This window comes from Drosophila arizonae, chromosome 2 (assembly GCF_054131065.1).
Source record: "Drosophila arizonae isolate 15081-1271.41 chromosome 2, UAZ_ARI_1.0, whole genome shotgun sequence".
Lineage (NCBI taxonomy): Eukaryota > Metazoa > Arthropoda > Insecta > Diptera > Drosophilidae > Drosophila > Drosophila arizonae.
This window is the reverse complement of record NC_142922.1, coordinates 1,780,967-1,902,248: the sequence shown is the minus strand read 5'-3', so window position 1 is coordinate 1,902,248 and position 121,282 is coordinate 1,780,967. Positions and strand designations below refer to the sequence as shown.

General features: G+C 42.6%; 19 protein-coding genes, 2 long non-coding RNA genes and 1 other non-coding gene across 32 annotated transcripts; 13 read left to right on the top strand and 9 right to left on the bottom strand.

Moving 5' to 3' along the window:
* Positions 1–964: 964 nt before the first annotated feature.
* On the bottom strand, positions 965–19,496 carry Ets98B (DNA-binding protein Ets98B). Of its 3 annotated transcripts, XM_089465033.1 has the most exons (6): positions 18,806–19,496; positions 6,212–6,425; positions 4,818–5,580; positions 4,527–4,687; positions 2,407–2,554; positions 965–2,342 (listed from the first exon to the last, which is right to left on the bottom strand). In XM_089465033.1, the coding sequence occupies exons 3-6, from the start codon at positions 5,578–5,580 to the stop codon at positions 1,960–1,962; spliced, it is 1,455 nt and encodes a 484-aa protein (XP_089321159.1). In that variant the 5' UTR covers positions 6,212–6,425; positions 18,806–19,496; the 3' UTR covers positions 965–1,959. The 3 variants fall into 3 exon arrangements, with proteins under 3 accessions (XP_089321159.1, XP_017856269.2, XP_017856268.2); XM_018000780.2 differs by lacking the exons at positions 6,212–6,425; positions 18,806–19,496 and adding an exon at positions 5,820–6,171 and having other exon boundaries at positions 966–2,342; XM_018000779.2 differs by lacking the exon at positions 6,212–6,425 and having other exon boundaries at positions 971–2,342; positions 18,806–19,489.
* Positions 19,497–22,514: 3,018 nt separating this feature from the next.
* LOC108621622 (UDP-glucosyltransferase 2-like) lies at positions 22,515–26,829 on the bottom strand. Its single transcript, XM_018019045.2, has 6 exons — positions 26,663–26,829; positions 26,348–26,531; positions 25,335–25,655; positions 23,713–24,392; positions 23,519–23,641; positions 22,515–22,816 (listed from the first exon to the last, which is right to left on the bottom strand). The coding sequence occupies exons 1-6, from the start codon at positions 26,827–26,829 to the stop codon at positions 22,666–22,668; spliced, it is 1,626 nt and encodes a 541-aa protein (XP_017874534.1). The 3' UTR covers positions 22,515–22,665.
* A 15,137-nt stretch (positions 26,830–41,966) lies between these two features.
* On the top strand, positions 41,967–42,038 carry TRNAT-CGU (transfer RNA threonine (anticodon CGU)). The gene has a single exon. It is a non-coding gene; the product is annotated as a tRNA-Thr (tRNA).
* A 12,368-nt stretch (positions 42,039–54,406) lies between these two features.
* Positions 54,407–55,622, top strand: LOC108620773 (mitochondrial cardiolipin hydrolase-like). Its single transcript, XM_018017709.2, has one exon. The coding sequence runs from the start codon at positions 54,734–54,736 to the stop codon at positions 55,565–55,567; it is 834 nt and encodes a 277-aa protein (XP_017873198.2). The 5' UTR covers positions 54,407–54,733; the 3' UTR covers positions 55,568–55,622.
* On the bottom strand, positions 55,565–59,275 carry LOC108620758 (uncharacterized). Its single transcript, XM_018017687.2, has 6 exons — positions 58,953–59,275; positions 57,497–58,894; positions 56,912–57,428; positions 56,273–56,854; positions 55,953–56,212; positions 55,565–55,875 (listed from the first exon to the last, which is right to left on the bottom strand). The coding sequence occupies exons 1-6, from the start codon at positions 59,095–59,097 to the stop codon at positions 55,796–55,798; spliced, it is 2,982 nt and encodes a 993-aa protein (XP_017873176.1). The 5' UTR covers positions 59,098–59,275; the 3' UTR covers positions 55,565–55,795.
* A 42-nt stretch (positions 59,276–59,317) lies between these two features.
* Positions 59,318–63,167, top strand: CROT (Carnitine O-octanoyltransferase). 3 transcript variants are annotated; one of them, XM_089463113.1, is made up of 8 exons: positions 59,318–59,527; positions 59,726–60,037; positions 60,130–60,254; positions 60,530–60,922; positions 60,982–61,779; positions 61,836–61,966; positions 62,028–62,444; positions 62,507–63,167. In XM_089463113.1, the coding sequence occupies exons 4-8, from the start codon at positions 60,548–60,550 to the stop codon at positions 62,637–62,639; spliced, it is 1,854 nt and encodes a 617-aa protein (XP_089319239.1). In that variant the 5' UTR covers positions 59,318–59,527; positions 59,726–60,037; positions 60,130–60,254; positions 60,530–60,547; the 3' UTR covers positions 62,640–63,167. The 3 variants fall into 3 exon arrangements, with proteins under 3 accessions (XP_089319239.1, XP_017873186.1, XP_089319240.1); XM_018017697.2 differs by having other exon boundaries at positions 60,111–60,254; XM_089463114.1 differs by lacking the exons at positions 59,318–59,527; positions 59,726–60,037; positions 60,130–60,254 and adding an exon at positions 60,285–60,440.
* Positions 63,168–63,474: 307 nt separating this feature from the next.
* btz (CASC3 exon junction complex subunit) lies at positions 63,475–66,803 on the bottom strand. Its single transcript, XM_089463112.1, has one exon. It carries the CDS (start codon positions 66,495–66,497, stop codon positions 63,975–63,977), a length of 2,523 nt encoding a protein of 840 aa, XP_089319238.1. The 5' UTR covers positions 66,498–66,803; the 3' UTR covers positions 63,475–63,974.
* A 168-nt stretch (positions 66,804–66,971) lies between these two features.
* ALiX (programmed cell death 6-interacting protein-like protein AliX) lies at positions 66,972–70,521 on the top strand. The gene is made up of 6 exons (XM_018017695.2): positions 66,972–67,482; positions 67,741–67,859; positions 67,929–68,210; positions 68,272–69,867; positions 69,930–70,103; positions 70,165–70,521. Exons 1-6 carry the CDS (start codon positions 67,271–67,273, stop codon positions 70,281–70,283), a joined length of 2,502 nt encoding a protein of 833 aa, XP_017873184.1. The 5' UTR covers positions 66,972–67,270; the 3' UTR covers positions 70,284–70,521.
* HSPBAP1 (HSPB1 associated protein 1) lies at positions 70,452–71,822 on the bottom strand. The gene has a single exon (XM_089463115.1). The coding sequence runs from the start codon at positions 71,769–71,771 to the stop codon at positions 70,566–70,568; it is 1,206 nt and encodes a 401-aa protein (XP_089319241.1). The 5' UTR covers positions 71,772–71,822; the 3' UTR covers positions 70,452–70,565.
* A 2,730-nt stretch (positions 71,823–74,552) lies between these two features.
* On the bottom strand, positions 74,553–81,692 carry LOC108620767 (uncharacterized). The gene is made up of 4 exons (XM_018017702.2): positions 81,390–81,692; positions 77,324–77,593; positions 76,422–76,761; positions 74,553–75,137 (listed from the first exon to the last, which is right to left on the bottom strand). Exons 1-4 carry the CDS (start codon positions 81,476–81,478, stop codon positions 74,751–74,753), a joined length of 1,086 nt encoding a protein of 361 aa, XP_017873191.1. The 5' UTR covers positions 81,479–81,692; the 3' UTR covers positions 74,553–74,750.
* LOC149270179 (uncharacterized) lies at positions 76,979–77,631 on the top strand. The gene is made up of 2 exons (XR_016268647.1): positions 76,979–77,137; positions 77,193–77,631. It is a non-coding gene; the product is annotated as an uncharacterized LOC149270179 (long non-coding RNA).
* Positions 80,045–81,502, top strand: LOC108620770 (uncharacterized). Its single transcript, XM_018017705.2, has 4 exons — positions 80,045–80,248; positions 80,306–81,004; positions 81,055–81,168; positions 81,231–81,502. Exons 1-4 carry the CDS (start codon positions 80,154–80,156, stop codon positions 81,343–81,345), a joined length of 1,023 nt encoding a protein of 340 aa, XP_017873194.1. The 5' UTR covers positions 80,045–80,153; the 3' UTR covers positions 81,346–81,502.
* A 4,247-nt stretch (positions 81,693–85,939) lies between the features above and the next one.
* Positions 85,940–87,623, top strand: Sce (E3 ubiquitin-protein ligase Sce). The gene is made up of 2 exons (XM_018017698.2): positions 85,940–87,337; positions 87,404–87,623. The coding sequence occupies exons 1-2, from the start codon at positions 86,063–86,065 to the stop codon at positions 87,446–87,448; spliced, it is 1,320 nt and encodes a 439-aa protein (XP_017873187.1). The 5' UTR covers positions 85,940–86,062; the 3' UTR covers positions 87,449–87,623.
* Positions 87,624–88,044: 421 nt separating this feature from the next.
* LOC108620772 (uncharacterized) lies at positions 88,045–88,853 on the bottom strand. The gene is made up of 2 exons (XM_018017708.2): positions 88,650–88,853; positions 88,045–88,586 (listed from the first exon to the last, which is right to left on the bottom strand). Exons 1-2 carry the CDS (start codon positions 88,668–88,670, stop codon positions 88,134–88,136), a joined length of 474 nt encoding a protein of 157 aa, XP_017873197.1. The 5' UTR covers positions 88,671–88,853; the 3' UTR covers positions 88,045–88,133.
* A 223-nt stretch (positions 88,854–89,076) lies between these two features.
* Positions 89,077–90,660, bottom strand: Hsdl2 (Hydroxysteroid dehydrogenase like 2). Its single transcript, XM_018017699.2, has one exon. The coding sequence runs from the start codon at positions 90,390–90,392 to the stop codon at positions 89,139–89,141; it is 1,254 nt and encodes a 417-aa protein (XP_017873188.1). The 5' UTR covers positions 90,393–90,660; the 3' UTR covers positions 89,077–89,138.
* Positions 90,661–90,758: 98 nt separating this feature from the next.
* On the top strand, positions 90,759–92,270 carry YL-1 (Vacuolar protein sorting-associated protein YL-1). The gene is made up of 4 exons (XM_018017704.2): positions 90,759–91,019; positions 91,083–91,215; positions 91,267–91,570; positions 91,632–92,270. The coding sequence occupies exons 1-4, from the start codon at positions 90,889–90,891 to the stop codon at positions 92,117–92,119; spliced, it is 1,056 nt and encodes a 351-aa protein (XP_017873193.1). The 5' UTR covers positions 90,759–90,888; the 3' UTR covers positions 92,120–92,270.
* Positions 92,271–92,355: 85 nt separating this feature from the next.
* On the bottom strand, positions 92,356–112,217 carry unc80 (unc80, NALCN channel complex subunit). Of its 3 annotated transcripts, none has more exons than XM_018017685.2 (31): positions 112,086–112,217; positions 110,611–110,831; positions 108,996–109,022; positions 108,695–108,715; positions 108,490–108,631; positions 105,130–105,320; positions 104,771–105,070; positions 104,574–104,708; positions 104,175–104,518; positions 103,916–104,115; positions 103,660–103,841; positions 103,310–103,422; positions 103,144–103,161; positions 102,556–102,700; positions 102,071–102,494; positions 101,797–101,994; positions 100,660–101,002; positions 100,471–100,582; positions 99,793–100,410; positions 98,998–99,730; positions 98,791–98,928; positions 98,424–98,722; positions 98,185–98,360; positions 97,558–98,131; positions 96,941–97,495; positions 96,579–96,882; positions 95,561–96,510; positions 93,839–95,308; positions 93,608–93,776; positions 92,905–93,554; positions 92,356–92,841 (listed from the first exon to the last, which is right to left on the bottom strand). In XM_018017685.2, the coding sequence occupies exons 2-31, from the start codon at positions 110,815–110,817 to the stop codon at positions 92,611–92,613; spliced, it is 9,969 nt and encodes a 3,322-aa protein (XP_017873174.1). In that variant the 5' UTR covers positions 110,818–110,831; positions 112,086–112,217; the 3' UTR covers positions 92,356–92,610. The 3 variants fall into 3 exon arrangements, with proteins under 3 accessions (XP_017873174.1, XP_017873175.1, XP_089318852.1); XM_018017686.2 differs by having other exon boundaries at positions 100,474–100,582; positions 100,660–100,945; positions 102,556–102,691; XM_089462726.1 differs by having other exon boundaries at positions 98,791–99,730; positions 100,474–100,582.
* LOC108620766 (ficolin-2-like) lies at positions 105,521–106,910 on the top strand. Its single transcript, XM_018017701.2, has 3 exons — positions 105,521–105,681; positions 105,745–106,655; positions 106,714–106,910. The coding sequence occupies exons 1-3, from the start codon at positions 105,616–105,618 to the stop codon at positions 106,829–106,831; spliced, it is 1,095 nt and encodes a 364-aa protein (XP_017873190.1). The 5' UTR covers positions 105,521–105,615; the 3' UTR covers positions 106,832–106,910.
* Positions 107,306–110,545, top strand: LOC149270178 (ficolin-3-like). Of its 3 annotated transcripts, XR_016268646.1 has the most exons (5): positions 107,314–107,438; positions 107,616–107,627; positions 107,684–108,060; positions 108,119–108,401; positions 108,475–110,545. XR_016268646.1 is itself a non-coding variant. In XM_089462727.1 (4 exons), the coding sequence occupies exons 1-4, from the start codon at positions 107,373–107,375 to the stop codon at positions 108,231–108,233; spliced, it is 570 nt and encodes a 189-aa protein (XP_089318853.1). In that variant the 5' UTR covers positions 107,314–107,372; the 3' UTR covers positions 108,234–110,545. The 3 variants fall into 3 exon arrangements, 2 of the variants coding, with proteins under 2 accessions (XP_089318854.1, XP_089318853.1); XM_089462727.1 differs by having other exon boundaries at positions 108,119–110,545; XM_089462728.1 differs by lacking the exon at positions 107,616–107,627 and having other exon boundaries at positions 107,306–107,438; positions 108,119–110,545.
* Positions 112,218–113,669: 1,452 nt separating the features above from the next.
* Positions 113,670–114,947, top strand: LOC149270177 (ficolin-1-like). Its single transcript, XM_089476511.1, has 4 exons — positions 113,670–113,806; positions 113,879–114,244; positions 114,302–114,708; positions 114,767–114,947. Exons 1-4 carry the CDS (start codon positions 113,741–113,743, stop codon positions 114,876–114,878), a joined length of 951 nt encoding a protein of 316 aa, XP_089332637.1. The 5' UTR covers positions 113,670–113,740; the 3' UTR covers positions 114,879–114,947.
* A 534-nt stretch (positions 114,948–115,481) lies between these two features.
* Positions 115,482–116,274, top strand: LOC108620771 (uncharacterized). Of its 2 annotated transcripts, XR_016271675.1 has the most exons (4): positions 115,482–115,610; positions 115,657–115,744; positions 115,804–116,075; positions 116,133–116,274. It is a non-coding gene; the product is annotated as an uncharacterized LOC108620771 (long non-coding RNA). The 2 variants fall into 2 exon arrangements; XR_016271674.1 differs by having other exon boundaries at positions 115,501–115,744.
* Positions 116,275–118,504: 2,230 nt separating this feature from the next.
* Mlc1 (Myosin light chain alkali) lies at positions 118,505–120,990 on the top strand. Of its 2 annotated transcripts, XM_018000852.2 has the most exons (6): positions 118,505–118,637; positions 118,794–118,821; positions 119,876–120,181; positions 120,246–120,332; positions 120,623–120,669; positions 120,796–120,990. In XM_018000852.2, the coding sequence occupies exons 1-5, from the start codon at positions 118,635–118,637 to the stop codon at positions 120,664–120,666; spliced, it is 468 nt and encodes a 155-aa protein (XP_017856341.1). In that variant the 5' UTR covers positions 118,505–118,634; the 3' UTR covers positions 120,667–120,669; positions 120,796–120,990. The 2 variants fall into 2 exon arrangements, with proteins under 2 accessions (XP_017856341.1, XP_017856342.1); XM_018000853.2 differs by lacking the exon at positions 120,623–120,669.
* The last annotated feature ends 292 nt before the right edge of the window (positions 120,991–121,282 follow it).

Below are 121,282 nucleotides of genomic sequence, written 5' to 3'. Positions count from 1 at the left end.
AAATTTGCATTTAAACTTTGTGAATAAATTGAATGTGTTTATATTAATGCAACAAACATTACAAACACACAAAAAACATTGAACAAAACAAATAAGCCGAGCCGCAAGCTATGCAAATTGCAATAGCAAATTACGCAATACGAAACATAAATAATTAAAACGCATAACAATTGACTTTTGTTTAAGTATTAACCGAAAATAAATAATAAAATTAACTGCCCAACATCCATGCACATCCTCGCACACACACACACACTGTCGCACACGCACACACTAACAGTAATTGAACCAACACCACATAAACCAGAAATAAATTAAGATTAATTGAGGGAAAATAGTCAAAAATTTGGGCAAATGTGGTCGAAAATTTTTTAACTTTTCGTTTGGAGAAGAGAAAAAATTTTCAAGAATTTTAAACCTACATAACTTGGAAAATTAATCTTAAAACTTTGCAAACAAAAATTATCTTATTCACTATTCATATATTTCTTATTCATTTGTTGTTGTTATTGGTCATCATTATTAAATTTTTTAGTTTGTATATCTATTCATATTAGTATTTGCCTTCATATTCATATTCATATACATATTCATATTCATATTCATATTCATATTCATATTCATATTCATATTCATATTCATATTCATATTCATATTCATATTCATATTCATATTCATATTCATATTCATATTCATATTCATATTCATATTCATATTCATATTCATATTCATATTCATATTCATATTCATATTCATATTCATATTCATATTCATATTCATATTCATATTCATATTCATATTCATATTCATATTCATATTCATATTCATATTCATATTCATATTCATATTCATATTCATATTCATATTCATATCTTTCATATTCATATTCATATTCATATTCATATTCATATTCATATTCATATTCATATTCATATTCATATTCATATTCATATTCATATTCATATTCATATTCATATTCATATTCATATTCATATTCATATTCATATTCATATTACTATTCATATTCATATTCTTATGAAAACACATATTTCACATGAATACATATTGATGCACATATGAATATCCATATTCACACTTACATTCTTATATATAATCGAATTCATATTTAATATTCATAATATTACTCATATTTCATATATATTATATTTATAAATTATATTCATATTCATAACCCTTATTCACTAATTCATTACATATTCATATTCGTTACAAATTGTTCGTTTGTTTTGTTGTTCATAGAACTTACTTTTGATATATCATAGATATATGGTTCCTAAAATTACCGCAACACCTTCAGCTGCTGCTCCGCCCAGTGCTCGCCGCCCCCAGGTGCCACGCCCCCAGGGCCTCTGCCCAAGCTTGTGCTGGTCTTATGTGTGCGCAGCATCCGAAGCGGACTTGCACATGCCAACAAAACAAACCCTAAACAGAGCTCGAGGCGGGGGAAATCGTGACGGGCGCAGGCACTGGCAGAGTCAACATTTGAATAAAGATGTCGCCGGTAAGTCAAACATATGCAGTTAGCTGCCACGCCCACATGCAATATTAAAAATTGATCGATTGATTGATTGAGATTGATTAACTTAAAGCCGCGACAGGGCGAACTTACCTTCGCCAGCTGCCTTTGGCTTGAGCCTAAACAACTAGAGACGAACTCACGAGGAGTCCAACTTAACTGCACGAACTTACCTTCGTGCCTAAACGGTGCTACAGAGACGTATATATATATGCATATATATATATATCGATATAGATATACATATAGAGTGAGATATAGATAGATATATATATATGTACAGGCACTAACACTCGCTAGACTCTGTTGCCTAGTCGAGCATAGTGGCGGGGCAAAGTTTGTGCGGGTTGGTGGGGTTACGGACCTACGACTACCGAAATAAATACACTTAGAACTAGTTAAGTGGAACTGGCTCCACTGGCTCACTGATGATACGGCTGGCAGAACTGATAGACCAGGCGCTGCGAGCGCTCCGTCTTCTTCATGATGCCCTTCTTGTAGTACTGGCGTATGGAGCGCGAGAGCTTGTCGTAGTTCATGGCCGGCCGATTCTTGCGCCTGCCCCACAGCTTGGCCACGCGCACCGAGTCCTCGATCTTGAAGATGCCCTTGCTGCGGTCGATCCAGCGTATGGCCGTGCCGTTCACCTGCGGCGCCGCCAGCAGCTCCTTGAGGAACTGCCACAGGTGAATGTGCGAGCTGCCCCCGTTGCGTGCGCCGCCCGAGCGCTTGGCCGGCGCCGATGTGGGTGTGCCTGTGGCTGTGGCTGTGGCTAGCGGCACAGCGGACTCCATGTCCTCATCATCTGTCAATGGAGAAGATCGACTCAGCTAGATTTATATCGCTGCAGACTTTCTACGGCAACTCACCCTCGCTTTCGTCCTGCTCCACATTGGGCGCCTGATAGCCCCATAGCATATCGTTGGCGGCTGGCGCTGTGGCCTCCATCTCATTGCCCAGCTGATCTGCATAGGCCATCTTCCATATCTCCAGCTGTGCGTGCAGCGTGCTGCCACTCTAGAAGGCCGAAAGAAAGAAAGAAAGAAAGCGTACCACTTGGATGAATATCGATTGGGCCCAGCGTACATCTCACATAAATCTCAATCTCAGTCTCTCCCTCTCTCGCTCTCTTTATATCTCCCCCACCAAAGCTGGCCAATCTAGACGGCGCATATCAATTCAAATTCTAACTGCTAACTGCTCGCATAAATTGTGCGCTGTCTGCAGTTGCAGCAACAGCAACGACAGCAACAACAACTACATGGCAAGTGGCCAAACAACAACAACAACAGCAACAGCAACCGCTGCGACTTACTTTCACCTTGCAATGTCGTTGCTGGTCGTTGGCTCAATTCAATTGCTGTTGCCGTTGCCGTTGCCGTTGCCGTCGCGACGTCGCGTCGTCTCCACTGTCATCTGAGCTGTGGCTGTACCTATCGCTGACACAGAGCACAGTGGAGCAAATAAGGATTTGCAAGCACAGATTTTGGAAGAGGAAAAGTTAAAACTGCCATAGGCCTATAGTAAATTCAATCAATTTCTTGTTATTCTGGAAATAACTTGATCAATTACTCTAACATGCATATTGATCAGATTGTTAAATAATACCGACTGTTGAATTATATAAGAATATAATATATAAGAAAAAAACTAGCGATAGTTCAGTATTGTTGCATCTATCTATCTATCTATCACATATAGATATAGTATATAAATAAATTGATGTATAAATATATAGTAACATTTTCCGACTACAGAGGAGTCTTCCTATATCTTACTGTCGTTTAACAAATAACAATTAAATTTTTTGCAAACTTAATTTTACAATTTTGTAGATAATTGATCATTGTGATCTTGAGTTTTTTCAATATAGTTTTTGTATCTATAGACTCTTTATCTTTAGTCTTATCAATACTTCAGCTTGGCCTATCTAAATTTTTCTTTTTCTATTGAATTCTCTTTTAGCCCGAGCAGATGGTTTTTATACAATCCACATCATACAACGCCTCGCTTTGCGCATTCAAACAAAAGAAAGCCCCTCTCTTAAGCTGCCTCTCTCTTTCTTCCTCTTTCTTACCCCACACAAAATTCGATACCCCACATTTAGTCGAATTCGCCCCACTGTGCACTGGGACAGAGTCCGAGACGGCGGCTCGTAATCAAGCGAGTGCTTTTGCAGTTTCACCAAACAACCTTCACACATTCTTTCACCTTTACAGCCATGACCACGGTTACTAATTTCGAATGCTCTACACCTCTCTCCTTCTCTCTGTATGTGTCTCTTTTCACTCCCACTCTTCCACTCTCTCTCTCTCACACGCACACGGTGCGCGTCGCGTTCGTTGCTTCAGTCTTTTGTTTTCATTTGGCTGCACTCAAAACAAACTTTGATGCGTCGCAATCATTTGATATGGCAAATGTAATCATTGAGATATTTTTGGCAATGTGCTGAGCTGATGAGCACTTGACGGCGGGGCTCGACTCTGCTGGCTAGGGCAGCGCATTTGGAGTAGTTTTTGGATGCCGCAAGCCACATTATTATTATTTATTTAGTTTTTATTTTTATTTTTTGTTTTTGTTGTTGTTTTTTGCCTTTTGCCTAATTGTTGGCAACAGGTTTGCTTTCCGATTTGGTCGAGCCTGGGCCATGACGTCAACGCCAAGTTACGAAACTTGTTTTGTTTTTTTGTCTTTCATATCAAGTGTTTCTCTCTCTCTCTCTCGCTCTTACACACTCTATGTTTTCTCAGCCCAAAAGCCAAGTTCGTACGCGAAATTCAATTCAATCGCATTGATTGGTATTTTGTTTGGCTTCGTTTTGCTTTCTGGCATTTGCCTCTCTCTCTATCTCTCTTTCTTTCTTTTGCTTTTGGCATTTGCATTGTCTGCTCTTCTTGTATTATGCTTATTAGCTACCCTCGATTTTGTAATACTTGGACGTTGGGTAAGTCGCAGTGACAGTGAATTGAGAGTGAGGCGTGCTGCTTACCTCGGGCAATCGTCGCTGGAATTCCTCCTCGCTGAGTAATGCCAGAGCAGCACCGTCTTCGCTGAACTGCAGCTCCAAGTTGTCAACCGGCGGCAGCTTGAATTGTGCCAAGGTGGATCGTAGCCATGCGTGTACCTGGGCAGCCGTCCAGGCATTCGGATCTGCGAGGCCAAAGAAAACAAAACAAGAATAATCACAATCTCTCTCTACCATTCTCCCCTCTCTCTCTCTCTCTCTCTCTCTCTCTCTCTCTCTCTCTCTCTCTCTCTTACTCTCACTCTTTCTACATACCCTGCGATATCTGCAGTTTTGCACAAATGGCGTCCGCCTCGCGCTTGGCATGCTCCAGCGCCAGAGAAATGACCGGCTCAAAGTCACCTCGCACCTCAGCTAGCCCGCCAATGAAGGACTCCAGCGCCAGGGGCTTCAGATTGTGCTTGCGCTGGAATGTCGTGTCCTCGAGGCACTCGCGCAGCGCCTGATGGTTGGGCTTGATGTCCAGCAGCTGCTGCTGCAGCGTATTCAAATCTATGTAGCTCTCCAACTCGGCATCCAGTGGCTCAGCCTTGATGCTGCTGCTGCTGGTGTCGCTGCGTGGCGAGGGCGTCTCGCAGTTGGACTCGGGGGGCGAGGGTGGCAAAATGTGCAGCTCCTGCTTGATGCTGCTCGCATCCAACGAGGGGCACGGGCTGCTCAGGCAGTCGTACTTGAACGAGGCGAACTCCGACTGCTGCGGGCTCGACTGCGGCGAGGGGTAAGCGCTGTGCGGATAGGCGGGTGGTGGTATCAGCTGGTGGCCTGAGCTGGCGCTGGAGCTGGCACTGGAACAGGAGTTGGCTGGAGCATACGAAGCACTCACTGGCTGCTCCTGTGTCTCCCAGGCGCTCTCGATTTTGATCTGCGGCGCGTTGTACTGGTAAACTGTGGTGGGTATGCCCGAGTCCTCCGGCAGCAGCGACAGGTCAAAGTTGTCCGCATAGGCGTAGGCCGCATAGGAGTCCGTCGGGAACTGTTCTGCGGCTAACTTGAACTGGGTGCTACAGCTGTGCGGCATCTGCGAAAGGCAAAGAACAGGCGAGCACGAGTTTGGTTAGTTTTAGGGCGGCAAACTCCAGACTCCAAATGGCCCGCTAATTGGGCCTTCATCAAAAATGATATATTGCTCAAATTGAGCCACTGTCTAATTAGCACATTTACAGCCGCGCTCTAAAGTTGCTTTTAATTTTTTCGTGTGTTGTTTTTTTGTTGCCTTTCTAATTTATAAACTGACTGGCTGGATCAACAAAGACCTACCTGGCCTAAAAATGCGGCTAAGTTTGTTTTAATTTCGATTTGTTTTCTTTGTTTGTGTTAACCTCAAGTTTCCAACGCGTTTCGCGGCGCTCTTCCGACAACAGCAAGATCTGTACTAAGCTCAAAATCGCATTGATTTTCACATTTATCAATTCAAAGCCGTCAGCGACCTCATGGACTGTGACTCCAGCTCAGCGCCAGCTGTGACGTCACAAATGCAAAATATTATTTTTAAAAAAACCCAAAGCCCAAATGAGCCAACAACTGCTCTCAGCCTGAAGAGGGCTGGCTGCCGACTAAGAACTAAGGGGTGCGGAGGGGTGTGAAGGGCATTTGAACCTAAACTAATAACAACAATGAGAATCATGTGCTTTTTTTATTTTTCTCCTCACTTGTATGAGCAGCAAACAATGACGCGAGATCCAAATCAAACTATTTCTCAGTTGTGCGCCCCCGCATCGTCTCCTCTCGTCTCGTCTCGGCAGGCATTGTAAATTGCTTTTGTAGATTTTCAGATCGATCAATGTTCATTCCCTTCTTAGAGTGTACATTTTAATTACTTTCGTTCGTAAGGGAAAATACTTTTTTGGCATGGCATGAATAACCCTGATAAGGATCAGAAGAAAAAATGTTATAAACTAATATTAATTTATATATTAATATTAATATACTAAAATCTGTTTGCTGGAATGTACAGGGTGACTTTAAGCCAATATTGCATATTGTATTATAATTGATCCTTATTATAAAAATCCTTAGACTTATTTGGTCAAACTTTATATGCTGAGCTTATTCATATAGTCACATTCACATAAAATCATTTGAGCGCATACCTTAGGAATTATTTTCCTCTTACAGCATTTAGATATATGAGGCGTTTGCTTACTCATAAGCAATTGAGAGCTAGAATATAGGATGTTCATTCGTGGGCGATTGCTAACAGATTTCAAGCGAAATTACTTCAGACTAAGGACTTGAACAAGTTAGTGCCGTAACGCTTAACTATGCATATACAGGGTAACCTATACTCAATAGCAAATAGTCTCACTAGTAACTACTGACAACTGTAATTAATTCCAAGCTAGGCATATGTTGAATACAGGGTGTCTACTACTAGCCAGAGTGTACCTCTTACATAGAAAAGCGTATTCCTATACGTCATCTATAGCCATTGAACTAGTTCCATACGCTTACGATACTCAAGAAACTACTTAAGCGACAAGTAAAGTAAACAGGGTGCCCATGCACCCACTGTCTCTAATTCATTGCTGTATCTAGATCAGAGTCAATTTACATCTGCTGTAGCTAACAAAGCTTCAAATAATGAATACAGGGTGTTATTTTCTCAGTATCTAGGCGTAGACTCTATAACAAGCCTATTCCAATGCATCTAGATCAAAGCTAACTGCAGCTACTCTCCCATTATAAATTCAATTCCTGCTTCTGATGCCAGTAACAAGTAAACTGGAGTACAGGGTGTCTCTCAGGCATATACATTGCTGTATCTCAAGGCATTCTCTAAAGCATTCCAGCTAGTTACACATACTTCACATACTCTATATATATAATCTCGATCTCTACCTGTTTTAATTGCTGTGCTGCAATAAATATAAATTGTTCGTTTGCTTTGCAGCTGCGTTTACTGCGGCTCTTAATTTAGTTTTTTTTTTTTTTTTTTTTCATTTTATTTCTTATTTTTCATTCTTTTTTTTTAACATCTACGATTTTTGCCTCTGAGTGAATGCTGAATGTTGGTAAACTGGTTTTTCATTAAGCTCACAGCAGTGGCCCGTGCTCCAGGCGGGTGGCACAGGGGCGAATACACACATGAGTGTATGTGTGCGAGTGTGTGTGTGTGTGCTGTGCGCTTATTATTAATTTAACAACTCATTCTGGATTTTCCGATTTGCAGTTTCAACTCAGAGCCAAAGAGATCGACACGCTGAGGGTGTTTGTGTTTGTGCTTGTGCTTGGGTTTGTTAGACAACTGGCAGGGGGCGGCGGGGGCATGCGGAGGGGGGCGTGACTAGTTCTAGCCATGCAATGCCAATACGATATTGACGTCGTCGTTTCTGCTATTTATTTATTTCTCTCCTCTTGCCAGCCAGTCACGATGTTAATACAATTTTTATGTTTTAATTGCTGGCGCACCGAGCGTATGAGTGATTTTTAGTGTTGGCTTTTCACTGCTGGCTGTTAATTGTTAGCGCTAAAAACTTGGCCCAAACACTGTGTACTTGGCTGTTGAGTAGTTTTCCGCGCCCCTGCCCCGCCGACCTTTAGCTTAGGCCTAAGAAGGGTGCTTCACCCGGCATTCCACGGCTGCTCAAACTGGACTACGGAGCACCCAGTGATTCAACAGGCTCCCAGCTGCTCGCGGCCTCCAGCCGTCACCCGTCAGCAAGTGACTCAATAAAAAACCCATTAAATCTGTTAACAGTGCTAAACACACTGCATTTCGACAGGGCGGAACGGGGGCGGGGCGGGCCTGTGGGGCATTGTATATCAGCCAATCGCAGCTATTTATAGACCATAAACACTCAGCCGCATCGCATAGCCTGCTGCCAACTTTTTTTCGTCTCCTGCTTTATGGCCCTCAGCAACACTTTTTTTTCTTTTCCATTGAACTGATGTCATAAATTATATAAAATTAGACACATTTCAAAAGTCCTTAATTGGTTATTAGAGAAATGTGGCAGTGCGGCTGCGAAAGCAACTTCAATCAATTAAAAGCAATAAATTTACTGTTCTAATAAATGGCTCAAGAATTTATTAAAAAATTGTTTATGGTAAGACGAGTTTGCCAAAACTCAAAAGAGGTATAACAATACATATATTCAATATACTAGAGTAAAATGTAAACTCTGCTTTACTTCTGACCTCAAGCTGGAGAGCTTAATCGGGTTCTTAAACTATAAATATATGATAATCAATTGTATGTGTAAATATATGAGTCTTTCTTATATACCAACTCCAGTTTTTCTTCACTTCAACTTCAGCTCTCAAAATGAAAAAGTTATTTGGCATGTTGTATTTTTATGAGGTATGCGACTGAGATGAATAAAATTAAATTAAATAAATAATATATATCAGCGATATAGTCTGGCTCACTAGCTCATAGAATTAGATAGACAGATGAACTGTGACCCTTGCAATCCTAGCAACAAGAATAGGCAAGAGACGAGCGTTGAGCCTTACAATCTCAGCGATAGGATAAAAACAGCTAATAGACCAATGCTGAGCCTTACACACTCAGCAATACACGCACTAGATTTAAGGATTGAAAATATGCATGGTATGCATGGTATATAAACCCAGGCTCAGAAGAATAAAGATCAATGCGAAACTCAACACCATCATAGTCAAGTGTATTCGTTCAATAATTTTGTAAAAGATTTACAATATATATATAGCTTCTATGAGAACTTGAACAAGCAAATTCTCACCCACTTAACTTATTCGAAAAACTTTCCGAACCGAATTCAATAGTCGAAAACTGCCGCCATCTATTACTTCCTTCAAATTGATTAGCTATATATTTGCACTTTGTAGAGAGTATTGGGATTCATTTGAAATAAATGTATCGATTTATTCAAGCTTCGTCCATTATCCATTAGCTGGCGTAACAATGCCCACATCCTCCAGAGAGTGACAGAGAGAGACAGGGAGAGAGAGGGACGGTGGGAGATTGTCTTGGATAGCAGCAGCAATTAGATCATTTGGGTTATTCCGTTTCACATTTCCTGCTGGCAACGTATTGCGCCAACAGACTTTGTACAATTTTTTAATTAAATTTATCTGTGCAATGGCAGCAGCAACCGTAACAACAATGTGAACAAGCTCGGAACAGAACTCTGGCGGAGTTTCCAATAGCCTACAAATACGAAATTTTATTACAATGTCTGCGGCGAACAAAAGGCTTTTTTGTGCCGCATTTAGCCAATTGCTCGGAACCATATTTCATTGGCAGCTCTGACATGAGACAGGGCTGTCAATAAAGCCATCGGCTCAGATTTAAATAAAGCCACACACTCACACACACACATGCAGGCATATAGAGAGGTGCATGTGTGTGTGAGTCTGTATTATATCGTATATCACCCACAATAAACGTCACAAATTGGTAATTTGAAAAATAACATGATATGCTTGTTCTTGTTCCTGTTCTACGGTCGAGAGACAGAGATAGTGAGAGCCATAGACCAGTAGAGAGTGAGCGAGAGAGCAATACACAAAGCGCCGACAAATTCTAAACAGCCAGCGGCTTGGGTGTCAAAGTTGGCACAACAATGGGCCAAAACAAAACAGAACAACAAAACAATTAAGCAGTTTTCAGCTGGCTATGCACGACGGCCTAATACCCGTCCATTGCAAAGAAATCAACTTGAATGAAGATACAGGAAAGAATGGAGATTTGATAATCATTTAAACTGGATGGAGTAAATCTACAGCCATACAGTCAAATATGGTCACCCTAAACTAATATTTAAAGATGATCCTGTAGAAACAAAACTTTATTTAAGTAATCTATCGATTTTACAGGACAGCTTCTATAGATACAGCTACATATATGAGCAGCTTATTCTGCTCTCTCTGGAAACATCACACCTATATGCCCTGTTTCGTTTTTCTGAGCGTGTATCCAATATCAAAATAGAAACAGCACAAAGCACAAACACTTTAACCACAACAGCAATTGAGCTGCGTATGCGAATCGAACTGACAAAATGGCAATCAGGTAGTTGTTTCAGTTGACGCCCAGTGCGAGTATTTTTAGAAAGACCACAAATTTTTTAATAGATCCATTTAAATGACAGGTCTATTTTTACAGCCATCCACAAAGGAGCCACATCAAGATAAACACACAAAAAGTACAAAAGTATAGAAAAATAACATCTGTAGACCAATTGTCAGTTGTAATTAAGCTCTGATGCGATAGTTCAATCGATTTTCAGATTTAAAAAAAGCAAGGCTTGTGCATATTTAATGGGATAAGTTGATATTTCAAGAGGATTTCCTGTTTAAATGGAAATCCATTTAATGTAGTCAATTATAGTCTTTGTTGAGGGGATATAGATAAAGCTCTCTCAGAGAACTGAAAGGTATTTATGGCATGGATTATGAATAAATATTTGTTGATGATGACTTTGATATTGTATAGTAAGTATATTCTATATGAAGTGTTTATGTGGTTTAAAGAAGGAGAAGTCATGACGGTCCTATAAAGGGTGCTTGAGACAGATCAACAGCTACAATCGAAACGAATTCATCCTGTCCATCTAACTATCCGCCTGTCTATCCAGCCATCCAGCAACCATAAATCTGAAATATTTATTCTCATAAACTTTAAAAATATGTTAATAATGTTGTATCAATATCTCGTTCCATTTGCTTACTATCAAAGCGCTCTCTCTCTCTCTCTCTCTCTCTCCCTCCCTCTCTCTCTCATTGTCCTTAAGTTAAACAATATCGATTACTGGACTACACACGATTAGCACATTTCTCATATCGACATATCGATATCTCCTCTAGTTTCTTAAAATTGGTTCATCTTATAGCTAGAGAGTTAAGAAGTTATTCATTCAATGATAATTAATACTCGATGTTTAGCAAACATTTTTAATTTTTAATAACTACGCATTTAATTATAAGATCTACGCACATTTCGAAATCCACATTCAAGCTCTAAAAATATCATTAACATTGTTCAACTAGAAGCGAAGTTATTAAAGAACTTATTTGCCATGTTGGATAGCTGTTGATTTATAAAGTGCGTAGTAAGCGACGCACGTGCGTATGTATGCATGTTTGATTATACCTATAGAGCATAGAATAGCTCTACACAGTTATTAGGGTATACCTCAGTCTGGTCAGTTTAGTCATGCCTATTGTCCCATTATTGAGGTAAAAATTCTTAGAACATCTCAATAAATTTACCACTCCTATTAGCTAAAAATGTTGTTGAAAGCCAAGCTCTTCATGAGCTGAAAATTATGACAAACAGAAAACGGTTTAAGGCACTTCAAAGTTACTTTATTATATCTTGAATGCATATGACTTTATAAGCTGTGGACACTGAGGAAGAGAATAAAGACGGCTACGGCAATAATTCAAAACAATCACTTAGAGATAAGTCCACTTATGAAGGCACATGAATACGCTTTGCTTATATCAAAAGCCAAACATATTTTTATGGGACTTTTACGGACTGACGCTGAAATATTTATCTCAAAGTGTTTGCTTTAAATCTTCTGCAGTTAAATGCTTCAGTTCAGCTGATTAAAATCTTAAAGCAGACCAGCAAAAATCTGACAAAAACAAAATGAAATCATAACTGACTCATGTTAAGATACACACACATATATATACTCGTAGATATGTGTGAGCAATAGAAAAACAATATGAAAATGTAAATCATGAAGAAGTGAGCGTAGGCCAGAAATTCAGAGCATCGCACGAGCTGTCACAGCATAAAATTTCAAATTTCGTTGATTACATTTTGGGCCAGCTTCAGAATATTTTACTAAATTTATATGTATGTATGTATAGTTATAGATGGCCGAGAAATTAGCAACAATCACAATATTGAGCAATAATAATAGCAAAATATGCTGAGAAACAAGTTTGAACAATTTGTCTGAATGTCTTTGACGTAAAGCAAAAAGCAAAAAGCAAAAGCAAAAACAAAAACAAAATACAATCAAATAGCTAAAATTCATTAGAACAATTCCGAGACAAGAATGTGGCAAAGGTGCACAAGTGTGTGCGTGTGTGTAAGCGCGCGAGTGTGTGTGCAAGTGTGAGTGTGTGTGTGCGTGTGCTAGCCTAATAATCAAATCAAGTTTGGCAGAACGACAAAAGCTTTAATAAAGCGACGATCAGATAACGTTTTGGCCCAAAGAACCCGCCAAAAGCCAAGAGCTGCGAATAGACAACTGAGCCAACTTTTATAGCCAGCTTGTATTGTTACTTTTGTATGTGTGTGTGTTTGTGTGTGTATATATATTTCGTTAGCTACTTTTTAACTTCAAATACCCTGCACAAATTGCAAGTGGCCTATATCTGCTAACAGCTAACTTCAATTTGCTACATAAACATTCTATTATATTAGATATTTAATAATTCGTATTAAGATTAGTAGACGAGCAGTTCAAATCGATCTAATCTAGTTGATTGATATCGATATAGCTTCATTTGCTACGTATATCGATATAAATCGAAGACTTATTCAGATACATGGAAATCTACCTAACCATTTTCAATTCAATTTAATCGATAAGCATTTTGTAAAATTTTGTCATCCTAAGCATTTGCCCTAGCAAAAGTAGAAGATTTAATTTCAAACATTAAATATCAAACAACATTTATCTATTTCCTTAACAATATACGAGTAGCATTTCATATTTCAAAGATCTATCTAAATTCTACAGCTAAAAACTGAAAATTAAAATATATTTGTCTTAGATCATAAACAGATTTATCAAATTTTAATTTCTTCGAAATCTATATATCGATATAAATAATAGGTTGATTAAGCATAAACCATACTCTGTGAAAATAAGACGTATCTGATTTTATAGGCAAATTCTTGTATTTTCCTCTATATATTTAAAAATGTACTCCCTGATCTAGCCATAAGATCCTAATTGATGGCAAAATACTCATTACTTATGAAACATATGAGGGATTTCTTCAAAAGTCAACTCAGGATATCTGCTAGTCGATCACATGCCGTTTTTATGATTATTTATTATTGCATAAGTTAATAACAAATGAAATGAACAACGCCTAAGGCAAGCGCACGATCTACATAAATAAATTAAGCGCGGCTTTACACAGGGCGCGCCCAGGCCGAGCACAAAGAAACCATTTTGCCAGCCTTGAGGCGGCTGCCCGGGTGTGTGTGAGTGTGTGAGACAAAAGGTTACCCCCCCACAAGTGCCACCCCGGCAAAGCAAAGTGAAGGGTAGCCAGTTGCAATTGCAGCAGCCGCAGCAGCGACAGCCTTGAGAGCTACTTAGCTGCCATGACCAAGTTGATGTTGAATTATGGCCAAGTGTTATTTAAATTAATTTATATTTTGTATGGCTTGAACTAAATAAAACAAACTATGCAAATGCATGGCAGCACACGGTGCTCAGGTGTTCGAATCGACCAACTCACCAACTGGCTGACATTCTGGCTGACTGGCTGGCTGACTGACTGGCTGACTGACTGACAGAGTCGCGACAATTGTCTGTGTAATCTATTCTAATCGCATTATGGCTATGGCTGGAGTGGAAGCCAACAAGGGGCTAGAGCATAAGTGCACAAATCCACATGGATACACGCTCAGATACACAGCTACAGATACAGCTACAGCTACAGATACAGCTATAGACACAACTACAGATACAGATACACAACGTTCTCGTTGATGCCGGTGTGCGTGGGCTAAGCTGTCACAGCGACAAGACTTATTTCTGCTTATTTTTACATCGCTCGTTAATTATTTTTCTTTTTTGTATTTTTTATTTGTTATAAGATTGTTTTTTCTTTATTCAGTTGCGAATAGATCGCAGTTCGTGACGGCGCAGTTTTGTCTTTATGTTCGTTTGCATTGCATTTAATTGTCGACATTTCATGCCACAATAAATTGCAAGGTGAAATATTTCTGACACCGCACTAAAACAGATCTAAGCCAACTTCTATAGATACATACATATGCATATCTGGTAAATACATGTAGCGCAGAGCGCAGTCTGTCTCTTCTCTTGCTGTCTGTTTATGCAAATGCCCAATGCAAATTCATGCAGAACTGTAGCAATCCGGCGAATATGTCAATTGTTCCGGGTTATTGCTAAAGGTTGCACGCTTTTTCTACTCATTTTCAATTACGCTTTTCCAATTAGAATGCCAGCTCGGAAATTTGAGCTTCTACTAACTGGAATTGTCTAGCCGCAGCTGCCTCAGCTTACAAGGCAACCAGACGGAGAGCCAGCGGCTGATAAGGAATGTGAAACGGAATGGCGTTTGAAAGCAGAGTCTCTCAATAGATTCTCTGATTAGCTGTTATTTGGCATATTTATGAAAGGTCTTTACACTCTAAAGAACATTTTGAATCTTATGAGAGACTATCTCTATGAATATCAGACCATGACACGAACTCTATGTGTCTGACTACGACTCGGGCTTTGGCTTTGATTGTCAAATTAAAGTTTTTGGGCTAGATGCTATCACAATCCAGTCATTAACCTTCATCAATTATGAATATTCAAGCTGAAATGTATCGAAAGACATTTCTATATTAATTTCCAAGTCTTTCACAGAGATGTTGTCCAAATCAGAATTATATTTTCTCCACTATTCAGTATATTTTCTATAATGAATATTTGCTTAAGAACTTAAAGTTTTCAAGAATCCAGATCAAGAATCGAGAACTAAAAATAATATAACATTCTTAAAAAATAAAAAAAATAAAATAAAAAGTAAATTCAATAAAAACTCATTCACGTTGTCTCTGACTAAAGTTCCTCAAATAAGCTTATAGTTTAGTTAAATCATGCAACTAAATTTGCTCATAAATTAGCCATAAATGGTATGCCACAATCATAGGGCTAGGCAGCAACATAACTCACATCTTGACTCAACTATCAGGCACATTAGGAAAATGAAGTAAAATGAGGCACAATTCAATTTCGACTTGAAGCAGGCCTTGAACATTCCCAGAGCTGTTTAGACAGCTCACATAGCACAGCACGCCTAACCAGAGAGCATTGTAACCACACACCCACACCCACACTCACACACACACACACATAAACTAAAGTGCCCAGTCCAATGTCTAGGCACTGAACTCTGTCAGACTCTTGGCCCGATGTCTTGGCCTGTTGATGGCTGATGGGCTGTTGGGCTGATGGCCGATGTCTTCTGCTTCAGCTGCTCATTATGCAATGCACGCACTCACAATTATTCTGTGGAAAGACACTGCGCCAGCTCAGCCAATTCAGTTGACTCAGGCAACTCATTTTAATTTGCATAAGAGCCAGGCGACATTTACGCGATTTGAGAATGCTTGCATCGCAAATCGAGCGGCAGCCACAATCAATGCACTCGCAGAAAATATCAACTACTTAAAGCTGATCGAAAAAAATATAATAAAAAATATATAAAAATAGATAAAAATAAAAATAATAATAAATAAAGATACATATATAAAAATATACAAAGGATTGTATTTCATTGTTTTCTTTACACATTCTTGGAATTTTATATATACCGAATCTGAATTAGAGAGCAAAAAAAAAAAAAAAATATATATATATATATATATATAAAAAAAAAAAAATATATATATATATATATATATATATATATATATATATTTTTTTTTTTTTTTTTTTTTTTAATATATCAAATTTAAACGAAAAATAAGTGAGTCTACAAACAATAAATAAATTAAACATTAAATATACTTTTTACTGCAAAATTTTATTAGCAATGAATTGAATAAATGAGAATGTTCCTTAATTAAAATAAAAAACTTAAAAAAATTAATAAAACGTAAGTTTGTTTATTAGACTCTTAATATAACTATATTAAAAAATATAACTATATAAAATTTAAAAAATTAAAAAAAAAACTAATTTCTTTTACTCAGACTGTACTTTGGAAAACTTCAAATGTTTCAAAAAATTTTAGAATAAAAAATATATTAAATATAATATATAGAGAATAAAAGTAATAAAATAATAATTAACGAAACTGACATAAAAGAAAAGTAAAATGAATTACAAATACATTTAAATAAACAATACACACCCAACAGCATGCTATTAGAGCTTTGTATGCATGGTAGGGCAACAGTTGCACACACATTTTTCGCTCAGTGTAGAGACAACAATTTCGCATGGTGGTTAACAATTGCAATAGTGTTGTCGCTGGCAGCCACACCCCAAAATATGCCAAATGCCAAGCCAAAAGCTGATTACGTTGTGTAATGAGTTTGATTTTCAGGTATTATTAGAAGAAGTAGAGGCCGCAACCGCAACCGTAGCAGAAATGGCCAAAAGGGACAGCTCCTAGCAGTCAACGAGAAGTAGAGCTGGTCGTCAAGGAGCTGTGGCAAATGTGCCTCGATTCGATGCTGCAGTTGTGAAAAGTTTTACAAGTGCGCGGCAAATATTTATGTCATGTCAGCTTTTCTTGCTTTTCCATTTCTTTTCTTGCTTGCTCTTTTCTGTTTCCTTTTTTTTTTTTTTTTTTTATCTGCCTGCACTGCGAAAGCGCTTGCATTTTTAATTGTTGCAGTATTTATTTTATTATGTCCATAAATATAATGAGGCATGTGGACGCCGAGTGTCGCGCAGCTTCTGTGTCAGTAAAACGCGCGAGAGACCAGCAGCAGCGGCAGCAGCAGCAGCAACAACAAGTTGGCCAAGCAGCAGACACATTTCCATCAAATCAATCAAAAATGGTAAATACAAGTTTTTTTTCCTATATACAAACATTTATATATATATAGCTTATATAGAGCTTAAGTAGGTCCAACAAAACTAACTGCTGCGTCTCTTGATGTGCGTACGTCTGTCAAATGCTGCTGCTGCTGCTGCTGCTTCTGCTGCTGTTGCATTGGAATGCACTTTCCGAGTGAAATGCCAGCTTGACATTGTTGCAGCTAGTTGGTGTTGCTGTTGTTGTTGTTGTTGTTGTTGCTGCTGCTGCTGCTGCTGCTACTGCCATGCCATAGTTGACAATCATTTAGAATCACTTCTTGCAAAATGAAAGCATCTTTTGAAAGTTGCTGCCAGCGTTTGATGCCTCCTGCTAGCTACTGCTGCTGCTGCTGCTGCTGTTGCTGCTGCTGCTGCTGTTGCTGCTGTTGTTGTAATTAAAACGAAATGCCATAAGACAAATGGAAAATGTAACTGGCAAGTGTAGCAGCAGCAGCAACAACAACAACAACAACTATATGATAGACAATGCAGGGCAGTGCAGACTCTCACCTAGTGACACTCATTTGTGCCTTCTGTCAGAGCCACAAACACAGCTACACATCTTAGTACACAAATGCGTGTGTGTGTTTGTGTGTGTGTTTGCTACTTTTGCTAATTAAAAGTCAGATGATGGCTGAAATTTCGATCTATGTGTGTGTGTGTGTATGAATGTGGGGGGCAACAGGCAAAGGCCTAACGCTAATAGCAACTGCCAAAAATATTATCTGCCTATATGCTTTGGGGCAATTGCGCAAATTATTTTAACACACAAACAAGCACAAATACATACACACACACACACACACACACATACTCAGACACACACTTGTCTATTTTCAGTGTTGATAAGCGCAAGTGCATAGGTTATCAGTCCAGCAGCTCGCCCACTCGCACTAGAACACACGCTCCAGCAGCGTATCGATACTTTTGTATCTGTAGCGAGAGCACTTGTTGCCCATTCACTAGATGCTTTTGTATATAGGGCTAGACCCTTTAGAGACATCATCTAATAGATGCCTTTGTATATGTAGTTACAGCTCTAAATGGACTATTTTATGAATACTTTTGTACCAGTAGCGAGAGCACTTGGACGCCATTTAATAGATACTTTCGCATATGTAGCTAGGCCCTTTAGAAATACCACCTAATTAATACTTCTGTGTATAAAGCTGCATATAGATACTTATAGCTATTTTATAGATACTTTTGTATTTATAACTAATAGATACTTTTGAATTTGTAGCTGCAGCTCTTTATGTGGCCTGTCTCTTAGATACTTTTGTATCTGTAACTATCTATGAAGCCTAAATGCTAGATACTTAAGCATCTGTAGCTCTCTAGGGTTACTATCTGTCAGATTCTTTTGCATCTGCAGCTAAATATGGATAAAATATTAGCTGCAGCTGGATTTCAATACATCTGTACCTTCAACTCTCTTTAGTCCGCCTGACATCTGCCTATATAGACCATTTCCCAGATACTATTTGTGTAGATAGTTTTTAAGGCACTCACCTCGCTGGCATTCGTCTGGTATAACATTTTCTCATACTCCATATTTTCAGCTTTGTTTTAACTGTTATTTGTGTAATGTCAATTAGAACTGTGTGAAACAACTTGTTGATTTGAATCTCTTTTGTTTTTGCAATTTATTTTCTTGTTTTTCTTTCTTTTTTCTCTGCTTTGTATCTGTGCGAAAGTCTTGCACTGTCTCGCTCTAGCTCGCCACGGCTAAGCGCTCTCTGTCTCTATTTCTTTCACTGTTTTGATTTAACTTGTTTTTTTTTTTTTCGTTTTTTAATTTGAAATGTTGTTGAAATAGTTTTGTTGTATTTCTTTGAGCTTGGCTTGCTGCATATTTAATTATTTTCTTTTTTGTTTTTAATTATTTATTTATTTAATTTATTTTATTTGCTTTTTTATGATTTTTTTCGCTTTGCTTTTGCCTTGAGTTTGAGGCGAGTTTACTGTGTTTCACAGCATTTTATTGTTAAAATTTCCACTTGCAAACTTGTTGCTCTCTTTCACGCACACACACACATGCTTTCGCGCGGTCGCTCTCTCTCGCTCTTTCTCTCTCTGCCTTTCACTCAAACTCTGCACTTGCTTTCTCTCTCTTTTATTGCTGTCGTCCGCTGTGAACCGTTCACAATGTCTTCACGCTCATTTCTGTGCGCCAGCTTTGCGCCGATCGTGCTGCTTACCTCATGCGCCGTTAGCTTTTGAGCCGCTAACCGGTTTCGAAAGCTTTTGTGCTATGCGAGCTTTGGCTTTGTTGCCAGCCACACGCAAAAAGCTTTCCATGGCAAATCGATCGGCAAATCTCTTACGCTTTTGCAATTGATTCGAAATAATCACCGCGACTACAACAACAACAACTGCTACAACAACATCAACAGCAATGGCAGTGGCAATGGCAATACTTTATGCCTGCCTGCACACGCCCAATACACTGAGAGAAGGCGTATATACGAAATATTAGGTTAAACTGTAGAAGAATTACTTTTCTATAATGTTAGGCTGTTATATTTTTGCATAAATTAATGTAGTACATTTATTTTTTATTTCTATTGAATTTTTCAAATAAATATATTTATATTTATATTTGAAAAATTCAATAGAAATAAAAAATAAATATACTTCAATAATTTATGCAGAACATTATCAAAAAGTAATTTTATTGTTTATTATATTTTGCTTTTTTTCTTTTTAGACTCATTCACGAAAGTGAAATGAGTATATTGGTTTTGTGCAATGTCCGTCTTGCTGTCCGTCCGTCTGTCCGTCTGTCCGTCCGTCCGTCTGTCCGTCTGTCCGTCTGTCCGTATGAACGCAATCTATTTCGGCGCTATTGAAGCTAGAGACTTGAAATTTGGAACACATACTCGTGTATATCTCCGATTTATAAAGTGTTAAAATTTTCCCGATCCGCCCACTAGGGGCGTGGCAAATCGGAAAATGCATTTTCCGATATACCAGAAATCATGTTTGTTGAAGAGCTAGAAAGCTGAAATTTGGTATGTAGGTCCGCGCCGATCACCCAAGATCACAAGCTATGGCGGATATATCTCCGCCCATTAGGGGCGTGGCAAATCGGATATAACTGTATCTCCTAAAACTATTGATGCTAGAGACCTGAAATTTTGTATATATACGCGGGTTGATCACCCACTTCCAACGAGCTATGGTAGATATATGTCCGCCTATAGGGGGCGTGGCAAACCGCAAAAGTTTATATCTCCTACAGTTTAAGAGCTAGAAGCTTCAAATTTGGATAGTTAAGTTACTGGTAGCCTCCTCTATCGACGCCCCAAAAATAATTTTTAAGCCTCTTTAGGGGCGTGGCATATCGAAAAATACCCTGTAATTTTCACATTTTTTTAGCGTAAGAATTAAAATTTTGTATTTAGGTAACCGGTTGCTCGTTCTAAAAACTGGCTAAAATTGAGGAGTCTACGGGCACTAGGGGCGTGGCAATCGGCATTTACAGTGCCCGAATTGCGACATTTATATGCGTCAGCCATCTATTTATGTATATGTACACATAAGTAGGCTTAATAGGCATTGATAGCACGGAAGGAAATATTTTTATAAAATTAATAAAATATAAAAAAGCTAAAATAACAAAAATTTGCAATTTACAAAAAAGTGTTTTCAGCGGGATTTGAACTCGCACCAACCCAAACAGCATGTTTGTCAAAATAGCTAAAATAAAGGTCGTCGGCGCTTAAGTGCCATTCAGTCAAGCTCGCACCTTTCCAATAAAATATCTATTTTATAAAAAACGAAATATGCATGAAAAAATAAAAAAAATAACACTTTACTGTGGTTCGAACCTCCGCTACTCTAACATTATTTGCGTCGCCCTTAGCACCCGCGCCACTGCTTTGCTCGAGCAATCAGTTGCTAAAATAGAATAGGTTAATAAGAGAGCGTCATCAGACAAAACTACAGTAACGGCTAGAAAGTCCAGAAATCAATCGAAATTCTAAGAATGTGAGAAAAGGCGCGCTTCTGTCTGTACGCATAGAATAGACGATGAGTGTGTGCACAAGCATAGGAAAATCGCGCTGATCTGCTGTTAGCTTGAAGCCGGTATCCAATGTATGGATATAAATATATAATAAAAATCAGAGTTGTATAAATTATATATGTATGTAATTTGAATGCAATAGCTATCGATGATTTTTCAATTTTAATGGCATCATGCCGTGTCTTTTGCTGCTCACTAGACTTGAAAATTGCACTATATACTCTGGTTGACAGCGTTTGGGCTGTGAATGAGTCTTCTGCTATCGGTATCGCCCGATTGCAACGTTCTTACTTGTTTTTTTTCTTGTTTTAAGTTATTTTTTTTTTTTTACACATTTTTATATTTATTACATATATGAATCATATTTTGTAATATATAAGTTTATATCATTATATATTACAAAATATATATATATATATATATATATATATATATATATATATATATATATATATATATATATATATATATATATATATATATATATATATAATCTATACTTTAAAATTAATATTTAATTATATTTATAAATTTGAGTCCATTTACCATTTATAAAATCAGTTTTGTAATCAAGCAAAGACTTCAATGAAATTAAAACATTTTTCGTTCATTAGCAACTTCTAAAGCATTCAATAGGTGGTAGAGTAGCTTTATACTTCTGCTTCTTCTACTTCTTAGAACAATTTGCATTCTCTTCAACTTTACCTCAAATGATATTTTATTAAGACAGTTTTCATCAGAAACTACTCACAAATTATGCATGCTCAGTCCCTCTGATTGCTTATGCTATATTGAAATAGACAACTGTGGCTTGTTTTCGCCAAGTGTATGAGCATGTGAGCTGCCAGTCAAGCAGGCATTCGCCTCGCTTTCAGTTTGTGGCGACTCGCCGCGGGGTGCAGCCTGGCCGCAAGACTCTGTCAACGACTCAGTGGAAACTCCTGTAGCTGGCTGCATGTGTGTGTGTGAGTGTATGTAGCTATGTGTATGTGTGTATGTGTATGTATGCTCATGCATGTTGTTGTTATTTTGTGGAACATTATCGTTTCCGCTTCCGCTGCATAAGACTCAATGCACAACGGCAACTCGCTTCGGCGGAAACAGCAAAACACAATTTCGAAAATCTCTTGACATTTATATTTCATTGCACAATGACAATTCTGCAAATTTTTGACAAGTCATAAAAAGCACATGACAACGATGCAGCGATGATAGCTACAATTGCAGGCACAACTCCTGCGCCAACTTCTACTCCTCCTGCTGCTCCAAGTTCAGCTGCAACTTTCCCAGCAGGACATCGACATCGAAATGGAATTACGCGCTGCCCAAATTGTCGATCTCATTAAATTTTTAAGCTGTTTTTCCCATTGTTTCTCTTCTCAGCTTCAATGCTGCCAACTAAATACTTGTGCAGCCTTCGCAATGCTTGCACCACCAGCAGCAGCAGCACGACCAGCAGACATAGCACATCCAGGGAATGGTAGCTACAAAAGCTGCGTTTGTGAAAAAAAAAAAAAAAAAACAAAACAAAATATATAGGAATTATGAATTTAAATTTGTGTACCATAAAATTGTTAGCTATATTTCTAATATAAGCTATATGAACTATCTACACTATATATGTATAGAATATAAATATATATATCTATTCTATATTCTATATATATATACGAAGTATATGTGCAAGTTCTATCTTTAGTTAAACTGACTACTGAATGGCCCAAAATACATTCCCTAAATATAAGCACATTTGGGTATAGTTAAGTGATAAATTCATATTCTGATAGAAAAAAATACATATTGTTTTTTCTGACTAAACTCTATCAATAGTAGATAAGATAAACACTATCTCATTTTCAGATTTAAGATTTAATACTGTATACCATTTGTCAGACCTATATCAAACTTAATATTTATGTGACATCTACACATTTCTTCAATAATTGTCTATCCAATCCATTTCAATGCTGAGCTTATTTATATTTCCAAAATGTCTATCCATCTATATCCATATCTATCTGCACAGAAATAGAACTCAACTCCTACACAATTAAGTATGAATTGCATGAATTGCAATACTCTATACTATAAACTGCCAGATAAAACATACTCTCCATGATATTTAGTCTACAGGAAATTGAGGCTCAATTCCTAATTTAGTCAGAGATTCAAGAAGAGAAGCCGTTGGCAAATACCTCATATGCCTGCCTGGATGCTGTAGATGCTTGGCGCCCTTGTGCCGCATCACATACTCCGTCCAGTAGACGGCCTGCCGCAGGGGCGTGGCCAGCTGGTCGTGGATCAAAGCGCGCCGCTGTCTAAAATGTAAGTGGAGGCTGTTTGAACAAGGAAATGCGCTTGGATGGGATTCACATGGCAGCTGTAATACCTGACGGCGCGCCGATAGCCATCATTATGCAGAACATCGTAGATGGCACAATAGAGCGCCTCCTCGTCCAGGTGGGCCAGCTGCAGCTGCCTGGCGTAGCCGTGGCGCTGGGCCTGAGCGGCATTCGCGTCGTGGTCGCAGAAAACGGGCAGCACAAGCAGCGGCACGCCGTGAAAGACGGCCTCGTGCTGGCTGAGCAGGCCGCCGTGTGTGATGAATAGACGGAGTCGCCGATGGCCCAGGATGTCCTGCTGGGGCAGCCAGGGGCGGACGAGCACGTTGGCCGGCAGCTGGGGCAGCTGTTCGCTGGCATTGCCCGCCCACGTCCACAGCACGTGCTGCTGCGGCAGGCGCGCAAAGACCGCGACAAACAGCTCGCACAGCTTCGCCGGCAGCCGTGCCGAACGGACCGAGGAGCCCATCGAGAGGTAAATAACGCCGTCGGGCGCCGCCTCCATAAACCCGGACAGCTCAACGTCCAGCTGGCTAAGATTCACAGCGGCGCGGCGGCAGTGCAGGCAGGCCACCTCCGCCACATTGGGCAAGTGGGCGCTCGGGTAGCGCACGCTCGGGTGTGAATTCTGCAAAATGAACGAAACGTCACGGCCCAGCACATAGGGATGCGGCACATCCTCGCCGAGATGATGGCGCAGCAGGCGATGCACACGTTGCATGCAGAGCTGAAAGGCAGCAATGGCTTAGTCCAAGCAACACACTCAGAGTGATGGAAAGGGAGAGAGGGAGAAGGGATGGTAGAGAGCGGGAGAGAGCGGAAGAGAGAGGCAGAGCTGGACAGTCTCTGGCCACTAAGCATCATTTAATCAGGCTGATGCATGATAAATCAGGAGCCAATCATGGTCAGGTGATTCCGAGCAACGCTCGTTGCCACTTGACGTGCCAACTACACAGAGAGAAACCAAAATACAATTTATTTGATATCGAGAAAGATGTTTAAGAAAAAAAATTTAGTAATTAATTTATATTTTTAAATAAAAATAAATACATTTCAAAATAAAAATAATAAAAACAAATAATAAATAGTTAACAAAAAAAAAGCAAATAAAAATATAATATTATTTAATTGTATGTAAAAAAATTTTATGTTTAAAATTTGGAGCCCAATAAAAATGATCAAAAAATAATTTTTTTAAATGTATATAAAATCTTAAAACTGAGTGTGCTTAGAGTGCTTTCAAGGCTCAATTGATAAATTATTGAAATGGAAGAGAGTAAGAGAAAGTAAATAGCGGTAAAATTGTGAAAGCTGTTTTGATATCAATAAATACAATTGAAATGCGCCTATAAATAATATTAGGTAATACTGGTATATTATATTGAAACTGTTATGTGGAATGGAATTTGAAAGAATAACAAAATTTTTAGCTGTGTACGCAGGCAGCATACAAAATTGGTCTTAAATCAAGGCAAGGATTAATGCGTTTGCTAGACGGCGTGCATGCCACTGGGGCATAGTTGAAAAGACAAGCAAAAGCATGAGAGATAGAAAGAGATGCATGAGAGTCAGGGACAGGGATAGGGCGAGGGACAGGGAGGGGGAGTTGTAGGCCAATCGGCTGTCTGTAAACATGAACAGACTGAACCGAACCGAACTGGATACTCACCCAGTGCAGCAAATCGGCAATAACATGAGTTAAACAATTTGCCACACGCTGCAAGAAGTCCATGGGCAGTGTCCAAGTGCCAAAGACGTGAGGCGTGACAGCATACGCAACCGGATTGCCGGCCAACGAGACGCTTCCGGTGTAGAAGGCCACCGTATTGATGTAGATGAATGCCGTTACATTTAAACGATGCACAATGCCCAGCGCGCACTCCGGATATGCCCCGTCCACAATCGCCAACTGGTATTGGGCGTGTCGAGGCCACGTTCCATTCCCCAGCAGACGCTGTGTGGCCGGATCGTTGAGCAAACTGTTGCACGCCTGCCAACCATTGAGTAATAAACGTCAGCCGCAAGCTTATCATACCCTCTGTGCTCAGGTGCTCAAGTGGGTAGAGTGAGTGGGTGCGAGTGCAGGGCCGGTAGAGGCTAGGCACATCGAAAATCTACTTAGAACTGTCTATGATTTATCCCAGAACGAATATGTACTTAATCAATTAAGTATCATCTTTCTGGTCATCCTACTATCTGTCTATTTATCGAACTATTCGACAACCTAAAGCATAGCTGTGTAAGTTGATCTTATCGATAGCTTTACCCAGATATAATTTCTTGCGTAGCTCAGGGATAGAAATCCTTTTTTCTTCTTAAAACCCGATCAAACTCAAACTCTTGAAACTTTGTTTTCATAAGCATAACTCGTACATTATAAGGGCGATAGTCGTACAATTTGGTCTGCACATGCTACTATAGCATATGCAAACAAATATAAGACAGCAAAATAACTTAGTTGCAATAGGTCTTCTTCGAAATCTATCAAGAGAAATACTCTCGAAGAATAGGGAAGAAAAAACTGTATGTACAACTTCAAAGTGATGGTACCTGCTAGTCTATCATACCCGCCCACTTGTTTATCCGTTTACTATGGCTGTGTGCATGTGTGAGCCTCTGTGTGCGTATGTGTGTGCGTGTCTTTGCAGTAACTCCACTTTGATGTGGCGCCACGGCAGTTACCTCAATTGGATAACGCATCGCATCGGCCATTGAGAGTGGGGCGTGGCCCGAATAGCGTGCGCCCACCAAATCCCAGTCCGTATAGTTGGCTATGTATTGAACGAGTCGTTGCGGCGTCACCTCCTCCAGTCCATCCACATGGAAATCCGCTTGAAAGCCATTCACAAACGTAATCCGATGGCCACTGCAGGGATTAGCAATACTACACTATGCTACACAACTCAGCACAACGGAACGGATCCGAATCGAACGGAACACAGCACACAGGCTCCACGCACTGCCCCAATGGCAATGGCAGCGTAAGGAGAGACTCACCGCTTGACAAGCGCTCGTCCCAATGCCCAGAAGGGTATTTTGTGCGATTTCGTGCCGCCCATGGTAATCATCAGAATGTTTGAGCCGCTGCCGGCGTGGCAAAGCGTCAATCCGGCCAACAGCCAGCACCACAGCCAGGACATGCGGCAGGACACTCGCCAGGACATGTTCAATGCTCAATGCGCACGCAACAACTGCCCAGTGCCCAATGCCCAATGCCCAATGAGCCGATGCCAAGCGTTATTTCTCAAATAAATAAAAATGTTAATTTTAAATTTCCATCCCCACTCCCCACTCCCATCCTGCCCCGCCCCTCGTCGCGTGTTGCCTGAATGAAAATTACAGTTATTCGCCGTACGTGTTTAATTATTTTTAAATCACACGCAAAGCGGATGGCCAGGCCAGACCACGCCAGAACCCAGCCCAGGGATTATTTTGGTAGCCCAGTCACGTCCCAATCGCCAGCTATTTTAACGGACTCTATCCTCACCCCAGTGCATCCAAGAAACTGCCCACTTAAAGTGCTATTTCCGTGGCGGCCCGCTTAATTAAACATACCCCACTCCCAGCTCCAGCCCATTGAAACTCCACACTGATTTGACAAAAAATTATAAATATCACTGGAAAAAACTAAAAATAATTCCAGACAGACTGGTGTTACATTACACTAATCTGAGCTATGAAATAATTATTATAATGAAGCCTGAAAAATTAAAGAAATCGAGACGAAACAAAACAAATGTAAATATTTCCCACGACAAGCTCGAAATTAATAAGGAAGGCGGGCATACATGACTAGCCCGAGTAGTTTGAGTATAGGGCACGATTACATCAAATGAGAAAGAGAGAGAGAGTGGTAGACAGATATACACATGAGTAAGAAAACATTAGACAAAGAAGGAATTAGTTATGAGAGTGACAGAGACGAAAAGAACGAAAAGGAATGAGGGAAACTGTAGGGCGAGAGTACTATACAGAAGAAGAGAAAGAGAGAGAGAGAGAGAGAGAGAGAGAGAGAGAGATAGCAAAAGGCGAAGAAAGAATGAGTTTAGAAAAGGAGAGCGGTAAAAAGAGAAGAAGAGAGTGTGAGCACTATAGGCAAAGAACAGATGATAATTAGATAATTAAGAGAGATAATATTAGGAGATGTAGAGAGAGAAACCGAATGAGAAATACAAATGAAGGATTTCTCCTTATCTAAAAACAAGTGTAAAGGAGAATGGAACGATTGACAAATATAGAGAGAGTAGGAAGTAGACTGAGAGCTGAGAAATATCAGTACAAGCATCAAGCAAAGCAAGAGAGAATGAGAATGAAAGGCTACAATGCTTTAGGAAGAACAGAAAGAGTAAATGTAAAGCAAATAGAGAACACCAGAATTGTAACAAGATGATAGATGGAAAATAATTCTAAATGTATCCAACACAATTAACTGAATACGAGTAATAAGGGGAGGTATGAAAAAAATAAGGGCAAATTAAATTTAATTAATATATAAAAGGAAAAACAACAGAGATAGAGATAGATAAACGTAAAAGTGCCAGCGAACAACAACAACGAAAAACAAAGAGAAAGCGAGACGAAAAATCATAGAAATAAATAAATGCAAAGTCCGCATCCAAAGCGTAAGCAAGGCTTAGCCTTAAGCTCCAAAATATTTTTAGCAAAATTAAATTTATTTCGGTTATTAAATGCTTACTAAAAATAATAGTCAGAAGAAGCAGCAGAAGAGCTTGATGCTTTCATTAAACTGGAGCTAGATGCGCTCCTAAGACCTTTAAAGCTGTTCAAAAAACATGCACAAAAGGAGCCAGCCTCAAAAGTTTTCAGTTATGATAAAGGTTTTACAAACACACACACACACACTCGCACACGGATAGACAATCTTACTCAATGAATAATAAATAAAGCAAATAATAATTTTTAGAAGTCTTCTACGCATTCATTTATGCTGTTTGCATAGTCAAATGTAAACATAGAAAACCTCTGCCACACACACATACACACACAGCCAGAGCTGTCGATACTCAAAAAGGTCACAGGACATACGCGCACACACACACGCACACATTGTTGATTTATTAGAGCACAAGGCAAACGAACGTGCGTGGGCGTCGACTGCAATTGACTTTATGCAAATTATGAATTCCGATACCGAATGTCCAGTCGACTGGCATCCTGTGGCATCCTGTGGCGTCCTGCGGCCGGACCCGCCCACTCCTGTCCTGATTAACCCATTGCAATACTTTTGTTATTTGCCATTTGTGTATTCGGGCAGTTGCCAATCGAGAAACTCTTTGAAAAGTTTCATTTTTGCTGCTGCTGCTGCTGCTGCTCTGTTGTTGGCGTTTATTAATTAAAATGTTCGCAAAAAGGTCAACGGGAAAAATTATTGTATTTGTTTATGTTTTATTTACCGCACGCAAGAGTCCACAATATGTAAATTGGCACGCCTTCTTTTGGCAGCAGTCGAAAATCGAGTTGAAACTTGAGAACATCTTTTAGTTCAATTAAATTGCAGCCTCTGCTGCTGCTGCCTCTATCAGGACGAGATCTAATATATTCCAAATACCCAATTGATATCCATGTCTAAATAATTAATTTTAATTGAAAACAATTTGAATCATTATTGAATAATATTTGCATGGAATGCCAGCCAAACCAAATACATCGATTGTTTACAAAGGTCGAAAGTTATGGGTCAAAGACGAAGCAGCATAAGAAAGCAAAGGAGAGTTTTCGATACCCTGTTTTCAAAGACACTCTGTAAATGGGGTATATTGTGTTTGCTCAAGGAAAATAATTTACTTGAAACACATTGAATATTTTTATTCTATATCCATTTCGGCAAGACATTCAAGGGTTCAAGTTATCCAATTGAATTTTTATCCAACAATTTCCTAATCTAACTTCAATATAAAAGTAGTTGGAGAGGTGGAACATGTAATTTCATTTTATCTCACTCACTATGCCAACTTGTCAGACTAGTCTCATACTAAACTTAATATAAATTCGTATGGCTAAAATATGATTTTCAAAATATTATTAAAATTCGATTCATAAACTTTTTATTTCTGACATAACTTAAAAATCACAAGAGCAAGAGCTCTTCTAATTTATATATAGAATATTTCCTTTTTGTGAATCACATAATTGCAGAAGCAACCGGCTTTTATAGGAAGTCCGATACCTAATCAACTACATATCCGTTTATAGCGATGCACTTATAACGTTCATACGGTTATTGCGGCGAAAATATTGGTCTGTAAGACAAAGACGAATATTTTATTGCGAGTCTCGTAAAGCGAAGTGGAATACCATAAGACGAACAATATGAGGCGAATCTTAAAGAGGGAATGCTTTAATGAGGATATCAAAAGAAGAATATCAAAAGTCGAATGCCATAGGCTTTCTTTATCCAACTTCCTTCAGCCAATTTCTATAACTGAAGTTTTAATCATCATTGGACGTTAATGTTGAATCTAAAATCCCTTTAAGTTTAAATTGAAAGCACATATTTGTGATATCCTCTCAGCGCGCCTCCATAAAATATTCAACATACCTTAGCTATTATTATTTATTTTGTAAATCTCTTTAATATATTATGAATCAGGAGTATTTGCTTATACAGATTTTTCATTTTAATATAAAATCAATTATGTGTTTTCTGCTTGTAAGCACAAATTAAGATGAGAACTGACAAAGCACAAAAATTAATCCAATTAAATTGGAATCGGAGCAAAACACAAGTTGAGCATATGGCGCAACGACAACGAGTGCAATACGAGGAATTTTGGGATTAAGTGTAGGTGCAGTGAAAACGCGAAAGACATAAGGAGCCTCGAGCTAGAAGCTGGGAGCTGGAAGCTGGGAGGGAAATGTGAGCGTTGAGCTGCGATGACGTCAATGATGGCAAGCACTTGACATAAAACGTAATAATGTAGAGCTCATTTGTCCCCAGGCTCAAGTGCAAGCCATTGAAAAAGGCTTACAGCGAAAGATATATAAAAGTATATACACACGTGTATGTGTGTGTGCTGCTGCTGCTGCAGGTGGATGACTCTTGGAATAGATGGTTATTGCCAGCGATAAACATGATGAGCATTTTGTATATACATAATGTTGCCAAGAATCAATTGAATTATGGCACACAACGAGCTAGACTGAAGAGCGAACCGAGACAGATGCCAGAGCAGAGCAGCAGGCTCTGCTCCGAGGTAGTTGTTACCAAGACAATTGAGCAGCAAATTGTGTAGCCCGACAAATGCCCAAAACGGAATGCCAAATATGGCTGACTGCATCGACGAGTCACAAAAGTTGCACCCAAAAAAAAAAAGGAACGAAAAAAAAAAAAACCAAACTCCTTGCCAATGCAAGTGAGAAAAGCTTATTGAACGATTTCTTTAAATGCTCTTACTAGGGGTAGCCTGATGCCTTAAAGGGGCTAGGGGAGGCTAAGACAGCTCTTAGTCTGGATAGGATATATGATTGACTGACAGTTTTGTATGTATGTATATATCTATACATGTTCGATAGGCTATATAATATCAAATCTTATATGTAAAGCTATGACACCAATTCATCATCATATCATATCATCAGAGAGCTTTTCGTACAGAATTTGAAAAGTTTTGCAAAAATTCAAATTATTTTTCATGTATGATCTTAACCTAACAAGAGTTTTGCAAGGCATCTACAAGAAACTTGTTTAGCTCAGAAGCTATAAATATTGATATATATGTATAGATATAATATATGTATGGATATAATATATTATATTTAATTATGATACTATTTATAATATTTCAATATATAATTTATTGTACATCATTTAAAGTGGTATGAGAACCTTCGACATGATAGACAAAGAGCTCATTTACTTTTCAAGACATCTACACCAAACTCAAGCTCTATAAATTCAAATTTTGATGCCGGACATCTGAAACAGGCCAGATTACAACTTTCAAATTGCAGCTTACTTCTATCAAGTTTACTTCTATGAAATATAGATATAGAGAGACGAAGAACTATAGTTTCAGAGCTAACCTGCACCTTAAACTTACCTAAAACTAACCTTCAACTTATCTCTGCTTAAAGCTATCAAACAAACTTTACGTTTAACCTTGACAATTGCAGAATATTTGAAAGAGTATTTAGTCGTCTGTCAGCCTAGATAACTGCTCTTTTTTCTGTCAGTCCTCTGTCAAGTGCGACTTCAGCTCGTTCTGGCATTGCCTTTATCTATGCATAACGTGCACTCTCTCGGCCCCTCCCGCTCTCCATTGCCCATTCTCTAACGCCTTTCACTCCGTCCGTCTGCCTGTCCTATTTGAATTGGGACTCGGCAATGCGCTTCATTGGCTTGGTCCAAAATTGAAGGGGAAGGAGGAGGAGAAGGAGAAGGAGAAGGAGAAGGAGAAGGAGAAGGAGAAGGAGAAGGAGAAGGAGAAGGAGAAGGAGAAGAGGAAGACGAACAAAAAGGAAGAATCAAACAAAACCTATGCACAATGCAAGCATTTTAAATCCTTTGTGCCGTTACTCAATTGTCCTTGTGCAATATTTGTTTGATGGCAGCTATCATCAAATGGCCCAATGCGATTATGAAAATAAGTTCATGCCTGATTGCAGCTCCAGGCACTGGAGTCAAGGCCTGATTAACGACTGCAGCGGCAGCAGCAGGAGAAGCACGAGCAGCAGCAGGATGCGCATATCCTTTGGCTAGAGTCAATTAAAGCAACGCCCGCTGGCAAATAAAATGAAATCTAAATAAATAGCCAAACGCAACTAATACAAAAGAGAGCGTGTGGCACGCACGCTGGGGAATTGCAACAGCAGCAGGAGCAGCACTTCATGTCATTGCACGCGTTATCCTTCAAGCCAAGCAGCAAGGAGCTGGCTAAGAAGCTGCTGAAACGCTGGCAACAGCAGTTGCAAGTGTATAGGAAAATTAAATAAAAGAAGTGGGTGTTGCAGTAGAGTGAGGGTGCTTGCCTAAAGGATACCCTGTAAGTCAACTTTCGTATGCCGCGAACCCATTAAAAATGGGAAATCATAGAATTATATTCTTTATAGATATATATGTATTAACAAATGCCACAGTTGAAGACTTTATCTATATAAACGCATGATCTACCAATTTTAGAGTGGCCCCATAATTGGAATATAGAAAGGAATATATTTTGGATTTGTGCATACTATAGTAGAATTTACCTACCAAATTTCATGACTTCAACTCTTAAAGTCTTTGAGTTATGCCAAAAAGAAAGAGAGTGTAACTATATGAACTTAGATTCATTTAAAATCTATCTATATATACCTGTACAACTTACATTTAAGAAATTGTTCATTTAAAATTCAAATTCATGAGCCTTCTTTGAACTAGATGTAATGCAGTTCTAGATGTATTTATTGATTACCTAGTTGATTCTAAATTTTAAATTGAATAGATAATTAACAAGTCATATATTATATATATTAAATATATATATATATCGTTTATTTGTTGTCAATTAATTGAAATTAATAACCATGTTCATCACCTATAACAAATCCACCCCATTTCCACACTAGCCATTGATAGAGGGTATCAATATTATACAAGTTTTGCCAGCATTTGTGTGGGTGTCTGTCCCTGTGTGTGTGTGTGTGTGTGTGTGTGTGTGTGTGCGCTGCTCCAGCGAAGGTCCTTGCAAAGGCAAAGGGCCATTGCACTGCGCATTGAACTACGGCTAAGCAGTAGTTGCTCCACTCAAGGCGCTTGTCCGCAATGGCAAATGACAAATGCGCCGACGTTGTTGCCACTTATAATTAGAATATGCAAATGTTGTCTATGGCATAGTTGCAGCCACAGCCACAGCCACAGCTAGAGCTAGAGCCAGTCACATGTTTATAATGCTCAGCATATATACCCTATATCCTATATAGAGTGTATATGCATTTATATTTATGCAGACGCGACTCCATTTCGTCTTATTTTATTGCCACAGCTCGCATAATTTGCATGTAAACGCGCCATTTTTCTTTGCAGCAACTGCAACAACTGCCACAGCAGCAACTGTTGCTGTTGCAGTTGCCGTTGCCATTGCTGTTGCCTTTGCTGCCGCATTTTAATTATTTCACTTTTTTTTTCTTTTTACTGTTTGTTTGTTGCCTGCGCGCAGTGTTTATGCAAATGCTTTCACATCAATTTTCAAGTCTCATTACCAGAGCCAAGATTGTAATTGAGTTTGCCAAACTATTTTGACGCTCAATTGATTGTGCATACGTGCAGCGTTGCCTCGCCATAAATAATGTGAGATACCCTGTAAAACCGAAATCCTGGCACAGTGGGTAACACAGAATCCTATGAGAAGCAGGCAACTATATAGAGGGAGGAAGAGAGATAGAGCATGAGCGATGAGATGGGAAAAGGCATAGATATGGAGAAAAAGAGAGAGAGAGAGAGGGAGTAAGGTTCAAGGGAGAGCAAAATAGAGATAAAAAGAAATAAATAAAGAGTCAGAAAATTATAGTAGAAGAGAAAGCAGAAAGCAGCATAGCAAATGACCTATAGAGAAGAGGAAAACAAAAACATGAAGCATTAGAAGGAAGGAAATAGACAAAGAGGAAGAGTATGAGGTAAATGTGCTCTAAAAGGAGAGAGAAACGAATATACTAAGGGAGACAAACTATGAAATACACAAAGAGAGAGAGAGAAAGGAATACGATAAGCTAGAGAGAGAGAGAGAGAGAGAGAGAGAGAGAGAGAGAGAAAAAAAGAACGAAGCATTCTAAGATTCGGAAATGAGAATACAGAAATGAATACATTGCGATAGAGAGAGAGAGAGGCAGAGAGAGTGAGAGAAATATAATAAGGGAAAGAAAGAGAGACAAAAAAGAGATATAGAAAGTTAGAGACAGAATTCAGGGCAATCGGGACACAATAGTGAGATCGGAAGATAAAGAAGTTAGAGAAGATGTTAGAGAGAGAGAGAGAGAGAGAGAGAGAGAGAGAGAGAGAGAGAGAGAGAGAGAGAGAGAGAGAGTGAAGAATAGCTAGAGACAGATGTAAAAAACCATTCTTGAAAAATCTCACCATGCAGTAGACAAAGAGTTAGAGTAGGGGCAATCCTTAGGTTGAATGAAATACAGGCTGCCTGAATAAAAATGTGAACCAACCTAATTCAACTCAAAACAAGTAAGAAAGCTCTAGTCGAGACTGCTCGACTACGAGATCCCCTGAACCCTTGGAGTGCTAGCTATTTCAATAATTTTTCGCGTCTTTCAGCTTAGACAAGAAACACACACACATACACAAACACATACACACACAAGCACCCACGCATAAACACGCATGGGCTGCAGTGTGCGCTTACTATGAGAACTTAATTGTTTAATAACTTTTTTTATGGACGTACGATCTTCATGAAACTTTCAGATTATGATTATAACATGAATATGCATGTAATTGCCAAAGCACAAGTCTCTAGTATTTGAAATACGCGTTTTACAAAAGTGAGGGTGAGGGGGTGAATTTAGAGGTGGGGGGTAAATTTTAACAAAAACCGAAATTGTATAAATTGCATATAAGCATATATAAAAAATTTGGAGACTCTAGCAATAAAGGTGTAGAAGATATAATTTTATAACTGGTTTTCGATAAGGTTTTTTATCGATAAAAAAAGATCGGGATGAGTTATCGAATTTTAATGATAAACTCGATATCCGCGCTGTAATTACGAACATTTTACAAAAAATTTGAAGTCTCTAGCTCTTATATCTTCGGAAATCGACGCGTTCAAACATACGGACAGACGGACAGACGGACAGACGGACAGACGGACAGACGGACAGACAGACAGACGGACAGGGCCAAATCAACTCAGCTCGTCACCCTGATCAAGAATATATATACTTTGTGGGGTCTGCCACGCCTCCTTCTGCCTGTTACATACATTTCAACAAAACCATTATACCCTGATTTCCCATTTTCAATGGGTTCAGGGTATAATAAGAGCAATTAAGCTTGTCCTTGTCCACAATTTAAATATGTGTCTGCCTATCCTAAACATTAGTCCACACACACATTAAGCCCTCAACTAATAATCCCAACTTGCTGGTAATTATTGAATGTGGAATATGAATGATTTGATATTTTTTCAGTTGGGCAAATACAATTTGTATGCCAGCCAATTGGTCTGTTTGCTTTACAGAGTATCTAATTGTTAAACACACTTTTTGCGGCGCTTTTTGCACTTGTTTTTTAATAAACAATAACATGACACTTCACACGCAATTGAGCGCGGCGTTTTTTTCGCGCTGTGGCAGTCAGAGGAAATAAATCAAATTACGAAGTGCACATGTAAATTAACTTTTCATATTAATTGCAATTTAATTAATTAACCAAAAAAACATGAATGTTTTCAATGTGTTTCAGGCATTTAAAGTCGTTAAGGAAACGCAGCGCGCAAAGAACGGGCAATAAAACGCCAAGGGAGACAGCAACAGGCAGAGAGAGAGGGAGAGAGAGAAAGAGAGCGAGAGTGAGAAAGGGGGAGAGCGCGTGCGAAAGCTGGGCTCATCTTGAAAGATGGGACTATAAAGCCAACACCTTTGGCAGCGGTACGTGAACGTAAATTACAATTAATTACATTTTAATGACGCTTGTTTAATTCAGCGTTTACAATTACATGCACAATTATGGCAAGAGTGAGACAGAAAAACTGAAAGAGAGAGAGCGAGAGGGAGAGGTGGAGAGAGGGAGAGGGAGACAGAAAAAGGCAGCGAGGCAGCTGTAACTGCTGCTCATTAAGAACGCGCTGCACTCTTGGCTTGAAAATATTTTCATGCACTTGGTCAAGCTTTAACAAATTGCAGCGGACTATATACATAGGTATAAACAGATATATGTAAATATATATAAATATATAGCATATATACGTATATATATTTATATATGGTGCAATTAACTGACTGCAATTGGGAATCTTTTGGGCAATGTTCAACGACAATCAGAGGCAGAGACAAAGGCGTAAAGCGAACATTTACGCTGATATATAAGCACATTAACGAAGAGCGAGACAGAGACAGAGAGAGAGATAGTGAGTGAGCGAGAGAGAGAGAGAGAGAGCAAAATGAGACAAGAGGCAAATTGAGGTGCGAATCCATAAACACACAAGTGCGAGATGCTATAAAATTGAAATGCTCGCGCTGAAAAGTATGCTACGGCCAGTGGCGGCCAATGGGGCGTATGCGCAATGCTGCAATGCTGCCCGCCGTGTGAATTGTGGCAGCAACAACGCCAGCAACAACGCCAACAACAACGCCGAGTACAACACCAAGAACAACAACTGGCATTGGTAAAGTGCCGGGCAGCAATAAATATGCTTCAACTATTTGGCAGCCGGCGTATTTAAGAGGTCTGCAGCAAGCAGCAACAACAAATCAAAGAGCTACAGCTGCGGTGCTGTGACAGACTGTAAGGATACCCTGTAAAGTGTAATCGGTACTATAGAGAGAGCCACGGCTATGCAGCTAATTAAGTGAATACAAAAAGAAATATGACTTTTAATTTTGGATAAGGTGTATATATCTGGATCTAAGATAATATATATAACAATCATTTTTAATATCTATCCCATTCCCTGCTCAGTAGCAACTGTATATCAGTATAATAGTAATAGAAATCGCTCGCAAATGGAGGTAATTCCTTAAGCCAAAGATCGATATTTATCGATACTTATAGATAGAGAGATATTGGTAATTGCAACTGTATCAATAAAGGCAAGTGAGTAGACGTTCAGAATTCAGTTTTCTATATAGCTATACTACTACACTACTACTAGTATAGCTATTACTACTAGAAAAAAATATATATTATATAGTGGTAAAAGCAAAAATAAATCTAGATTAATATCTCTCAAGTCAACTTAAAGATATAATGAATAACTCTACCAAAACCGTGAGGTTGTGAGGTTAACCGCTAAACCCCACATCTCTTTTAGATATAGAGAATTACTTTTATATTGATGTCAGCCTTATAGAAGCAGATCGAAAATACACATAATTAAATATTGCATATTACTATATCAGCTCATAGAAGCTCAGCTGCTCATAAATATCAAGAGAAGATCATGGATTTATAGCAACGCGGAACAATATCTTATATGCTAAAAGTCTACGAAGATCGAAGATGCACATATTTATATATACATACCAACATATATATATCTCCATCAAACCACCCCATTGCACGCGCTTTCAATTAGTACAGGGTATAACAAGAAGCAGCAGGCAGGCAGGCAGACATTAAATTGCAATTTATGCCAATGAGTTCTTAATGTACAAGCAACAACAATTGCTCAATGCCTTCTAATGGACCCTCTAACGGCGAAAGGACGCAGCATGTAGGACAAAGAACGAATTTTGGGGCGGAGCAAATCGCGACGCAGCGCGGCGCCTGCCACCAACTTGGCTGTAATTTATTTGCAAATTATTATTAAAAGTTTTGCCTGGGCCAGGGTCCGGGCAGTCAAGCCGTCGGACTGGGGCGGGGAGCGGGTGCTGCGGGTGTTCCGCTCCTAAATGATTCGCACTTAGTTTGCTGTCAGCCACAACAACAAGAACAACAACAACAGCAATGAGTGGAAGAAGAGCAGAAACAAAGCATACAAAACATAGCCGTAAAGTCGCGCCTATAAATCAAGTCGCTTCTGGTTTCTGGGGTCAGCTCCTCCCTGTGCTAATATCCGAAAATGCGAATTTCCTCTCCAGCCACTGCCACAGCACTTCATATACGCTGGGATATGAATTACTTCTTAATAACTCGGCGTAATGAAACGAGCCAAGAGATCATAATCATTTGCAGAAATACATCATTCTCGATATGTCTTTCTTGCTATTCCTTCCTATGCAATTCTCATGAGTTCAAGTTGCCCTTATATATTTTGATCAGCCTAAAAGTAGAATAAAATGCAGTATATAGTAATATCGAATGCCTAATGCCTAATGCCTAATGCCTAATGCCTAATACTCAATGCCTAATGCCTAATGCCTAATGTCTAATGCCTAATGCCTAATGCCTAATGCCTGATGCCTAATGCCTAATGCCTAATGCCTAATGCCTAATGCCTAATGTCTAATGTCTAATGCCTAATGTCTAATGTCTAATGCCTAATGCCTTATGCCTAATGCCTAATGCCTAATGCCTAATGCCTAATGCCTAATTCCTAATGCCTAATGCCTAATGCCTAATGCCTAATGCCTAATGCCTAATGCCTAATGCCTAATGCCTAAATAATAACCAATGGCCAATTCATAATGATTAGCGACTAACTAAGGCCCAATGACTCATGACTAATGACTAATAATTAAGGATGAATAACACCCAGTGATTAATGTCTATCCGCAAAGCATTTATGAGCACACCTCGAAATAGGTTCTTTATTATCGTATTACGCGCAACACCTACTTCAAATACTGCCCATTCAGCCGTATTTAATATTCTCACGCCAACTTCTCTCTCTCTCTCTCTTTCTCTCTCTCTCTCTCTCTCTCTCCCTTTTTCTCTCGCTCTCTCTCTATCTGTCTCCTCCTCCGTCCCTTGAAGGCAGTCTAACTGCTTCTCAATTAGTTGCCAATTATTCAGCTCCGCTGATATCTGTACATGTGCGATAGACACGATATATATACACATATATACCATATATATCTATGTATTATGCAGTGGGCGAGTGATATATGCGCATAGACGGCTTCGTGCTTATTCAATTAAATGCAATGCACCAACTCAATTTCGAAATCGCATTTATCAAGCCATTAGAGTCAAATAATCAGGCAGCAGCAGCAGCAGTGGCAGCAGCAGTGGCAGCCGTGGCAGGAGCAGCTCACAGATGCAGTGCGAGACACAATGGGAGGGGGCGTGCGGGAAGGACGAGCCGTTCACATTAAATGCAGCCGCCGACGTTAGCTGATAACGGAATTTGCCTACCATTATAGAAGGAAGCAGCAGCGAGCCAGCCGAGATGAGACGTGGACGGAGGTGGTGCGCGGTGCAAGTGGTTTGAAGTGTGTGCCATGCCCAAACCGAAGATGAGAGCTCTTCTGTGGGTAGCTCTAGGTGGCATAAGACGTTGACAACGAGCAGCTCAACGAACGAACAAAAAAGAACCAAACCAATTGTTCAACCGGGGCAGCAATCGCATTAGAAATAGTTGAGAAATCAAAATGATGATAGACCCACCAGCTCCCAGTGCCCAGCTCCATCAAAGGGGGAGCAGGCCTCACGAAAGGCAGCCAGGTCTACGACAATAGCAGCTAGCTTCAATGGGATACAAAAAATACAAGAAAAACTCTTTAGAATTTACATTGTACTTGGAGAGCAGAGCCAAGCAGAGCCGAGCAGAGCACAGAGATAGAAATGAATCCCTGGCATAATGGACAGTAAGGACATCCTTAGATTACGAGTTATATGTGTATATACATACATGCACAATATATGAAATGTTCACAATTCGAGCAACTATTTCAATTTATGTGAATGTACTGCAGGACCGACTCATGCAGGTTGCAAAAAGTACAATTTTAACAAAATGAAATCCTGCAGCAGTATGATTACTGCTATATCGGCTGTCGATGTAATTCCCACGATATATTAGAAATTGTGATCAATTTGATAGCAGCCAATGTTCTATTCTGCTTCATTTCTATAAATTCTTTTGGCTATCTATATATATCTCTCTCAGTCAGAGATATACTCTCTCTCTTACTTACTCTCACACACTCGCAATCTCACTTTCTCTCTCTCTCTATCACTCTATCCCTCTCTCTTCCTCATGCTCCTTTTCTATATGTTCATATCTCTCTCTCTCTCTCTTTCGCATTCACTTTCTATTTCTCTTTCTCTCCGTATTTGTGCTTTACTCTAGCACTATTTTTCCCTACGTCTCTCTCACTTGCTCACCCTCTCTTTCTGTCTTCCTAGTTCTTTCTTTGTCTCTCCCTTTCTGTATCTTTCTAGCTCTTGCTCTTTCTTTTAATCACACTCTCTCTCTCTCTCACTCACTCTCTTTATTTGTATATCTGAAATGTACATTATCCGTCGTCTTCTCACCTTATATATAAATATATACATCTCTCTTTCTCACCCCTTAGCTCCTTTTCAGGTGCATCTATCAATCATCCAATCTTAGTCTAGTGGATATATTAATATTCTCACTATAAACTAATTAAGCTATCAGATTTGTTTATATTTTTTATTCGTTATCTAACTTTTTTGTCTCCATTCTCCAATTGGCTCGCTGCAACTGCAGTGCTCATAATTGAGCTATGATGCCATTATGCAATCGCATTGAAATCAGATTACAAACGTTTTACCACAAAATTGCATTGGCTGTCCTCATGCTCAGCCCCCTTCTTTCGTCTCTCCTCTTCAGCCATTCGTATTCGTATTCCAATGGCGCATTGCGAGCGAGGCGCCATTATGATAAATGTGCAGAGCATCAAATAAGCCCGACTGCTATTGCCTTGCTTTCCGGTGGCCGTTGAGGGCGGGGAAGGAGAGGCCAGCAGCAGGAGCAGCAGGAGTCCACGCCACGCCCTTCAATTGGCTGTAGCGATGCCGTTGGCAGAGGCTGTCACTGCCGCGGCGGCTCGCTCTATGCCGATGGCACTACGAATTAGCGCCGTAAATCGCATTTAAATCGTAAAATTCTCGCAGCCAGCCAGTCAGCGAGTCACTTTGCCTTTGCATACAGAGTGGAGAGGCAAACAATCCCCGCGCAAAGCCAGAGACAATGTCAGCCCAGGCTCTGGGCTCTGGGCTCTGGGTTGTGGGCTGTGGGCGTGGCTGGCGGGTTGGCTGGCGCCGTTAGTACGCGCAAAGATTTTGATCCTATCAACTAAATTGCAATTGACAGTTGGCGAAAAAACTTTTGCCTTGGCCGCCATAATTTTTGCTACGGAAAAACGGGGAGAAAAGAGAAATCGAAAACGAAAGGTTTTCAAGCAAAGGATAATACTCTCAATTGACTTTCAATTTATATGTGCTATGCCTCATTTGGCAGAACATAAACTGAGTGCAGACGAACCGATCTCAATGTCTTCCATTTTGCGTATATTTATGAACATTTAAAGGCAATTAATTACGTTTTAAACAGAATACAAAATAAAAGAAATCGAGTTGGCAGCTTAGAACATAACGCTCTTTTTGCGTTCTGGCGTTGCCACCTGGCGCAAAAGAAAACAATTACAACGGCTGTTATCAGCTGCGATCACAGCTGCTAACGCGCTATATATACGTTTGGCATTTAACAGCGCGCTAGCAGCTGCCCCTTTAGCTCAGTGGTAGAGCGTTGGTCTCGTAAACCAAAGGCCGTGAGTTCAACCCTCACAGGGGGCAACTGATTAAATGACGTCTACTTATTTTTATATTAAATCAAATTATTTTTCTAAGTTACTTTAAGCATTTCTAACAATCCAGTGCGCCCACTGCGCCATCTGTCGGCTGCAACTTCCAATCGATTGCCGCCATGTTCGCACTTCATGCGATAACGTGGAAGTTTTGCAATTTGCGGCATTGGAAAGTTAGTCTTTATAGCTGTGTGTGCGTGTGTGCCTGCCTGTGTGTGTAGTGTGTGTGTGTGTGGGTACGTGTGTATAGAAAGGGTACAGTGCAGTCGTGGCCCCTATATACTACCTCAAGATTTTTGTACTTTTTCAGCCAGTTTGCAGAGTTTTCTTCTATTTTTTCCATTTTGTTCAATTCAACTTCGCCAAGATTTATGCGCAGCAAGTTGAAGTGCGCTTCCGCATGTTTCGATAATTTGCGTGATTTTTGCATTTTATAGTGCAGCCTTTTTCAATGCTCGTTAAAGCGAGACCAAACGGGTATATTGGGCAGAACAAAGCTTCTAATTTAGAGTTTCTAACTAATACCAGAAGTGGAAAGCGAAATAATTGAGCATAAAAATTGGGCAAATGCAGATATCATATTTATGTAGAGTTACGCCAACCTTGGGCGTGGCATATCCGATACAAAATTGCTTAGGAAAAATAAATAAATTTAGAAATTATTTAATAATAATATAAATATAATTTTTTATTTATTTATATATACATATATATACATTTTTTTTTTTTTCGAGCCAGTATACAGCAGTCGTGTCTTGCCCCCTCGCACTAGCGTACTGCATGCGTAAGTGGCAGACGTAGCTGCATCATTAAAAACTTGCAGCCAGCCACTACAAATGTGGGCCAGGCCACCTTCGACTCAGCTGCTGCTGCAGCTCGAAGCTCGAAGCTGCCCCACAAAAATGTTATAATGATTTTGTATTTATTTTAGCTGGCAATTAAAAGCGGCATAAAATATTTACTTGCAATTAGAGCAACTGCTTTCCAGCAGCAGCAGCAGCTCAGCTCAGCTTGGCTCAGCTTGGCTCCGCTTGAGTGCAGCTTGCGTCCGTCTCCAATTCCAGGATGTGTGGTTGGGGCGAATGGGCGTGGGTCTATGTACCGTGACAGACACTAATTATGGTTTTTACAATTTGCGACTTGCAGCGCTAACCGCAAGACATAGGACATAGGACGTCAGACATACGACATACGACATAAGACATGCCATGCAACAAGACGCAAGGACTTTACCTCGACGCTGCCATTTTGCGGTCGGCAGCTGGAAAGCGCGAGGCGGGGCGAGGCTCACTGGAAGGAGGGCACATCAAAATTTTAGCGAGTAACTGTGTAAGTTTGTCACAGCATTATCTGCAGCTCACAAGGACACACACACGCATTCACACATGCTGCCTGCACAAATGTGTGTGTGTGTGTGTGTGTTTGTATGTATGCGTGTTTGGGTAGGAGGCGTAGCAGCAGCGCATTGAAATCGCCACCATTAATAAGAAAGTTTTTCCTACGACTCTGCCGCCGCCTCTGCCGCTGCCTCTGCCTCTGCCTGCGCCTGCCTTGCTGCCTGCCTGCTGGTAATAAGCAAATTGAGATGACAAAGTTTATTGTTGATTTTATGTACACACACACACACAGACACACACTCATGCACATCGACTCCGGCGGGGATCAGGCGACCTAAATGAGTTATTTAAGTAGCACTTGCGCCCCAGTTTAAATGCGCTCGTAATTTGCCTTTGTGCCAAGCCAAGTTTTTGTACCGCAAAAATATATGTGCATGTATACATACATATATGAGTGAGTGTGTGTTGTGTATGTTTGTGTGCGTGTTTACAGGCTGATATGCTTGCTGAAGAACGTTTAACATAATAATGACAATATTAACTTATGACTCTTATACGCAATGTAATATGTAAAACACCAAAAAAAAAAAAAAAAGAGAAATGTACAACTATTATTATAGTTATGATTATTACGTCTTAAGAATTTAATTTATAAAAATGCAGTAAAAACAAAAATTGTATTATTAACATATTCATATTTATTCTTGGCTGGGATTCGAACCTGCAACTTGAAGCGCCACAAAAAAACAAAGTTTTGCCCAAAGAGCTTTTTATTTATATTAGTTAAATAACAGCGCCAAAACAACAAAACAAAACTGATATGAATTTGGCCGGCTTTGAACCCAGGGCAAGGCAGGAGCAAAAACTCCAACTGCAAACGGCGCTAATCACTTCGACCAGTCGCTCAGACAGTTGGACCACAGTCAACTCATGGCATTTCATAGCTGAATTCGTTAAAGCTTTAAATATTCACAGCTCCCTTTTTATTTTTACTCGAAAAAAAAATGTAATTGAATAAAAAAGTAATAGATTATGAATTTAAGCTGTGATAATAAAAGCATTTCAGAGCATTAGCACAACTAAAGTGACGGAACTGCAATTTAACAAGAAGATAAGTCAGAAGGTAATATTTAAAGCTTTAAAGTATTGGTAAATGCATAAATTGGTATAAATAAAGATAAATGAAAGTTAAGCGGAAACTATGGTAGCAAATGCTCTTAACAAAAAAATAAATAAAATAAAATAAAAACTATTGAAAACAATAGATTAAAATTTGTTTATTTATTGATATGAATGATGATGATTCATTGACTCAAATATTATTTTCAATCAAAAGTAAAGTTTAATCGCCAAAATGTGAATATTTTCTCGGCCGTATTTATTTTATGTTTACAGAAATATATATTATTATTAAAATACAAATATAGCGATTAAATTGAAGCTTTTATTGAGCAAGATATTAGAAAATATTTGTGGTTATTTATAAATAATTTTAAAACTGATTTAATATTTTAATTAGGAGATGTTAGACCATTTAATTGCAGCTTCACTGTACCTATGGCACATACATGTGTGTGTGTGTGTGTGTGTGTGTGTTGTCTAAGCTATTAATGCGCATTGCTGTGCCTGGGCCTGTGCCACGTTGCCTGTAGCTCCATTGCGGCGTCTTAAGACGTCTTATTCAGCGTGTGGCATACTTTGTGTCCCGTGTGTGCCTGTATGCGTGTGTGAGTGTGTGCGTGTTTGTGTGTACTTTACTTGGCTAAGTACGTGATTTGATTAGCGCCCAAAAATCCAGTTCGTGTCTGTGCCGCACTCATGGCCATAGACCGACGAGCGTCGAGCGACTTATCAAGCATACGCCGCATTGCACACAACAAATTGACAAAACAATTTTAAAATGTCTTTAATGTATGTGCCTAATACACATGTATGTATGTCTGTGGGTGTGGTGTGAGTGTGGGCGTGGGTGTGTGTTTGCCCTCCTCTCTTTCTTGTTATTTTATTCTTTCTTTACATAAACATCGCCTGTTGAGGTCAACAAATTATCGCAAGCATTTTTCATACTCATTTCGGGCTGGCCGCAGCAACACCAACGACAACAACAACAACAACAGCAGCAACAGCAGGAGAAGAGGCAGCAGTGGCAGCAGTAGCAGCTCTGGGAATGTCAACAGCAAAATACGTGAGCAAACATAGAAATGGCTGCCATTGACAAACTAGTGGGAAAAGCCAGCCATAGAGAGAGGAAGAGAGAGACATGTGTGTGTGTGTGTGTGTAAACGAGACATTAATGCCATTATGCGTGTGTGTGTATGTGTGGGCGGCACTTGTGTAAAAAGCAACTAATGAAAACGGAAATAAAAACCGCTCGAGGAATGCTGATGACTCTCCAAGGATGGTATTTAATATACGAGTATGGGTGTATGTGTGCATGTGCGTGTGTGTGTGTGTGTGTGTGTGCGGCTCGTGTGTAAAAAGGCTCAACACACAGCAAACGCATCGAGCCACACTTGGGGAAAACTCAAAGCGAGTGCTGAAGTGCCTCAGATACACTTCACTTGCCAAATTTATTTCCCATTTCAATTAGATCTATTGAAGGGCTTGAAAGAATAAAAAAAAAAATGATAATAATAATAATTTATTGCTAAATATAAGTATAAATTATTTTAGTCAATATTCAGTAAAAAAAAATGTGGATTCTTCGACTCAGGTCACTCAGGTCTTTAAAATTTAATGAAACGTCTCTGTCTTTCAGCTTTCTAGTTAAAAAAAAAAAAATTAAAATAAAAAAATTTAAATAAAAATTAAATTTCACTTTAACTGAACTCTTGAGAGGAAGAGAGCTCGGAAGAAATACCCATATATACTTAAATAATTTAATATGTAAACAAATTTTTAATATACAATAAATATTCAATTATTGGTTGTATAAGTATCATTCCCTTAGCAAATTTTGTGCATAAACTATAACTTTTTTAATCTTGTAAATATTTTTTATTTTACAGTTACAGTTTTTTCAATTTTTTATTAAATTTTATTATTCATACTACATTTTTAAATTTATTTTATATTTATATAAATCGTATTAGTTATTATTAATTATTTAAAGAAAAATTTTTTTATTCTTATATTAACAATATAATTTTTGCTTTTAATGGAAATATGTCCTCACCTTAAAACTCAATTTAATATATTTAAAGCAACTGCTAAGACAACAGTTGAGCATAGCTTTTCGCTGAGTGTATCTATTGCTGTGGCTGGCAGCTTCTACAGCTCCTGGTGCTGCTGCTGCTGCTCCTGCTGCTCCTGCCGCTCCTGCTACTCCTGCTGCTGCTTCTGGCTCTGCCGCTCAACCCATTTCGCACGCGCGCCCCAGCACTTAGCATCAATTTGGTGGCTCCGAGCATAAGCGTCAAACAGAGTCGGCAATATGGCCGAGTGAGGGAGAGGGCGCGAGTGGGGGAGTGCGGGAGTGCGGGAGTGGGGGGAGAGACAACTAAGTAAAAGCATAAGTAATGCACATAAATCAAAAATTCAGTTGCTGCCAGCGCTGCCTGTCAGAATGGCACGCACAAATACTCACTCAGCTCCGAGAGCCAAGAGCCAGTAGCTAGAAGCCAGAAGCCGAGAACCGGGAGCCGGCAGGCGGCAGCCGGCAGCTAGGCCCAGAGTCCTGGCCTGCTAGGTGGACCCAGAGCCATGGCCGTAGCCGTGCTGCTGCAAATGCTTAACAATGTGCAAGTCCAGTGGCTGGCAGGACAATTACCACCAAGTGCCGAGCCGCTAGCCCAACACAATCGAAAACTTAGCCAGCGTGAAATATTGAAGTCGAGCCAGGCACAGCCCCATCCACAGGCACAGCCACGGCCACAGCCACAGAGCCCGGAGTCCACTGCCCAGAGCTCCTTCATCCACACTGCCAGCGTCGGCATTGGCATCTTGCAGCGGGTCGCGTTGGCGAATGGCACCTGCGGAATGCGCTGTCGGAATCTCTTGGAAAATATTTTTATATAGATAATCGAATATATATGTGCATACACATATATATGCACGTATATTTATGTGTATGTATATTACGTCTTGGCTGAAGTCTAAGCCATACAGCTGCAGCTACAGTGAAAGCTGACTGGAACGAACAGCAGCTATAGCAGCAGCGTTGCTAATTACATGAAATAGTTAAAGAAGTTTTTATAAATATCATTTTTTTGTATTTATGCAAAACATTTAAGGGAATAAATGAACAAAAAAAAAATATATATATATACAAAAATAAATCTGCTACTGAAAGCAAATAGGGGAGCGGGAAAGTATTTAAAGGATTTAAGAAATATAAAAGCACTGGAAAAAGCAAAATTTATAAAAAAAAAAAAATAAATAAAAAAAATTTAATATAAATAAATAAATAATAAAAATATAAATATATATTTAAGGCAAAAAAATAAGTAGTTTATGTAATAATATTTATAATAAATAATTAATATAACAAGAATTATAAAATATGTATTAAAAAAAAAAAAAATTGATGTATTAGATATCAATAGTTCAAAAATATTTTTTAAAGCTTTAGCTGTTGGATTAAAAAAATAATTATAAATATAGCTAATCAGATAAACGCAATGCCTAGTTTAAGATGTCTTTATATAAGCTTAAGCTCGTTACTTCATCAACTTAATGAAGTTAAGCAAAATGAATTTCCTTTCAAATTTTCGCCGTAAGCAAAAGCAATTGAGCTGTTCATTATAGCGTGTGCTTGCTGTATATATACATTTGCTGTGGCCAGACAGGTGTGTAATTTATTGATTATTCCGCTAGATATGCTTACACACACACACACACACACACACACACACACACACACACACACATACACACACACATAGCTATAGAGGTTGCTTGTTTAGACATTTTGTCATCTTCAATTTGTGGCTGTCATGCTGGCTGGCTGGTTGGCTGCTTGGCTAGAAGACAGGCAAAGGACGCACTCGTCCTGCCCAAGGAGCCGTAGCCGTAGCTGTAGCTGTAGCTGGCACTGGCACTGGCTGCATTTCCAAAAGTGGATTACAAGCTGAAGGCACTTGTAATCGCTGCGTTAAGCCAGCCAGCAGCCAGCAGCCAGCAGTCAGCAGCCAGGAGCCAGGAGCTGCCTCTTATTGAACAGCCACGCCCGCTATTGGCTGCCCGCCGCCCATCAGGCCTGCTCAGGGCGTGGCTGGCATGTGAGGGGCGAGCTTTGGGCTGTCGCGTTTATTGAGTTATAATTGGATAAGTTATAGACGCTCTCATGTTGCATAAATTCCACAGACATCTTTGTTTTCGCACCCACACACACACACATACAAACACTCACACACACATAGACGCACATTCCAGAGGAAATGGCGTAGCAGCTGCTGCAAGCGCATTCGTGCGGCAATTGCTAAAGACGTGCTCCTCATTACCTGCCCAGTTCGGCCAGCACCAGCTCCAGCTTCAGCACCAACTTCATCTAACTGTACTCTTCGTATCGCTTGTTATCATTTATCAGCACAATCAATGGCGAGCTCATTAGGCAACTGCGTGCGTTTAATTAACGCATTGTTCTCGCTCGAATTCGAATTCCAATTCGAATTTGAATTTCATGCAAAAGCAACAAATTGTAAAGGCAATTACAATTTGCTTAATCGATTTATCTGTACTATTTATTAATGAATATACTAGCTAGCTTTATGCCAAATACTATTTTGGATTCCTTTTTCCTGTGAATTCAACTCTCTCAAATTCACCTTTGCCTTTGGTGAAAAGGAAATTTTGTTGTTTATCAAATAAAATAAATTTCCTCTAGCAAATGCCCACACAAATTAGAGGGAAATTCGATCAAATATCATAGGGAAATTGATTAGCTGAACATTAAGGATCAATTTTTAAAATAATTAAAATTGCCCAGATTAGTATTACAATAATTATATAGTAATTTTTCATTGATCGAATTCAAAAGTTAATTTGCAGTTATTTTAATGAATAGCCTTCAAACCAGATAACACAAATGTAAGCTATAGTCTTTAGAAAAGCCTTTATATAATCAAGCATTAAGCTCTATTCAAATGTAACACCTAAATCAAAAGCGAGTTTAATCTGCAGATTGCCAAACATAATAAACAAACTGACGATTATTGTCTCTAACAGCACTGGACACGCAGCGCCATCTGGCGGCAATTATTGTACTTTTAGCTGCTTGCACAGAGAGCGCAAGAGACAGACAAAGAGTGGAAGTGGGAGTGGGAGTGGGAGTGGGAGAGAGGGCAATGAATGGGAGTGTGAGAAGGACAGCAGCATCATTCGTCATGGCTGCATAGTTGTTGTTCATTATTATCGCTGACATTGCGCCGGTTGGTTCGCGCCCTGCCACCCCCTACCCCTCCCCCCTTATTCCAGCTGCGCTACAACCGGCTTTTCCCGCTTATAATTCATTTCTATTGTGCCACGCCTGAAAGGTCCTTTTGATCCGGCTGACTTATTTGTCTTAAAGGAAGCTCGCAGTGAAATTGCTTTTCCTACTCGCATCCTGTTGTTCTGTTCGCTTGTTGCGCCACGCCCACCCAACTCCCAGCTTCCTAGCTGCCCACATTGCCTTTGTAGTGCACAAAGTGTATCTGGGTATCGGTGTTAATAGACGCCTCTTCTTCTGTTCTCTTCTGTTCTCTCCTCTTCCCGTCTGCCCCCTTGTCTGTCTCTGTCGCTGGCTCTTCATTTGTCGCTTGGCGCTTATTGTCAACGGCGCTGGGCTTCATTTTCTTGTGATTAATGTCGTCATTAACTGCAATTAACTTTTTTTCAGCTACTGCCTCGCTGGCTCGTCTTCTTCTTCTTCTTTTTCTGCTACTTGTGCGCGACAAATCTTTGACAGCAAAAAGCCAAAAGCCACTTGACTTCCATGTTGAGCAATGCCAATTTGTGTGATATATCCCCTTCTATATATACATGACCACATCCTTCGATAGTGGTCATCACTCATGTGTCCTTCGAGCTACGCTATTTTTATTTTATTTTTATTATTTTCTTCTTCTTGCCTTCCTAATTATTTGTCAAGCATTTTAGCTGCTAATGGCCTGGGCTGACCTCGCCTCGTAGAACTTTATGCGTTCTCCGTCTACCACTTTGTCTCTCTCTCTCTCTCTCTCTCTCGCGGATAGCCCTAGTGTCACATGCTTGCAGCACGTGCTGCACGTTCAGTTGCATGTTGCAGCTTCAACTCCCATGGCCGCCTGGCCTTATTGTTAGCAGCTTCTCATGGGATTTCGAGTTCGAGTTCGAATTCGAGCTCCACCTCCACCTAGCGCGTCTTCAAGTAAATTTTGATAATTTCACACCCAACAAAAGGAAGTCGCTCGTAAACCAATGCCAAAATGACATCGAAAAACTTTTATACGCTCTGTTAGATATACACTGCATTAGAGTCGCTTAGCTATTGCATATTGTTCGGTAACAGCTTTTGACCACAGTTAATATTTAACAGCTTGAGTACATTTTTACAGTAGCCATATATTTTAACAGTTGCTAATCATGTTATCATATTATGTTAACAGTTGATACATACATATGCTAACAATTCAAATATATGCAGCACCTCGAATGAAAGCTAGGTTTGCAATTCATTGGCAATTTATGATAATAATGGGAAATATACTTTTAACTGTCCATGAATAAAAGAAAGGAAATTATCAACATCAAATAATGGCTAAGCAAATAATAGGTAATTTTTAATTTTGAAGTAATTTTTAAAATAATACTAGTATTTCGGACTTTAAAGTAGCTTTTATTTAGATATATAAAGCATAACATATATATCTTTAGGTAGAGCATATAGAATTTCTCACATTTATCTGTATGATTTTTGGCTTGGAGCATGTGTCGGCATTTTTATATTTGGCATTTTTTTTAAGTGCCTGCTCACACGCACACTGTGGGGGATGGCAGATAGAGGGAGAGAGAGAGAGAGGAAGAGTGCGAGTAGGAGAGATAGAGTGAGAGGGAGACAGCCACACGCAGTTACCGTTTTGGGCTACTTGGCTTTGGCTTTGGCTTTGGCTCTGGCTTTGGCTTTGGCTTGCATTTCTGTGTTTTAACTTTCTTACAATAAAGTGATGTTATCTTGGGCCCCAGCTATTTTGTGGCTTAGGCAACAGGCGAGCGCCAGGCCGAGTGGCAAATGTGCTGCACTTGGCGTCGGGCAGGAGGTGGGGAGCACTGGGAGCACAGGCGACAGGATCTAAGGGAAATTACTCTGTGCTTTATCGTGCATATAAATCTATTTGCTCAGGTGTTTTTCGCTGCTAATATGTTTGTGATGACTTTATTTTGCGCTTTCCGCCCTTGTTTTCTTTGCGCCTTTTTTGCTGCCTTTTTGGCCTTATTTATATGTGGGCGGGGCTGCTGCTTAACAGTTTTTTTTTTTTTCACTTTGTGGCTCTAGAAAAGTTGTAAAAAGGTTTTTGCCTGCTTTCGGCAGCTGCTCTGGCAGGCACACGCATTATTTTCAGTTTTTCGCCTGCTTTAATATTTTTGCGCAATTTGCTTAAATAAATACGTGACACGCCTCCTGTACCCGGCCTCCGCGCTCCGGGCTCTGCTCACCGCTGTTAGCTGAAAGTGCAAATTAAAAGCCAAAATCGTTAGGCTAAATGCTTTAAGCACTTAACTTGCACGCATGAGAGGCATTTGCCGTTGTTGTTGTTGTTGTTTTTGTTGTTTTTGTTGTCATTGTCGCTGGTTAACTGAAATATTCAGTAGCAAACATTAGGCGCGGCCCAAGTCGCAGGACAACGGCCGCAACAACAGCAACAACAGCAACTCACGGGACCCCCAAAAAATGAATATGTGTACAAGCTTTTAAGCCTTTTTTTGGAATGTGCTTAAGCTAAATAACAACTAGACAACATACACTGAGAGAAGTGCATGTGGATGCAATTTAAAGTGTGCTAAACTAAGTTTGAGTTAGCATAATTTCTTGAACATTTTAAGTAATAGATTAATAATTATTAATTAATTATTATTATTACCGTTTAAATTGTTTAAGAAACTAAACATACTTTTCCAGTAGTTTTATGAACTATTTAAAAAATAAATTAAAAATTAGAACCTAGTTGGGCCTCGAACTCGCATCCTCATGCGTCACTCAAGGCACGCTTATCAATCTATTCGCTTTACACTGGCCAGACGTCTGCACTGACTGCCTGAAACGCATGTTTGCGTGAGTTCGAAACTCAACCAGAACAGTATCTCGACCGAAAGCGGTATTAATGATGGGAAATCCATATACTATTTGTTTATAATATTAAGAATGCCTTTTCAATGATATTTGACATTTCTTAAAATAAATATGAGCCATTGCAAACGAATGCAAGACACAGCTAATCCTCTAAACTTATCAGTAATGGCTTGCATATGTCGCCAGGGCAGTGGTAAAGACGCTTGCTTAACAGAGGGCACAACAGTGATCACAGGGACGTCAATAGTCACAGGTTCGAACCCGGTTGAAGTTAACAATCTGTAAGGAACTTAACATAAATATGCTCACTAACATATTTTAAAAAGTTACATTAACTGTGATTCTATATACATATATGTATGTATGTTTTAAGTGTTTTGTCAGTTCAATGAACATTTGGAAAGCTTTTACTTTTAATTCTTTAGAAGAGCTATTAATCGAATTGCTATTAAATTAATATGTAGTATTTAGTATGCCTAAGCAGCTCAATTTACAATAAAGTTAGTTGCCCTAAATTTAAGTGTTCCACCTACAGAATGCTGTTTTATTGTTAACCACATTTTTCACTGTGTATACACTATGGTTGTGTGTATGTTTGTGTATTGGCACAACAATGTCCTCGCGACCACATACACACACACACACACACACACACACACACCTACATAGAGCCAACATTTACTCAAGGGATTAACTGTAAAGATCTTAATGCCTCTATTTCGACGGTCTTAAGTATACTTCCGCCTGGCCAGGTCGCCCAATGTGTGACAGAGGGACAAGTCAAGCAGCACTGACTTAGCCCCCAGCCCAGCCCCACTTGTGCTCTCCCATCCACACTTGTTTTTCTAGCTTCTTAGTATTTGTATATATATGTGTAGGTGGGTGTGTGTGTCTGTGTTGTTTGTATTTGGGTCTTGTGTTTGTTTTGCGCACTAGCCCTTCGGCGGGCGCCCTTTAGGCCCGTTCCCCCTGCGAGCCCTCGAGGCGTCACTTGCGTGTGTTTTGTTTGCAGTATGTGCGGTCTTTCGGCTTTTTGGGCCACATATGCACATTGTCATTGCCAAGTACCACTAATATTATTTACATTTCGTTAGGTTTATGTGTGAAGGAGTCCTGCTGCCAGCTAACCCACTCCTGTCTCTTCCTCTTTCTCCAACTACTTCGAGTCACATCTATTCATCCATTTGCCAACCAAAAAACGACCAATCAAAGTCCGGCGGAAACAATTACTACGAATTACTGAGCCAATACCAATAAAAGTACGGAAAAAAAAAAACTTTTACTCGATTTTTCCTCTCTTCTTCTTTTGTTTTTGAGTAATAGAATTTCACGGCGTAAAAGTTCGATACGCAGCAACTACTTGTTAAAACATTATACTTGTTAAACAATTACAACAACAACAACAATATTGGTGAGCAGCTGTTGCCAACAGCCGTTGCGCGTATAATTGAAAAATATATCGAGTACAACATGAAATCTGATTTAAATTACATTCAAACATGAAAGAACAAAACGCTATATCATAGCGAATATTGTATATCCTTTCTTATGCTTTGGCTCAATGAAATATATGAACAAGTTTTCTAAGGAACACACATACATGTATTTATTGTTTCTATCTACATGTGAATGAGCTTAGACTCTGTTAACTGTAGTGTGAAACTGCAAACATATTCAAATTATAAATGTATAGACTTTTAATACCAATCAGGAATATATAGTTTCCATATAAACCTTTTAAAATTTCTCGTTCCAAATGATACGAGCGAGCATGGACAGCTACACCTACTCTACTCTTTACAGCAACAAGTCTATGCGATACATATTACAAATTACAAAAAGAAAAGTTATAAAACTTGCGATTTATGAAGCTTTTTTTTGTGGCACCTACAAAGCTGAAGTTTTCTTTTTTTTTTTTTCCTTTGTTATTTGCGAGAAAACTTAGTCGTCTATAACTACGTTCGAATGCTGTTGATAACAACATTGAGCTGGAAGCCAATGGAATCCGGATTTTGCTATAAAATAAATAAGACATTTCCAATTAATTAAATTTTCATATAAACAAAAGAAACTTTCACATCGATTCAGGCAGTATGAAGTATGTTAAATAGCATAAACTGGCAACGCCAACATTTGCAGCTTGCAAAGCCGTTACGCTCCAAGCTGGCAATACCGCATTTATTACAAGGTGGCAGCCCTTCAATCGCTTTTGAAAATCTGCCATTGCACTTGTCAACTACAAACAACGAAAAGTCGAAAATGTTGTACTATTTAATAAAATTCATAAAGCTATGCTTTAATGAACCAAATAATTGGAGAGTGCACTATGCCAAACTGAAGCGGGAGTGGACGAAGGATCGCGTCGGAAAGCGCGTAAATCAGACTGCGATCGTTTCCTTTCAGTATTTCCGAAATCGTTCTTTGCTGCATAAAACGCCCGATGCGAAATGTGACGCTGCCAGCTGCTTAAGGAGGCAACTGAAATATATCATTGACCCCATAGACCAGGCGCAGTATTCAATCGACGTGGCGATCTATCTGATGGACTCCTGTGACATTGCCGACGCACTGCGTCGTGCCAGTGAGCGTGGAGTGAGAGTGCGCGTGGTCTGCTTCAAAAACTATGAGTTGATACAAGAGTGTTTCGACAATTGCGTATTGCTGCGCAGACTATCTGTAATACAAAGAAATATGCGTGAGATGACGATGCATCACAAGTTCTGCATCATCGATGGATACATTGCCACGCGAAAAAAGATGCCAAAGGCCTTGACCGTTTGCATAACTGGCTCCATGAACTGGGTGATGCTGCCCCGAAACTGTGAAGATTGCCTCGTGACCAGTTCGCCCAGGGTTGCCAAGCGACTGGAGCAGGAATTCGACCGCATCTGGATGTTGTGCGAGATGCCAGAGAATGCAAACTATTTAAAATAATGTCTTATTGTTTATATTTAGTATTTTATATATAAATATCCATTTTATATATATAATGATTTGTTTTCGATCTTAAGGCTCACTTATGGGATACGTTTTGATTTCAAGTGTGGGATTCGTCTGTGAAGTTGAGTTACATATTGCGAATCGTATGTAATGTGTCCGCATCGATGACATGTTTAATCCAATCCCAAACATTAATTAAATAATGCGATCCGCTTGGACAGCTCAACTAATCTTGTTGCGCAAATAGTATTTGATGAGCTGTATACAGACCTCCGCATCCTCAGCGCTGTCGTGGCCAGCCTCTGCAAGTCGAACGTAGATAATGACAATGATATGGATATAGATACCGACATAGATATAGAGTCGGGCAGCTGCTTACCATTTTCTTGTATAATGCGCTTTAGGTTTTCAATGCACAGCGTCTTGAGTGCTCGCTTCTTGGGCAGCCCCATTTTGTGGGGGAATAACACCGATGTATCCACGATTACATCGTGTATCAGTTTCAAGGCCTTCATGTCGCTCTCCAGGCTGTGGCCCACCAGCACCGTCTTGGCATGAAACATGGACATGAGCACCGCCTGAACATCGCGCAGCGTGCGTGTCTCCTTTGAGAGCATATCCTCCGTGATGCCCGAATAGCTAAACCAAAGCGAATCAATCAATCAGTCAATCAAATACAGCTCACGGTCTTATACGTACACAGTATTATAGTCCACAATTTGGTTGTCCGGCTTGACCAGAGCATCGTAGACGCTGCGTCCATTGATGTCCACGACGGTCACTCGGGTCAGCTCGATGCCGTGCGTCGTATAGCACATTTCGCAGTCGAGCGCATAAATGTCCTTTTTGGTGGGCACATAGTCATCCGAGCGCTCAATGGTCTTTATGAAGCAGGTCAGCTTATCCGGATCGTAGTAGTCGCTGACATGGTAGTTGGCATAGCTGCAGCCAGGCGTGCCCGCTGGCTGCTGGCAGCACCGATGCTGATTATCTGTGAAGCCGCGCCGATAGCCCGTGCTCTTTGGATGATAGTTGCACATGTCCGTGCACTTGGTGTCATAGATGCTCAGATTGAACACCTTGCCGCAGCGGGTGCAGTAGCGTTCCGTCTCGTTGGGTCGTCGATTCGGCCGGCTGGAGCGTATAACAGCCGTGCCGCGCACCTTGCCCGGCCGTGGGAAGCCGTTCTCCACCAGCTGCTCGTCGGTCAGACGCAGATCGTAGACCATTTCGTATGCCTTCTCCGCACTGAGTGTATCAAAGGGCTCCGACGACGATTTGCTAAAAGACAGAGTCAAATATTAGTGAAAACTCGAAGAGTTTTCCCTGCATACGCACTCCTTCTTTTCCACGCTCCAGGATGTGGTGAGCGCCCGCTTGCCGCCCAGCATCATCTCGTGCGAGACAGTCTTGTTGGCCACACTGGGCTGGTTGCCCGCCTCGACGGCCTCCTTACGCAGCTTGTTGATGGCCAGCATGCAGCTGTTCTTATAGATTGACGGCGTGCTGCACTTCTTGAACACAGCCAGCTCCTCGACCTGCGCTCGCTCCCAGGCGTCAGTCAGCTGAGGGTAGATAGCGGTGCATTGCTTCACCATCATCTCATAATACTGCATGCGTATGTTATACGATATCTTCGAGCTCTGCGGCTCCAGCACCGGCGGCTTGGCAGCAGCCACATCCGTTGCAGGCGCCACCTTGTCCAATGCCGCTGTCGGCTTGTGAGCCAAGCGAGTGCCGCCTTTGAACGTCTGGGCAGCTGTGAAGGCGGGCTTCTTTTCCGCCTGCAACTCCTCGATCTTCTTCTTGGCGCGCGCAATGGCTATCACATTGGCCACGGGCGTTATGGTGCGTGCTGCAAGAAGGAACAATATTAGATTAAGCTCATAGAGCAAATATAAGTAGAGAGAAGTCTTAGGTCACCTATGCGAGTTGGTGGTGTCAGGCTACTGCGTGAGATGAGCGGTGTTAGGGTCTTGGCACGGGCTTCGCGCAGCTCCTCCTGGGCTATGCGCACCCGCTCCTGGGCCTGCCGCAACAGCTCGGCATCTGCCTCGGCGCGCAGTTTCTCCTGGCGTCGCAGCTCGGCCCGTCTGTCGAAGATCGCCTGCATCGCGTTGCGTATATGATTCGGCTTGTGGACTGCCACCGGCGCTTGCGGCTTGCACTTATCCGCATTCTCATGGGCAACCCGACGCTTCTGCAGCGCCGCTGTAGCTGCCTCGGTGTAGGCCTCAATGTCCGGCGAGGGCGCTTTGCGCTTGCGCACATTCTCCGTGCTCGTCTCTTCAGGCTTTTGGGCAAACGCCTGCTCCAGCTCATCGAATATCATTTCACACTGGCGCACGATCTCCGCCTCGGAGACATCCACATTCATTTCGTAATCCAGTGCAATGTCATCATCCGGCTTGGCTGGCAGTTCGATAGAAGTTGAGGTGTCTGTTTCGGCTTTGGTCGTACTTTTGCCAGAGCTGGATCTGGAGTTGGAGTTGGAAGTGGAGTGAGAGTTAGAGTTAGAGTTAGAGTTGGAGCTGGAGGATTTGGATTTTGAGCTGCTCGAGCTGCGTGATGTAGATTTGGAGCTAGAACTACTGTGATGGCGACTCTTAGACGATGATGATGCAGATGTTGTGGATGCTGTTGCTGTCTTGGATGAACTGTTTCTATCCTTGCTGCTAGACTTCTTCTCACTGCGATGCTTATCACTGCTCGATGATTTTCTATGCGAAGACGATGATGAAGATGACGATTTGTGTTTGGAGCTGGAACTGGAACTACGGTGCTCGCCAGATGATCGCTCTTTTTCTTTCTGGGACGAGCTGCGACGCTCTTTACTGTCTCTAGATTTGTGTTCATGTTTGCGGCTTTCGCTGCGAGCACTGGACGAAGACGATGAAGTCTTCTTTTCGTTGTTATTCTTTGGGGTGTCCTCATTGGCTTCCTGTGGTTCGGGCTTAATTTCAATGGTTGTTTTGGCCAACTCGTCCAATTCCGTCTCCAATTTGGCCTTCACTTGCTCTTCCTGTTGTTCTTGCTGTTGCTTTTCTTCTGGCTCCTCCTCTTTTTCAGATTCTACCCACTCGTCGTCGGCTCCATTTGCTACCACGGAAGGCACATATTTGGGTGCACTCGCTGCCTCGTCAAAACGTTTTTTCGCCGGCGAAGCATTCAGGGCCGGCTTCTCCGGATGGTATTCCAGATTGGGCTTCTTTTTGGGCGCACACATCGTCATCTCGGGCAGTGGCAGGGAGAGCAATTTGGGCACCGGCGCTGGCTTGTACTCCGGCACCGATTCCGCAGGCAGTGTCGCTTCCACATCGTCTGCGAACAAAGCGCGTTAGATGTTTGCATAACTCGAAACACACACACACACACTCACCCTTGCGATTGTGCTTGAAATGGCAGAAAGGACGTTTGCAGTTGAAGGACGCTTCGCCGTTTTCATCATTGCTGCCGCTGCCGTTGCCGGCACTGTTGTAGTATGGACAAGCGAAGCTCTTGAAAAGGCCCGTCGATGGTAGCATTTTTTGGCCTCTTCCGCTTAATTAATAATCGCCACTTAATTGGGCAAGCGTTATGGGAAAATATAATGTTCTATTTAATTCGTTTTTTGTGTATTTGCTCATTTCACGAAATTAATGCCAGATGTTTTGCGAAACAAGCAGAACGGCGTTGCCACTTGTTCGATAGTGTGGCAGCATTAGAATCACAGCTGGAGCACATAAACAAAATTGAAGCCAGCGACCCAATAGAAATTTGACAGCAATACTAAATATTGGCGTTAATACTTATAGGCCACTGAAATTAAATATTACATATCTATGTAACATGTGTTCAACACCTGGCATTATCAAATACCAACATCCACTAAAAAATATACCAATATATTTTAAAACATAATAGGATGTGCATGTTTTCAACTGGGCAGTATAATTGTTCATTGCTAATTAAATGGTAGGAGAAATATAGTATGTATAAATGCAATTATTTGTTCGATTTTATCAATGAATTGCAAATTAATATATTTAATTAACTTGTAACTTATACGTAAATAATAATTATTCCTAATTTTTTCAATAATATATGTTATTAAAAAGTTTTAACCCATTTCAATTGCGCATTTTACTAATATTTACTTATCACATTCCCTAGCATTTTTTCTTCATTCTTAGATTCCTTTCAGAGCCCATGCAACTTGTTGATATTCCTCAACAACATCCTGCTCCGTCGTGTTCGTGTCACGAGCGCAAAAAACCAGAACACTCCCAGCTCTAGAATAATATCTCAGTGTGCGGGTGGCGGGTACAAAGTTCAAAACACTTCTCTCTTGCAGACAATTGAGGCATGACGTCACAGTTTATTGTACTAGTTGACGGAGCCATGGTTACTAATGATTGCGCATGCATTGCAAAAATGCAAATCCATTAAAATGAAAACATTTAACCGCGCTATTCACACATACATGTACGTATATATAGGTATATGTGGATGTTTTATCTATAGAATGCGTTCATTCAACCGTTCTGATCGGTCGCAGTCTTATCAAATCGATTCAGCTTGAGAGACTCACGCACGCACACACACGCAAGTGGGCTCGACAACGCTTGTGGCTGGGTTGGTTCTCATCAAGGTATTTAGTCGTCTAGCGGCACTTCGAGGCATCGGTTGGATACACGTGAAGGTCAGTAAAAATGGAGACGCAGCAACAGGCTAATCAAGCGTAAAATAAAACAAAATGCCTATTAACATATTAGCCTATATATGTGTATGCATATCTGTGTGTGTGTCTGCGTCTGTTTGTAAGCGACCTTTGGCCAAGAGTTAAAACTTTGGACCATTTGGACCATATGCAGCACAAATTGAAAAAGTAATCAGCTGCTGCTTATATGCTTATCTACAGACGATTAGAGATAAATAAATGCACACTGAAATTAATGTAGTTAATATATTTAACAGCTATTTTGGGTTGTTATTATGGACCGTGCCAGCCTATTTATCGGTGATAATCATGAGAGCACCTTTAGCTTTGACGAGACGCTGCCACCGCTGCCGTTGCCCGAGCTGAGGGATACACTGCAACGTTACTATGCCGGCTTGCGGCCCTTTGGCACGGACCAGGAGCTGGCCGAGACGAGGCGCATCATTGCGGAGTTCGAGACGGGCATTGGAGCCAAATTGCAGGAGAAGCTGAAGGAGCGCGCGGCTCGCATGAAGAACTGGATGGGCAGCTGGTGGGAGGATTATGCCTATCACACGATGCGTCTGCCATTGTTGCCCTATCAAATCATGTCCATGCCCTGCCAGCTGTGCCATGTGGGCGTGCCCGAGCGACCAGATTACATGCTCAAGGTTTAACAGTCATCAACCCAATCATTTGCAATCACCGAAACGAATCTCATTCGTTTCAGAGTCTCGCTCGACAAATTTATCACTCGCTGGAGTTTTGGGATCTGGTGCGCAATGAGAACATCAGGCCTCTCTCTTCGAACGGCGGCCGGGTCAAGTACTCCTCGGCACTGTATAAGCAGTTCTATTCGACGTCGCGTGTGCCGGGCGAGGAGCAGGATCACATTGAGAAGCACTTTCTGACCAAGACCGAGGGACGCACACCGACGCACCTGACCATCACGGGCAAGGGTCGCCAGTTCACGTTTAATTGTGTGCACGAGGACGATTCCATTCTAACGGCGCCCGAGATCCTAGTTGCCTTGCAGCGGATACGCAGCATGCTGGACTATGAGCCGGAGGGCGATGGCGTGCCCGCGCTCACCCACGACAACCGCACCAGCTGGGCCAAGAACCGCAAGCACCTGTTGAACCTCTCGGAGGCGAACAAGCAGAAGCTGAAGCTGGTGGAAAGCTCCTGCATAGACGTCTGCTTCGACGAGCATCAGCCGCAGAACACAGAGGAGTCGTCACAGCTGTGCATCTATGGCGACTATCATTCACGCTGGGGGGATCGCAGCAGCTGCATCATCGCCTTCAAGAACGGACACTATGTGTTTACGGGCGAGCACAGCTGCTACGATGGAACGGTCAGTGCCAGCTTTGCGACGTTTATGCAGCTCAGTTTCCTGGAGGTGCCCGAGCCGAACTGGAATGAGGCCAATGGAACGAAAGTGGTGGAAGTGCAGGAGCTTAAGTTCGATCTGGATGATACACTCAAGTCGGAGATTAAGCGCGTACTCCATGAGATCGATGAAAGGGTTAGTAGGAATCCACGATTCGAGCCTCTTCGCAATTTTAAGAGTCTGCCTTACAGGGCATCGATGTCATCGTTACCTTTGAGGTGTTTGATGATTATGGCAAGGACTTCATGAAGACTCAGAAGCTGCACCCCGACTCCTTTGTCCAGGTGCTCATGCAATGGGCGTACTACCAGATGCACCAGGAGTAAGACAATGCGTGCTTTCCACTTGTACTTCCATTGTCTAACATCTGTAATTCTCGCCAGGATTGCACCCACTTATGAGACGGCACTGATGCGTCACTTTTACAATGGACGCACGGAGACGCTGCGGTCCTGCACGAATGCTGTCTACGAATTCCTGCTGGCCTCCGGCAACAAGAATACAACGGATGAGCAGCTGGTTAGGGCGTTTCGCGCCGCTGTCATGGATCATCGACATCAGATGGACGAGGCACGCAAGGGTCATGGCATAGACAGGCATCTCTTCGGGCTGTGGTGCGCGGCCTATGAGAACAACCTGGACATACCCGCTCTGTATGATGATCCGCTCTATGCCAAGGCCGGCGGCGGTGGCAATTTCGTCCTATCCTCCAGCACGCTGGGCTTTACGCCCAACGTGGGCTTTGTGGCGCCCATGACACTGGATGGCTATGGTGTCTTCTATTCGATTACCTCGGATGCGTATGTCTCACAGCTCCCATACAGTCCTTTGACCATACTAAAATGCTTCCTTCAACTTGCAGCGTCTACATGAACTCGACTGCCTATCGGGACAGCATCAAGAGCAGCGCACGCAAATTCAATATCATCTTCATGGAGTCGTTCCGTCGCATTCGCCGGCTGCTAGAGCAGCAGCAAAATGATTCGAAGTTGTAAACTGCCAAGCGACGAGATATATATACACCAGTCAGCTTTCTATATAATCGGAATGCCGATTGCATTCCATGTGGAGTTAAATTAGAAAAATAATTATCAATTCCATTTCAAATCAGCAGGAGATTTCATATCATAATCTACTTTTATATGTACTATGTGTAGGTCTTAAGTTCATAATATTCTTGTTGTCCTAGGTCAGGCATTTTAACTACACTGCTCATATAAGTTTGTTTGGGGACCAGAATTTTCGTCAGAGTCGTTATAACCTGATTCTACTGTGTATATACAATCACTATCAGACGTATGTTGAACTTTGACAATCAATTAAGAACAAAATTTTAAGACGGAAATTATTTCGAAATAGCATTTGAATATAAACTCAATCTATATAGAAAATATATTGTTCGAAATAGTAAAAGGCTTTTGACATTATATTTAGCCCAAACCTTACGGATCAATTAAAAAGTTACTTATAAGTCAATCAAATTGAATTCGCAAAATTATTAAAATTTAATTTTAAATCTAAAAGTTTTGTATCTATATTTGTGAGAAGGATAAATGTTTTTGTATTGAAATTGTTCGTTGAAATGGAGATTCATTCTGATCTGATCAGCTAATTCGATTCTGTTTAGGATATTCACTAGTGAAGCCAGCGTTATTCAATTTCTTTACTTCTTTTTGTAACCTCTATAGATCCAAAATAGATCTAATATTGTCTATAAAATAATCATATTTTTTTCAGGGTTTGCTTTAAGTGTTACAACTTTTATTGAAATTCAAATGTTCAATGATTAATTACAATTCACGATTAATCCAACTTCAAAATGCGACTATATATATTTATATATATTCATGTATTTAGATAATAAGCGCCAGCGAGAGGACTCTGGTTAAAAATTCTTTTGATACTTTCTATTACTAGATATATATAGTATATATATGGATTACTTGGAAAGCCTTACGCTGAACTCTGGGTGTAGTCGAAACGACCTTAGTTAGTTCGATTAAGTGCAACTATTCGCTAATTACAAATGTGTGTGTGTGTGTGTGTATGTGTGTGCTCTAAAAAAGGTTGAGTGAGTGTTGGGGCAAGGATCACAGATCCCTTCCGCTAAAGAAACAATCTCGTCAAAATCTTCGGGTTTTTCGTGCCCTTTAGTGGGCACGATAGTAGCTAATCTGGGGCGGCAGCAGGGCATAGCCACTGGACATCAGTTCCTCCTGTGCTTGATGGCTGCGCAGGTGTCGCTGTTGCTGTTGCTGCTGTTGCTGCTGCTGCTGTTGCTGCTGCAATTGCAACTGTTGCTGCTGCCGCGGATCAGCATAAACGTGCACTCATTCTTGCCCGGGCACCGCAGCCACCAGGTGGGTCTGGTCAACGGCCGCTGGCTGAGCAACAGTTGCACTGCTGTTGCCATCGTCGCTCGGTGTCTCCGCTGCCGACGCGGGCGGCGGCTGGAAGGCCGGGCGCTGCACGAACATGTTGTCAATGATGTGATCGATGTTGTCGCCGCTGCCACTGCCACTGCCGCTGCCACTGGCCCCCTCGTCCGGTTTGGCCGTGCGCGTCTTATGCTTCTCGGATGGCGGCAGGATGGGTATGGCATTGGTGGGTCGTCTCTGGGGCAGCACAGCGGGGCGGGTTGTGGTCTGGGCCGGCGGCACGAAATATGTGGTGCCGCCGACCGTATTATAATTCTGGTGATAGGCCTGGCCGGCCTGCGTGGACAGCGGCGGCGCCGCCTGAGGCGCTGGCTGTGGCGCCACCGTGGCTGCCGACTGTGCCTGGGCATAGGCCACGGCCGCTGGCGTGGCCGGCAGATAGGCATTGCTGGCCGGATTCACATACGGTGCCTGCGGCACTGACACGGGCACCGGCACCTGCACCGGCACAGGCACCTGCACGGGCACCGACTCATAATAGGGCGCGCCCTGCGTCTGTGGATAGGCTCCTGCGGGCGGCGCATGTTGCTTGGACTGAGGCGCGGCCACCGCTGCTGGCGGTGCTGGGCCCAATTGCAGTGTCTGCAGCTGCGCTTGCAGCTCCTGCTGTTGGTAGGCGATCTGCATGAGCATGTGAGGATCCTGCAGCATTAGCTGCGATTGTTGTTGCTGCTGCTGTTGTTGTTGCTGCTGCTGTTGCAGCTGCAATTGTTGCTGCATTTGTTGCTGTTCCACTAGATGATGCTGCTGCTGCTGTTGTTGCTGTTGCTGTTGCTGTGTGGCCTCGTGCTGGCTGCGCCTCAGACTGGAGTAGCGCTTAGGCCCGCTGCGCTGCTCCGCTGGCAATTGTTGCGGCTGCTGCTGCTGCTGTGCCAGATGCAACTGTTGCTGCTGCTGTTGGTTCTGCGCGGCCAGCGAGTGCATTTGCACGCTGCCCACATGGCTAGGATCGTTACGCTGCTGCACCTGTTGCAAACGATGCGATAGATTCGATGTGACCAATGGCAGATGCTTTTGCTGTTGCTGAGGCTGTTGCTGCTGCTGTGGTTGCTGCTGCTGTTGTTGTGGCTGCTGCTGTTGCTGCTGCTGCTGCTGTGGTTGCCTGTGTTGTTGTTGTTGCTGCTGCTGTTGTTGTGGCTGCTGTTGCTGCTGTTGCTGCTGCTGTTGCTGCTGATGTGTCTGTATATCGATTATCTGTTTGGGTCCGCTGCCATTTGATCTGTTCACATGGTAATCCCGCTCGCCGCGTTGCTCCGCATAATCGCGCTGATCGCCGCGTCCATGTGAACCACGATTTGACTTCTGTTTGAACTCCATGGCATTTTGTCGTCCGTTGGCATTGTGGCCACCATTGGCGCGTCCATAGTTGCGCTGCCTGGGCTCACGCTCACGCGGCTCCTGCGACTTGCCTCCTGCCATTGAGCCGGAGCCAGTGGCGTGCTGTTTCTCGTTGCACACTCCAGCTGCAGTGGCGGCATGATTGTTGCGTCGCTCGCCGCGATTCTCCTTCTCCTCGCGCGAAATGGAGTTGCGCGGTCGACGCACTTTGTTGTTGCTGCTGGATGTGCTGCTGCGCTCGTTGAGTGCCGGGAAGTCCTGGGGTCGGGGGGGCTTGCGTTCCTTGTTGCTGGCCTTCAGATACGCCTGCTCATCCTCCCAGTTTCTCGAGTATTTGCTAGGTCCGCGCCCATAACGTCGTCGGCGACGGGCACGCGGCGCCGCATCCTCGTTGCGTATATCGTATCCATAGGATTGCAGTAGCTCTGCTCGAGTTTTGGGCGCCTGCTCGCTAGCCTCGAAGCGATCGTGGGACCAACGATCACCGCCTGAAGCTGGCTGCCATTTCTTCATGGTTTTCGAAGCCTGTGATATGGTTGGCGTCTGTCCAGCCGACGTAGATCCTGTGGCAGTGTTGCCATTGGACACATCATCGCCAGTGGGCTCCACACCCGGTGGACATTGGCCACCATCGCTGCCAATATCAATAACGCCGTCGGCTTCCGTTTCGGCCGTGCGGTCGTCGTGCTCATAGAAGGTGCCACGTTTTGGTATATATTGAGGATTGCTGCGATCCTCATCAACTTTCTTCTGTGCCTCGCTGTCGGCTCCGCTGCGATCGAGCCCATTACCGCTAACGGTACCGCTACCAAGCTCATCGTCATCCTCCTCGGTTTCGTCGTCGTCGGTTTCCGTCTCCTCCTCGCTATCGCTCTCATCGTCGTCGTAATCACCCTCTAAATCACTAGCGGTGTCGTACTCAGAGTCATGAGGATGCGAATTGCTTGAGGGCTCCTGTGTGGGCGAGGTGCCCAGATCGGCCGCGCTACCGCTCGCTGTTACCGTGTCGTTGGCATTTATAGATGAAACAGGTATATCAGTCGCTGGTGCGGCTGTCAATTTTTCAACATCAGCCATCGCTAGGGGATTCTTCGATTTTTTTTTCTTTTCTTTTCCCTTGACTTTTTTTGCAGTTACTGCAAGTGTTTAGTCCCGTTATTCGTGGTTAGCGCCTCCTCGCACACAGCCACTAACACTTGTAATTCACAGGAGTTTCCTACTTATTTCTATGTTCTTAGTTCCAAAAGCTTGATTTAATGTTAATATATTTTCAGAAATTTCTTCTTTTCACCCAGTTTTCTTCCACAACAACGCAATCAGAAAATAGAAAGTGTCTAGAGTTGACATGCTTTCTACATATATGGTAGAGTTGTCAGCTGGGCGGCGATTTGTTATCAGTCACAATAGTTAAAAGAATCCCAACATTATTAAGAGGCGCCGGTAACATGACGCTTAACAGAGATGCCGCATATTTGAGCTCAATCACAGCATATAAGGATTAAAGTCTATTTATATTGTTGTTGCTCAGGTTTATCTATATTAGTCATGCAAAAATAGCACAAAATTCAAAATGTAAAAGACATGACGAATCATATTGCTTCTATTGTAAGCAGACTTGCTCCTCAACTTTTAGAGCTGCTCCACATATAACAGGAATGTTCTACTATTAATAGCAGCGCGTCAGACAACGCAATTACTCACCAATTGCCTACAAATTCGACAGCACTGGCCGCAGCTGTTGATGAGATAGGGGGCAGCACACAATAAAGGAAAAACAAGGTTCTGTCTGCAAATTAAATTTAAATAGTATTTCTTAAAAACATAGTGCATTGCTGCAAATCACATTGAAAATGTCCAAACTACTGGGAGTGCCACTGAAGAAGCCATCAGAGGTGGACATAATAAAGCCACTGAACAATCTAATACAGAGCACCTACAATGGAGCCAGTGCCGAAGAGAAGGCGCAGTATGCAGAGGCAGTAAATGAGTTTTCAAAGCAACGCAATACGGCGATTTGGAAGTTTTTCGAAAAGTATGAGACATCGCTGGAAATCGTCTATGCGTAAGTGCAATTTACTTTCTTCAATAGCATTTCGTGATAGCCGTAAGTAGGTTCTCTATGCTGTGTGCAATGACTCATAGCGGTTGATAGTACTAAAGTAGCTGTAATTAATCAGTTGCAAGTGTGTGTGTGTGAGAGAGACAGAGACAGAGAAAGAGAGCCAGAGCCAGAGCCAGACGTAAACACAAGCATAAGCGAATGACGTCGTCTCTAATAAAACGCCGTTGGCGTTTGGTTTCACTTTTATTTACTTTTTAGCTACTACGACCAAATAACCGCACTGGAGACAAAGATATCCGCCAGCGAGCTGCAGATACCCTTCAAGTGGAAGGATGCATTCGACAAAGGCTCCATTTTCGGTGGCAAGATCAGTCTGAGTAAGTACTGACTCTGCTATGATGCAATAGGCTTGAACCGGTTTGAACACGTTGCTCTTCATCGTTCAGCTCACACCTCGCTGCTGTACGAGAAGGTGTGCGTGCTCTTCAACATTGCCGCCTTGCAGAGCAGTGTGGCTGCCAGCCAGGACCTGGACACGGACGAAGGCCTCAAGCTGGCCATAAAACTGTTGCAGCAGAGCGCGGGCATTTTCCAGTACTTGAAGAGCGCCACACCCGCAGCTGTGCCCTCGGAGCCGACGCCAGATTTGAGTCAGGATGCGCTGATTGTACTGCAGGCCCTGATGGTGGCACAGGCCCAAGAAGTCTTCATACTGAAGGCCATTAAAGGTAAAGCTCTCCATAAGAAATGCAAGATCTTCGCATACTAAGCTCAGTTCCATTTGCGCAGACAATATGAAGGATCAGATCATAGCTAAACTGTGCTGTCAGGGCGAGGAGTTCTATGCGGATGTGCTGCGCGCCATGCAAAAGGAGTCGGTGCGCCGTCTCTGGGAGAAAGAGTGGATACCCACAGTCGCTGGCAAGCAGGCGGGCTTCCATGCGCTAACGCAGCTTTACCAGAGTCTCGTCTGTCGGTCGGCCAAGCGGATTGGGGAGGAAATCGCCCGTCTGCGCAATGCCGTCGACCTGTTCAAGGCCGCGCAATCTCGTGGCGGCAACGAGACCTATCTGGATGAGTACTTCAGTCGCGCCAAGCGCAATCTGGCCGAGTCCACCAAGGACAACGAATTCATTTATAATGAGATGATACCGGAGCTGAGCACATTGGCCTCGCCCGGCAAGGCACAGCTGGCCAAGCCGCTGCCTCTGGCCACGCCCATGGCCTCGAACTTTAAGGACATCTTCAGCGCCCTGGTGCCCGTGGAATTGCACCGTGCCCTGACCGCATCTGATATGCGCAAGAATGAGATTGTCAACACCGAAATCATGAAGCTGCGCGAGGCAACTCAAACCCTGAACGCGGTGCTGGCCAGCCTCAATCTTCCCGCTGCCGTGGAGACGACTGATAGCAACAGCGGCTTGCCGCCCTCGTTGCGCGAGAAGGCGAACGAGGTGCGTGAGAAGGGCGGCATTGAGCACTTGAAGACAATGCTGAAGGATTTGCCGGAGCTGCTCAATCGCAATCGCGAGATCTTGGATGAGACGGAACGGCTGCTGGATGAGGAGCGCGACTCGGACAATCAACTGCGCGCACAGTTCAAGGAGCGCTGGACACGCATCAGCTCCGACAAGCTAACCGAAATGTTCCGCACCAATTCCAAGAAGTACCGCGAGGTCATCACCAATGCCATCGAGGCCGACAAGGTGGTGCGCCAGAAGTTCGAGGCCAACCAGAAGGGCATTGAGCTGCTCTCGATGCCGCCGGAGCAAATACAGCAATCGCTGCCATCCGCCAGCGGCAGCGTGGATCCCAACTGCTCCAGTGTGCAGCGCCTCAAGCAGCTGATGGAGGCCGTTGAGACGATCAAGGCGGAGCGCGATGCTGTTGAGTTGGAGCTCAAGTCGGCCACATTCAACATGAAGGACGAGTTTCTGCATGCCCTGCAGAAAGATGGCGCCATCGATGAGCCAGCCCTGTCGCTGTCCCGCATTGGCCAGGTGCTCAGCCCGCTACAGGCCCAGGTCAAGGAGAGCGTGGAGCGTCAGGCAACGCTGGTCGCTGACATACAGAGCGCCCACGGTGCCTTCGTGGCCGAGACGGGCAACTGCGGCAGCTCCCGCGACAAACTGTACCAGGAGCTGGCCACCGCCTACGACAGCTACATCGAGCTGTCTGGCAATCTGCAGGAGGGCACCAAGTTCTATAATGACCTCACCCAGCTGTTGGTTGTGTTCCAGAATAAGATCAGTGACTTTGTGTTTGCGCGCAAGACCGAGAAGGAGGAGCTGCTCAAGGATCTGACGACCGAGTCCAGTCGCCAGGCACCGCCGGCCACTCCGGCTCTGCCATCACATTATGCCTCGACGTCGGGCAGCGGCAGCGGTAAGTGGATCAGATAACCTAATTCTATGTGCACTATAAGCTTATTCCTCTATCTTCCTTAGATGTTCCAAATGCCCCAGCAACAGCTGCTGCACCTGCACCGAACGTTCCGTATCCGGCCCAGGTGCACATGCCGCTGCCCTATGGCGCTTCGGCCAACGTGCCGTATCCCACATATGTACCACCGCCCATGCCGCAGAGCTTCAATCCCTATGCCACGTTGCCATATCCAGGCGGTGCGTATGATTGATTAAGTTGAAATGAAAAGATTTTCGAATGTATATTTTCTATTTATAGCTCCCTATCAGTATGGAGGCTTCCCTCAGGGACCACAACCCGGCAACTATGGCACATATCCCGGCAGTTATGCTCATCAACAGGGCGGCTATCCGAATCAGAAGCCACCCGGCTGGTAAACTGAGGAATAGCATCCAATTATTTCGCACTGTGTTTAGCCAGCGGCTCTATTGCATATTATGTTATTCATGAATTTAGAATCTATCTATTCTATGGCATTTAATGCTCCTCCTTTCCACTATCCCCTCCCATTTGGTTCTGCTTCAAATTGTGTTATAGAACAAATATGAATGCTTATTGGATTTTTAATCTCATATAATCAAGTATCACAATAAACGTTCCGTCTTAGCTCTGTAATCTATTGCATATTTTATTCATTAGTTCAGATTAGCGGGCTAGCGCTATGATCCACTCATTTGCTTCATGCGGCGGAAGAACTCTTGCTTGATGGACGCAATGCAGCGAGGCGCACACATGCTATTGATCAGCTGCTCTAATGTGGAGCTTATTATCGCATCCTCCTTTCGCCCCGGCCTGTCTTGCGTATGTCGTTTGGCATTGTCTGTGATCAGCTGGGTATAGGCCTCCTTGGGCATCACGTCCAGGGTGCGAATGCACACTCTGACGCTGCGCAGCAGCTCCAGTACCTCGCTCTCAGTCAAGTAGTCGGTGTCCCATAGTTTGCGCTTGTTGTCCAGGCTCGGCTTCAAGACTGCGTGCTCGAATTGGCTAAAGAGCGAGCTGGCGGATTCGGCTATCTCGCCCAGCTGATTGGGATTCAATAGATACTGTTTCAATTGATTGCTTTCGCCTTTCACAAAGCTCTCGACCACATGCTTGACCAGAAGCTCATCAAATGTCAGGTCCAGGTCAGACTTGAGCGGCACCCAATAGTTGACACTCAATGAAGTGGACACCGCCTCCACGTAGTGCCACCACTGACGGGGCACAATCAGCACGTCTCCCGGTTGTAGTAGGCAGTGGTAAGCGTGCTCCTGGAACTGTTCGTAATACTGCAGCTTATCCGGCGCGGGCGCATAGAAGTTCTCCAGGCAGTAAACACTGGACTCCTCGTAGGGAATTCGCGTGCTTTGCAGTGGCGTCTCAGGCGGAAAGAGTAACCACGATTTGCTGCCGTAGGCCTGCACCACAATGTTCACGCCATACGTATCATAGTGGCACGGCGTATTGGCCCCTTTTGAGCCCAGCCACAGGCTGTAGTCGTTCTGGTGCTCCGCAAATCCGAAGCACTTGAAATCGATGCCGCTCAAGCAGCTGGGAGGTATGTCATGTGCACGTACATATTGATAGGCAGCCCATTCCTTGGGCTGTTTGTCGGCAGTCATTGTGAAATTATGCAGAAACTTCTGCATTGACATCTTGACATGCTTTCTCTTGCGCTCCCATTGCGGCGTCTCGCAGTCGGTGACGTCCATGCTCTCGAATGCCGGCAGAGAACCGAGACTGGCATCCTGGTCATAGCGCGTGCACCAGTGCTGCAATGAGTCGTCAAAGCACTCCCAGTTGATGGGAAAATCGGGTAATACTAGTGGTACATGAGTGTTGAGGATTATGTCGCGTAATTGAGAGCTCAAATCTGTGGCCATATAGTAAAGTTTATTGTCGAATGTAAATGGCAACGGCGATAGGTATCGATAGCTGCTTATCGACAACGGCAGTGGCAGCTCTGTTAACCTATGAAGCGCCATCTGTTGCCAAATAGATTGCGCCACACTGTCGGTAATGTTTGAATTCAAATTTCATTTTAAGGTTCTAAATTTCGCGGGCAATAAAATAATGCAATCAAGGCAAATGGCGCAAACTACTTGTCAATTTTGAGTAGATTATCGTATGGTCGGTTAACCGACAGCTAATTGATAGTGTCTACACACTTATATGTATGCTACACAACCAATTAATAAGCAATCGCGAAACTTATGTAAATACAATTAAGTGAAATGTTATATTAATTAGTGCACATTTCGGTATTACATAATTGCCATCAAGATTGCGTGTAAAACTAGTTCTGGCAAATCAAGTTGTAGTCACCAATGCCTCCTCGCACGCAAACCAAACGACGGCCGTTACTGATTGCTTTTGCTGCTGCTGTCGCTGCTGCGGCTGCGGCCGCATATCGTGGTCATGGTTCTTAGGACTTGGTTGGTCTAAGCAACACTTTGAGATAATTATTTTGATATGACAGGCGGAAATGGAATGGCGTTAACAAGTTGCTGCGCTGATATCAAGAAGCTTAACTTGTTGTTTGGAGATTGGTTTTACTTAGCTTCGCTTGATGCCCCATGCCACATTTATCCCAACGATTGTTATCTAACTGCAATGTGGCATCTATGATTGCCACATCTAACTGTTGTCAACGCCACTGCAGTTCTGCAATTTGCATTCTGGAATGCCATTAGGCAGATGAATCAATGTAGCCGAACTATCCACTGTATTAAGCTGCCGGCCGAACGACCGACCGACCGGGCGGCAACAGTCGTCATAAATGTGATTTATGTCTCACATTTTCATTCTCTTTCAGTTTTTTGCGCACAAAAGAACAAGTCATTAAATCTACTTAAGATGGGCACGCAATGCGCCAGCCGCAAATACAGACACAGATACAGAGACACGGGTGAAAAGTTCAATGTACGTGAGTCAGCAGCGATGGAAAAGCATAAGCATAAGCGGAGCCAGGCCAGGCCAAGCCAGGCCGAGTCGGAGAAGGCCAAGCCAAGCCATGAAAACAATTATGCGGCAAAGTCGCCAGCAACAACAAAAAGAGAAATGCCAAGCATGCAGATCAGCTGTTACTGACTACCTAATGCTCTGTCATAGATAATCTCTAAGCTACTCTGCTGTAGTTATAGAGCTGCTTTGCTAAAGATATCATCATATTATTGAATGAAGTTTTTATGGTTTATCGAGCATTAGGGTATTAGTGTCTAATGATTTTGTTTATATTTTTTTTTGTTAATATGAAGAAGCACACGTCTCACATTCACCGTAACGAGCTTAGTCATTCAACATTGGCATGTCTGTCAGTCCGCTCGTCAGCCTGCCTGTTCATTCGTTACTTCTTCCGTCCGATTGTCTTTCCATGCGTTGACCTATCTTTCTCTCCACTCGTATACATTTAGCGATAGCCTACATAAGGTATATATGAAATATATATGTTTCATGTAGTATTAAATTTGCTGAAGATATCCAATATACCCGCTTACTTCAGCCAAAGACAGTGCATAATGAACTGCGAATCAAGCCGATTATTTATGCGCCACTTTCGGAGGTGCGGCTATCCCGACTTTTTGTCGTCTGCGAACATATCATTTTGATTGTTATTATTATTATTGTTACTTATTGCTTCGTACGCACTTCCAAAGACATACAGCTATTTATTTGTATATGTATGTGTCTGTCTATCTGTACGTGTGTGTGTAGCTTGAGCTTTTTATCTGCCAAATGAGATATTGTGCATGCCTCGCTTCCGTTTCCAGGCGAGTGCGCATATCAAGCTCAGGGCTTAGCCGTAGCACTCCCAGGCTTACAAGCTCCAACCCAAACTCAATTGCGATCTCAATTTTCAGTTCCACCTCTCGTATAATTAGCAAAACAAAAAATTTCTAACAAAATTGCGCACGTTCCGCTGTTTGAGCAGCTGCGCGGAGACTGCCAAAATAAAAGAATACAAGAAATGATATTCAAGCTTCAAGCTCGCAGTCGCCATTTTTGGCAGTACTATGCGGTACTTTAGTTCTATCTCACTTATGTACAAATATATATGTATGTATATATATATATCTGCATTCGCATATGTATCTTTCCTTAGGTATATTTGTAACCACATCTCCTTCTGCATCAGTAGCTCCATCTATGTCTGTATCTGTATCTATATCTATATATCAAATTGTGTTTGTATCTGTATCTGTATCTGTATCTGTATCTGTATTTGCATCAGTATCTGTATCTGTATCTGTATCTGTATCTGTATCTGTATCTGTATCTGTATCTGTATCTGTATCTGTATCTGTATCTGCATCTGCATCTGCATCTGTATCTGCATCTGTATCTGTATATATATCTGTATCTAAACCTGTATCTTTATGGCTTTCTTCAGCTGCTCTCACTCAATTGGATCACGTTTGGATAGATTATGCGTGCAGTGGGTCATAGCTATAAATGAATTGAGTTGCTGTTGCGAATAGGTTTTTGTTTTAAATCAGTCATATTTATTTGTTTAAACAAATTCGTGCATGCACTTAAGTATACCAGAAGCTGATTAATTGTTAATAAATAAATTCCAGTTTAGTCTGATTGTTTAGTCACAGGTGCAAATCATTTTCGATTTGCTTACGATTTGAAGAAGTTGGACGGAAAGGCTTGAAAAGAAATGCAGTCCACAAGTGACTGGAATATATAGTCACATATATATTTAAAAAAAAATATAGACTTATATATTGAGTTTCATACGCGTGGTACACAAATTAAAAAATAAAACACTATAATTAGCGAATGCCCACACCACAGTCTTATAGATGCATGCCGAGCTTAATTGGCATTAGATAGCTGAAAAACTGAAAGTAAAATTCTTATGATATGATATTCTGATAGAACTGCGGCTTCGTCTGATGCTCCTTGATCACATAGAGGCCCTTGGGTTTGCCGTTGCCGGCAAAGTACTTGTGGAAACTCTGCTTGTTGACCACCTGCGAGGGGGCGTAATATGTGGGCGACTTCTGCTTGAGCGATTTCCTGTACTTGGCCTTGCCGCTGCCTGCTGTAAAGGACTTCTCGATGGTATCATTCTCCCAGGGTTTGCGCCATGTCGGTATCTTCTCGATGTCCAGCAGACGATTACGATCCGCCGCAGATACGTGAGCAAAATGCGGATTCTTTTGCAGTGCCTGCTTCAGCACTGGCAGATTCCAATGATAGATACGAGCCGGTCGTCCATTCGAACTGAACGGAAATGAGACCTGCAATGTGTCATGGGTATTGATTAGACGCGTATAAGCATAGAAGATTTGTAATGCTAACAGTAGTAGTAGCTACAGTAGCAGTAACAGAAAAGGCTTAACATTCAGTCAACTGTATGCTTAACAGAAACATTACTGTAAGGAGCTGTAAGCAATGTAACATTAACATTAGCCCTCGATCAAGATTACGATTATTCGTATATGCATTTTGGATAAGCTATGTCATGTATATTGTATTTATGTATACATATGTATATTGATAAGCTGCAGTCACATGTGTGTATATGCATATTAGAATTACATTTCAATTAACATTATTAGTAACTGTAACTGTTGCCTTAACATTAGCAATATCTGTTGCTGGCTTTTGGCCAAACGCCATAAATTAGTCAACGAGTGTCTCCTAACAAATTGCATTTTTAATTGAGGTTGGTTAATGGCCCATGGCTTGCATATTTATTTAAAGCTGGAGCCGTGAGAGCGTAATAATTTTATGCCTGCCGCATGCAACAACATTGACATTGACACAGCAGCAACAGCAACAGCAACTACAGCAGCAGCAACAACAACAACTGCAACTGAATTTGCAATGGCATCTTCCATGGGTATATAAATAGCTGAGACTGTGGAGTAGCTGTCACTGCCTTTGCCACTGCCACAATAATGTCTGGAAGCTGTGCCCGAAGTTGGTAACTCGGTCGCCAGTTGGACGTGCATGTGTGCATGGCTATTTATACCCTGCAGCTATATACAAAATTGGCATATTGATTGGCATGTGATAAGATTGCATTTGCTGGAAACTTCTAAATGGCAATTCTAAATTCTAATTCTAAATACCGATAGTTTCAAAATTCAAATTTGTTTTCACAAAGCTATCGATCGTTTCATTTAAATCGATAACTTTGTGTTGTCCTAATTGAAATGTATTTATATAATCGGCTATCTCTGCTGATTGCTGGGTATCTCCTTATCGAGCAGCCTTGACTCGAGCACTCTTACTTATTTGTTGTCTATATGGGTGAGCCATGACTGCAGCAGTCGACGAAATGCAATGGCCCACATGGGTAATCCATTTTCAGCTCGGCCTCTGTCTGGGTGTGTGTGTGTGTGTGTCTGTGTGTTTGCTTTTTGCAATTTGTTTTGTGCGCATGCGCGCCAGCGATGTTTATCAACGGTTGGCCAGACCAAACCCGACCAGGCCAGGCCCCAAGAAGCGATATTAGAGCCAGTTCTTTACAGTGTAGTTGTTGTTTTTTTGGCGTAACCTAATGGAATCCCGTTTACCTTTTTCCCGTTAGTTTTCAACGCCGACGCCTCACTGGCCGCTGCTGGCATGTTGGGTGCGTTGTCATGGATGTTGTTGCTCATTTGATGAGACTTCTCTTGCTGCTGCTTCTGCTGCTGCTGTTGTTGTTGTTGCTTCTTCTGCTCCGGCTGCTGCTGCCCCTTGACAGCATCCAGCGTATTCTGCACGCTGTTGGGTCCTGAATAGTAGTGCAGATTTGGCGGCAATTTGATGATGAACATGTGTGAATCATCCCGCGACGAGTGACGGCGTGACTCAACAGCCAAGCGCTTCCGGTTATGGCTATTCGGCGCCTTCACCTTCACAAAGCCCAGTTTGCTGCAAGTGCAACAAGCAGACAGGAAAAATCGGCAAATGATTAAATTCTGATTTGAATATTTGTTAAAAGAGATTAACAAGCTTTAATAAATACTGTTATTAACAATTTGACAATTGATGATACGTGTCTTTATCAAAAGCTTTTTAAGAAACTGCTAGAGTTGCCGGACTGTGGACTGTTATGCATGCGAATTAATTTGTCGAAAAATGCATAAAGTGTTGCCAGATTAAAAGAATGCAGAATGAAATAAGAACTTTTTAGTCGCATTATATTTGAATTTCAGTACAAGTGCTGCACACAGTGAAATAGAGTTTATATATAAAGATATTCAGAAAAAGGGGGCTTGCTCTGTCTGTCTGCCCATCTGTCTGTCCAGTAAGCCCTAAACGTTTACCACGAATATATCATAATATAATTTATGATCGCACAGACATGCCAGCTAAGCACAGACGTGCGCAACAGTTGTTGTTGTTGTTCTTGTTCTTTGGCACTAGACACGTTGCATTAATTAAGCCCAAAATGAGCCTGAGTGCTCCCCTCAAGCCTCCGCCCGTTACTCACCTGAGCAGCTTCTTGTTGAGTGCATGTGTACGCCTTTTCAGTTGTTTTTGTTGCTGGGCTGGAACAACATCGCTCTGGCTGCCCCGCAGCTGCAACTGTTGCGGCAGCTGTTGCTGCTGCTTCTGCGGCTGTTGGTATTTGTCCTGTCTTTTGATTTTATATATATGCGTGGCATCCTTGGCAATCACCGGAGAGGACTTGCTCCCGCTGCCGCTGCTGCTGCTGCTGTTCGCCTGTGCTGCAGCAGCCAAGCAAAGGAAGCAACATAAACTGCAAAATAAAAACTCATTTTATGGCCTGTCTTTTTATTTGCTGGTATTTTTGGATTTTATGTGCGAAATTCTATAAGGGATTAAGCGTGGTGCACTCCACATATCTCTGGGGTTCAGGGTCAATCAAGCGTCAGTGCCTGCCACATTCGATGGGCCGTTGTAATCCAAGTCAAGAGCCAAGTGAATGCATTTTGAGCTGAATTTAAGAAGCGGCCAACCTTTTGAAATACTAAACCCAGCGAACCAACGAACGAACGGGCGAGCCAGCAACCGACTGACAATTGGCCAAAGGGTGCAAGCTAGAGATGTGTGCGTGTCACGAAACTGAGGACAGAAATCTTATTACAATATCTATGAAGTTACTTTACTTAATGAAAATACTGAGCTTTAACTTTATTTGATAGTTCTATATTATAAATGTCAAATGTAAATTATTTAATATTCGAGCTCTTAGATTTTCGTGATCTTTTATTACTCAGACAACACGCGCTCCGCTCTAGTGCATGCAGCAAAGTTCTAATGCTCTTGTTGCTGTTGCCCACCAATAATAAGGAAGAAAGCGCAAAGAAAAGCGTCTAAAAATGCAAATGAGCACGTACAAACACACACACACACACACACACAGGCAAGTCAATTACAATGTAATATATGTGTGTAAAATGAATAGTTGAGAAAACGGGCATAGACGAAAGTCACATGCGCTACGGTTCAGTGGAGGGGTGTGAGAGAATTTCACTTGCAAGCAGCGACAGCAACAACAACTCCAACAGCGGAACATTCATAAGAGCTGCCAATAAAGTAAAAGACGGGGAGAGGAAGAGCGGATGAGCGAGAGAGAATTGCCAATATAACGGTCTGGCAGAATGCTCCAGAAAATCATTAGGCTGTGCCAATATCGATGTCTTCACAGCGTCAAAAGTTATTGACCGACTAAGCAGTTGGCCATTTTACAGGGCCAAGCAGCAAATTATACTGGACACATATACATATGCATACATTCGTACATATACACATACATACATTTATATATGTGGGCATATATTGACGAAGCTTTATGCATCAAATGTAACCGAAGGCGACCACAGCGTAGCGACGTGCCTGGCATTTGGCAGTGGGTCCCAAGACAAGACTTAGCCTCAAGATACACACACACATAATGCATGCAGCGTTCTATGCGCAAAGAAAAAAAATTTTAAATAAAAAGCTGAGTCTGATAGCAGTGCTGAAGTTTAAATACTCTTACAAAAATGTTTGTAAAAAGAAAAGTTACAATTTAAAACAACGTTGAGCCCTGGAGCTGCCAGACAGTTACAAAATTTGAGATAAATTAGTGTTTAATATACATATGTACATACATATCTCTAACGTTGCAGGAATTTGCGAAGAGAGCGGCTAGATAAATGGCATAAATTTAAATGCAAGTAAACGGAGCTGCCAGACTGCCAAATTTGATATAAAAGGATCAAATTCAAATTCGTATAATCGATTGGCAGACTTATTTAAAGACGGTTAAATGGAGCGCCACACTGTGGAGATAATCAACTTAGATTGAGATTGACAATTTCATATGAATTCCAAAGATATTAAAAGGCTTGCTAGATATTGCAACTCAACAAGGAGAAATGATAAAAAGTTTTCAGGTTTATTACCAACTAAGTCACTTAGCTATGATACTCTTAGGCAAGCGTATACAAGTAGTTTTGAGCGAAGCTGGCATAAATTGTGAGTCAAGACTTAAAAACCAATGCGCCCCCCAGGCGGGATTAGAGGCTGCCGCCACTGATTGATGCTTGGGCAGGGGCAAGTCGTTGACTCTGCAGACCTGGCCCGGGCATATGGCACGACAATGCGCTTCCTCCAATTGCAGTGCCAGCAGCAGTCAAATCAAATTGTATTCCAATCGACACGTATTTAGCACTGACCACCAATTGCCAACCCAACCAAAGGCAGTTTGGCTCGTTTGGTGGATTGAGTCGGGGTCCACTTGATAAATTGAAAAATAATCGAATGCAGCTCCCTTTTTGCTGTTGTGCGCAGACAACAGATGTGGCATATGTGAATTATTAATGCAACCAGCCACAGCCACAGCCACAAAGAAGTCCCCGCGGCCAAAACACAAAAAACAAGAAGACAAACCACAACAACAGCTACCAAAAAAACAAAAACCAACCGAAAACAACGAACAACACAAAGTTTGCGTGTTCGAAAAGACAAATTCGCAAAGGGCTGCGTGTCAAAATTGAACAGATTTGTGGCCAGACGCAGACACAGCTCAGTCGATTGGCCTTTTAATTTAACACACAGTAAAAAGTGACTAAAAAATATGGTTAAATGTGAAATGACGAAGCCTAGATACTCTAGCATATCTCAGATCTCTAAGATCAGAATAGATTGTTACCCCGTTGCTATAATTCGACAAAACTATATATCCTATATATACTCAACAAAAAATCATTATAGTTTTATGTTCAAATTGTGTAGTCATTGAAGACCGAGAACTGTGCTAGCTTTTACTTAATTATCGAAATTCCTAATACTTTTATTACTTCAGCTTGGTCATGTTTAAGGTAAATTTAAAGAACTTGTTGCAGTTGTCCCTGTCGACAGAGGGTCCACTGCTGCGACACAAGCGCATCAAGTGTGGCAAAGAGAGGTGAGATTGAAAAGGGATTAACTTAGTGATAACTGCTCTATTGATGATACCTTTTAGCTATATGCTCTGTTATGTGCTGCAGGATGGTTACCTGAAGATAAGCCAGGCGAAGAGCATGCGAAGAGGTCGGCGCTCCAAGGGTCTACTTCGGCAGTCTAGCAAAAAGGCGAGTACGAAGCGCGTCTGTGATGCCAACAGCCAGACGACCATTGGCTCAATGGAGGAGCTGACGACTAGGGACACATATAGTCAGACAACTGTGGTACAGTACTCGCATTGCTCTGTGGATACGTTGGATCTTAGTCTCATGGTATCCAGGCAACAGCAGACGACTATACGAATCTTCAACTTTGCCAGTTGCCAAACGAAGAAGCTCAAAATGGAGATGCGTTCCACACAGGTGGAGCTGAAGCTGAAGTCCAGGTTGACACAGACACTAGTGATGCCTATTGCGAAGAGCATCGCAGGTACTCAGACGACGCTCGGAACGGGCCGACAAGCAAGCTATGCGCAGACGGACATCTCCAGCCTGGCGGCAGAGGAGGAACAGGAGCAGGAGGAGCTAAAGGAGCGTATAGTTAATTTGCTATTACGATCTATGAACAGCCAAAGTAATCTGTTGCTTAAAAGCGTCGAGTCCCTCAATCAGCTGCTAGAGTTCAAGCAGTTGGAGTTGCAGAAGCAAAAGCTGGAGAAGGAACGGGAGGCAGCCAAGCAGGCGGAGCTGGTGAAGCTGAAGCAGAGACATCCGAAAAGGTAAGACAATTTCATGTAGTCAAACACAATTCACTTACTCGCCTTCACAGAGCTAACAAACGGTTACATTGCCCCAAGTTCAGGATCTGGGCCAAGCCAGCATCCAAGCCCAATACGCTGACACAGAAGCAGGCCCACGTCCAAACACAGCGACTAAGCATAATGTAGGTAACACTGATAATACCCAATAAATCATGCATATATTTATATATATATGTATATGCAGATCCAGCGGCACGCAAACGGAGCTCTTGAGGGAGATGCCATTGGTTCGCTTGGCTGAGGCAGCCACGCAAACCGACCGCGTGAAAGGACTCTCTTGGCTGCGCTTAAGCAGCTGAAGCTGTCTGTATATAAATAGGCCTATACATACATATTTACTTACCATAGCCAGCGCCAGTTGCTAGCTGATTTTATTGTTGTTATTTTTGTTGTGATTGTTTTTGCTCGCGTTGCACTCATTGTGATTAACATAAAAATGTTGTTGTTGTACTTGAAGTTCAATGCTTAGAAGCGCATCGCTTGATGGCGCCAAAGTTGCGCGTTATGTTAATTTAACAGTGCACTGTTATCGTGCTTTACAGTTTTACAGTTCTTTACCTTGATGCAGTTATGCACTTATGTTTTCCGCAAATACATCCGCACGCGACAATAGCTTGTCAAAGACTGAATGGCCAGCGAGCAAGTGGCCAACGTTTTGGCTTCGGCTTTTGGGTTTGGGGCTTCGGTTGCTTCGGTTACTTCGGCTCTTTTGTTTGTTCGCTTTTTGTTGCTGCTGCTGCTGTTGCTGCTGTCGGTATGCAAAAAGCCAACAAACAACAATAAGAAAGTCACGCTTAACGACTGTGACTGAGACTTAGTCCCAGGGTCTAGGCCGGACAGTGAAAAACAAACAACAACAAAATAGAGAAACAAAATAAAGCACATGCAAGTGCGCTGCGGCGTTGAGCGCAGGAGAGCCGGCTGCAGTTGCGGGAGTTTGGCTGGCATAGACAAAAGAATAAAGCATGGCTGCCGAAAGGCGTCTGTTTTTGGAACGGGCGGGCGTGGTGTGAACGTGGGACAAACTCTCTGGACAGCAGCCTAGCAGCCGGAGATTGAGTCCTGCTGCTACTGCTACTCATGCCATGCCACTCACTCGCTTGGTCGCTGATTGATTGTTATCTCGCACAAACACGCCCTCTATCCGAAAAAAAAAAAAAACAAAAAACAAAAACACCGCAAGCACAGTTAGCTGCGGGTCGCCTGGCGAAAATTAAATACTCTTATAAATATCTGTATACGAGGGTAGTCAAAGCAATTGTCGAACTAACAAAAGTCAATTCTTTTTTTTTTTTTTAATATGTATTATTTTTAATTGTTTGTTTTCTATACTAAGTCAAAGTCTGCAAGTTTTTGCCACTTTTCCCTGAGTACAAAGTTTCAGAGCTGTCTACCTCGTGACAAATTTATAATACCCTTTCCATGAAAAATAAGAGAGGGGTTGCACTTTAATTGAGATTTATTTATGGCCTCGCCAAAAGTAAAGCCCTCCAGTGGAAGACAAAGGCACAGAGCGCTTCATAATAATGAGCCAAACACGCGCTGAGGTTCACTCGACCTGGCAATATTTGGACAACGGGCTAAACAATTGAAAAGTGCAATTGTTATATACCCTGTATACCCTTTGAATGGATGTCGATTATATATTGTTTATAGGGGATAAAAACAACAATAAAATGTTTAAGCATTAAAAGTATATATTATAATTAATAATTAAACACAATTTTCGCATTCCAAAATTCATTACAATTATAACATAAAAAATATATATATATTCAAGGTTTATCTAATGATTCTATGAATTTATATGACCTATATAAATTACTATATCGTTTCTAGCTATAAAAATTTGGATATATAAACACAGCTCTAGGAGCTCCTACAAAATTAAATGTTGATTCTATTTTAGAAATATGTATCCGAAATGCCCCTCCAGCCTATAGCAAACCATAATTATATTCTTACGTACACTAGATAAAAGATATAGGTCAAAAATCTTGAAATGGACAACTGAAACATACCCTGTCTCTAACGCACACAGCTCATCTGAAGTGCTGGGTATTCTCTAGTCGTGCAGCGCTCTTGCCTCAGTGTGTGAGGCTGCTTGTTATGTGGTTGTTGCTATTATTATTGTTCTGTGGTGGCAAGCTTTTCAGCTTCAGGTTTGGTTTGAAAATTGGGCGGGCAGTTCGCCCAGCTCGTTATTGTCAAATTGTTGGCCAAGTGCTCGAGCAGCTGCATATGTATGCGCCCCTGTGTGTGTATGTGTGCATCTGTGTACGGGTGGGTGCCGCTATGAGACCGTCTCTGCCGCTGACATGCCAATTGTATGTCTGTCTGTCTGTCTGGCTCACTGTCGCTAGCCTGGAATGCACTACAGTTGCATTCGCACAGAAATTCAATTGAATTGAATTGGAACGGAGGCTAAGGATTTAGCCTGCGACTAAGGTTAAGTGCCATGTGGTGGCCCACTCTAGACTCTTGCTGCGCACTCTGCAATTTCAACAACAACCTCAACAAATTGCTTTGGCTCGGACGCTTTTACGCTGGTTTTGCTCAATTATGAATTCGCAAATTTTCAAATGGCGAACTTCAAATCCAAGCCAAAACTTTCACTTGAACCAAAAATGGCGCAGACATCGAAAAGGAAAACTAGAGTGCGAACATTTTTGCCGGGCATAAATGGCTGCCCAATATTCGTTTAATGATGGAAAAATTAAGAAATCAAATAGATATCGATATCCCATTAGCTCAGCTTTAATGTAACTTCTTTGGTAAACAATTTGATAAATTTAAATTTTGAAAAAAACTATAGATATCGACATAATATAAAAGTAAATCTCTAGAGCATCATTACAAATTTCATATAATGATAGTCCGACTTTTACTTTGAAGACTCTATTTCAAGCAGTTCGTCAATAAGCAAACCGATATACTCCTTTCTGACTACCTTAACAGTGCATGGCGAAAGAATCGACAAAAAATAAACAAAATGGCGCAGACAACGCACAGCCAAAACAAAACCAAAACCCCGAAAAAATCTAGACGAGAAAGCAAAAAGTTTGCATGCTTCCGGTCTTGCGCCGAATGATTGAGTCGCAGAATAGACAAAAAAAGAAAAAATCCCCTTCCTAGAAGATTTAGGGAGTATAAAAGTGGAAAAGTAGAAAAGTCGCATTCGAGCATTCGAGAAAGGAAGAGGAAGAAGAAGAGAAAAAGAAAGAAAAGGCTATTTTATGCATTTTCGAGTGCCCAGTTGACCAAAGACGAACGTCATGCATTGTCATTAACAACTAGCCATAAATAAGACATAAAATACACAGCCAAGAATGAGTTCTAGCTATTCTGCAAGAATGCTGGACCTGAAGATGCCCTTTGTACACAGTTGTGAGTTAAAGCATGTAACTAGCTCGTATAGTAGATTAAATAGTTACTAATAGATCAAAGCTAATGCTAAGAGTGCAGCTAAGCTTTGAACATGCTCTACAAAGGATACCCTGTACACACACTCACACTAGAATATGCCATTACATATAAACAGTTTGTAGAACAACAAAAGACTTATTCCGCTATGTTACGTCAATCATAGCCGATGATGCATTGTTCACAGGGTACTTAAGCCATGCACCTTTCAATGGAGTTCCAAGAGTTTAGTTGCAAATTTTAACAAGAGGCTGTCAATGATTAATGTCAATAAAACGCAAACTCAGCTTGGGAATGCTAGAACCGACGTCTCTCTCGCTGCTTCAAGTTGAAAGTAGGAAGCGCTGGCATTTGGTCAACATTTGGGTCATGAACCTGTGCCACAGCTGGAATCGAGGACAGAGCACTGATCCTCAAGCGTCGTGTGGGTGCAATGGTTCAATTGGTGTCGAGAGTCAGCGAGTCTCGATAAATGGATAATGTTCGGGATGCTGTTGTTGATGATGATGATGATGATAACGATGATGATGGTGATGGTGAAAATTTGTAGGCACGCCTACACGTACCGCTCATTAGCTATGCCCCTAATGAGGCAGTTAAAAGGTGCAATGCGGGCCTTGGCATTAGCCAGCATTTGGCCATGCCAGTTGACAAATGTCTTTACTTGTCACGCGCTTAAATGTCCAGCAATGTGGCGCCTCACATACACTTGAAATAATGCCATAGCCAATAAAACATTTTTAGTAAATTATTATTTTTTATTTTCCTAAATTGAGGTAAATAATTTTCGTTAAAAATGTTGACAAAGGAAATTAAAGAAACTCGAATATAATAATAATAACCAAAATATTAAACTCGAGCTATTGAACAATTAATTACAAATTGCTACCCATATTTCTTACACTGTATGTATATATATGTATGTATGTATTGCATATGCACATTAGCTAACTGCTACGTCACTTGGGCTTTGAACGCATGCATAGCCATTGTCTAAAGTGACAGGCATTTGAGTTGAAGGAAAGTCAGACTGACGCAGCGACTATGCCTTGGCATGGCTGGAGAGAAGTGTCTGAAGTATGCGAGCTATGAGACACCAGCAAGTAGTGCATCAATTTGGCAATTGGCACAAATTCCAGGCGACTGCAATTCAGTTAACGGCTATGCGATATTTAAGCCATATTTGGCGCGATTCTGTCAAATGTTTTAAAGAATGCGGCGCACTTGAGTGACGCCTGTCAATCAAGCATGGCTGCAGTTGGAGTGTTGACGTATTGTCAAATTGTGTTTGGATATGAAAGCTATGCAATTAGCTTTAAAGAAAACTCCCAGAATATGCAGTGCAGCAGATCCAGAATCTGCACACATGCAAACATACACATACATATGAATACATACACACATCTTTTTAACAACTTGCAGTGTTGCCATATCATGATTTTGTTTCGATAGTATCGCATATTTCAATTTATTCGATAACATCTCTTCGATGGTAAACAAACGCTAAGCAACACAGATATCGAATAAACGCAAAGTAAAGTGAAAATTTGTGTGAAAACGAAAAGTTAAAGACATTGAAGTGAATAGAAGAGGATGGCCTCGCTGGAACCAACGCAAAATAAAACATGGGATCTATCCCTATATGAGCTGCAGCGCAAGCCGCAAGAAATAATCACAGACAGCACAGAAATAGCTGTATCTCCGCGCAGCCTACACAGCGAATTAATGTGCCCCATTTGCTTGGACATGCTCAAGAAAACGATGACCACCAAGGAGTGCTTGCATCGGTTCTGCTCGGATTGTATTGTGACCGCATTGCGATCCGGCAACAAGGAGTGTCCCACTTGCCGCAAAAAACTTGTGTCCAAGCGTTCGTTGCGCGCCGATCCCAACTTTGACTTACTCATCTCGAAGATCTATCCCAGTCGCGAGGAGTACGAAGCCTCGCAGGAGAAAATCATGGCCAAATTCAATCCAACGCAATCTCAAAAGGCGCTCGTGAACTCCATCAACGAGGGCATCAAGCTGCAGTCGCAGAATCGGCCGCAACGCTTTCGCACCAACAAGGGTGGAGGCGGGGGTGGTGCTGCTGCCAACAACAATGGAGGTGGGAACGCCAGCAATTCTAATCGTGGTGTGAATGCTCACGATACGGCCTCCAATGACAGCAACAGCAATACGAACGGTAACGAGCGTGAATCCCGGGACACCAGTGGAGCGACTGGAGCTGCTGCACCCGCTGCGCCAGCCGCAACAGCTACTACAACGCCCGTCAGCAGCAGCAGCAGTAGCAGCAACGCCACTAACACCACCACCACCACCCAGGCGGGCACATCAGGCGCTAGCACCTCATCGAATCGCATGCAAGTGGATGATGCATCAAATCCTCCTTCGGTGCGTAGCACTCCTTCTCCGGTCCCGTCGAATTCGAGCAGCACGAAGCCGAAGCGTGCGATGTCGGTGATGACGTCGGAGCGTTCGGAGGAATCAGAATCGGACTCACAAATGGATTGCCGCACCGAGGGTGACTCGAATATCGATACCGAGGGAGAGGGCAACGGCGAACTGGGCATCAATGATGAAATCGAGCTAGTCTTCAAGCCCCATCCCACAGAAATGTCCCCTGATAATCAGCTGATCCGTGCACTCAAAGACAACTGTGTAAGGTACATCAAGACAACAGCGAACGCCACGGTGGACCATCTCAGCAAGTATCTAGCGATACGCCTGACCCTCGACCTGGGCGCCGATCTGCCAGAGGCCTGTCGCCTGCTCAACTTTTGCATCTACGTGGCACCGCAGCCGCAGCAGTTGGTCATCTTGAATGGCAATCAGACGCTGCATCAGGTCAACGACAAATTCTGGAAGGTAAATTCTATAATATACCGAAAGTATATACTATAAACTAATCCAAGCTTCATTTCAATTTGACAGGTGAACAAACCCATGGAAATGTATTACTCATGGAAGAAGACCTAAAGCGTTACCTTACCTAGTTAAATGCATTTTAGTTATTAAGCATTCAACATATATATACTCGTATATATAATATTTCAATGTATACATGTTTAGTTTTATCATCTATGTGCTCAACAAGAATATATATGTATAGAAGTACACCATCAAATTCTCGATGATGTATGTAGAAACCACAGATCAATTTTCGTTATTATGATTGCATATAAAACATATCCAAAATATGGTTCCATAAGTCAGAGCCTATCCCTGTACGTTGGAGGAATATTGTAGAACCGGATCAGGTTGTCAAGTAATCAGAGCCAAGGCGCTTGGACAGTGATTAAAGGTTGCCTTATGATAAGAACAAGCGAATTATTCTTTGCGTAATTGGACGTTTGTAAATGTGTGAATGTACATACATACAGAGCATTGACGTAGATAAAAATAATTGTAAGAATACATTGGTGAGGAACGCTTAAAATGTAGATAATATTTAGCTATGCTATGACTGCTAACCGTCTCACGGATGCGTTGCTAATGAATGTGACTAATGTGCTTCGCTGGGCTCTAATTGGGGCTGCGGCTGAGGCAGAGTGTGGTTGACTTAAACATTTCAATTTGTTTACAATTAGTGTTATATTCAAAAATGTTAAGGCATAAGGCAGCACCTGTGCTTTGGCATTGATCAGCAATCAGCGCCTATGCATTAGTTACGTATTCTCTGCATTTTTTTTAGTATTGCGCTTCGAAATTCCTTGAAGTCGCTGCTCGCTTCAATTTCATTCAGACAATCGCCTTGAATGCGATTGAGACCACTTTTGATGTCAGAATCCTGGCCGCCGCGTGTGCGCCGCATCAGATCACTCTCGTGATGATAGGCCAGGCCCAGATCCCGCAACTCCTCGATATGATCTAATGTAAATGTCCGTTGCTCCTCCTGTAAGAACTCAGCGCACTTCTCGTAGACATCCAGGTACTGTTCCGCTTCGCCTTTGTCGCCCGCTCGTTGCGTCTCCAGGTAGCGTCGAAAGAGTTTTGCAGCCTGCCGATCTAGCAGCGTCTGATGCATGCTATTTGTGAGCGTGTAAATGCGACGCACTTCCTCAACGCTCATCTCCGAGCAGCCGCAGAAGCACCTAATCAGCTGCGCCGTTTTGCTCTAGGTATTGCGAATATTGAATTAGTATTGAACTTCTATGCGATAACGCCGTATGGAAAGTACCTTGTTTGATGACGAAGCCATGATGCGTATGAGTAATAGTAATATTTATATCTATATACATATATATATTATTCTATGTTATGCTGCTCCATCGACGTTCACCGACATATTGGCCGGCAATCTACAAAAATATAAGGATAGCTGCTCAATCGAACCAAAACAGCCAAAACAGCCATCTGTTAGCTGATAAGGTAGGGATGGTATATTACCTGTAAACTATCGATAGCAATCGTTTACCCAAATAGATACATATTGGTACAGTGAAGAAGAAAACAATCGTACTCTATTTCTATTGGGGTAACTCAAATATTGAGAAGGCTCTTCTGAACATTTTTATAACCATACATACATGCATTCTCTTTGCTGGCTTACTTATAAGCTGTAATAGATCTGTATTTTTAATGCTAATTTTTCAAGCCGACAAAAATTGTAAATATTTTGAAGTCTTTATTTTAGAGCGATTTTTATAAATTTATGGAAGCTTATGATCTATAACTTGGACTTGAGCGCCTTCATCAGTTTCTCCAATTTGAGAGCCTTTTGGAAATCTCCGCTAATCTTCAGCTTTCCTGACATGTACGCTGGTGCCGCCTTCAATTTTCCCGAGAACATGTCAAAGAAATTGTTCGAGTTCATGGATAGCGTTGCGTCCGGGGTACCTGGCGGGGTGCCATTACCGCAGGCACCGGAACCATTCTTCAAGTCCAGAAACCAGGTGCTCTGCCTATCGCCGCTGATGTTGAACTGGTATACGGCCTGCGTTTTGCCGACGATTTCAGGAGATAGCAGAGATTCAATTTTCTTAAAAAGCTGCGGTATTCTGTCGTCGCCAGTGTCAGCAGTGGCAGGCGCAGGTGCAGCTGCAGCAGGCTCAGGCGCTGTTGCACTGTCAGCTGGCGCACCCTTGGCCTCCACGAAAAAGTCAACCATTAGGTTGTCTGCATTTTCACGAACACATGCATAGTCCGTGAGATCCTTGACGCCCACAGATTCGAGTACCTCATCGTCAATGAAGAACTGGCCGGTGAACTGCTTGGGTTCCCGGGAGAGTATGGCATAAGCCGCATCGGCCATAATCTCTGGCTTGCGCGACCAACTGGCGCTGTCGGGACCAGTCAGCATCTCAATGGCAGCCGTATGGATGGCCGTGCGCGGCCAAAGGGCGTTCACGGCTATGCCGCGATCCTTGAACTCCGCCGCCATTCCCAGCACGCACATGGACATGCCGTACTTGGCCATCGTGTAGGCGACATGGGGGCCAAACCATTTTGCCTTCATGCTCAGCGGCGGCGAGATGTTTAAGATGTGAGCATGATTGCTCTTCTCCAGGTAGGGCAGGCACTCTTTGGACACCAGGAATGTGCCGCGCGTGTTGATGCTGTGCATCAGATCGTAGCGTTTCATTTCAGTGTCCGGTGTGTTGGTCAACGAAATGGCGCTGGCATTGTTCACAACGATATCGATGCCACCGAATTTGGCCGCAGCTTGCTGGACGGCGGTGCGCACCTGTTGCTCATCGCGCACATCCACAACACAGGGAAAGGCACGTCCGCCAGCCTTTTCGATCTCATCGGCGGCTGTGTAAATCGTGCCCGGCAGCTTGGGATGCGGCTCGGCTGTCTTGGCAGCAACCACAATGTTGGCACCATCGCGAGCCGCCTTCAGTGCGATTGCCTTGCCAATGCCCCTAGAGGCGCCGGTGATGAACAAGGTTCGTCCTGCCAATTTTCCAGTATTAATCATTGTGTGGCCTAGTTTAAACCGCTCGCTGCAAAGACTCTGATCTATATGAACTGAAAACTGTGTAAATCGCGGCCAATCAACATATGTACAAGAGAAAGTCCAAAGTGCAATAAGATCGACGAGACGTCATATTGTAGGGAGAGTAAAGAGTCAAATGTTCGGCATAAGGCAACTTTTGAATGCGCTTTCAATGTACAAGTATTTATATGCATAGTGTTAATTATTGCATTATATATTGTTTCTATATTATTTTGGGCCATTAGTAACTCAACTTTTGCTATTTAATGATAAAAAATAATAAATTTACACATATGTATATCGTATTAAAATACAGAAAATAAAATTTGCCAGCGTTGCCACTTTTCAGTTTTGTGTGAATGGCATTCTCTGAGAAAATACTACTGGCAAGAAGCAGAAAATCATCAAATGTGTTTGTTTACAATTGAAAAGTTTGAGTAAAATAAAAGAATTAAATAAAAATATATATTATTAATAAATGGCTGCTGAGCGCTCGCGTCGCCACAATGCAGGCAATAAAATAGCCAAGCTGCTTGATGAAGAGGAGGATGAATTTTACAAAACCTCCTATGGCGGCTTTCAGGATGAAGAAGACGACAAGGAATATGTGTAAGTGTATTAATGTTAAATGTTATATGTAGTAAAATATTGATATGCATTTCGTTGTTAAAGCCAAAAAGACGAGGAGGAGGATGTTGTTGACTCAGACTTCAGCATAGACGAACAGGATGAGCCCGTATCCGATCAAGAGGAGGCGCCAGAAAAGAAACGGAAACGCGGAGGCGTCGTCACAAAAGCCTATAAAGCAAGTACCAATGTACAATAAATTTGCATATAATATTAATATCTCACCTAGGAGCCAGCAAAGCCGCTTGCCAAGAAGGAAACTAAAGCTGGCGCTACGCTGCACAAGAAACGGGGCGCTGGCGGCGTGATCAAACGTAGAGTGCGTCCGCGCTTTACGGTTCTGGACTCCGGGCGGAAGTCGATACGCACCTCCACGGCCATTAAAACACAGGCTACAAAGATACGTCTAAAAGAACTAGACGATGCACGCAAGCGCAAGAAAAAGAAGGTGCGCGTAGAGGACTATATGCCCACACAGGAAGAGTTGCTTGCGGAGGCAAAAGTAACAGAGGAAGAGAATATAAAATCTTTGGGTTTGTTAATAAACCAATGTTAACTGCATAGTACTTTAACTGTATTTCCAAATACTTGCAGAGAAATTCCAAAAAATGGAGCTGGAGAAGAAGAAGACACGGCCCACTAAGAGAGTTTTCGTTGGTCCAACGATACGCTATCATTCATTGACCATGCCCGTCATTCGCAATATGCCCACGCGAACAGGCCAACCGAATGAGTCGACTGGCCGCTGTGAACGCACGTTCGTAACCTTTGAAAATGATTTCAATGATAAGGCTTTCAATGCGATCTTCCGTCCGAAACGACCACCGAAGCACTCGTGCGGCATTTGTCCCATCACTCGACTGCCGGCACGGTACTTCGATCCCGTCACCCAACAGCCATACTATAGCATTCAGGCCTTCAAGATATTGCGCGAAGCCTACTACATGCAACTGGAGCAGCAAGCCAGCAGCAGCAGCAACATCAGCGAACAGACCGAGTTGGCCAAGTGGTTGGAGTGGCGTAAGTTGGTCAAGGAGAATCGCCAAAAGGCGGCTACAGCAGCCAAAATAGTCGATAGTTAGTCGTCCTTAGATTGAGTTGTCTACAAAGTTTTCTTTTATAATTTTTTAAAGAATCCCCTATTAGAATTCATTGTTCGTTGCATCTCCATTGTCATAGTTATGCTCGTATCTTACAAGTCATATTCAATATATTCAAATGCTAAGAACATAATGAACAATCATGTGTATTGGATTCTCGCTGTTCAGCGCAAAGAGTATTCCCTGTTCTCTCTTTCCGCTTGAAAGAAATCTTAAAATTTTTCGAACGGCTACCAAGTTAGTTTATTTAATCCTAGTTCATCTACAAAAACATATAAAATCTGGGCACACAATGGAACAAGAACTAGTCTTAATTATGTATATGTATCTAGGAAACTTAACAATAACTTTGTTAATTAATTTGTCGACTAATTTCGTATGCATTATTTATATTAAGGCTAGCTAAGTTGAATTAGGTTACTGTATTGAGGCTGTCCCTAAAGCTCGTAGGCTCGGTCGCCGTTCTGTGATTGTTAAATGAGCGTGTCCTCGTCCTGACCTTCGAATACCATCAGCAGCGAGTGCTGCGAGGGTGAACGGCCCAGGGTCAGGCCGCCCAGCGAACCGTCCGGCGACAGTAGACCCGTCTGGAGGCTATTGTTATCCCGATAACCCGATGTCGATGATGTCTGTGAGACCGAGTCCCAGGATATTTCGCCAATGGCTTTCGTCTGCTGTTCCTGTTCCTGAGAGAGTGAGGTAACCTGTCGGATATAACGATTAGATCCGCAGAAAGACAGAGAGAGGGAGAGAGAGAAATTGCTTACGATGCTGGGCGGTTCCATTGGAGTGAGGCGACTGCGCTTCAGGCGGAATGTTTTGCGGCTGGCCGCCTTGGAGCGTTGCAGACGCGAACGCGTGTGATCGCCCGAGCTATCCTCTGCTGGACTTTCTGGTGATAGCGGCGTCGTCGAGGTCTCCCCCGAGGAGTGTCGAAACTCAACGGATGAGACAAATCGCAATTTGGGTGGCTGCGCCTTGAAAGGCGCCTGCTGCAGTGACTGCGAGTGCGAAAGTTGAGAGGCAATGCCCGGCGGCAGGGCTGAGCTGCCACTGGGTCCACTGCCTGTGGGTTGACCCACCAGTGTGGGCGCCGAGCCAGCAGCGCCCTCACCACTCTGGCTCTCGCTAGTTGTGGTATGTGGATCCCGACCGGTGGAGCTGCTGGACAGAGACTCACGTGGCGGATGCAGAGTTTGCTGGGAGAGCGTATCACTGGGCGTGCAAATGCCGCCAGATCCGCTGCGCGAATCGATGGGCACGGCGGATACATGCGAGTGGGTCGCCTGGCCGGTGGTGGTGCCCGTGAAAATGGATATTAGCGAGGGTCGCTGCTGTGACTTGTGGGCATCTGCGGCGCTGGTCGCTGCCGCCGCATCGCTTTTCTTCTGCTCGGAGCTCTCGCGATCTGTGGAGACTGTCGGGGAAATGAATAGAGAAAGGACTAGCTTCAGCCGACAGCAGACTTACCATAGCGCTTGTCCTCTAGCTCGTCGCGCAAGTCGCGCAGCTCGCGAGCCAGCTCCAGCAGCAGGGCGCCCTTCGACTTGAGGCCACCCTGTGGCGGAGTGCCGCGCAGTCGCTCCCTAATGATAAACTGCATGTGCCGCTCGTGGTCGCCAATGGGCGGCTGGGAGATCTGAAAGGCATTGATGTAAGTAAGACGCCCACTGATAGCAGAGCCAGCAGCTGCTTGCTTACCTTGTGTAGGATGAAGGGCAGCAGGACAATGTAGAGGGGCGTGCGATGCGTGACCACGAATTCCATGAAGCTCCATAGATCGGGCGCTGCTTCATTGCGCCGGCCCAGATCTCGCATGACGCGCACGATGCGCGGCCATTCGTTGGACAAACGATTCTCGAAGCAAATGCAGACGATGCGCAGTGCAAGGAACGCCGCCTGATATAGTGAGCCCGAGATGCGGGCAGGTCGTTTGGCATCTCGGCTGCCCGTAAATGTTAGGGAGCCCGCCCGTAGATCTCCCGTAACACGATTGATCTGTGAGACGGCTTGGCCGGTGCGGCCGGCGGGTGGACTCATGGCATTTAGCACGGCGGTTAGCAGAAATGAGACATCGCTCATTTTCAGCTCGCCCACATCGGAGACGCCGCGTCCGGAGCAGACCTTCAAGCACAGTGGCATTATCAGATGCATTAGAAATCCTTCGGCCTTTTCCTGCGTGGCGAACTCGGCGCTGCCGCCGCAAATTTGCACAAGCGAGAAACAGTCAACGGGGCTAACCACTTGCAGAGCCACCAAACGCACCACAGTCGAGCAGAAAAAGGCCGGCGGATTCTGAGACATGAGCGCTGCACCTGCACTGGACACGCCCTCCGGTATGCCACCGCTGCCCGGCTCGTTCACGATCAGATTCTGAACGGTAGAGATGAGGGTCTTCATCTGCTGCCAGTGGAGCACATATGGATGCCGTATGATGGTCTCGTGTATGCCCTTGAGCAGTCCGGCTGCTGCCTCCCAGTCCGTATTGCGGCGTATGGATGGCTTCTTCGAGATCTTGAGGAACACCTTGTCGATGCGACGCAACACCGTGACCAGAGCATTGCGCAGTGCATCGTTCGACCATTCGGCACGAGGCAGCACCGATTGCATATACCGCTGCAGTCCACGGCAGGCCATGGACTCGGGATCGTAGGGTGAGACCTTGAGCAGGGAGTGGGCGATGTCGGCCAGGCGTATGTGACACTTGGCATCCAGCACTTCGGTGGGCTTGCTGTCGTTCGCCGGCAGCTTCTTGGCCAGCTCGTAAAGCCGCGTTGTAGACTTGGTCAGGAAGTCAGCAACCACGGAGAGTAGGACATCCCTTGGACGTCGGTATTCAGTGCGTATCATCTCTGAGTCTTCGGCAGAGTCCATCATGTTCTTGGTGCGCGGATCTGTCGCATACTTCGTGTGTGACTCCTCCTCAAAGTCCATGCCGGGCGAACAGGGTGGCCCGCGACTGCAGTTGCGCTGCGACGAGCCCTTGTGCTCCGGACTGTTGCGATACGGCCCATTGTAGCTCTTGGCCAAGCCCTCGCAATTGTGCACCATGGTGCGTATGGCCACAGCCAACTGGAGTATGATATCCCGCTCCGATTTGCCCTGCAGTGGGATATAGCTGGGCGACTGGATCTGCTGCAGGTAACAGGGCAATATGGCCTCCAGTATGATCTGTTGGGCATGCATGAATTTGACGCGATTATTAAACGAGATTGTCTGAGCAGGAGAGCAGCTACATCTACTAGCTACAGGGGTTCTTTAGCTAGATCAAGGGACTCTAATCGAGTGTGACTAACTGGAGGGTGAGCATATTATTTACTTCATAGAATCTAGATATGCTTAGCTTTCTGTTTGACTCCACCCAAAGAGACGACTGTAAGACATTAAAGCTACTATATGTGTGTGCATGTGGGCACTACCTACCAGCATTTGGTAGCCTCGTGTGCTCTCAGCCGAGTAGGAGACCACCATCACGCATAAGGTGATGCAGTCGAGCACTGTGACATCATCGTCCTCGTCGTGGTAGCAGAAGTCAATGGCCTTTAAGGGCTTCTGTTCCTTCACCAGCTCGGCTATGTTGAGCGGATCCGGCGAGGGATCCTCGAGGCTGAGCAGCAAATTGAAGAGGCAACTAGATTGCACCTTGTGCGCCTCGCCATAGGTGCCATCCTCATCCGTGTCCAGTATAGCCGAAACGGAGCCAAACATTTGGAGTATGAACGGCTTGCGGTTCAGCAGATAGAACTGCTTTACGGCGTACTCGATGGTCGTGGTGATCAGCTTGTTGGTCTGGTGGAGCGAGTACACCTGCAGCAGGGTGGGCATGATCATGAAGTAGCCATTCGTGGAGAAGATATTCTTGAAATTGAACGCCGCATTGATGAAGGTGGCCATCACATAGCGCATAATGCACGAGTCCTCCGCATGCAACATGGACGCGCCGGAGAGCACATTCAGGAAGAGTTGAATGTCCGCCGAGTAGGCGAAATTTCCGGCCATTGCCTCGAACATGCGCGCGATCAAGCGCACCCACATGAACTTGTGCAGCACATCCAAGCCGAGCAACACCTTGCCGTATTCCCCGCCATGATGCAGATCGAGGTCCACCTCGAGCGCCTTGCGCGGAAACGAGGGCAGCTTCATCAGTTCCTCGTGCAGGAAGACGACGCGCTGCACGACCATGTCCACGTTCTTCAATATAGCCCACGTCAAGTGCACCTTGCCGATTTCCACAAATTTCTTGGTCAGCTCTTGCTTCTGCAGCGCCAGAAATGATTCCTCTGGACGCATCAGCATCAAACGCACCTCCGGGTACTGGGAGCGCTTAAAGAAGTACAAGTCCCGTATGTACCAATTGGGATTCAGTATTTTGTCTGCGAAATGAGATAGATTTCGATTAGTTTTAGCAGAAGTGATCAGCTGTGATAGTTCGTTGACGTACTGCTCTTGTAGTCCACCAGACAATAGTGGTTAATGCTCTTCTCGTCAATGGGATAGTAGTCTAACGCCTCCTTCAGCAGCTGGCAGAAGAGCGTATCCTCCTGCACGGGAAACTGCGATGGAATGTTGTAGTCATCATCGGCCGGTCCATGCACCACGATCTTCTTGGCAGCGGGCACATTGGCTGTGAGCAGAATCGAAGCATCGCACTGCTCCTTGCGCAATATTTGCTTCAGATCTTTGAACATGATGCCATGCACAGAGTGCACCACCATCCACAAAACTGACAAGGCCGAGCCAACGAGCTGCAAAGACAAGGAGTTCGCTATTATGTTGAAGAGAGATGCTTCGGGTTGAGCCCACCTCCTGCTTGAGCTCGTTGGAGGAGCGCACATAGAACATGATGTAGCCAATGATGGAGTTGTAGAGAGCAAAGGCAGCTTGTTGGGGCAGGCGAGGCACAAAGCGAATCAAATGCCGCAAGAGCTTGAACATCTGATCCTGTCGATCTCGAGTCAGGCGCTCGAATACATAGCGCAAGAACAGGGCGGACTCTTCGACCAGGCACACCCAGATGACCTGGTAGGCCACCTCGTAGACAGCGTTGCCATCAGATCCGATGGCTGCATCGTCCAAGCAGCCGACAATCTGCATTACCGAGGAGCACAGCACCGAGGGGAAGAGCGAGTGGGCGTGATGCAGATGCGAGGAGGCACGGGTGCCATCCAAATCTTCTTCGATCTCATGATCCTCATGCTCCATGCCCGGCTCATGGGAGGCCTGCTGGCTGATGGGTATCATGGTGATGAGGAAACTATGACGCTCCGCTCGCTGTTTGTCGCGCTGCTGGCGCAGAGCATTGCGTATCGCCTCCGTTTGCTGCATCTTGCGGCTCTTGGTGGCTGTGACCAGGGAGCGCTGAAATGATTCGATTATGAATTGATATTGGGCCTGGCAGGACTGAGCCCCTGTCCACTCACATGTCTGTCCTGGTTTAGGGTCATGTCCATGTCCTTGGTCTGCTGCACGGGCATCCAGGGCGGATCCACAACGGGCAGACTCTCAATGCCAATTTTGGGCGAGGGCAACGTAAACTCAATGCCACCCGGCGGCACCTTGAACGTGGCATCGTGTGCGTTCTCCTCCATGCGCGGCCAGACGTGGAAGCGGCATTTCCACAGTACCAAATACCGCTGAATCGCTCCAATGCGTATATCCGGATTCTTGTGCTTCAGCGCTCGTTGCATAATATCGAAGGCGAAGTTCTGTGCCTTTACCGAGCCCATGAGAAAGACTGCCGCACTGGAGGTAGCGGTGTCGTGGTTGGTTTCCAGCAGCAGCTCCCAGGCAGCGGGCATCGCCTCTATGACCAACTCCTCGCTGAGCACCACGGCGCCCTTTAGCATGGTGGCTAGCGGAAAGTGAAAGAGATTGCGTATGTGTATGCGTATGAACTTCAAGATGGGTGCCTCCTCCTGCAGCTTCTTCTCCTTCTCCTGCCGGAAGCTGCGCGCCAGCTTCTCAGCCATCTCAATGTCCGGATCATCGCTAATCCTAAAATCATACCGATGTAGGCAGGATTCCTGTATGGCTGTTAGCCAACTTACCGATCCTTCCTTGATAAGCTGTCCTTGCGCTTTGACGGTGATGTTTGTGTCGAACTCTGCTCGGATACCTTGCGCGTTGAGCGTGGGCGTGCCGAGGCCTTGGACGAGCTTATGACTGTCGGCTCCACCGTGGGATGATCCGCATCGAAAGTAAAACCGAATTCCTCGCCATAAACCTGACGAGGCAGGAGAATATTCGAGTTTAGAACAGGATTGGGGAACCTTGATAGGGCGCTCACCTTTCGGGTAGCCTTTATCAGCCGCGTGCAGGAGCGCATGTGACGCTTATAGCAGAACGGATGACAGTAGCCCTTGTGGGTGCAGTAGTAATTGTAGCTGGTAAGCAAGTCGATGACGGCCTTGAGCCAGGGCATATTCTTGGCCGTGTCATCGTTTTCATTGGAGTCCGTCGGCGACTCCGGCTGCTGGTCGTCGCTGAGTATGCCCGGGGATTCCTCTCCGCCGCTAATGACGCCCTGCTCGGAGGTATCACTGCGATCCGAGAGCGAAGACACTTTACGGCGCGATTGCATGTTAACTAGTAGAAGGAACATGATATATGTACACATATAGAGCGAGTCTTGTCCGCTTGGCTGAATGTCTTACAATCTGTTTCGATATCCTTGCTGTCTTTGGTATTGCGGCGTAGCTTGAGCGAGCGGCGCTTGAATGAGCCGCCCGTTGTGGTCGCTGTGCCGCGGCGCAGCAGGAAGGGACGCACAGCCGAGGCAGTGGGACGTCGGGCTGATGAGGATGAGAGAAGTGATTTGGTAATGAATAGGGCTGCAATCGATCCCTCCGTTGTATACACACCTTCCTCGCCCTCCTTTGTCAAGGTTGTATTACTGCTGTTCTCCGATTCGTTGTCGGGTTCGTGGAGGACAAAGGAGATCTTGCGCTCAGTCTGGCCAGCGCCGTCGTTGCCCGCCGCTATGGACTGCAGACTCTGGGCAGAGGTTTGCGAGTGGCCCATGGAGCTGAGTGCCATGGACCAGCGTCGGTTGGCCTCCCGGTAGACCTTCTCCCAGGGTGCGGGACGGTCGCGATGCAGCATCTTCGATGTCTTGGGCAACGTGATGTACGTGTCTCGCAGGAAGGCCGTAATCTCGAAGAGTAGCACACAGGCAATCAGCTTGAGGGCGTGGGGGCAGTCATTGCCATGCGGATTGACCGAGGACTCGTCCAGGAAGTCTTCCTCCTCATCCTGCTGCAGCAGCTCGCGCTGTTTCTCCGGGTCCGTGAGACTTGCATTCAGCGCCTCGAACTGCAGGCGTTCGGTGAACAGCAGCTCCTCCAGACGGGCGCCCACCATCTCAGCCCATTGATGAAACATTTTTCCCGCGGCGCGCAGCAGGATGTGTGTGCGACGAGCGCTGGTTTGGCTGACCTGCTGCTTCATCTGGGCGGGATTGATGTTGGCGCCGGAGGCGCGATAGCCGCCCACATTCTGTTTCATCCATATGGGCCACTGGCCCTTGTTGCACAGGTGCACGAAGTGGGCGCACTCCAGCAGGAATGTGGCGCGCGTCACCAGCGGCGCTTGGGGCTGTATCGAAATAGAATCGGGGGTTAAATGAAATGGACTTGAACTGGGCTTGGATTGCATACCAAATCCAAAACGGCTGCGATCAGCTGGGGATCGGGAAAGCTGCCCGGCGCACAGGTCTCCAGCAGAAAGGACAGCCGCAGCATGCCCACGCGAACGGGCTCGGTGGGCACCAGCTTGCGCTCCTTGAGTATGACCACCTCGGATTCGCGCGGACCGTCGCACATGTCGGAGGAGCTGCGTCGACTATAGTCGGCTGTCTCTTCGATGCCGCCCACCTTCTTTTTGCCCTTCACAATGCCGCCGAAACGGTTCAGACGTCGCTCAACGCGTCGCTTGGCACGCTGTATGGAACGACCGATGCCGTCGCTCGAACGACCCCGTTGGATCTTCAGCGAGGCGTGCCGCATGAATGTCGATGATATCTCTGGATTGAGCGAGCCAATTTCCAGATCAATCGATGATGCCTCTTTGGGCGTGCCGCGAAACCAGCGCACCAAGCCGCTGAGCCGTCCCAGCGAATTGCGTTCCGAGCTGGACGTCGAATCGGAGAGCAGCGCCCGCTCGCTGTGCCGCGGCGTCAGCGTCGGCCGTACGCCCGTGGTGCGACGTCGAAAGTTGCTGAGGGGCGACTGGCTGGTCTTGTAGTGCTCATCGCAGGGCTCCGTCTCCAGCAGGCTCTGCAAAGGGAAGACCGAAAGGGCTCAACACCACGTTGTGGACTACAGTTGAAGACTCACCACGGCGCAGGCGGAGGAGGTGCTGCGCTTCTTCAGCAGCAAACGGCGTTGTGAACGATTGTCATCACTCTGCGCCACCTGCACCTGCATGGCATTCGCCTGGGGTATATGCCTGCCAGTGGGTGAGTTGATTAGGTTTTCGATTGCCCAACTTGTGATTGAATATTCGAATTATTTTATTGGGCTCACCTGATCACCCTCGTCGTCTGCGGCGTCGGCCCCTTCTTGTGGGGTCGCGGCGTCACCGCCAATATGCCGCTGAGTGCAACCAGACGAAAGGGCCCGCCATGGGCGCCCTTCACATAGGTCACCAGCTGTCGTATGTCACCATAGAGCGCCACATTCTCGGGCAGCTTCAGATCCTTGCTGGCCTCCACGAATCGGCTGACCAGCTGCTTGAATATGGCGCCAACCACTTGACCCTCGGCTCCGCCGCTGATGCCGCCGCTAAAATTGCTGGAATAGCCGCCCTGACCTGGTACACCGCCAAGATCGGTGTTAGCATTTTTATATCCACTCTGACGTTTATGAGCTATATGCATCATCATTATATATACATACATACATACATATATATACAACGTACGAGTATTTTGGAGGAGGTCAGAGGCAACAAACGGGGGCGGGAGGGAGGTGTTACAACTCAAAAGCATTAGCAAAACTCGTTGCATGCAACATCGAACACACACACACACACACAGTGAAATATATTTAGATACATAGTTAGAGATTGTGTGAGAGAGAAAAAGAGATAGAGACAGAGCTCCACAAATAATAATAGTACGATATAAATACGTAAAGTAGTCGGAGGCAACCGACTGCACAATACTCGCCCACAAATAGAGAAATTCGCGATTGAATTGGAATCGGAACTGGAGTTGAGCATATACATATATACAGATTATATATAATTAAGTAAGTTGAAGTTGAAAATATATTTAACTCAGCTCAATGCTGTTAATGAAAAAAAAAAAAGCAAAAAAAAATTCACACTAAAACTACAAATACCCAACTGCATACATACTTATATACCCTGTAAAACATTGATACTTGTATACTTATAATAGTATACCAAACCTAGTATGATCATGTGCATATATAATGTGAGCTCTCGCTTCAGTTGAGGCCACACATTGGACAAATAGGCAACTGCAATGACAATCTGTATACAGACATGTATGGACCAATATGTCCTATATGCCACTACATGAACGAGTATGAAGAGTAAAGAGTATCATGGACAATTTTGCAATTGGAAATTTGGTGCAACATCAATCAATGGAATAGTAACTAGGCACTGCTGGATGGGGGGTCACCCCGACTTACTCAGCGGCGAGAGCAGGGAGCTGGGATCCACGCAGAAGGCGAGAAACGCATGAAAGTAGTCTATGAGCTCCGGCAGCGGCGATGTCTTTACCATCTCCTGTAGATGACGCTTGGTGCGCTGCCCGGCCTGGCGCAGCATGCGCGAGATGATCTTTTGGCACTGATTGCGCAGGAAGTCAGCGGGTGGTCCTCGAACGCCTGCAAAGGTGGATGAGATGAGTTGAGTTTGAGGACCGAATGCCCCGAGTAACTCCACTGTAGCCTAGCCACTCACCATCGTTGCAGCCATGTGGGCAGCCGAGCACTTGGAGCGCACGTCGAGTTATGCCCATCGATATCTCGTGCGGATGCTCGCCCAGCTTTAGTACGCCCATCTCGATGAGCAGCTCGCAGATGTTGAGGCCTGCCTCGAGGACGCGCAGGGAGCAGACCTGGGATGGATCGCGCTTGAATACGCTGCTCACAGCCAGCAGCACGATCTCATAGTCGATGCCGCCGTCGCGTGTGATGTAGAAGGAGGACCCAGGCGCCTCCGACTCATCCACGCCCGTGTAGTCTATGTGGGAATCGGTGTGGGAGCGCAGCATGGGTCCGCGATAGCGATTGGTGCCGCTGCCACCACCGGCGCTGCCATTGCCACCAGCTCCGACGATGCTGCCGCCGTTGCTCAAAGCATCCAATTGCGAGTCAATGGAGCCCTGCTCAAAGCATCGACAATTAATCGACAGATCATATACTCGTAGGTAGCATTCGGCTCACCTGTCGCTTCATATAGTCCGGCGAGGGTGTGGGTGTATGCTCTGTCACAGTAATGATGGGATTGCGTGGATAGAAGGCGGTGCCCCGTGGGCAGGTCGTCTGCGGCGGCCTAGAGGCCTTGGGCGGCTCTACGTATCTGTAAAATCTGGCATATTGTAGAGGAGATGCGAGAGTCGCAGGTGCGTGGCATTAGTTAAAACAAACGGCGTGCAAAAGAGGAGGAGGAGGCGTACATAAAAGCAGTTGGGGATAAGCAGCTCATGGTAAACTTAACAAGCACTGCAACGGGCATCATTTTAATTCCATTTTAGCTCACTTAACCTCAATATGAAGCTAACTGAATGGTAAATAACTAATCCTCACGTTAAATTCACAATGAGCCCCGATTGAGCAGGCTAATAGAGGAAAGTTTATAGAGTTTTTAGGGAGGCTTTAGGTGTTCAGGCAAACTTGTAGGTGAAAAGGCATTAGCCTTAGGGTATATAGTATAGTTTATTCAGTATATAGATATAGTATATTGATATAGACACAGTAGTGAAAGTAGTTAGCTAGTAAAAAAGTAGAACCAAGCGCTAGACCAAAACTCACCCGCTATCAAGCAGACAGCTGGTTGTTCAGTTCATAAAAGATAGTAAGTTTGATATCGTTTATATAAAGAGATGTTAGCAATAGAGTTTAATTTAGTTGAGTTGTGTGTCCGGGCCTAATTGAGTTTCTATATGTGTCACAGGTGTGTCTGGGTCCATTGGCTTACCTTAGGCTGGGCATGGACTTGCCCTTAATGAGATTGCTGGCTGGCTCTCGAGTGATCATGGAGGCCGATCGCGACAGCTTCTTCTCGCCTGTGTCCAGGCTGCGATGGTACTCCTGGACGGAAGAGAAGCAGCAAATGATTAGTGATAGATTGGGCTACGTAAGTCCGCTAACAGCGTTAACTTTGGCAACAGCACAGAAAACAGAAAAATGAACCAAACAAATGAAAACAATAAACAGCTTCTGGAAACGAGTGGGTGGGTATCAACAAGAAATCTAAGCAGGTGTGCTAGCTTGCAAGACTGTGGGGGTATTGCTATAAAGTTAGATAGCTCTTAGCTGTTGGCTTACTGCATGCTGCAGTGGATTCTTGCCATTGGCAGAGTTTGTATCGAGCCCTACTTTTTCCAAGTTCTTTTCCGATTTCGAGAACATTTTCGTTTCGACAAAAGCCCGCAGATCGGCCATTTTGACCCGCTTCTTCTTCTCACTGCCCCGGCGCTCCGAGCTGCTGGGCACGCTCGCTGTTTCCTCTGAAATATTGGGTTAGACTTAGCGCATTTTGGCTACGCTGGGATGGGGCTGGCCAGCTGGATGGATAACTTACCCACTGCACTGGCTGTCACTGTGGCCGCTGGCTCTGGTATTTCGATATAGTCCTTGACTACAGAGCTGCCTGGACTATCGCGACTATTGCTGCCCGGTCCCTGGTACAGTGAGATCTCGATTTGTGGTATGGGCAGTGAATTGGAGCGTTTTCGCGGCTGATTCAATGTAATGGATGCCTCTTCCCCAATTTCACTGAGTCTGCAAATGGAAGCTTATTTAGCTTCAATATGATACCCAGCTGAGCGGCTACAATTCACCTGTTGTACAGGTACTGCAAGCTCCAGAAGATGCCCTCCTCCTGCCAATGCGCGATGAACAGACAGCGCAGTACGGCCACATCGAGGAAGGTAGCTGCCGACACATCCACCTTGCCGCTCTCCGATTTATCCGTATCCGATTCTTTTTCTATGGAAGCACTGCGTTTCTCCTTCATGGAGGCACCCCGGGTCAGTTCCTGCTGATCGAACTCAAACTTGGTTGAGGGCTTCTCCTTGTCCCTAGAGTTCATCGATTGGTGGCTGCCGCGACGACTCTGCGATTGTTGTTGCTGCTGCTGCTGCTGTTGCTGTTGTTGTTGCTGCTGCAGCAAGCTGGCATCCGCCTAGATATAAAAGAGTTTAGGAAATCTGTATCTGTATATCTGTAAAGTTACGTACCGTAAAAAACGAGTTATCCATGAGCTGCGGCGTAGAGGGCAATCGAAAGATGACCACGCGCTCGTCCTCCACGCTCGACGCTTCTTCGGGTATGGTCTCGGGAAAGAACTCCTTGGGCGAGGACACCCAGGAGCCCTAAGTGAAACCCAGATCAGTTAACAACTATAATTGAGTGCTTTGTGTCTTTTAAGTTCTACCTCTTCGTCCTGTTGGCCATAGTCGCTGAGACCGCTCTGTGGCGAGTCCGCCTTGGGCGACATGGCGTCGGGTCCCAGCGAATGCTTGCGACCCTGAATTACGTCGGTCGAGCCCTTTGGCGTGGGTGCGCATAGCAAATTACGTGCCTTCGGCTTGACAGGCGCTGTGAAGCAGGGAGCACCCGGGGCCCGATTGTCCCACATGCCCTGCCACAGCTTGATGCCGTTCTCTAACCGAATGTTTTGAAAGTCCGACTCCTTCAAGTGGTGTATGATGGGCGCAAACAGATACACAAAGAGCTGTAAATGGCGTTAGTCAAGTGAGATATTAGATTAGATATAAAGTTGAGATCGCTCACTGTTATCGTTGGCACCGAAAACAGATACTGATCCATAGCCTTGGCCTTGGGCTCCGCAACGTCGCCTAAGCCCAGCTCGTCGCCGCCCTCATCATCGGCGCACTCCTCGGCGGCATAAAGTAATATCCATTGCATTGTGTACAACAGTTTCGTCTCGACGGGCCCAATCGCCTGCATGTCCTTGACGCGGCCTGAAAATATGATTTGCCCCGGTCATATAAAATGATTGCCAGAGCGACGAGAATAGAAAGCCCCGCCTGGCCTTGTCTTTAAAAAGATAGAGGATTCCTCAATTAGCAACAGTCGAGATGAATTCTCCCTGTCTTCCTTATAGCAGAAAAAGTTTGTGACTAATCAATACGGTTCCAGTTCCACTTTGACATTGTTATCTAACTCCATTACAGTTAGCTTTTAGCATAGGAAAAGGGCTTTGTTTCAGTTCACTTTTAGCTTTAGAAACGAATGTTTCTTTAGGCGCATTGGAAAATGAAAATTTTGCTAATTTTTGCCATTTTGGCAACATCATTGATAGCCATCAGGGCTCAGTGCGTGGTGAGTTGAGTGTGAGTCTACCTAAGTTACATCAAATATACTATTAATCCATTGGCGCTCTAGAGTCTCATGCATTTGAATCAACGCTATGAAGTTCTGCTGCAAATCAAGATACAACTGGAGAAACGAGTTTTCGAATTGCAATCGATCCTAAATAGTCAACCGGATAGAGATCCTGAAATTTTGGCACTTAACGCATCGATCGCGATTCTTCAGCAGCAATCGTGCCAAGTGGTAGTTCAACCCAATTATAATGAGATCCAATGGACTTTAAAAAATGAACTGGCGGACCTTCTATCCAGCACACTGAGCCTGAAGTCATTTGTTGCCAATATGCTTCAAGAAGCGAATATGGGTCTAAACTCTTACCAACAGTGCTTTAATCAGCTGCAATTACCAAGGCCACCTCCAACTTGTCCGTCGACACCGCCACCCACGGATCCTCCGCCACCCACAGATCCTCCGCAAAGACCACACACTAGCTGCGCTTACTTAGGCCCCTTTAGTGGCATAACAACAATTTCTCTGCCCGGTTTGGATCCGTTTAGCGTTTTATGCGATTCTCAGACAGCAGGACCCGGCTGGCTGGTCATCCAGAACCGATACGACGGCTCCGAAGATTTTTATAGGAGTTGGGCTGAATATCGAGATGGGTTTGGGCGCCTGAGCGGGGAATTCTTCCTCGGACTGGAGAAAATTTATCGGCTGACCAGTTTTCAACGACACGAGCTGTATATCTATGTGCAGACTTTTAATAACGATATTTATTGGGCTCGATACGATAACTTTTACATAGGCTCTGAGTTTGAAAACTACAGGCTGAAAAACGTCGGTAGCTATGTAGGTATGCAAGAAAGACTCGCCAAACATGTGGGCAAGGATTTTTCGACTTATGACCGAGAAAATAGCCATAAAGGCTTCTCTCAAAAATATCATGGCGGCTATTGGTATTACAAGGGCTTACTGAAAGGAAGGTAACTCCTCAATAGACCTGTAATGTTGCCATATTTTATCTAATTCGTTCATTTCCAGCAACCTTAATGGCAAATATTTCCGAACGGATGTGGATGATATATCGAGCATGCACTGGTACAAAATGAGGTCTAATAGAGCAACAAAAATGCTGATCCGACCTGTGGGTCAATATTAAAATATATATTTCAATCATATAAAGTCGAAATATAAATCGAAATAAAAAGTGCAAGCAAAAGTCGAAGTGCTTTAATTAATCGACTGGAATGATTGTTTATTCTGTGCAGTTGTGTTATGGACTCAGTTCCCCGAGTTAATCTCAGTTCGATTAGTTCAGAAAAAAGTCTTGACAATAATAGTTGAGTTTAGACCAAATTCTGAACTCTGTAGATGGAAGAAATCGCTGCCTTAACCAACGGTGACGAGAGTCCGAACTGAATGTTCTGCACGAGAACCCTCTCGAAGGACGTGACCTGAAAATATAATTACCCCAAGTCATATAATATAATTGCCAGAGCGAAGAAAATAGAAAGCCCCGCCTGACCTTGTCTTTAATTAGATAGAGGATTCCTCAATTATCATTACAAGTTATGTGACTAATCAATACGGTTCCAGTTCCACCACATTACTATTTAACTCCATTAGAGTTATAGAAAAAGTGCTTTGTTTCTGTTCGATTTCAGCTTTAAAGACGAAGGCTTCTCTAGGCGCATTAAAAAATGAAAATTTTGCTAATGTTTGCCATTTTGGCAACATCATTGACAGCCATCAGGGCTCAGTGCGAGGTAGGCTGAGTGTGAGCCTATATAACTGGAATTCAATGGACGCTTCAGAGTGAACTGTCGGACCTTCAGGCCAGAGTAGAGAATTTACAGTCGCTGGTCTCCAATGGGCTTCAAGAAAAATATTAACAACAGTGCTTTAATCAGTATAATTGGGCTTTCAAATTACTTTCCTCACAGATAACAGATTATGTAAGCACATTACTATTCGCGGTGTAATATCGTTTAACGTTTTATGCGATTCTCAGGTAACAGGACCCGGCTGGCTTGTCATCCAGAACCGATTCGACGGTTCGGAAGATTTTTATAGGAGTTGGGCTGAATATCGAGATGGCTTTGGGAGTCAGACCGGAGAGTTCTTCCTCGGACTGGAGGTTATTCATCGTCTAACCAACTACCAGCGACACGAGCTGTTAGTCTTGGTGCAGAAGTTTGACGGCTATATTTTCTGGGCTCGATACGATTACTTACTTAAAAGTCTTGGCAAATTTGAGGTTATCATAGATAAACTGTTCCCTCATGTGGGCAAGGATTTTTCGACTTATGACCGAGAAAGTAGCCCTCAAAATTTATCTAAAAGATATCATAGTGGCTATTGGTATGTCAGTTCTACAAAGTGTGCAAGGTAACTCCTCAATACCTTTACAGGATTGCTACGTATTAAATGATTCGTCTATTTCTAGCAACCTTAATGGCAAATATTACCTGCCGGGACTAAATAAGGAGGACGGCCTTTATTGGAATTATTATCGTTTTAGTAAAGCAACCAAAATGATGATTCGACCGTTGTACCTATAAACCAATGTAATCAATCATATAGAATCGAAATGTAAAACGCAATAAGAAATGGGTCACACCACAATGCTGCCAGGCAAGAAATGTGTCAAATCAAAATATATCATCGTTAATTTTTCGTACAGGGTATGACAGCACATCATAATCTGCAGATCGTAGTCTCCCGCAATGGTAGCCTCTAATCAGATATCTTCAATTGTCGTATGTCCCTAGCTAATATACACTTTTCCAATTGCATGCGCAGAGCATAAGGACTTACAGTAAAGCAGCGACGCGCAGGCGTGCATGACATGCGGCAGGGCGCCCTGCAGCAGACGCCAACGTGGTATGGCGCTCAGCGCCTTGGTCAACGGTGGCGAGAGTCCGAACTGAATGTTCTGCACGAGAACCTTCTCGAAGGACTGAAAGAGCGAAGCGTGAAGGAGTCGTTGTGAAGGACTAATTCAAAAGATATATAGACATACCTTACAAGCTTCTTTGGATTCCTATTATGCATATGCGTAAGTAGTCGGATCGAGGAAAAAGATAAAGCACAAAGATATATATAACGATTTGTCAAGCTTTATTATATGATATTAGGCAGAATAAGATTTCTATACAAATCAATGCAAATCAGAGCTCAAAGCATGCAGAACGAACAGAAAAGGAAAAGTATATATAGAATAAAAGTAAGTTATTTTTCAGAAGAGTTAGATTATCGCAATTAGTTATAGATTTATATGTTAGTATTAGTTGTTATGTACATTTATAACATTTATAACTTACATGGTGTCCCGGTGCGTGTTGACAAAACTACATTCAGATTTAGACAAGTTGCGAGAGATTTTACAATGTTCATTTGTACAGTTTGTTGTATGTTAAAAGCATAATAATTGTTGTTGTTGTTATTATTGTTGTGGTCGTGGTCGTGGTTGTTGGGTGTTGGGTGTTTAGTGGTTAGAGCGTGTGTTAGTAGAAAAGAAATTGTAAAAGTCGTATGCAAGAGTGTGTACAAAAAAACAAATTAAAGGTCAAACATCAAATTCATATATTCAAGATTTCGAATTTTGATCAGTAAAATAAACTAAAAATTGTGTATAAATCATAACATACATACACACATATACATATATGTATTTATATAAATGAAATATGTATATATATATAGATATGTTTGTATGTAAAAGACGTTCAATTGATTGTGCCAATGGGTACAGTTATATAGAGTCCATCCTTACAAAAACAAAAAACAAAACAAAAAAGAAAAACACGCATAGCGAATTTACAGCACAATTCCATCATAATCAATCAATCAATCAGTCAATCAATTAATCATTAGTTCAATTTAACTCATTATATATACCCCTGCATTTGCTATTCAAATGTTGCCCATATCTCATATATCTCTCTCTCACATTTAAATATGTTATGTTAAATATGAATATCTTTCAGAACTTCTCAGATTCCATATGAAATTCTTAGGACGAAACTTGTATCCATATGTAATATGTAATATATTATATACACTATGTAAAAAAAAAAATTTTTTTTTCAATTTTTGCTGGGGAAATTTTGTATGTCTGTATAAAAAGTGTATATGTGTTTTGTTCCGTATTCGTTTTGCTATTTATTGAAGTAAGAGACACATACTCCATATATGTATAATAATTAAAGAAATGTCAAGCTAAACGAAGTAGATCAATAGTATTCTTCTACGCTCAATTTTACTAAAGCTAAAACAAGCAACAGCTTAGAAAAAGTTTGAATTTTCGCAAATCGATTTGATGTATGGATCCTCTGGACAATTATAAAGATCACCCATTTAAAAGACAGTGCTTTCGTCTTCTTCGTGAGAGAAATATGCCGATTACATAAATATTAACTAAAATCAAAGATAAAATAAATAGCCTAGATAGATGCAGATGAAACATAAAGCAAGATTTAGAAGGAAACTAACAGTTTGGCAGCTCTGCACCTGTCGAGCTCATGTGATTCTCATACCTCCTGAACAGCTAGTATGAGAACGAGCCATGCACAAGCTGTACACTTTTACGGGCTTTTAAGGCTTTCCAGACATTTTCCTGATTCATAACTAAATCGGACATCTCTATAAGATGGCTATAAGACTAGTTTTTCTCATCATTTTCATAGTCAACTGTAGGGGTATATCAGCTCCGGCCAGGCCAAAGTTAATTTCTGCTCATTTCGACTTATTTCCATTTCATTACTTTGTTAGTTTCCATTGAGGAAGAGGCTTAGTAGTAGGCACCTTTGGTAAGGTATTTTTTTTTTTTTTTTTTTAGCCAAGTTTTTAGTTTGTATGTCTTTTTTTTTTTGCTCTCATTTCAATTTGTTCGTATATTTTTCATTCGATTTTCCCTTTTGCTTGACACACACTTACCATGCAGCTGGCCTCATGCAGCTTGCCCAGTCGCGGCCTGATGAAGGGCGCTATTTGGCGCCACAGGAACGTTTGGACGGAGACGGGCAGGCCGAGGTCCTGCAGGCCATCGTCCTGGTCAATGTCAAAGCCATCGTTGTTGTTGTTCGGCGTCGAACTATTGTTGTTCGCCTGCAGATTGTTGTTGTTTGTCGCATTGGTCACCATCGTGTGGCCGGCAGCTGCAAGGACAGACTCGAGTTAATGGCATGCCACTATTGAGCCAGTGTCAGCTCATTCAAGCGAAAGTCGACGTTAAGTGACTGACTGACTGCAAAATACCCAGTCTACGGCTTGGAATCGAGGCATTGATCGAAGATGATAATTGATCAATAAACTAAATAAAATACATATCTATTTTCATGTCTCTGACTATTCGAGTGTTCGAATAATGTCTTCTAAAAATATTAATAATGATTGCAATCGAGTACATGCTATTTCATACATAATGTCATGAATGTTGCTATAAGATGATATTAAAAACAAATAAAATAAAATTATATCGCAATCGGATTTGGCTTATCAAGATCAATCAGAATAAAAATATATGCTTTATATATACGGTGTTCAGTTCTTTCCACTTTAATCCCACGCCAGTATACCCCATTTAAATATACTGACATTGAGCGGTATTCAGCTTTTTCTAGCCTCTTCTTCTTGGCTAATACACCCTTAACAGAAATGACTGTCAATATTCATCAGGAATGTAGCTGATGCTCCAAGTGTTCAATCGCCTCTTCCCCCAATATACCCATTTGCACATCTTCAACGGCTTTGAGGGTATACAAAATGAATTTGGGGTTGGGGGGCTCGATGGAGGTCTGGGAAGCATGTCATGGCATTTGCATGCAACAAGTATTTGCGTGCACAGGCTCAACAAGAGTCAGCCGGCGGAGTCTAGGTCAGTGCCAAAACAGATTTCTGCAGCACCCACACTCACACACACACCCAAGCCCATTTCTCGCCAGTCACCAGCTGTGCTCTTTGAAGGCTGCGCAGAACGCAGACTCCGCAGCTTCGCGTCGTCCCAGTTATAGATACAGAATTGAAATTTCATTTTGGTATACATGCAGATACATTTTTCAGTGCAAACGAAAATTTCACACACAGTTTTCGCACTTATATAACAAAAATTTCTTTACGCTTCGACCATTGTCAAACCATTTGACACGCACTCAAATCAAACGTTTAATTTCCAGCAATTCAAGCAAATTGCGACCGCACCCAAAGTATAAATAGTTCCAGCAAAGGGTTTGTCTGCGATAAAATCAACTCGAGCTGGGCTCGAGTTAGCGCCAATTGCCAGTGAAATGTATTTCACTTGACTTTCTTTTGCTCAAATTGAATCTACTGCGGCAAGCATTAACTTTAGTTTCTTCTTATTTTTTTATGGCAAAAGTTTCATGGCTTTTGCTGAGATTTTCTTAGTTTTGTACCTTGGTTTGCGCGTTGCCCGTTTTCGATAAAGTTGACGGCTGTAGCGTTCGGATGCAACTGGGACAAAGAGTCGCCTCGTTAACAGGACGAGCTATTCACATCGTCGTCATGTCCTTCTCGCTGCTCGTCGTTGCCAGCGACAGGAGCAGCGCACGCCTGCCCCTGTGCACACACAATCCGACACACATATTAAGTATACGCACAGCCACCCCCTGACAAAAGGAAAACAGAGGCATACAGGGTGCTTGGTCTTGAGCTGCAACAGCTAAAGCTGTTCGTTACATATATGTTCTCAGGCATATATACGCTGTGCTTACCTTGTAGACTTAGTTTCAGTTTCAGCTTAGACTTATGTCTCTAAGCTCTATAGCCCTAGCCTCTGACTTTCTCTGTCAACACTCTATCCAACACTCTCTATCCAACACACAAAGAGCTGTACAGGGTGCTTTCAGCTTCGGCTTCAGCTTTGTCTCTGTTTTCGACTCTGTCTGTCTGCCTCACCCTGTTTTATTTGGCGCACTTATATTTATAGATAACAACCAGTCGCCGTCTCCTTGTGTGAGGGTTGAAAATTGCGTATACGCAGCATGTGCGGCTGTCAGCAGCGTTTTTCTGTTTGTCTCTGTCTGCTTATCATTAAGGCTATTGTTATTGTTACTGTTGTGCCTATTGTTGTTGTTGGTGTTGTTTTAAGGGTGAAGTCTTCTTAAATAACAAAACGCCAGCCATAAGTGTTGGCCATAAAAAACTACAGATAGCCATTAAATGGATTGATATCAGCCTTTCTCTTATTAATTGTTACGAACAGTGTATGTTGTTGTTTATAAATAAATATTTATTAACACATATGCAACATTGTACATAGGCTTAGAGTGAACTTAAGTAATCAATTTTTAAAATGTTTTTTTGGCCCATAATATAGTCTACAAAATTGTTGAATTTCAAGACTTAGCAAAAACTTAACAAATTCGTTTTTACGCTCTCAGCTGTAGTTGATAGTTTATAATTATTGTTTTAAATTTCTTATACCCTGAATCCATTGAAAATGGGAAAGCAGAAGGAGGCGTGGCAGACCTCATAAAATATTTAAACTGAGTCTTAAACTCTACCTAAACGCGTCAATCTCTGAAGATATAGGAGCTAGAGATTCGATTTTGTTTCTTAGGTCCATTTATATCACGCGCAGATCGAGTTTGTTTGATAAGGCTAAATGTTTATATGCTACATATATACACATGCTTTCTCAACTGTTTGCATACAATTTTTTTCATAGATGCATAAATCCCAATACATATATTAGGTTATGCCTTGATACTGAGTTTAGTTCCTGAAGCTTTCCATCGTATACAGTTTACCACAGGCTGTAAACATAGCAATTTTAATATTATTTGTGTAAATTTGATATAATTTTCTTTGAAAAATATACTCCAAGTAATTAGGGATATAATTTGACAAATTTAATTATTATAATAATATATGTATATCTACAACGAATCTCCACACCTCTACTTCTGACGTACACGTGACGTGTACTAATCAATAGGTTCCAGTTCCACTTTGACATTTCAATCGAATTCGCTTAGAGTTAATTTAATGCATAGCAAATTATTCAATTTCAGTTCATTTTCAACTTTGATAACGACTGTATTGTAAAATGCGGCTTCCGATCTTTTTTGCCCTTTTGGCATCATCGTTCACAGCCATCAAGGTTCAGTGCGTGGTAAGTAGAGTGTGGGCCTATCTGAGTTACATCGAATATAAGATGATATATTATATTCCATTTGCAATCTAGAGGCTCTCGGATATACAAAATTGCTGTCAAGCGCTGCAAGAAATCACGGTAGTGCTGGAGAAACAAGATAAGCAACTGCAATTGGTCTGGGATGATCAATCGGATTGGTACCCAGAAATACAGGCACTTAACGAATCGATCGAGAATCTGCAGGAGCAACTTTGTCAACAGATATTAGAATATGATCAAACTGAAATTCAATGGACGCTTCAGAGCGAACTGTCGGACCTTCAGGACAGAGTAGAGAACTTACAGTCGCTGCTTTCCAATGGCCTTCAAGAAAAATATTACCAACAGTGCTTTAATCAGCTGTCAATAGCAAATAATAAACCATGGTGTCCGACTCCAATGAACGTTTTTGATTATGTAAGAACACTTATTCTGCCTGTGGTAAGTCCGTCTAACGTTTTATACGACTCTTAGGCAGCAAAACCCGGGTGGATTATCGTTCAAAATCGATACAAAGGCTCTGAAAATTTTTATAGGAGTTGGGCAGATTATCGAAATGGATTTGGGAGTCAGGCGGGAGAATTCTTCCTAGGACTGGAATATATCTATCGCCGGACCAAGGACCATAGACACGAGTTGTTTGTCTATGTGCAGGGCTTTGGAAATGAAATTTCCTGGGCTCTATACGATAACTTCGTTATAGGTTCAGAGTCTGAAAGATACAGGCTAAAAAGCGTGGGCTGTTACAGAGGTGCCCATGATAGGCTGTCTCAACATGTGGGCAAAGATTTTTCGACTTTCGACAAAGAAAATAGTCCTAAAAAATTATCTGCAATGCATCATGGCGGATATTGGTATTTCCATGAGGATGCGTTTGGAAGGTAAATCATTAATAGCCTTTCAACATTGCCATATTTTAATTAATTTGTGTATTTCCAGTAACCTTAATGGCAGATATTTCCACACTGAAGTAGATTCTAATGAAGGCATGTACTGGATCTCAAAGGCCTCTAGTAAGGCAACAAGAATGATGATTCGATTGCGTCCATAAATATTGAAATATAGATTTTAATTGTATAGGATCGAAACATAAATCGAAATAAAAAGGTTTTCTATTTGACCTTTTCGAGGTTTTTAAATATATGGTAAATTTTAAGAAAACCCTAAATTGTATAAAATGCATATAAGTATACATTTAAAATTTGGAGACTCTAGCGTTAAAGGTGTAGGAGATATAATTTTATAAATGGTTTTCGATAAGGATCTTACCGATAAAAAAACAGGATGAGTTATCGATTTTTTGTGATAAACTCGATATCCGCGCTTTGTATACGGACATTTAAAAAAATTGGAAGTCTCTAGCTCTTTTATCTTCTGAAACCGACGCGTTCAAGCATACGGACAGACGGACAGGGAAAAATCGACTCAGCTCGTCGCCCTGTTCAAGAATATATATACTTTGTGGGGTCTGTCACGCCTCCTTCTGCCTGTAACATACATATCAACAAAACCATTATACTCTGATTTCCTATTTTCAATGGGATCAAGGTATAAAAAGCTTACAATTTCTAAAACTAATCTGAAGTTTTGTAACTAATCAATACGGTTCCAGTTCGACTTTGACATTGCTATTTAACTTCATTAGAGTTATCTTATAGCATAGGAAAAGGGCTTTGTTTCAGTTCGATTTCAGCTTTAAAGACGAAGGCTTCACTAGGCGCATTGAAAAATGAAAATTTTGCTTATGTTTACCATTTTGGCAACATCATTGACAGCCATCAGGGCTCAGTGCGAGGTAGGCTGAGTGTGAGCCTATATAACTAAGATAGGCTCACACTCAGCCTATCAAAAATTATATTATTCCATTGGCGGTCTAGAGTCTCTCGCATATGCTGGAAAGCGCTGCAGCAAACCAAGGTAATTCTGGAGAAACAAGATAAGCACCCAGAAATACAGGCACTTAACGAATCGATCAGATCTGCAGGGCCAGCTTTGTCAACAGATAATAAAATCCAATCCAACTGGAATTCAATGGACGCTTCAGAGTGAACTGTCGGGCCTTCAGGCCAGAGTAGAGAATTTACAGTCGCTGGTCTCCAATGGGCTTAAAGAAAAATTTTATATTTGCTATTGACAGCTGATTAAAGCACTGTTTAATCAGCTGCCAATAGCAAATAATAAACCATGGCGGCCGATTATAATAGTAGACTGCGTGAAACCAGATGTACCCCCACCGATCCCAGATTATGTATGACCACTTAATATTCGCAGTGTAATATCGTTTAACGTTTTATGCGATTCTCAGGTAACAGGACCCGGCTGGCTTGTCATCCAGAACCGATTCGACGGTTCGGAAAATTTTTATAGGAGTTGGGCTGAAAATCGAGATGGCTTTGGGAATCGGAACGGAGAGTTCTTCCTCGGACTGGAGGTTATTCATCGTCTAACCAACTACCAGCGACACGAGCTGTTAGTCTTGGTGCAGACAGATGTTGACTACGAGATTTACTGGGCTCGATACGATAACTTCGTTATAGGCTCCGAGTCTGAAAAGTACAATCTTAAAAGTCTTGGCAAATTTGAGGGTGTCGTAGATTAACTGTTCCCTCATTTGGGAAATGATTTTTCGACTTATGACCGAGAAAATAGCCCTGAAAATTGTTCTAAATTTTATTATGGTGGCTATTGGTATGTCAGTTCTACTAAGTGTGCAAGGTAACTCCTCAATACCTTTACAGGATTGCCACATAATAAATGATTCGTTTATTTCTAGCAACCTTAATGGCAAATATTACGCTACGGTAAGGGCAGTGGACGGAATTCACTGGAATGGTAAAAATGAAAATAAAGCAACAAAAATGATGATTCGACCGTTGTATTTATAAATAGTAAAACAATGTCTTCAGTCATATTGAATTGAAACATAAAACGAAATAAAAAGGCAATTAGAAGTCGAAGTGTTTCTATTAATTCTGTTCAGGAAGATCCTGGAAGCTATGCAATGTAAAGGAAATGAGTTAATCACAGTTCGATCTAACAATAATCTTAACTAACAGCTGAGTATATATTATGGAATGTGTCAAAGAAATATTTCTTTGTTTATATGCGCTATGCTAGAATCTTATATATCTGCAACTATGAAATGAGAACTTTTACGCTCTTATCTAGATATATTTTTCTAGGAGAGACTATGACACACTGAATACATATCAGGTTCAATTACCTGATGAAATGAATTAACCCATTATACGATGGTCTAGAATATAGAATTACTCGTTTATAATATCTATCAAATAATATATATACTATACTATCGTGTAATATATATTATCAAATATATATTGAGTATCATATGCTAGTTCATACGAGAAATTTTCATGTGATGCTAGCCACAAATTGCAGAGCTTCCTTGAGATTAAGATTGATTAAAAACTCTTTGACTTCGTGTATTCGTTATCGTCTGCAACAATCTGCAACAGATTTTTATCAATGAGCTGCGCAATTGCCACTGCGCACAATTGGTCCATATTCATAAGCCGAGCATCCGAGCACTGAACAGATGTTGGCTCGGCTCAGAGCATCATTTATGATAAGCCCCGTCGTCCGCACAAGCTGCCGAAGAGCAACACGTACATATGATAAAAGCCCGGCCTCTATGCCACATGCGGCAACAGGTTGTTGCCCACTCTGAGGCTGCGCAGCAAAAGCCTTGGCTTGAACAGCTGTTGAGCCCAAAACGAGGTCAGCGCAGCAACCACCAAGGACAACGCTGCCAATTAGATGCCAAATTCCTGGGTTGATTGCTCAATCTGCATACAAGTCTATTAAATACAAACTTCCTTAAAATTATATATGTATTCATATGTTTATAGATATGTATATAAACAAATACTCGTGTGTGTATATAGGAATATAGTTCGGATATGCGTTGTAGATGAATGCTCTGAATACAATTTGGTGTATCTGTGTCATAGTTTTTATAAATAGCGCGCATACAAAATGAACCGAAAGAAAAACAAATATTTCGCTGTGCGAGAGAGAGAGAGAGAGAGAGAGAAACACAGTTGGATGGGACTCCCACTAATACGCCTTCTATGTAGATGAGAGCTAGAGATATTGTGCGAGCGAGATGGATGACAGCCGAGAAAGATTTGAAACAAATTACATGTTTTTAAAGCTATTCAGGTGTTTTTTAGGCATGTAGGCAACATGTATATATAGAAACTACAATAGAGCCAAAAGAACATGCTCAATGATAGAGAGAAAATTTAATAAATTGCGATTTTCGCTTGCCAAACAGACGATCAGGGTCGACAGATACTAAATATCTAAAAAAACTATATAAGTATATATATATTTATATACATATATACATATATGCGACATACATATATTATCTCTGGCTAAACACAATATGGGCCTAAGATATTATCGTTAACATCAAATGATATTCAACACGATGCCACAACTGATTATTATTTTGCAGGCACAGATATCGGAAAAGTCTCACATATATAGATACATATATCTTAAAAATAGAAATAAGTAGCAGAGAGCATACATGCAGAGAGGGAGAGAGAGAACTGACTGACAGATAGAGAGGGAGAGAGAGTATATTGGAAAATGTTGCCCAGATGAAAGTAAATTCTTTTGCATATGTTTCTAGATCTACATGTATGTGTGTGTGTGTTTGAGCTGGTCAGCATCACCTTAGCACATTATCTTGCCGTGCGGCCACTGACGAATAGCGTTCAGTCGAGACCGAGCTCATCCGCGATACAGTTGCTTTTCGCATTCAATAGACAAAATGGTGAGTGAAATCAACCAATTGAAAAATAATAGAAAATTTAAATAGAAAGAAAAAGAAAAAAAAAAAAATTAAAAAAATTTGAAAACCCTGTGTGAATAAAAATGTATTGAAATAATATACAAACTAAAATTCTTTTTCTACTCTTCAAACACACAGGCTGATGTTCCAAAGCGTGAAGTTGAAAGTAAGTTGAAGAAAAACACCAAACAACAAAGGATTACAATTCTAACCTCAAAAAAGATATCATAAAAAAAAAAAAAAACCATAAAATATATGACAAATATGAAATTTGAAGCTAGAAATTAAACTAGATAATATGATATAGACATCATCTATATAAATCGATCAATCTAAAGATTTTCGAATGTGATTTTATCTTCAAAAAGTGATTACATAATGTGTGCGTGTGTTATACATGAATAGCTTCATATATACATGTACATGTACGGATACATATATAAATTAAAAGCACATGGATCTGCGATGGATATTCAGCAAAAATATGTTTCGTAATCATTGGGAAAAGAAAAAAATATATATATGGATATACGCATATGGATAGCTATATGTATATAGTTATGAAGTGGCAGTAAAAGTTCATTGAAAAGACTGTGAATGCTATAACAATGCATACTTAAGCCCAGAAAATCTCAAGAAATACTAAGGAACAATAATGGAAATTTTTGTGTAAATATGTATATATGTATATATATATATATATAAATATATACCTATATATATATATATATAAAGATCTATGAGAAGAGCGCACGATCTAATTTTGGCCAAGTTATTTCAACAAATTTATTTTTGTTGAAACGCACTGCCAAAGAGCAGATACATACATATACAAATTCATGTATACATATATATATATATATATATTATATATGCATTGTACATGTGTGCGTGTGTGTATAGTATATGCTGGGCTATTCGAGTGTCGAATTACGTATACGTACATGTACATGCAGTATGTGTTTTGGCAATGCGCCCACATACACACACGCACACACACACACACATACACATTCTGTGTAATGTGAATGATGACCAAAAATGTGCGTAGCCTTAGTTTCAGGGTTATTGAATTTAACCTCAATCAAATGATTTCAAAAATAAATAAATAAATTCTTTTAAATTGAATTAAAAACAAATCAATAAATTTGTTATCGATGTACTATAATTTGGTACAAATATCATTAATCATGCTCCTATTCAAACTTCCTTTCGCACAGATGTCGAATTCGTTTTCGAAGTTATGGGCTCCCCCGGTGAGGGCATCGATGCCGTCGATCTAGGCGATGCTCTGCGCGCTCTGAACTTGAACCCCACCCTCGCTTTGATCGAGAAAATGGGCGGCACCAAGAAGCGCAACGAGAAGAAGATCAAATTGGAGGAATTCCTGCCCATCTACTCGCAAGTGAAGAAGGAGAAGGAGCAGGGCTGCTATGAGGATTTCATTGAGTGCTTGAAACTGTACGACAAGGAGGAGAACGGCACCATGCTGCTCGCTGAGTTGCAGCACGCCCTGCTGGCTCTTGGTAAATGGGATCTTTTGTAATTGATAGCAATAATTGAGGCTAACTTGTTACTTCTTTCTATCAGGTGAGTCCCTGGATGATGAGCAGGTTGAGACTCTGTTCGCTGACTGCATGGATCCCGAGGATGATGAGGGCATGATCCCATACTCTCGTAAGTAGAACTTGCCTAAATTGTTATCTATTTCATTTGTCTATGTGTCAGTGCTACATAATGTATTTGTATCTTTTACATGTACACACGCCCACACACCTACACCCACACTCGCACACACACACACCAACTTGTTGTCCTATCACTCAAACACTCCAACGAAATGCACTCTGAACACACTCTCCCGCACACTCTGTCAATGTGTGTGTCTTTTGTGTGACCCACTGCACCACTGCACCACTGCACTGCACCACCACCTGTATGTTGACATCGATGAACCGCTCCTGCAGAGTTCATCCAGCGCTTGATGAGCGATCCCGTCGTCTTCGACTAAACAGTAAGTTTTCTTGTTCTTTGTGATCGACTGTGTCTCTCTCTCTGTCTTTCTCTCTCTCTCTCTTTCTCTCTCTCTCTCTATAAATATAATACACATCTAATAAAAAAACTCTTTCTCATCTTATAGCATTCCTCGCCAGAATGTGTGACAGACCAGATCAGCTATAAATATAACAACAACAACAATTCAACAACAACAATAAATTTATAGCAAACAGCCATTCTCCATAGATGTTATATTCATCGCTAACTCTCTCTATCTCTCTCTCGTATATTATTTTAATTAAAATTTACTTCTGCTACTACAACTGCAAAAATTGAACTTCAAGATAATATTATTTTTTTAAAATAAAAAATTTAAATTATAAAACAAAAGTATCAAAACGAAAAAAAACACAAAAACAAAAAAAAAAAAATGAAAAAAAAAAGTTTCGTTGACAATTTTATTTTGTTGTTTGATAATCTACCTTTTTTTTTTTTTTTTGTTCTTTTACGGTTATTCAGCTTTAAAACAGATGCATATAAACAAGTTAGCAAAATCAGTGCATTTGTAGATCTTTAGCCATCTATACTCAATTCGGAATAGGACGTGAAGACTATATACAATATAGAGC

What these genes read in the sequence shown, in the direction of transcription:
- LOC108620772 (XM_018017708.2), bottom strand. Translation starts at nt 88,670, where the DNA reads ATGGCTTCGTCATCAAACAAG. An exon ending in TGGCTTCGTCATCAAACAAG is followed by an intron (nt 88,587 to 88,649) that starts GTACTTTCCATA and finishes CGCAATACCTAG; the next exon opens with AGCAAAACGGCGCAGCTGAT.
- LOC108621622 (XM_018019045.2), bottom strand. Translation starts at nt 26,829, where the DNA reads ATGTCCTGGCGAGTGTCCTGCCGCATGTCCTGGCTGTGGTGCTGGCTG. An exon ending in CGATGCGTTATCCAATTGAG is followed by an intron (nt 25,656 to 26,347) that starts GTAACTGCCGTG and finishes AATGGTTGGCAG; the next exon opens with GCGTGCAACAGTTTGCTCAA. An exon ending in TTGCCGATTTGCTGCACTGG is followed by an intron (nt 24,393 to 25,334) that starts GTGAGTATCCAG and finishes GCTGCCTTTCAG; the next exon opens with CTCTGCATGCAACGTGTGCA.
- HSPBAP1 (XM_089463115.1), bottom strand. Translation starts at nt 71,771, where the DNA reads ATGGCCACAGATTTGAGCTCTCAATTACGCGACATAATCCTCAACACT.
- LOC108620766 (XM_018017701.2), top strand. Translation starts at nt 105,616, where the DNA reads ATGAAAATTTTGCTAATTTTTGCCATTTTGGCAACATCATTGATAGCC. An exon ending in CCATCAGGGCTCAGTGCGTG is followed by an intron (nt 105,682 to 105,744) that starts GTGAGTTGAGTG and finishes TTGGCGCTCTAG; the next exon opens with AGTCTCATGCATTTGAATCA. An exon ending in AAGGGCTTACTGAAAGGAAG is followed by an intron (nt 106,656 to 106,713) that starts GTAACTCCTCAA and finishes GTTCATTTCCAG; the next exon opens with CAACCTTAATGGCAAATATT.
- LOC149270177 (XM_089476511.1), top strand. Translation starts at nt 113,741, where the DNA reads ATGCGGCTTCCGATCTTTTTTGCCCTTTTGGCATCATCGTTCACAGCC. An exon ending in CAATGAACGTTTTTGATTAT is followed by an intron (nt 114,245 to 114,301) that starts GTAAGAACACTT and finishes TACGACTCTTAG; the next exon opens with GCAGCAAAACCCGGGTGGAT. An exon ending in CATGAGGATGCGTTTGGAAG is followed by an intron (nt 114,709 to 114,766) that starts GTAAATCATTAA and finishes GTGTATTTCCAG; the next exon opens with TAACCTTAATGGCAGATATT.
- LOC108620773 (XM_018017709.2), top strand. Translation starts at nt 54,734, where the DNA reads ATGTTAAATAGCATAAACTGGCAACGCCAACATTTGCAGCTTGCAAAG.
- YL-1 (XM_018017704.2), top strand. Translation starts at nt 90,889, where the DNA reads ATGGCTGCTGAGCGCTCGCGTCGCCACAATGCAGGCAATAAAATAGCC. An exon ending in GAAGACGACAAGGAATATGT is followed by an intron (nt 91,020 to 91,082) that starts GTAAGTGTATTA and finishes TCGTTGTTAAAG; the next exon opens with CCAAAAAGACGAGGAGGAGG. An exon ending in AGAGAATATAAAATCTTTGG is followed by an intron (nt 91,571 to 91,631) that starts GTTTGTTAATAA and finishes AAATACTTGCAG; the next exon opens with AGAAATTCCAAAAAATGGAG.
- LOC108620770 (XM_018017705.2), top strand. Translation starts at nt 80,154, where the DNA reads ATGTTTAAGGTAAATTTAAAGAACTTGTTGCAGTTGTCCCTGTCGACA. An exon ending in AAGCAGAGACATCCGAAAAG is followed by an intron (nt 81,005 to 81,054) that starts GTAAGACAATTT and finishes TCGCCTTCACAG; the next exon opens with AGCTAACAAACGGTTACATT. An exon ending in ACACAGCGACTAAGCATAAT is followed by an intron (nt 81,169 to 81,230) that starts GTAGGTAACACT and finishes ATGTATATGCAG; the next exon opens with ATCCAGCGGCACGCAAACGG.
- LOC108620758 (XM_018017687.2), bottom strand. Translation starts at nt 59,097, where the DNA reads ATGCTACCATCGACGGGCCTTTTCAAGAGCTTCGCTTGTCCATACTAC. An exon ending in TTTCAAGCACAATCGCAAGG is followed by an intron (nt 58,895 to 58,952) that starts GTGAGTGTGTGT and finishes CTTTGTTCGCAG; the next exon opens with ACGATGTGGAAGCGACACTG. An exon ending in GACACCACCAACTCGCATAG is followed by an intron (nt 57,429 to 57,496) that starts GTGACCTAAGAC and finishes TCCTTCTTGCAG; the next exon opens with CACGCACCATAACGCCCGTG.
- unc80 (XM_089462726.1), bottom strand. Translation starts at nt 110,817, where the DNA reads ATGGTGACCAATGCGACAAACAACAACAATCTGCAGGCGAACAACAAT. An exon ending in TTTCGGTGCCAACGATAACA is followed by an intron (nt 105,071 to 105,129) that starts GTGAGCGATCTC and finishes CGCCATTTACAG; the next exon opens with CTCTTTGTGTATCTGTTTGC. An exon ending in AGAATCCACTGCAGCATGCA is followed by an intron (nt 103,423 to 103,659) that starts GTAAGCCAACAG and finishes TCTTCCGTCCAG; the next exon opens with GAGTACCATCGCAGCCTGGA.
- CROT (XM_089463113.1), top strand. Translation starts at nt 60,548, where the DNA reads ATGGACCGTGCCAGCCTATTTATCGGTGATAATCATGAGAGCACCTTT. An exon ending in TCCATGAGATCGATGAAAGG is followed by an intron (nt 61,780 to 61,835) that starts GTTAGTAGGAAT and finishes TCTGCCTTACAG; the next exon opens with GGCATCGATGTCATCGTTAC. An exon ending in TACTACCAGATGCACCAGGA is followed by an intron (nt 61,967 to 62,027) that starts GTAAGACAATGC and finishes AATTCTCGCCAG; the next exon opens with GATTGCACCCACTTATGAGA.
- Ets98B (XM_018000779.2), bottom strand. Translation starts at nt 18,847, where the DNA reads ATGGAGTATGAGAAAATGTTATACCAGACGAATGCCAGCGAG. An exon ending in ACCAGACGAATGCCAGCGAG is followed by an intron (nt 5,581 to 18,805) that starts GTGAGTGCCTTA and finishes TGCCTTTCGCAG; the next exon opens with ATGCCGCACAGCTGTAGCAC. An exon ending in TCCAGCGACGATTGCCCGAG is followed by an intron (nt 2,555 to 4,526) that starts GTAAGCAGCACG and finishes TCGGCCTTCTAG; the next exon opens with AGTGGCAGCACGCTGCACGC.
- Sce (XM_018017698.2), top strand. Translation starts at nt 86,063, where the DNA reads ATGGCCTCGCTGGAACCAACGCAAAATAAAACATGGGATCTATCCCTA. An exon ending in TCAACGACAAATTCTGGAAG is followed by an intron (nt 87,338 to 87,403) that starts GTAAATTCTATA and finishes TCAATTTGACAG; the next exon opens with GTGAACAAACCCATGGAAAT.
- LOC108620767 (XM_018017702.2), bottom strand. Translation starts at nt 81,478, where the DNA reads ATGTTAATCACAATGAGTGCAACGCGAGCAAAAACAATCACAACAAAA. An exon ending in CTCAACAAGAAGCTGCTCAG is followed by an intron (nt 76,762 to 77,323) that starts GTGAGTAACGGG and finishes TTGCACTTGCAG; the next exon opens with CAAACTGGGCTTTGTGAAGG. An exon ending in TGAAAACTAACGGGAAAAAG is followed by an intron (nt 75,138 to 76,421) that starts GTAAACGGGATT and finishes GACACATTGCAG; the next exon opens with GTCTCATTTCCGTTCAGTTC.
- LOC149270178 (XM_089462727.1), top strand. Translation starts at nt 107,373, where the DNA reads ATGAAAATTTTGCTAATGTTTGCCATTTTGGCAACATCATTGACAGCC. An exon ending in AGTTCTACAAAGTGTGCAAG is followed by an intron (nt 108,061 to 108,118) that starts GTAACTCCTCAA and finishes GTCTATTTCTAG; the next exon opens with CAACCTTAATGGCAAATATT.
- btz (XM_089463112.1), bottom strand. Translation starts at nt 66,497, where the DNA reads ATGGCTGATGTTGAAAAATTGACAGCCGCACCAGCGACTGATATACCT.
- ALiX (XM_018017695.2), top strand. Translation starts at nt 67,271, where the DNA reads ATGTCCAAACTACTGGGAGTGCCACTGAAGAAGCCATCAGAGGTGGAC. An exon ending in CGGTGGCAAGATCAGTCTGA is followed by an intron (nt 67,860 to 67,928) that starts GTAAGTACTGAC and finishes TTCATCGTTCAG; the next exon opens with CTCACACCTCGCTGCTGTAC. An exon ending in CATACTGAAGGCCATTAAAG is followed by an intron (nt 68,211 to 68,271) that starts GTAAAGCTCTCC and finishes CCATTTGCGCAG; the next exon opens with ACAATATGAAGGATCAGATC.
- Mlc1 (XM_018000852.2), top strand. An exon ending in TCCAAAGCGTGAAGTTGAAA is followed by an intron (nt 118,822 to 119,875) that starts GTAAGTTGAAGA and finishes CCTTTCGCACAG; the next exon opens with ATGTCGAATTCGTTTTCGAA. An exon ending in GCACGCCCTGCTGGCTCTTG is followed by an intron (nt 120,182 to 120,245) that starts GTAAATGGGATC and finishes TCTTTCTATCAG; the next exon opens with GTGAGTCCCTGGATGATGAG.
- Hsdl2 (XM_018017699.2), bottom strand. Translation starts at nt 90,392, where the DNA reads ATGATTAATACTGGAAAATTGGCAGGACGAACCTTGTTCATCACCGGC.